The sequence below is a fragment of the Aquarana catesbeiana genome, linkage group LG01 (assembly GCF_042186555.1).
Source record: "Aquarana catesbeiana isolate 2022-GZ linkage group LG01, ASM4218655v1, whole genome shotgun sequence".
Taxonomy (NCBI): domain Eukaryota; kingdom Metazoa; phylum Chordata; class Amphibia; order Anura; family Ranidae; genus Aquarana; species Aquarana catesbeiana.
Genome location: NC_133324.1, coordinates 910,130,687 through 910,274,865, shown reverse-complemented (window position 1 = coordinate 910,274,865; position 144,179 = coordinate 910,130,687). Strand labels below are relative to the sequence as shown.

General features: G+C 45.0%; 1 protein-coding gene across 3 annotated transcripts; it reads right to left on the bottom strand.

The window, feature by feature from the left end:
- Positions 1–52,656: 52,656 nt before the first annotated feature.
- LOC141120301 (pantothenate kinase 2, mitochondrial-like) lies at positions 52,657–131,016 on the bottom strand. Of its 3 annotated transcripts, none has more exons than XM_073611002.1 (8): positions 130,800–131,016; positions 118,305–118,657; positions 112,411–112,664; positions 110,536–110,712; positions 104,549–104,672; positions 100,089–100,214; positions 97,859–97,976; positions 52,657–53,152 (listed from the first exon to the last, which is right to left on the bottom strand). In XM_073611002.1, the coding sequence occupies exons 1-7, from the start codon at positions 130,957–130,959 to the stop codon at positions 97,917–97,919; spliced, it is 1,254 nt and encodes a 417-aa protein (XP_073467103.1). In that variant the 5' UTR covers positions 130,960–131,016; the 3' UTR covers positions 52,657–53,152; positions 97,859–97,916. The 3 variants fall into 3 exon arrangements, with proteins under 3 accessions (XP_073467103.1, XP_073467102.1, XP_073467104.1); XM_073611001.1 differs by lacking the exon at positions 52,657–53,152 and adding an exon at positions 91,221–91,609; XM_073611003.1 differs by lacking the exon at positions 52,657–53,152 and adding an exon at positions 91,221–91,609 and having other exon boundaries at positions 118,305–118,593; positions 130,800–130,934.
- Between the last annotated feature and the right edge of the window lie 13,163 nt (positions 131,017–144,179).

The following is a 144,179-nucleotide window of genomic DNA, read 5'->3' as shown; positions in this document are numbered from 1 at the left end:
CCATATGCTGAAAAGCAGCCCCACACCATGATGTTCCCACCTCCAAACTTCACTGTTGTTATGGGGGTGTTTTTGGGGTGATGTGCAGTGCCATTTGACCTCAAAACATGGTGTGTATTATGGCATCCAAAGAGTTAAATTTTAGTCTCTTCTGATAATTCTTTTCACTCCTTTGTCAGAAATCTTGCCACCTGGTCATGGCCGGTTTATGGTGAAATGATGGTCTTTCCACTTCTGGATTATGGCCCCAACAGTGCTCACTGGAACATTCAGAAGTTTAGAAATCCTTCTGTAACCAATGCCATTAGTATGTTTTGCAACAATAAGGTTGCAAAGGTCTTGAGAGAGCTCTTTGCTTTTACCCATCATGAGATGTTTCTTGTGTGACACCTTGTGTGACACATTCTGTGTGCCAGTCCCAAGTCTGAACAATAGGGGAGGGTGGAGGAAAGACCTGGTGACCATCCTTCATAAATTTTCTTTCAAGCACATTAGTCGTGGTGCCCAGAGAGATGCCCCATGACCTGCCCATACCAGTGGCGTACCTAGCACATCTGGCTGGTCTTTTTTTTTTTACACCCCCCCCAAAAAAGTTACTGTTTTGAAAAAATAAACGCACTGCAGCGAATGTGGGGGTGTCAAACTGTATTAACAGTGGGAGGGGATTAAAAGGGCATAGTTAAAAAACACCTAAGCCTACTCTCCCTATACTGAGCACACATATGACAGAGTACTTTTGCCCAGAAAATATGCTTTTATGACTGTGCCACAAGCAACCATATAAAAGACGTACAAACCTCAGCACAGCAATTTTAATAAAATTAAAGTCTTCATTACATATGCTTTCTACACACAGCTGACCTTACAGAAGAATGTAATGTTCTTGGAGTGCAGTTGTCAGGAGAATGAAATGTAAAACATAGTGTCCTTAGTGCAGGGATCAGGAGTGCAGAACGCACAGGCCACGTTACAAAGTAAGGCCAAAACTACCCCCTCTACCCGTACGAATCACCCCCCCCCCCAAGCCCATATCCCCCCACAGTATGGATCACCCCTAACATCCCTAAATACCCCCTCCCAGCCTAACCCCTCAGCACAGACCAACCCCCCAACACAGACCTCTAAGTGCAGACCCCCTTCCCAGCACAGACCGACCCCCCACAAACACAGACCTCTGAGCAGACCCCCCCCCAGCACAGACCCCCCCCCCCAGCACAGAATAGCGACCTCCTTTCCCCCAGCACAGACACCTCAGTACAGACAGAGCACCCCCTAGAACAAACCTCTGAGTACAGAGTCCCCCCCCCCCCCCAGAACAGACTCCCTCAGTACAGACATATCCCCTAGCACAAACTCCTCAGTACAGACTACCAACCCTCCCTGGAACAGACTGACCCCCCCCCCCCAGCACAGACCCCTCAATACAGATGGACACCCCACACCCCAGCACAGGCCCCTCTGTACAGATGGACCCCCAACCAAAACTCCTTAGCACAGATGGACTCCCCACCCCCGGCACAAACAATTCAGCACAGACCGACCCCCAGAACAGGCCGACTTCCCAGCACAGACCTCTCAGAATTCTACCGGTGTATGGCCAGCTATAAGAATCATTCTAGAGTTAGATATGACTGAATGGATATGTACACACCCCATGGATGTTAAAGAGACACTGTCACCTGCCCATTCAGAGTGACATTACCTTCTAATAGACCACCCTCCATGGCACGGTATACTTGATTACCCATACCCATGCTCTTGTCTCACCGCTGCAAGAGTCTGCCCTAGTGTCTACAGTGTAAGAACTTACCCAGTGAGATGATGTCACTGCTGTGCAAAGTGTTCGGACTTGGTGAGTGCATGCTTAATCCGGAGTACTGTCATGTAAGGAGGCCTAATGCTCCCCATTTCGAAAGCCCCTCTTTATTTGAGCTGGTGAGGATATGCCGATTGGTGAGTAGACCATGTTGGGAGGACAGCTATAAGGTGGCACTGTCACTTTGCCCTCAATGGTCCTCCAGCACTCATACTGGGAGATGGAGGCAATAATCTGAGCCAATCATGGAAGCAGAACTCTGAGCCAATTTCCTCACATGAAGAAACAAGTGAAGAGATCAAAATGAGAGACACCAATAGCCTGCTGCTACTCCTTCATTGTCCAATCTTCTACATTGTTTTACCTGGAGTAGATTCAATGGCCCCTAAGGGCCCTTTCCCAAGTGGTGTCCTTCATTCCAATCATTAGGGGATTGATGATTCATCTCCTGCTGAATTGCAGCTAGATGGTATAGATGTCATGCTAGGTCAATGGGAAGGTGGATGCAGGGCTGACCCAAGACATTGTGCTGCCTGGGTCCAAAAAAAAAAAATCACACCCACCAAAGGCCCCCACATCCATGATTTTATATCATAATAATTAAAGCTAAAATTACATTTATTAGGAATTCAGATTTACATGCAACAGCACCTTGGAAAATTATACAACATACCATTATGTTCAATTCCAAACCACAAACTTCATATCACAGACCCCCCTCATCTTAGACCATCCCATCACAGATCCCCCCATCACATACACCCCTCATCACAGGCCATCCCATCACAGATCCCCCCATCACATACTCCCCTCATCACAGACCATCCCATCACAGATCCCCCCCCATCACATACTCCCCTCATCACAGACCATCCCATTACAGATCCCCCCCATCACAGACTCCACTTATCACAGACCATCCCATCTTAGATCTCCCCCATCACAGACCATCCCATCATTGGATCCTGTTCCCTCACAACTACTACGGTCACCCTCTTCTTCTTTCCTATGCTCCCTCACTCACATCTTCAATCTCTCCCTCTCTAGTGGCACCTTCCCCTCTAAAACATGTGCAGATCACTCCCATACTTAAAAAGCCCTCACTGGACCCCACGAACCTGAAAAACTTAAGACCCATCTCATTGCTCCCATTCACCTCTAGACTTCTAGAACGCTTAGTGTACAACCGTCTTAGCTCCTACCTCAGTGAAAATAACCTTCTTGACCCATTACAGTCTGGCTTTCGCTCGATGCACTCCATGCAAAACTGCCTTACTAAAACTCACTAACGATTTACTAACTGCTAAAACCAACAGCCAGTACTCCATACTCCTACTACTTGAGCTCTCTGTGGCCTTTGATACTGTTGACCACCCGCTCCTTCTCAATAAACTACATTCCCTTGGCCTCTATCACAGCGCTCCTTCAGTGTCACCTACAACTCTGTCTCCTCCTCTCCATTGCCCCTTTCTGTGGGGGTCCCCCAAGGCTCTGTTCTTGGACCCCTTCTCTTCTCTACCTACACCTCCTCCCTTGGTCACTTGATAACCGCCCATGGCTTCCAATACCACTGATACGCCGATGACACCCAAATCTGTCTACTCCTCACCTCACTCTTTCAGTCTCCTCTCGCATTACTAACTTACTAACTGACATATCCACATGGATGTCGCACCACTTCCTTAAACTAAATCTCTCTAAAACCGAGCTATTAATATCCCCCCCCACGTGCCCCCCTCCATGACTTTTCCATCAAAACCAACAATGCAACCATCAGTCCCTCCCCTCACGCCAGGGTACTAGGTGTAATCCTTGTCATTTCAGCCCCAAGTCTAATCATTGTCAAAAGTTTGTAGAATTCACCTCCGTAACGTCTCTAAAATTCGCCCCTTTTTAACAAATGAAACCACCAAGCTCCTCATTCACTCCCTTGTTATCTCTCGCCTTGACTATTGCAACTCCCTTCTCATTGGCTTACCTCTCCATAGGCTATCCCCTCTTCAGTCTATCATGAATGCTGCTGCCAGACTTATCCACCTTACCAACCGCTCAGTGTCTGCCAACCCTCTCCTCCAATCCCTACACTGGCTCCCAATCACCCGGCGAATTAAATTCAAAATACTAACCACAACATACAAAGCCATTCACAACTCTGCCCGGAGCTACATCACCAACCTTGTCTCCAAATATCACCCAAATCATCCTCTCCGCTCTTCTCAAAACCTCCTCCTCTCAAGCTCTCTCATCTCCTCCTCCCATGCTCGTCTCCAGGATTACTCCAGATCCTCTCATATCCTCTGGAACTCGCTACCTCCACTGGTCCAGCTATCCCCTACTCTTGCTACCTTCAGGCGATCCCTGAAAACTCATCTCTTCAGGAAAGCCTATCACGTCTCCAACTAATCTCCTACCACTTCCATCAGCTCATTCCCCACAGTTACAACCTTTTGTACTATCTGCCCCACCCTATTAGATTGTAAGCTCTTCTGAGCAGGGCCCTCTTAATCCTCTTGTATTTGTTGGCGCTATATAAATCCTGTATAATAATAATAATAATCTTCCCATCACAGACCATCCCTTCACAGATCCCACCCCCATAACAGAACCCTATTACAGACCCACCCCCCACCCAGACCCCCCTCTATACAGACCATCCCATCACAGATCCCACCCATCACAGACTCCCCTCATCACAGACCATCCCATCACAGACCCCCACCACAACAAGGACTCCTTTCCATTACAGGTCCCCCCCACCCCAGACCTCCCTCATTACAGATCCCCCCATCACAGACTCCTCTCCATCACAGACCCCCCCTCCTCCCATCACAGACTCCCCTCATCCCAGACCATCCTATCACAGATCCCCCCCAATCACAGACCCCTCTCCATCATAGATCCCCCACCCCAGACCCCCCTCATCACAGACTCCCCCCATTTAAGACCACCCCCATCACAGACTCCTCTCCATCACAGAACCACCCATCACAGACCCCCCCATCACAGACTCCCCTCATCACAGAGCCCCCATCACAGATCTCCCCATCACAGACTCCTCTTATCACAGATCCCCCTCATCACAGATCCCCCCCCCCCCACAGACTCCTCTCCATCACAGATCCCCCATAACAGACTCCTCTCATCACAGACCCCCCTCATCACAGATACCCCCTATCACAAACCTCCCCCATCACAGACTCCTCTCCATCACAGATCCCGCCATCACAGACTCCTCTCCATCACAGATCCCTCATCACAGAGCCCCCATCACAGATCCCTGCCATCACAGACTCCTGTCCATCACAGATCCCCGCATCACAGACTCCTCTCCATCACAGATCCCCCCCATCACAGACTCCCCTCATCACCTAGATTGTAAGCTCTAGTGAGCAGGGCTCTCTGATTCCTCCTGTATTGAATTGTATTGTAACTGTACTGTCTGCCCTCATGTTGTAAAGCGTTGAGCAAACTGCTGGCACTATAAAAAATCCTGTATAATAATAATCATAATAATCACAAACTCCCCTCCTCGCAGACTCATCTCATCACAGATCCCCCCCTGTGATGGGAGTCACTTTGGGTGGGGGGCTTGTGGAATCCAGCTTACCTTCTTGTCCAGATCCCCGGCCCCTCCTATGTGTAAGTCACCCTGTGTCTATTAGGGGCACAATGTGACCGAGAACCCCAGTCGGGTCTGCACTAACCAGACTCACCGTACAACCACAACGGACTCAGCATTTTATGTTACCCCTGTTATCCAGGGTTCTATATGTGTGGTTTGTGTTGAAAGAATGAAGGGGCTCTTTCACTTGGAACAGTAACATTTCTGAACAATATCCCTCAAGAAACATATGAAGATAAATGAATTCCGCCTTTCTGACTGCTGGAATATTGTATGAGCTTGGACTCTTGTATACTTTTTACTAGATCGTTTGAGGTGTGGCTGTATCCCATTGTTCCTGTCTGCCTTGGGAGCAAAGTATTATGGGATGTATATGCTTATGTGATTTGGCTTGTCAATGAAACCGGAGGGGTTCTCCAGCAGCTCCTCCTAAAGACCGTCTACTGCAAAGTTGAATATACCTGTGTGTCATGTTACTGGAGGAGGTAAAGTTTACCCGCCCTGTGTCATTATGCAAAGAGGGGGGATTGTCCCCTGAGTGTATACAGTATCTCTTTGTGCCCGTGTCTTATGCTTCCCTTCACCCTACACTGATGTCTCAACAAGTGACTGGGTGGGCTAAGGGACATTGGATCCTGCTGGTACTGGACAAGGGAAGCCTATACGGCGGACATACTCCTCTTGAGTATGGGGGGCCGTCACACCCCCCATCACAGACTCCTCTCCATCACAGATCCCCCCATCACAGACTACCCTCATCACAGAGCCCCCATCACAGCCCCCCTTCATTACAGAACCCCATTACAGCCCTTCATCGACATTACAGACTACCCCTTCCATAATATCGCAGCACCCCCCCCCACCTTATTTACACTAGATGGGAAGCATGGAAGGTCCAAAGGGCGGGACTTTTCATGTAAAAGGCAGGTGATTGATTGCTGGGATCGCCCCGCTGTCTAATAACCAATCAATCATTTCTTAACTTGAAAAGTCCTGCCCTTTGTCCAGACCTGCTTCCCATCTTGTGTAAAAAAGGTATTGAAGGTGAGGGGGAGTGCTGCCATCTTATGGAAGGGACAGACCTGCCGCGCCTGCTGGGCCAGGTGAAGGAAAGCAGTACATTTGATCTGGTGTCGGCGGTGCCGTCAATTTACTGCCCCTCTCAAAGTTCCGCCAATGGACCCAGCAGGACCCATGTTAAGGCTTGCCCTGGGGGAATGTAAACGGATGTACATCTATTTACATTCTTTTACCTCCAATCTGGCAAGCTTAGTTCCGATCAAATGGAAAAGGATACAACTCTTCTTGTTTTCTGTTTTTTTTACCTAGACAGACTTGGAGGCAGTTGGATGTAAACAAACCCATGTCCATTTACATCTGCCTGCCAAGACCAACATGGAGCTTCTGCTCAGATCTGATTGGACCACCTGTGTGAAAGGGGCCCAAAGGTCTGTTACACATGTATCCATGGAAACAGAATCTGTCTCCTCAGTTCCATAACCTGTGTGAAAGAAGTGTGCCTGAAGCACAATTTTGTATATATTTATCCATAAGATGTTCTGGTATCTATGGTAACCATTCAGTTTCTACTTTCTATTCCCTTTGTGCAATGAGGAGATGGATCTGATTGGTTGCCATGAGTAAAATTAACACTTCCTTTAGACATGTACAGCCATGCTTATTAGTTGGTCTAGCTCTGCGCCCCTTCACACACGTCCATTCTTTTAGGACAACTACAAAAATGTTAAATTATCTCAGTTTTTGCCAGCAAAATGTTGTCAGCAGGACAGCAAGGGAAATCTCTTTATAAGGGCACGTTCATTGGTATGGCAGCCTTTACCGCCCCGCTGAATAGTGTTCTGTGGTGGATTGTTCTTTTAAGATGTTTGATAGGTGGTGAGGACTCGGAGGCAATGATGCTTGTTTTATCTCTTAAAATGCCGACCCACCGCGTTGCAACAGTTCTGTATGTTATGCAGTTAAAGCACAGCCAATTTTCAGCGGAATACCGTTCGCTTAATGCAACATGCTATTTCATTTTTGTCATGGCCGTGAAGCAATGCATGGCAGCAAGGGGCATGTGCACAGCCCTGAGCGGCTGCATGCCCTTGTTTTTGTGGGCGATTTGGGGCTCAACTGCCTGCTTTGCTGCCCCCTGGCCAACTACGTAAACAAGCACTAGATAGCAGCCAACCCTGAGGGATTTTAACTCATTCTCACTCTAGACAAAACTACGAAAAAAAAAACATTTTGGATTGATATATGCTTCAAAGTGGAACTAAACTGCTCCTGAATTACCTCCCCCACCTCCATTTTTAACCAATTCCTGCCCGTAGGAGGTCATATAATGTTCTGGACTTTCAGTGGTTCTACTGGGATGATGCCTGCAGTTACAGGCATCATCCTGGTATCTTTTTTTTTTTCCAGCCAGCAATTCCCTGTGTTAAAAAGCCATCCTAGTGGCTAATTAGCTGTTTGATGGCTTTTACAGGTGGCACCTCTCCGGGCTCTCCCGGGCCGATCAGGGAGCTCGGTACCCGATCCAGTGGTGCCACCTGGTTATCCTAGAGCTGGCCGAGGACCAGGCAGTCTAGGAGGGTCTAGGAGGCTGAATTAGATGGCATTACGTCACTTCCGGTTATGGTAGATGTAAACACTGCCATTTTGTTTTCTACAAACCATAAAATCAATGCTTTTTTTTTTCCTTATGCTTTTCAGGGTAGAGGAGAGAACTGGGGTCTCCATAAAGAAGACCTGTTATGCCATATTTCTATCACAAGGGATTTTTACGTTTCTTGTGATAGGAAAAAAATTGATCAAAAAATAATATATAATAATAAAAAAATATTCAAACGCCCCCGCGCTCATGCGCAGTGGCAAGCACATATGTAGGTTGCGCACACATATGTAAACGGTATTCGCACCATACATGTGCGATATTGCTGCAAACATTATTGTGAGAACAATATTTCTAGTGTTAGACCTCCTGTGTATCTCTAAACTGGTAACCTGTAAAAAAATAAAAGGGTTGCCTATGGAGATTTTTAAGTATCGTAGTTTATTGCCATTCCACGAGCGTGCGCAGTTTTAAAGCATGACATGTTAGGTATCTATTTTCTCACCATAACATCATCTTTTATACTCTACCAGAAAATTGGGTTATATATTGTGTTTTCTTGCATTACAATTCATTAAAGTGTATTTTTTTCCCAACAAATTGTGTTGGAAAAATTGCTGCGCAATTACGGTGTGACATGCAAAATTGCAACACCCACCATTTTATTCCATAGGGCCTCTGCTTAAAATATATATATAATGTTTGGGGTTCTGAGTAATTTTCTAGTAATTTTTACATAGGAGAGAAATGTCAGAACTGGCCTGGGCAGGGAGTAGTTAAAAAACTCAAGCGTGTGCCGATGTGTTACCAGTCTCTACCAGGCATTTTGGAGCAGGAAGAGACCAGCAGTGCATCTGCGAAACACAGCGGGTTTCCATACATATGCACAAACAATGCCAGCTTCTGGTGGATGGGCAATGTAGCGCTTAGCAGCATTTGTGAAAATGTGCTGAAATCTGCGCATACATTGCAAACTTGCAGCTAAGTAACCCACTGCCTCCTGGGACAGCTGTGACATTGCCATACCAGAAGGCAGTAGGGAAAGGCCTAGACTGGACACCAGAAAGTGTTGCTTGCAGCACAAAAAGCAACTACTGTAAGTGGTAAAAATGATGGGTGAGCACAGTGCTGGTTCCTGGGCAAGGTGAGTGTCTGATTAATAAAAGTCAGCAGCTACAGTTTTTGTAGCTTCTGGCTTTTAATTTTCACAAAACCAACTGGAGCTCCTTTTTTAAACTGCCCGGGGAATTAGAGAGAGAGCACTTCTGTCTGAATATTCGCCTGCCAGCAGGAGACCATACCAGGGGAGATCTGAGCCTCCGACTGGGAGTGAGGACACCTGGGGTCAGCACGGCATTGCCCAGATCGCAGAATCTGCACTGCTGCCGCAGAGAGATTGGAGCATCCACTTATTGTACCCTCTGCTTTCCACAGCTGATCACTGGAGGCTTCGGAGAGAGACAGAGGGGCCCCCCTTCTACACTAAGAGGTCATCCCGGGAACTGGTGAGAGGGCTATTCATCCTTTTCTGAAACTGCTAGCAGGGACTGAGCCACTGGCAGCAGGACATCAAGTGGACCCAATTCATACCACACCTGTACTGCACTCTATACCGCACTTATTCCAAACCTAGACTGCACCTATACCAACCCTATACCACATTATACTGAACCTTTACTGCATCTGATCCACATCTACCTAGCACCTGTGCTGAGACTATACCATACCTATACTGTACATATACTGTACCTATACTGCATTCAGGTGAACTGGGACTGTGAGTAATTGCACCAATGCTCTTAAAGGGTCCCAACGATAGCCAGCAGAGAAACAACTCAAAGGACTGCCTCTCCCGTAATAATTATTCTGCAAGCCCCCTTTGTTCCCCTGCCCCCTCTGCTACATCCTTATTTTATTTCAGACAATGCATACCCAGTCAGACTAGGACTAGCATAACTGCCATAAATGCGCTCTGGCCTTTACTACCTGATTTGGTGTCTGTTTTCTTAGATATAGCACATTGGTTAATAAGTATTACTTTCTGTGAATTCCTGTGATATTGTATGTTTGTAAACTCAACCAGGTATGTTACAGGGGCTGAGGTTCTTGAGAAGGTTGAGGCAAAGAACAGAGCACCCATCCTATCAAGGGGCTCCTACAGTGGTAGCGCTACGCTGGAAAATCAGCATTGGACCAGGGCTTACAGCCAATGGCTGCAAGAGCTGATCAGTGTATTCTGGCTAGGGGAGAGTACCTGCTGTCGGCATGCAATAACAGAGCGGGAGAGATCCCTGCATCACACATCGTTGTATGCCCAGCTTTAGATTGGTTGCATCACTAGCACATATGTGATGACTTAAATGCTCTATGGGTCAGAATTTGTGATTTCAGTATTTATTTTGTATCAGTAACTTGAAAAGTAGCCAGTGGATCATAATGACTGCCAGGCAACTAGCATTCTCAGTAGGCGCTATGCAATGGTGGTCTACATATTTCTATCTATATGTAGCACTACACCCATAGGAGCCACAGGATTACTGTCCAGGTCTTCCTCACATGCTTTGTCCCTTAGCCAGGCACACAGGCTCATTCACACCATTCTTCAATAGGGATGGGCCGAACACCCCCCCGATTCGGTTCGCACCAGAACACCTAGAACAAGCAAAAAGTTCTAGCGAACATACAAACTCTATTAAAGTCTATGGGACATGAACATGAAAAATCAAAAGTCCTCATTTTAAAAGCTTATATGCAAGTTATTGCCATAAAAAGTGTATGGGGACCTGGGTATTGCCCTAGGGGACATGTAGGGGACTCAATTCTTAGAAGGACAGAGAGGGCAATCTGTAACAAAGACCTGAAGCGCCGAACATCATGTTGTCTACCGGGCGCTCGGGTTCGGCACATCACGGATCTGGTGGACAGATTACTGGGAGGGGCTGGGGAAGACCCAGCTGTCATGGTGCACGTTGGCACCAATGACAAAGTCAGAGATGGATAGAGTGTCCTAAAGAACGATTTTAGGGACTTAGGAGCTAAATTGAGGAAAAGGACCTCCAAGGTAGTATTCTCAGGAATACTACCGGTACATCGAGCCACACCAGAAAGGCAGAGGGAGATTAGGGAAGTAAACAAGTGGCTGAAGAGCTGGTATAGTAAGGAGGGGTTTGGGTTCCTGGAGGACTGGGCCGACTTGTCAGTCGATAACCGGTACTATAGAAGGGACGGACTGCACCTAAATGAGGAGGGTACAGATTCAGCTGGGAATGAAGATGGCCAAAAAGTTAGAGGGGTTTTTAAACTAGGTGTTGGGGGGGAGGGTCTAGAGGTAAAGATAGTCAGCGCGGAACATATTCCAGAGGGCAGTATTGGGGGCATTAATGGTAGGTTGACCAAAGCACAAAAACCCAAGGTAAGTATAGTAGCAAGTCCTAGTTGCAATCTCGGAACACCCAATACAAGGATAATATGCGACCGGTCTAAACTACGTGGCATGTTCACCAATGCCAAGTACTAGAGATACTGTTGTACGAGGAGGATTTGAATTTTGTGGGAATTTCAGAGACCTGGTTAAACAGCTCTCATGATTGGCTGGCAAACATTCAAGGGTATGTTCAAGGGTATACCCTTTATCGCAAGGATAGAGAGGGGAGGGGTATGCCTATATATCAAGAATAATGTACAAGTGAATGTGAGAGATGACATCACTAAGGGTGCTAGAGAGGAGGTGGAATCCTTATGGGTAGAGCTCCAAAGGGATGAAGCTAAGGGGAAAATAATACTGGGAGTATGCTACAGGCCCCCTAACCTGAGGGAGGAAATGGAGACAGATCTCCTATCACAATTTGGATTAGCAGCAAGGATGGAAAGTGTTATCATAATGGGGGATTTTAATTATCCAGACCAGAAACCGCGCATTCATCTTAATGTCTTGCAGGACAATTTTATGGGTCAGATGGTAGACGCACCAACTAGAAATAAAGCATTACTGGATCTATTATTTACCAACAATACAGATCTGATCACGGATGTGGAAATTCGGGGCAATTTAGGTAACAGCGATCACAGGTCAATTAGTTTCAGTATAAATCACACAAATATGAAACATAAAGGGAATACAAAGACACTGAATTTCAAAAGAGCCAACTTCCCTAAACTACGAACCTTGCCAGAAGGCATAAATTGGGATAAAATCTTAGGAACAAAGAACACGGAGGAGAGATGGGTTTGCTTTAAGAGCATATTAAATAAGGGCATTAGCCAATGCATCCCATTGGGTAATACATTTAAAAGAGAGAACAAAAGTCCTGGATGGCTTAACTCCAATGTAAAAATGTATATAAAAGCAAAGGAGAAGGCCTTAAAAAAATACAAGGATGAGCGATCATCATCAGCATTCAGACTTTATAAAGAATGCAACAAGAAATGTAAGGGTGCAATAAGGACGGCTAAGATAGAACATGAAAGACACATAGCGGAGGAGAGCAAAAAAAATCCCAAGAAATTCTTTAAGTATGCAAACAGTAAAAAAGGGGGGACAGACCATATTGGCCCCATAAAGAATGAGGAAGGACATCTGGTTACAAAGGATGGGGAGATGGCAAAGGTATTGAATTTATTTTTCTCCTCAGTCTTCACGAGGGAATCAGGGGGCTTCAGTAACCAAAACGTCAGTGTTTATCCTCATGACACATCGTAGGAAGCACCTCCATGGTTAACAGAGGACAGAATTAAAATTAGACTTGAGAATCTTAACATTAATAAATCACCGGGACCAGATGGCTTGCACCCAAGGGTACTTAGGGAACTCAGTCAAGTAATTGCCAGACTGTTGTTCCTAATTTTTACAGACAGTCTACTGACTGGAATGGTACCAGCCAATGTAGCACCAATATTTAAAAAAGGCCCAAAATACATCCCTGGGAATTACAGACCAGTTAGCCTAACATCAATAGTATGTAAACTCTAGTTGGGGATGATAAGGGACTATATACAAGATTTTCGTAATGAGAACGGTATCATTAGCAGTAATCAGCATGGATTCATGAAGAATCGTTCTTGCTTACTAACCTTCTATGAGGGGGTGAGTTGCCAGCTAGATAAAGGAAGGCCCGTAGACGTGGTGTATCTGGATTTTGCGCAAGCATTTGACACAGTTCCCCATAAACGTTTACTGTACAAAATAAGGTCCATTGGCATGGACCATAGGGTGAGTACATGGCTTGAAAACTGGCTACAAGGGCGAGTTCAGAGGGTGGTGATAAATGGGGAGTACTCGGAATGGTGAGGGGTGGGAAGTGGGGTCCCCAAGGGTTCTGTGCTGGGACCAATACTGTTTAATTTGTTCATAAACCACCTGGAGGATGGGGTAAACAGTTTAATCTCTGTATTTGCAGACAATACCAAGCTAAGCAGGGCAAAAACTTCTCCGCAGGATGTGGAAACCTTGCAAAAAGATCTGAACAAATTAATGGGGTGGGCAATTACATGGCAAATGAGGTTCAATGTAGAAAAATGTAAAATAATGCATTTGGATGGCAAAAATATGAATGCAATCTATACACTGGGGGGAGAACCTCTGGGGGAATCTAGGATGGAAAAGGACCTGGGGGTCCTAGTAGATGATAGGCTCAGCAATGGCATTCAATGCCAAGCTGCTGCTAACAAAGCAAACAGAATATTGGCATGCATTAAAAAGGGATCAACTCCGGAGATAAAGCAATAATTTTCCCGCTCTACAAGACACTGGTCCGGCCGCACCTGGAGTATGCTGTCCAGTTCTGGGCACCAGTCCTCAGGAAAGATGTACTGGAATTGGAGCGAGTACAAAGAAGGGCAACAAAGCTAATAAAGGGTCTGGAGGATATTAGTTATGAGGAAAGGTTGCGAGTACTGAACTTATTCTCTCTGGAGAAGAGACGCTTGAGAGGGGATATGATTTCAATGTACAAATACCGTACTGGTGACCCCACAATAGGAACAAAACTTTTTCGCAGAAGAGAGTTTAACAAGACTCGTGGCCAATCATTAAAATTATAAGAAAAGAGGTTTAACCTTAAACTACATAGAGGGTTCTTTACTGTAAGAGCGGCAAGGATGTGGAATTCCCTTCCACGGGCTGTGGTCTCAGCGGGGGGGCATCGATAGTTTCAAGAAACTATTAGATAAGCACCTGAATGACCACATTATACAGGGATATACAATGTAATACTGACATATAATCACACACATAGGTTGGACTTGATGGACTGGTGTCTTTTTTCAACCTAACCTACTATGTAACTATGTAACTATGTAGCAATGCAAAAAAAGATTTTTAAAACAATCGTTTTTAAAGGAGCAATGATTTTAATAATTTGTAAAGTGAAACAATAAAAATGAAATATTCCTTTAAATATCATGCCTGATGGGTCCCCTTAGTCTGCCTAGAAAGTGGCGCATCTTTTTTTCTTTTTTTCTATGTACAGTATCTCCCAAAAGTGAGTACACCCCTCACATTTTTGTAAATATTTTATTATATCTTTTCATGTGACAACACTGAAGAAATGGCACTTTGCTAGTAGTGAGTGTACAGCTTGTATAACAGTGTAAATTTGCTGTCCCCTCAAAATAACTCAACACACAACCATTAATGTCTAAATCGCTGGCAACAAAAGTGAGTGCACCCCTGAGTGAAAATGTCCAAATTGGGCCCAATTAGCCGTTTTCCCTCCCTGATGTCATGTCACTCGTTAATGTTACAAGGTCTCAGGTGTGAATGGGGAGCAGGTGTGTTAAATTTTGTGTTATTACTCTCAATCTCTCATACTGGTCACTGGAAGTTCAACATGGCACCTCATGGCAAAGAACTCTGAGGATCTGAAAAAAAGAATTGTTGCTCTACATAAAGATGGCCTAGGCTATAAGAAGATTGCCAAGACCCTGAAACTGAGCTGCAGCATAGTGACCAAGACCATCCTGCAGTTTAACAGGACAGGTTCCACTCAGAACAGGCCTCGCCATGGTCGACCAAAGAAGTTGAGTGTACGTGCGTCATATCCAGAGGTTGTCTTTGCGGAATAGACATATGAGTGCAGCCAGCATTGCTGCAGAAGGGGGTCAGCCTGTCAGTGTCCGATCATACGCCGCACACTGCATCAAATTGGTCTGCATGGAAGCCTCTTCTAAAGATGATGCACAAGAAAGCCTGCAAAGACAAGAAGAATAAGGACGTTGTGTCAAGCGTGTGTGGCAGGAACTAGGTGAGGAGTACAAAGACAAGTGTGTCTTGCCCACAGTCAAGCATTGTGGTGGGAGTGTCATGGTCTGGGGCTGCATGGGTGCTGCTGGCACTGGGGAGCTATAGTTCATTGAGGGAACCATGAACGCCAACATGTACTGTGACATACTGAAGCAGAACATGATCCCCTCCCTTCAGAGACTGGGCCGCAGGGCAGTATTTCAACATGATAATGACCCCAAACACACCTCCAAGATGACCACTGCCTTGCTAAAGAAGCTGAGGGTAAAGGTGATGGACTGGCCAAGCATGTCTCCAGACCTAAACTCTATTGAGCATCTGTGGGGCATCCTCAAACGGAAGGTGGAGGAGCGCAAGGTCTCTAACATCCACCAGCTCCGTGATGTCGTCAGACTCGTCATGGAGGAGTGGAAGAGGAATCCAGTGGCAACCTGTGAAGCTCTGGTGAACTCCATGCCCAAGAGGGTTCAGGCAGTCCTGGAAAATAATGGTGGCCACACAACATAGTGACAATTTAGGCCCAATTTGGACATTTTCACTTAGGGGTGTACTCACTTTTGTTGCCAGCGGTTTAGACATTAATGGCTGTGTGTTGAGTTATTTTGAGGGGAAAGCAAATTTACACTGTTATACGAGCTGTACACTCACTAATTTACATTGTAGCAAAGTGTCATTTCTTCAGTGTTGTCACATAAAAAGATATAATAAAATATTTACAAAAATGTGAGGGGTGTACTCACTTTTGTAAGATACTGTATATAAGATTGCTTCCACTTTCATATCCACTGATGATGACTTTGTATAAGTTGAAACGTTTGGTTAATTTGGTGGATATGCAATTTATTTTAATCTAAATGTATTCCTGCTTCTTATGTGTTTAGTAGGAATGTTTTACAGAGTAGGACGTAAATTGTATAGACCAGCCAACTTTTAATTTGTTGTCCAATAAAGATTTTCTATTTTTTATACATATACTCTAAATTGTGTCATTTCTATTGCTCCAACAAAGTCCCATGGGAGATATCTTTTCCAATTCTGCACTGCGTTATATACACTACACTTACTGCACTATATACTCTGCACTGGGTTATATATTCTACACTGACTGCACGCTCAATCCACTATTCCACATTCCATTCATAACACTATACACAGCCGCCGTGTAAGCAGCCTTATATAGTGTGGGGCGTGGACTTAGCCCCTGAGCCACGATTGGCCAAAGGCACCCTGCCTTTGGCCAATAATGGCTCTCACAGCACTTTGCGCTGTGATTGGCCAAAGCATACAGGTCAGGTGCATGCTTTGGCCAATCAGCAGCCTTCAGTGCATTGCGATCTCGCAGTGCATTATGGGGCACATCACGGCGAGAAAACTTCCTGCAAGCGCCCCATATGTTCATTTGTTCTACGAACATTGGGACCATCCCTATTCTTCAATGACCAGTCTAGGGGAGTTTTTTTTATTTTTGGAGAACTTGGATAGGGTTGAGGGATGTAGGTGGGATACTCCAAAAACAGGAACTATGTACACTTGAGGACTTATGGCTCATTTTACTCTTGCTTTAACTTTACCACTTATTAAAGTGCCTACGGCTTTAACATGCTTTTTTGATGTGTTTTTGATGCTTCTGCGATGCCTCTGTAATGCTTCGATTATGCTTTTTTGAAGCTTTATTGAAGCTAGGCAAATGCCCTGTGTGTGTTATTTTCGATTTGCCCAGTAGGACCCTAGCTCAGTAGTGCCCCCATTCAGCAGATCCCCAGCTCATTGGAACCCTTGTTCAGCAGATTCCCAGCTAATAAGTACCCTTGTATTTAGTACCCTCCTTAAGCAGATCCCCAGCTCAGTAGCTTCTGCTGATGCCCCACTTAGGAGTAACCACAAGCTCTGTTGATCCCCTGCTTAGTTGTAACCCCCGGCTCTGCTGATTCCCCATTCAATAGCAACTCCCAGCTCTGCTGATCCCCCTCTCCATCGTAACCCCCAGCTCTGCGGATCCCCCACTCCGTCGTAACCCCCAGCTCTGCGGATTCCTCACTCCATCGTAACCCCCAGCTCTGCTGATCCTTCACTCAGTAGTAAGCCTCTGGTTTGCTGATCCTACACTCTCTCTCTGGTTCCCACTCGCCTCCTGCTAAATTTCTCCCACGCTGCACACCACGTTTGACATTGCTAGTTTATCCTGCTCCGGTCCTCAAGCTCTACTGATCCTCTGACACTCAGTCCTTTCTGTTCAGTCCCCGCTCACCTTCCACTATAATGTTCCCTTGTTCCACACCACGTGTGTCGTTTGCTAGTTGCTCTGCTACAATCTGGACCCTGCATGACTGCTGATAAAGTTTTTCCCATTCACTTGCTGGTTTACCAGTGCATCCTGGGATATGTTGTACCTGAAATACCTACAAAACAAGCAAAGCTATAGCTGAATAAAAGCCTGAATAAAAGTTGCAGGTGCTTTAAGTGAGCTTTGCCATAGACTTCTATGGAGGCTTTAAAGACGCTTTGAAGCACCAAGAAAGCAACATGGGGTATGTAGCGGTACCCCAGTAGGAGCTGCTGAGTATTGTGGTACGTCTGTCACTCTGCCCTAGCCAGGCACACACTTGTCATTCATCCAGAGACATGAAAGTAGTCCTTGCACTTGTTTTTGTTTGTTTTGTAGTTGAGGGGGATTAAACTTGTATAGGGATGGAGACCCATGAGATGCCCAGGTAATCAACATCAGAACTTGGGACTACTATATACATCCTGTGTATACATTCTCCTCTTCTCCTCCTGCACATCACTTTCTTTCTTCCGAGCATCACTCCTTACTCCTCCTGCACATCGCTTCCTCCCTTCCACTCTCCAGACTAGCTAGCACTGAAGGCCTGACACTGGCTCAGCCAGGCCTAAAGCAAAGGCCATTTACAGTGAGGGACCGTGGGCCCCTATGGTGTAGCAAATAGAAAAGTCCCAGTGCTAGCTGTCCCTCTGGTTACTGCTCCCAGCACCACCTCTTCAGGCACTGCCAGCCCTCCAGGCTGCAGCTGCACCTTTCCACTGCCCATGCCACCACATTCCTCCAAACTGGCTCTGCACCTATCTCAGACTGCTCCATCCCACATCTCTCAGGCATGCCTCCCAGTCCTCCCGACGGTGTGAACACTCACCAGCCCTCTTGGCTGCCTCTGTGGAATGCCTGTAGACTTGCCCGGCAGTGTTCTCCCGCTCTCCTCTCTTGCTCCTCCTGTGCCTCCTGTCCAGGACACCTCTGGGGGTTGTAAGAGGGTCCCGTCCGCACCCGAGCCCAGGTCCAAGGTCACCCCCAGACTGGGAAGCTCCCTCAAATGCCCAGACAGCCTAACACTCCATCTCCACTCTTCCACCCAATCAACTCCTGCCCAGCTGGACTGACTCTGGGTATTTAAAGGGGCCTGCCCCCTGCCAATGCAAGTTGGAGATTGGTCAGGGCTCCTTAGAACACCCCAGGTGGCTCCACCTCCCCTCCAGACTCTCTTTCCAAAAAGCACTAGAAGATGCTAGAAAGAAGTAGGAGGTCCTAGTGATGCCATCTTTGAGTCACCCAGCACTACTCTGAGCCACTCCCAACCCAGATCACAAAACACCAGCCAAGCCTGGAAATTTACCTATTCTAGGGAAAAAAAACTACACTATTTCCCTAGCACACTAGAGGGTGCTACAGGTATATATGAAGCAAAGCAAAGCAAACACTGTGTAAACAGGACTGTTATCTTACAATTTTATTTAGTGACAGGTGCTTTGATTGGTATTCAGAGTGCTTTAAAAAAGCGTGTCCAATGCCACATTTTGAAGCAAGTGTAAACAAGCCCTTAGGTATTCTTCGGGACAAGCTATAGAAAAGCCTGTGCTTGTAGCAAACAGTAGATTTCGGCTTTAAGGTAGTAGTAGTTAACTGTGAGCAAAGTCCCTTTAAGTAGTAGATTATGCGGACAAAGCTCTTCAGGACACAACCTGGCATCCCCTTTAAATAAACCCACAGCTGACTTTCTTCAGCACCAGAGGGTTGGCAAAAGCACAAAGGTCCCCTAGATTCTTCAGAATGTCTGTACGCACGCAAGGCCCAAAGAACAGCTAATTGCCTCCTTCCAACTTCCAAGCGACACCTTACTCCGCTAATACCAGCCTAGATCTGCAGACAGCCTCCCCTCGTCAGCTTTCTTTAGCTCCAGGGTTTGAGCATCCAGGCCCTCAGGTCGCCCACCTGAGGCCTCAGGACAGCAGACATCGCAGTAGTGCCTAGGAAAGGCAGCGTGCCCCTCTAGGCTGGACCAATCTACTCTGGGAAAAGACCCTGAGCTCAGTGTGTTCACAGAATATATACAGTCTCCCAGCATGCCATCAGAGCCTGCCTCTCTGGGATATGCCAGAACTGTATTAATATTCATGCTGCCTCCTACATAACTCCACACCTATCATCCAGAAAATTCTCATGCTCCCTGCATACAAAGGAAACTAGCAGATTGCAGCTTTACTGAGTAAAGTGAGCAAGCTATGCTTTTACCTTACAAACAATTACAGCCACACTGACTACAGTGTGGCAACTACATTTACCTATCAAAAACACACTACAGTGCCTTGAAAAAGTATTCATACCACCTTGAAATTTTTCACATTTTGTCATGTTACAACCAAAAACGTAAATGTATTTTATTAGTATTTTATGTAATAGACCAACACAAAGTGGCACATAATTGTGAAGTGGATGGAAAATGATAAATGGTTTTCCAAATCTTTTGCAAATAAGTATGTGAAAAGTGTAGTGTGCATTTGTATTCAGCCCCCCTGAGTCAATACTTTGTAGAACCACCTTTCACTGCAATTACGGCTGCAAGTCTTTTTGGGGATGTCTCTACCAGCTTTGCACATCTAGAGAGTGAAATTTTGGCCCATTCTTCTTTGAAAAATAGCTCCAGCCCTGTTAGATTGGATGGAGAGCATCTGTGAACAGCAATTTTCAAGTCTTGCCACAGATTCTCAATTGGATTTAGGTCTGGACTTTGACTGGGCCATTCTAACACATGAATATGCTTTGATCGAATCCATTCCATTGTAGCTCTGGCTGTATGTTTACGGTCGTTGTCCTGCTGGAAGGTGACCCTGGAAGGTGAATCTCCGCCCCAGTCTCAAGTCTTTTGCAGACTCTAACAGGTTTTCTTCTAAGATTGCCCTGTATTTGGCTCCATCCATCTTCCCATTAACTCTGACCAGCTTCCCTGTCCCTGCTGAAGAAAAGCATCCCCACAACATGATGCCACCACCATGTTTCACAGTGGGGATGGTGTGTTCAGGGTGATGTGTAGTGTTAGTAGTAGTTAGGAAGTAGTAGTACACACCGATGCTCTGCATCTACTGGCCCAATCGGTTCCCGGTGGCGGCTCCTAATTCAGATCGATGACAAGCCTGGACTCTTGCACAGTGTCTCAATGCCTTTCACCCTACTAAATTTATCAGTAACGTTCTTTAGTGGAATACAAGTTGTTTTAATGCTACACTTGGCGCTGTGTATCTCTCTCTCCTCCCCTGTCACGTTGTGTGTTGTGGGGGGGGTACAGAGCTGGGTTGGAGGTGCCCATCAAGTCCTGTAGTAGCACTGCATCAGGTGACAAGTGACTTGTTAGGTGACAGGCGATGGGGCAAGTGATATGTGGCATCTGGTGGCAGGCAACGTGGCAAATGACATGCGGCACCTGGTGGCAGGCGATGTGGCAAGTGACAAGCTGCCTCTGCTGACAAGTGACGTGGCAAGTGAAGTTTTGCATCTGGTGGCAGGTAACGTGGCAAGTGACATGCAGCATCTGGTGGCAGGCGATATGGCAAGTGACACGCTGCATTTGGTGGCAGGCGATGGTGGCAAGTGACATGCGGCACCTGGTGGCTAGCAATGTGGCAAGTGACATGCAGCATCTGGTGGCAAGCAACATGGCAAGTGACAAGCTGCCTCTGCTGATAAGTGACGTGGCAAGTGACGTTCTGCATCTGGTGACAGGTAAGGTGGCAAGTGACATGTGGCATCTGGTGGCAGGCGATGTGGCAAGTGACAAGCTGCCTCTGCTGACAAGTATCGTGGCAAGTGACGTTTTGCATCTGGTGGCAGGTAACGTGGCAAGTGACATGCAGGATCTGGTGGCAGACGACGTGGCAAGTGACACGCTGCATCTGGTGGCAGGCGATGGTGGCAAGTGACATGCGGCACCTGGTGGCAGGCAACGTGGCAAGTGACATGCAGCATCTGGGGGCAGGCAACGTGGCAAGTGACAAGCTGCCTCTGCTGACAAGTGACGTGGCAAGTGACGTTCTGCATCTGGTGGCAGGTAACGTGGCAAGTGACATGCGGCATCTGGTGGCAGGCGACGTGGCAAGTGACAAGCTGCCTCTGCTGACAAGTGCCGTCGCAAGTGACACACTGCATCTGGTGGCAGGCGATGTGGCAAGTGACGTGGCAGGTGACACACTCAGGGCTCCCACTGATTCTGCATTATGGAAAGTTGAACTATTTCATTTTATATTACAATGTAATAATAGAAATAATGCGCTTCAATCATCCTGACACCATATCAACCATGGTGCCGAGAAGATTGAAGCGCCAACACCAGGTGTTTGGAGTAAAGTGGGCCGGTCTGGATGAAGTCCAGGGCCAAATTTTTGTCCCAGTCCAGCCCTGTAGCAGACTGATGATATATCTAAACTTAGGCAAAGTCACTGACTAGAGCTTTCAGACTGGTTTTTTTTGTTAAGGGTACAGCTTTTATATACTGTTGATGTATACTGTGACATGTCAGTAATTATGTAGATTGGTAAAGTTGCTGAAAGTTCCATTTAAAGGAGAAGTCCAGCCAAAGCTTGTTTGGCTGTACTTCTCCTGTGGATCACAGGCGTGTAATTCGTTTTGCACTCCTGTGACCCGTTTTCAGCAGAGAGCGGACTGAAGTCTGCACTCTGCTGACGTCACCAATGTCAGTCCAGGCACCGTGTCATCATGACCACGGAATCTGGATCCACCAAGTGCCTGGACTGACACCCTGGCTCAGCCTCTAAGAGCCTGAGACGGCCGTTCTGCCCCCTCCACAGCCCAGCCCTCCAATGAGTGAGAAGGGAGAAGAGCTGTGACTGACAGTCTACAACTCTCTGCTCATGGAGCTCTGAAAACCGAGCGATCGGCGGTGTTCGATCGCTCTATTCTCAGTGCAGAGGCGCCAGGGGACAGATGCAGCATCGCACCCATGCTGCATCCACCTAGGTAAGTATGAATAGGGAAAAAAAAATCACTTACTTCTCTTTTATATACAGGAGCAGAGACGAGCAAACTGCCATTGTTACATAGGATGCAGAATTTCCTTCAGTGGCGAAGTGGACATTTTAAAGAGACTCTGTCACCAGACCATTCATTTCAACAACAATCTTCCCATAAGATTACATGCACATTCAACATACTTTTTCCATGTTATTTAGCAGTAGAAGCCTCCCTTGTGTGGACTTCCAACATCCCTGAGACTGCCTGCAGCTGGGCAACACCATCTTGGGTGCAATGTCAGCAGCCCCGGCAGTTTCAGAGTTGTCACTCAAGTGACACTCCAGAGTATCCTTCTTTGCTCCTCCCTTGATAGTTACATAAATGGTTATGTAAAAAGGTGAGGGGAGGAGCAGGGGAGCTGGGCCAGCACAGACACTCCCAGGACATAAAATAGGCTATGATGTGCAATGAGGGAGGGGTCTTTTCTTAGGGGATTGACTCTTCTTGAGTGCTCAAATTTCCTAGCAGGTTTAACGGCACAATGCAAATTACTAAAAAAGTAAAAGTATTTATAATAGTTGATTTTTCTGTTCTCTTATCTGCATTTTTTTTTTTTACTTTGGTGACAGGTTCTCTTTAAATTCAAGCAGTGTTTACTAAGGTTCTATAAAGACAATATTAATAATAGCATCTCCCTGTGTTCATACCATCCCCCAGCTCTGTGGAAAAGACCACCAGTACCGGCAGCTACGGCGTTCTTATTAAAAAGATTAGATCTGCCGGATAAGTACCCAGCAGAATCTATAATCACACGCTCCTCTTTCCATTGATAAAGCCGGCAATTATCTGTAGAGGATTGGAGCCTTGTGATTCATTTGAGAGAGAGAAAAACCAAGCAACACTGAGCTAATAATGAGCCTACTTCCAATCAGTATATAAACTGAATATAGAATATAAGTTGCAGATCTCATCAACGAGATCGGCAGATGGAAATCACAATACTATTTCTGATACATGGATATTGGTCACCTTCTAGATCTGTTATATAATGCAGAGCAATGGATGGGAAATATAAAGCATGCAATAACGGAAGGCTTGAAAGCAGCTGGCAGTTAGGCAGAGGGGCTACACGGGGGTCTCTGATATGTCATCTGACAAGAAGATCCAAAAATGGTCTACCTTGCACCTCAGTGACAAGGTACAAAAATATACCCCCCTCCCCAAAAAACAAAACAAAAAAATGATGAATGAAAAAGCTGTAGGGGAATAAATGTTAAATAATATAATTATCTTTCCTAGGCACGGATGGCATCATTGCCCTTCCTGCCAGATCTTGGAGAAATTTAAACTTTAACTAAACCGAGGAGCCTGCATTCACTTTATCTGGTCTCCCACAGTACACAGAACATGGCAATTATTTTAGTAAATATAAACTGCTAAATAACTTTTATCATCAGCAGTATATAGCAGTCTTGTAGGAGGAGTTTTCATACTGCACTAAGCTGTCCTATCAGGATGCAGGACCCCTGACCCTCTGTCTGGACTGTGCTGATTGGCCCTGTGCTGATCACATGCACTCTCCCAAGAAAAAAAGAAAAACTCTCTAGCAATACACACCAAACTGAGCATGTGCAGTCTGGCTCCGGTAACTCTGTCTTATCTGGACATGTTATGGAGACAATGCAAGAAGGGGAGGATCTGCATAGTTGCCAACAGTCCCGATTTTCCCATTCACGGAACTCAGACCCATGTCCCGGTCTGACTGTGTCCTGGGAAGAATCCTGGAAATCTGTGCTGTCAGCTGTGTCCTTAGTCTCTGACCCCATCTCTTGTAGTAGGTCTGCAGTCTTTTGTAGCATGACCGTACAGTCTTTGACCATTTGCTGTATCATGTCCGCACACTCTCTGACCATCTCTTGTATCATATCCGCACACTCTCTCACCATCTCCTGTATCATGTCCGCACACTCCCTGACCATCTCTTGTATCATATCCGCACACTCTGACCATCTCCTGTATCATGTCCGCAAACTCTCTGACCATCTCCTGTATTATGTCAGCACAATCTCAGACCATCTCTTTTATCATGTCCGTAAACTTTCTGATCATCTCCTGTATCATATCCGCACACTCTCTGACCATCTCCTGTATCATTATTATACAGGATTTATATAGCTCCAACAGTTTGCGCAGCGATTTACAACATCGAGGAAGACAGTACAATTACAATACAATTCAATACAGGAGGAATCAGAGGGCCCTGCTCGTTAGAGCTTACACTCTAGAAGTGGATGATAAGGGACTATATACAAGATTTTAGTAATGAGAACGGTATCATTAGCAGTAATCAGCATGGATTCATGAAGAATCGTTCTTACCAAACCAATCTATTAACCTTCTATGAGAAGGTGAGTTGCCATCTAGATAAAGGAAGGCCATAGATGTGGTGTATCTGGATTTTGCAAAAGCATTTGATACAGTTCCCCATAAACCTTTACTGTACAAAGTAAGGTCTGTTGGCATGGACCATAGGGTGAGTACATGGATTGAAAACTGGCTACAAGGGCGAATTTAGAGGGTGGTGATAAATAGGGAGTACTCAGAATGGTCAGGGGTGGGTAGTGGGGTTCCCCAGGGTTCTGTGCTGGGACCAATCCTGTTCAATTTGTTCATAAACGACCTGGAGGATGGGATAAACAGTTCAATCTCTGTATTTGCAGACGATACTAAGCTAAGCAGGACAATAACTTCTCCGCAGGATGTGGAAACCTTGCAAAAAGATCTGAACAAATTAATGGGGTGGGCAACTACATGGCAAATGAGGTTTAATGTAAAAAAATGTAAAATAATGCATTTGGGTGGCAAAAATATGAATGCAATCTATACACTGGGGGGAGAACCTCTGGGGGAATCTAGGATGGAAAAGGACCTGGGGGTCCTAGTAGATGATAGGCTCAGCAATGGCAGGCAATGCCAAGCTGCTGCTAACAAAGCAAACAGAATATTGGCATGCATTAAAAAGGGGATCAACTCCAGAGATAAAACGATAATTCTCCCACTCTACAAGACTCTGGTCTGGCCTCACCTGGATTATGCTGTCCAGTTCTGGGCCCCAGTCCTCAGGAGGGATGTACTGGAAATGGAGCGAGTACAAAGAAGGGCAACTAAGCTAATAAAGGGTCTGGAGGATATTAGTTATGAGGAAAGGTTGCGAGCACTGAACTTATTCTCTCTGGAGAAGAGACGCTTGAGAGGGGATAGGATTTCAATTTACAAATACTGTACTGGTGACCCCACAATAGGGATAAAACTTTTTCGCAGAAGGGAGTTTAACAAGACTGGTGGCCACTCATTAAAATTAGAAGAAAAGAGGTTTAACCTTAAACTACGTAGAGGGTTCTTTGCTGTAATGCCCCATACACACAATCGGACATTCTGACAACAAAATCCATGTTTTTTTTCTGACGGATGTTGGCTCAAACTTGTCTTGCATACACACTTTCACAAAAATCTTGTCGGAAATTCCGAACGTCAAGAACACAGTGACGTACAACACGTGTGACAAGCCGGGAAAAATGAAGTTCAATAGCCGGTGCTTCTCTTCTGCTTCTCTTCTGCATGCTTCTCTTCTCTTCCATGCATGCTCGGATTCCGAGCATGCATGGAACTTTGTGCGTCGGAATTGTGTACACACGAGAGGAATTTACAACAGATTTTGTTGTCGGAAAATTTGAGATCCAGATCTCAAATTTTGTGATGGAAATTCCGATGGAAAATGTCTGATGGAGCCTACACACGGTCGTAATTTCTGACAAGCTCCCATCGAACATTTTCCATCAGAAAATCCGACCGTGTGTACGGGGCATTAGAGTGCCAAGGATGTGGAATTCCCTTCCACAGGCGGTGGTCTCAGCGGGGAGCATCGATAGTTTCAAAAAACTATTAGATAAGCACCTGAACGACCACAACATACAGGGATATACAATGTAATACTGACATATAATCACACACATAGGTTGGACTTAGAGCTGCACTATTAATCGTTAAGAATCGCTATTGCAATTTTTTTCCCCGTTGCGATCTTGACAAAGTATTTCCCGATTCTTCCTATGCAGAGAATTCTCTCTGCTCTGCTAAAGCCGACAGCCATCAAAAGAAAGGAAAAAAAAAAACGGCAGTCTGCCATGAATCACAACATTCTTTAGCAGTGGAACTTAAGTATAAACATTGTAACGATTTGTCCTTTAGATCAAAGGAATACACTTTGGTGTGTAAAGCCCCTTTCACACTGGAGCGGGGGCGGCGTCGGTGGTAAAGTGGCGCTATATTTAGCGCCACTTTACCGTAGTTTTAGCGGCAGTATTCGGCCACTTGCGGGGCAGTTATAACCCCCGCTAGTGGCCGAAGAAGGGTTAAAACCACCCGCAAAGCGCTGCTGAATCAGCGCTATGCCGGTGGTATAGCCGCGCTGCCCTATTGATTTCAATGGGCAGGAGCGGTGTATACAGCGCTCCTTCACCACTCCAAAGATGCTGCTAGCAGGACTTTTTTCAGCGTCCTGCCAGTGCACCGCACCAGTGTAAAAGCCCTCAGGGCTTTCACATTAGAGAGACTGCAGTGGCTGTTTCAGAGGCTTTGCAGGCGCTATTTTTAGAGATGTACCGCCTGCAAAGCACCCCAGTGTGAAAGGGGTCTAAAAAAGGGAAGTTTAACCACTTAAACACTAAACCTTTTTCTGACATTTGTTGGTTTCAAGTTAAAATTGCTAGAAAATTACTTAAAACCCCAAACAAATTAGCCCAATTTTTTTGTATAATGTGAAAGAAATTATGCTGCGAGAATCGTGATCTTTTTAATCTAAGCAAAAAAAAAATCGTGATTTTCATTTTGGCCAGAATCGTGCAGCTCTAGTTGGACTCGATGGACTTGTGTCTTTTTTCAATCTCACCTACTATATAACTATGTAAAGTAAACCTGTCAAGTCAGGGTCACTCACCTGTACCCCAATAGCCCCCCTGCTAAAAGAAGAGGGAAGATACTTACCTTTCTGGCAGTCTTTGTCTTTGAACAGAACTCATTTGCTGTTCCCCGGCTCCTGGAAATATTTGATTGGTCAGATGGGTTGGATACCTGTTTCCCCTGCTGTCCACAATGGTTCCTCCTGTTGGCTCATACTACCTGCAGTGACATATGAGCTGGCGGGAGGAATCACATCGTGTGGCAGGGGAGATAGTATTGCTCACACCTGGAAGTATGGATTATTTGCAGCTGCAGAGAACAGGGAAGCTGAAGCAACAGGCCACTCTAAGGGAAAGTACATTGCCTTTTTTTTAGCAGTTGGGCTGTCGGTTTAAAAGTAACTAGTAGATAAGGATGAGGAACATTTTAGGAAAATGTCTCTAAAGCCAACCACAACCACATCTTCCACCATTAAATTAAATTGGGATCTGCTTGCTGTCTCTGTGTATGTGTTTGTTATGTGTCCTTCTCTATCTGTTGCCCTGTGTGCATAACCATGACGTTGTTTTTTGTTGCTCTGGACTATCTTACCTAAGTTTTATGTCTTGATCTTATCTTGGCCTCTGGCCTCTTGCTATTCTGATTTTAGAAGCAAAAGGTTCCCTTTGATTGTTAGGCATTCTTATACTCACTCATGATTAATTAACAAACGTCCACCCCACCCTCATAACAGTATACATTTGAGCATCCTTAAGGGGTCAGCACATTGCTGGGGCTTCTATCTCTAAGTGATTCTTTCTACAAATGATATGCACTTCAATCTCTGCACTTCAGCGATTGCATGAAGCAAACAAATATAGCAAACTGCACTGGAAAGCTCCTAACAGACTGCAGGTGACCCTGTCTCTCTATTGAGCTCTCCTTCCACTCTGTAACATGCGCTCTCTATCACTGCTTCTGACACTCGTGTCCTCTCTCCTCAAACTCTCTTACCTTCACCCCTCTTCTCCACCTGCCTGCTTATACATATCACCCTGCCTTCTGTCCTCTCCCTACTACTGCTCCTACCAACTCTTGCTCATTCTACATCCATATACTGATAAAACCTCCAGTACTCTGAAACATGCCCCTTCATATAAATCACATTCCCACATTACCTCCCTCACCCTCCTGCTTCTCCTAACCTCTGGTGACATATCCCCAAACCCTGGGCCACCATCATCTGTCTTTGCCCAACGCTCCCATCCCCCTACACCCTCTGGTAGGAGCCGCAACCCACAGAACTTGGTCTCCATTCCTCTTTCCAAAACCAGCCCCCCCCCTTTTCCTGTGCCCTTTGGAATGCACGCTCTGTCTGTAACAAACTCACCGCCCTGCACGACCTCTCTATCATAAATTCCTTTAACCTACTTGCCATTACTGAAACCTGGCTTCATGAATCAGATACTACTTCTCCTGTTTCCCTCTCCCATGGGGGCCTTCTCTGGACTCACTCCCCCAGAACAAATGGATGGAAGGGAGGTGGAGTGGGAATTATTCTAGCCCCATGCAGCACCTATCAGGTACTTCACCCACCTCTGGCACTCTCATCTTTTGAGGCACATTGCATTCATGTATTCTCTCCCATTTCTCTAAGAATTGCTGTCATCTACCGGCCCCCTGGACCAGTATCAGCCTTCCTTGAGGACTTCTCTGCCTGTCTACCCTACTTTCTCTCTTCTGAAATCCCCACAATTATTCTCGGTGACTTCAACATCCCTGTTAACACTAACAATACTATTACTTCTAAACTTCTCAGTCTAACCTCATCGATTGACCTGAAGCAATGAATACAGGCTCCTACACACTCCAACGGCAACACTCTTGACCTTGTCTTCTCCAATCTGTGCATTCCATGCAACCTTTCCAACAATACTCTCCCACTCTCTGATCACCACCTTATTAGTTTTGCTCTCTCCCTGCCTTCCACCTCCTCTCCCTCCAACCGCCTAACAGTTACACGTAGAAACCTTCGCCACCTCAACCCTTCTCTTCTCTACTCTGCTACTGATCACCTCTATGAAAAAAATCTCACCCCTGTCCTGCCCCAACCTAGCCACTTTCATCTACAATGGCTCACTGTCTTCCTCCCTAGAGGACAACCCTGGCAAACAGATGACACCAGAAGTCTCAGAAAACGTAGCCGCGCTCTTGAGCGCCTGTGGCATAAGACTAAGTTCCAGGAAGACTTCACGCAATATAAATCTGCCCTCCTAAAATACTATTCCTGCCTTCACACTGCCAAACAGACCTACTTTATCACACTCATTTACACCTTCTCATCCAGTCCACGTCAACTCTTCTTTACCTTCAACACTCTGTCCTTCACTGCCTCCACCCACCAACTCACTCACTGCCCAGGAGATCGCCAATCACTTCAAAACTAAGATTGATACAATTCATGAGGAGATCTCCAATGCGCAAAAACCTCCCTCATGCAACACCCCATGTCCACAGATACAATTATTACTTCCCTCGTTCAACCCTGCTACTATTGATGAGGTTGCTAAACTTTTTCTAACACTCATCTAACCACCTGCCCCCTGGATCCTGCTCCCTCACAAATGCTATGTTCACCCTCTGACTCAATTCTACGCTCTCTAAGTCACATTTTCAATCTCTCCCTCTCTTGTGGCATCTTCCCAAACTCTCTAAAACATGTGCTAGTCACCCCCATACTTAAAAAGCCCTCATTGGACCCCACCAATCCAATCTTAACAACCTAAGTCCCATCTCCTTACTCGCCTTCTCCTCCAAACTTCTTGAAAGACTGGTCTACAACCGACTAAGCGACCATCTGACCATGAATAAACTTCTTGATCCCCTTCAGTCCGGATTTCACCCTCAACACTCCATGGAAACTGCTCTCCTTAAACTCTCAAATGACCTACTAATGGCTAAAACCAGTGGACACTATTCTGTACTACTTCTCCTGGATCTCTCTGCTGCCTTTGACACAGTGGACCACCCCCTCCTCCTCAATAAACTCCACTCCTTTGGTCTTCGTGATTGTACTCTTCGCTGGTTCTCATCCTACCTATCCCACCGCTCCTTCAGTGTCACTTACAACTCTACTTCCTCCTCTCCTCTTCCTTTCTCCATTGGGGTCCCCCAAGGTTCTGTTCTTGGACCTCTCCTTTTCTCAATCTACACCACCTCCCTGGGTCAGTTGATTGCCTCCCACGGCTTTAAATATCATCTCTACGCTGATGACACCCAAATCTATCTCTCCACCCCCCCAGCTCTCTCTATCTGTCTCCTCACGCATTACCAACTTACTAGCAGATATATCAGCCTTAATGTCACATCACTTCCTCAAACTCAACCTATCCAAAACTGAGCTCATGATATTTCCTCCCTCAGGTGCCACTTCCCCTGATTTCTCTGTCAATATCAACGGCTCAACTATCAACCCATCTCCCCACACCAAAGTCCTAGGTGTAATCCTGGACTCTGAACTAACCTTTCGGCCCCACATTCTATCACTATCCAAAATTTGCCGCCTCAACCTCCTCAACATCTCCAAGATACGCCCCTTCCTTACCAATGTCACCACAAAGCTTCTAATCCACTCCCTGGTCATCTCCCGCCTCGACTACTGCAACTCCCTCCTCATTGGCTTACCTCTAAATAGGCTATCCCCACTTCAGTCCATCATGAATGCTGCTGCCAGGCTCATCCACCACACAAACCGCTCAGCGTCTGCTACACCCCTCTGCCAATCCCTCCATTGGCTGCCACTCAGTCACCGAAATAACTATAACTTACAAAGCCATCCACAACCTGGCCCCCAGCTACATCTCTAATCTAGTCTCAAAATACCAACCTAATCGTTCTCTTCGCTCCTCCCAAGACCTCCTGCTCTCAAACTCCCTTGTCACCTCATCCCATGCTCGCCTTCAGGACTTCTCCAGAGCCTCTCCCATCCTCTGGAATGCTCTACCCCAATCCGTCAGATTTTCTCCTACTTTATCCACTTTCAGACGATCCCTGAAAACTCATCTCTTCAGAGAAGCCTATCTGGCCCCCACCTAACAACTGTACATTTATCTTCTCAATCAGCACATCACCCACAGTTATTACCTCTTGTATCTCTTGACCTTCCCTCTTAGATTGTAAGCTCTAAGGAGCAGGGCCCTCTGATTCCTATGTATTAAAGTGTATTGTATTTGTACTGTCTACCCCTTAAGTTGTAAAGCGCTACGTAAACTGTTGGCGCTATATAAATCCTGTATATTAATAATAATAATTATAATAATAAAGAAACAACATGAGTCTACCAAGCTGAATATTCCTGATTTTTCAGATGAATGTGTCTGGAAAAAATGCCCCAGACAGTGTTTCTAGGAATTATTTGTCAACATATCGATTCTGACCATTTAATAATAGAGCATCAAGCCGCACTTGTATGCAGATAAAAGGTTCTGCTAGGAATTATTCAGATCATGTGTTGGGTCTCTGGAGCATCACCATCTGCCAGACACAGCCACAGTCACTGGGGAAGAAAGCAGCAGATTCAGGCACAGCGTCTCTGCGGGAGAGAAAAGCATTATGGGAGTTATTGTTACTGTCAGCTGCAAACTGGCACAGTATGTCTGCAATCATCTCAGTGATAGTTAGCTTCAGGTAATGGCAGATGATGGCATTGGGACTTCTGTATTCAGTGCCAGTTAAATCTGAACTCCGGGCAGATATAAAAAGTCACAAATGAATACAGTTCTGTGATCTTTAACACATCATTACATGGATTTTAAAACATGGATTAAAAAGCAGTGTAAGTACCTCAGTGTGACCTGGTATCAGCCCTTTGCTGTCCCCTGTACAGCAGAGATCGGACTGGGGGAGGGAGAAGCAGCACAAGTAGCCAATCAGTTTATGCGCTGACAACAAGCATGTTGATAGGAGGAGAGGGTAGAGTGGCAGAGAGATGAACTCAATACCGTAAGGTTGGGGGAGGGCCCAGGACAACCTGGGACCAGAGGTTGGGGTGGTATGAGATACTACAAGAACCCTGAGTAGTAACAGGAGGACACACTTCCCTATTCTAGGCTTCCCTGAACAGTATTTATGCCAGGGACAAAGGGGACTGGCCAGAACTGAGACCCTGTAAAAGCCATCTCAGTAAGAGCTACCACTGGCACTTATCACCCCAAAGGCTCAGGACAGCTGAACGCTTCTCAGTTTCCAATAGCCGTCTCTATGTCTAGGACAACTGCACAGTTCATAGCTTTCTCCAGACGGCTCTCTCTTTGGTTGCAGGATAGCTACTCACCCCCCAGCTTCCACCAGACACTCTTCAGCGAGCTCTCCAGACCACATCCTTACATCAAGTCACTTAGCTAGATCCAATGATACTTAGGAATAGGCGCCCCCCCAGCTCTGCAATAGCTGGGACCTCAATGAACATCAGCAAACTCCAGTAGAATTGCCCCCCAAAGGGGCAGCAGCCCCATGAGGCTGAGTAATTTCTCCAGCAAGACAAGAACATGGCTGCTTTAGACCCCAAACTATATACTTCCCCAGCCGCCTACTGGACACACCTCCCTAGGGATTGGCTGAAGCACAATACTGTAAATATTCAAGCTGACCATTTAACTTTCCCAGCCCTATGTTCTGGAAACTTACAAAAGGCAGGGGAAGCAACATCTCAAAGGTTGCAGGGGAAAACTGCAACCTTTGAGATGTAGAACAGCCCAAATAAATCAATAGCTGCTCCAGAGGAGCCAAAAAGCACTAGATTTGCCTGCTGTCCCAGCAGGACGTGGTGAAGTCATGGGGCTGCTTGGCGCCTTTTGCTAATTTAAACTTTTTACTGACTGCCTAATGCTTTTTCTCCCAATAAGATGGTAGTAGCAAATGTGCCTTGTTCAGCTTGTGACTGACTTTAAACTGTGACATTCTGGGAGATGTAGTCTGGAGAAGGATCTGAGCCACACCCACCACTGGGAAACCAACTACAATCCCCAGTGATACCTGAGAGCAGGAGGGGCCTGATAAAAGGAAAAGCCAATGAAGGAGAGGGGCAGTTGGGGAACGCACCAACTAGAGACAGGATTGGGGAAGAAGTGCTGAGCTGTTCCTGCGCTGAGTTCTGCTGGACACTGTCACATCCTAAGACCAGAAGGTTGGACTGGGCAGAGTTTGCTGCATAATTGCCCATTCCTGTTCCCACTCTAAAACGCTTGCTTGTGATCCAGGCCCCCATCTCCCAGATTTGCTGGGGAGTCGCCAAGAAGGTCGCTATCTCACCTGCTGCCAGCAACTGGTCAATTACAGAAAACAAAGGGGGCCCCCCTCTGGTCACCTAATCAGCTGCCATCAGAGAACTACAGATAAAGGAAGTGGTGAGAGCCGGTCTGGGAGCCGGGTAATATGATGGTGAATAGAGCACATCAGTCTCTGTCCCTGGGCCCTGGCTGCATGGCATATGCAGGGGACAGAGACTGATGTGCTCTATTCACCATCATATTACTTCTCCAGTCCACATCAGATTCATCAGTGTGCTGTGTCCTCCTCCTGTGCCCCTTTCATCTCTCCACAGGTCAGGGCAGCACTGTGCTGCCCTGACCTGTGGAGAGGTGAAAGGGGTACAGGAGGAGGACACAGCACACTGATGATGTGGAGAAGTAATATGATGGTGGGCAGAGGAGGAGGCTACTGTGAGGATGTAGTATGTCTGCAGCCTCTCTCCACCTCCTGTAGTATGCCCGCAGTCTCTTTCCACCTCCTGTAGTATGCCCGCAGTCTCTTTCCACCTCCTGTAGTATCCCCGCAGTCTCTTTCCACCTCCTGTAGTATGCCCGCAGTCTCTTTCCACCTCCTGTAGTATGTCCGCAGTCTCTTTCCACCTCCTGTAGTATGTCCGCAGCCTCTGTCCACCTCCTGTAGTATGCCCGCAGTCTCTTACCACCTCCTGTAGTATGTCCGCAGTCTCTTTCCACCTCCTGTAGTATGTCCGCAGCTTCTGTCCACCTCCTGTAGTATGCCTGCAGCCTCTGTCCACCTCCTGTAGTATGTCCGCAGTCTCTTTCCACCTCCTGTAGTATGTCCGCAGCCTCTGTCCACCTCCTGTAGTATGTCCGCAGCCTCTGTCCACCTCCTGTAGTATGCCTGCAGCCTCTGTCCACCTCCTGTAGTATGTCCGCAGCCTCTGTCCACCTCCTGTATCATGTTTGCAGTCTCTGTCTACCTCCTGTAGTATATACGCAGCCTCTGTCCACCTCCTGTAGTATGTCCGCAGACTCTGTCCACCTCCTGTAGTATGTCCGCAGCCTCTGTCCACCTCCTGTATCATGTTTGCAGTCTCTGTCCACCTCCTGTAGTATATACGCAGCCTCTGTCCACCTCCTGTAGTATGTCCGCAGCCTCTGTCCACCTCCTGCAGTATGTCCGCAGCCTCTGTCCACCTCCTGTATTATGTCTGCAGCCTCTGTCCACCTCCTGTATTATGTCCGCAGTCTCTGTCTACCTCCTGTATCAAGTCCACAGCCTCTGTCCACCTCCTGTAGTATGTCTGCAGCCTTCGCACCACCTCCTGTATCATGTCCGCAGCCTTTGTCCTCCTGTATCATGTTCGCAGCCTCTGACCATCTTTTGTCTTTTATCATGTCTGCAGTCTCTGAGGGGATCCTAGAAAGGAGTCAAGAGTGGGAGCACCGCTGGGGGGTTACGGGAAGAGATAGGCTTGTGTGGACTGTGGAGAGGAGACTTTAGAATAGCCCCCAAGCTGGAGCCGTCTGACTGAGCCCTGCAAGGTGCACCTGAGGTCAGTGACAGCGCCGCCAGGCTAGTCTGGGGAGGTCACTAATGTAAGAGTGGAGTGAATACAATACTGTAAGGGGGCACTGATATAAAGGTTCCCCCCTATATTAGTAACCCCCCTTACCTTAGTGTATGCACTCTGCAGAAGGTGGTCTCTGGTCACCATCCTGCACACTCTGATGTAAGGGGGAACTCTCTGCTGGCCGGGTTATAGTAACCTGACCTTCATGTAAATTGAGAAATATGTTTTTTGACTTTTGTTTAACTTAAACACATTGCTAATAGCACTAGCTATGTGTTTATAGTTCAAATATTGATATTTTCACTGTTTAGCACTAAAAATAGTAATTTTAGGTACTTTTTTGCAGTGCCAGTAAAGAATGTGGATCTGCAGGAAAATCATGATTGTTTGCCAGTAAAAAAATGGTGCTGTTTGCAAATTTTGGCGTTCTGCCAGTAAATTTCACTTTGGGAGGTTGGCAACTCTGCATCCAACTACTGCAACTGTGCACACCCTTACATCCAACGACTGCAACTGCGCATATCCTTACATCCAACTACTGCAACTGTGTATACCCTTATGCCATGTACACACGGGCGGACTTTCCGACCAGGCTGGTCCGACGGAACAAATCAGTTGGACAATCTGATCGTGTGTGGGCTTCATCGGACCTTCAGCGGACTTTTTCTGTCGACTTTAGATTTAGAACATGTTTCAAATCTTTCTGACGGACTCGAGTCCGATCGAAAAATCTATTCGTCTGTATGCTAGTCCGACAGACAAAAAACGACGCAAGGGCAGCTATTGGCTACTGGCTATGAACTTCCTTATTCTAGTCCAGTCGTACGTCATCACTTTCAAACGACCAGACTTTCGAACGGACTTTAGGACTTTCGAACGGCTTTAGTCCGTTCGTGTGTGTGCAAGTCCAGTCATTCTCAAGTCCGTCGGAAAGACCGTCGGACGTTTGGTGCTCAAAAGTCCGCCCATGTGTACACGGCATTACATCCAACCACTGCACCTGTACACACCCTTACATCCAACTACTGCAACTGTGTACACCTTACACCTAACTACTGCAACTATGCACACCCTTTTGCCCTGTACACAGGAGCGGAAATTCAGCCAGCAAAAGTCTGATGAGAGCTTTTGGTCCGAAAATGCGACCGTGTGTATGCTCCATCGGACTGGCGGAATTCCAGCCAACAAAAGATTGAGAGCATGTTCTCAATTTTTCAACCGGAAAAAGTTCCGATCTGAAATTCCGATCGTCTGTACCAATTCCGACGTGCAAAATTCCTACGCATGCTCGGAAACAATTCGACGCATGCTCTGAAGCATTGAACTTAATTTTCTCGGCTCATCGTAGTGTTGTACATTTGTGTGTGTGTATGCAAGCCAAGCTTGAACGGAATTCTGTCGGGAAAACCATCCAAGATTTTTCTGACGGAAATTCCGCTCGTGTGTACGCGGCATTACACCCAACTACTGCAACTGTGCACACCCTAGCACCTGGCTGCTGCAGCTGGGTCAGCCCCTTTCTAAGTATTCATCTGCACCCAAGGAGTACCCTTCTCTGCCGAAATCACTTTCTTAGATACACAACTGCAACACCCAGTTTATAGACACACCATTATTTCCCTGTGCGCCAACGTCTTCAAAGGGCCCCAAGGTATCCGGCAGAAGAGTCACCTGAAAGGCTTAAGCCTAGTACACACGAGATTATTGGAACAAATGATCATCCTTTTTTTTGCATGCTAGTCTCGATGTCGAATGCAAATGGGTTACTAAAGTACGAAACTTCTCGTACGACAGAAAAAAAATCCGGAAGTGATGTAATGTATCTGTATTGTATTTTCGGACGAAAACTGTATTGATTAAACAAAAATCGTATGATCTGGTATCGTACGAGTAAAGTTTTCCGTTCTTGTCCCTTTGGAAAATTTCAGGCGACAGCTGTGTACGAACGATCAGATTATCGTAAGATTGCGTCGAAAGCTGAATTTTTCATCCAGTTTTCTCATCATGTGTACGAGGCTTTACTCAGACCACTTTATCCTAAAGGCAGATCTGTGTCTAACTCTAAATCTTTATCTGCAGGCCTAAACTTAACCCCTTTGTTTGAGGGCTCTCAGGTGACATAGTTGCTCTACCTTGTTATCCTTATCACTTGGGGTGATTTATCTCATAGGAGGGCTACTCTTTATGCCCTTGGGGTCACAGTATATGCTGGAGGCTGAAGCTCCTATAAGAGGACATATAAGTGTTACAGTCTGTTTTTCTTTTACAGAGTTGTGAGTCTAATCCTTATGTGCCTGCTGAGGTTCATTGAAAGGTATACTAGTGGTGCCAGTGAGGGTGAGACCTTACATAGGGCTGGACCAGAGCAGAGGACCCAAATTACCAATGGCTCCTGCAGGGGTAGAGCTAAATAGCAAAAACTTGTTTTGGTTATTTTGGATAGCGTAGGAAAGGGTTAATAACCCAGATCCTTTATTTTTTTTTGCTGTCTATGTACCTTTTTTGTTTTTAACAGATAAAAGTCTACAGCAGTGTTTCTCAACTCCAGTCCTCAAGGCGCCCCAACAGGTCACGTTTTCAGGATTTCCATTATTTTGCACATGTGATTTGATCAGTTCCACTGCCTTAGTAATTACCACAGCCGTGTCATCTGAGGGAAATCCTGAAAACATGACCTGTTGGAGCGCCTTGAGGACTGGAGTTGAGAAACACTGGTCTACAGTATATATCTTCAGTGAGATATTTCTTGATTTCCTGTCACGGAGACACAACAGGAAATGAGAGGAAGTCTTTTACAAAGTGAGGGGAATTCCTCTCTTGGAACAGATGTCCCAATTGGTAGGCTTACCCTTGCCTTTTGTTCTGGTAACCACTCTAAAAAATTGGATTTCCCATCACTTTCTATCTTGATGACAATAGTCACCAGGACAACTACAAAGGGTGAAACTACATAGCAGATATATATAGACAGCAATAAAAAGAAAATTGGCAGGGTTCCTAACTATTCCATGCTATCCATACACTGTAAAGCACTGTTGTAGATACAGTAAGGAAGCGTTAATAACCCTGATCTTTTATTTTCTGTAATCTATGTACTTTTTTTAACATATAAAATTCTAGGTACCATTTGGGGGATATTTCTTTACTTCCTCTCATGGAGACACAACAGGAAGAGAGAGGAAATCAGATCCCAGGAGCTAACTACCTCATCAAGTAACAGTCCACCTCACTTACTGGCTGGATGCCCAGCATCATCCGACTCTTTCCTTCCTGGACTGACTGTCCCTGGCCTGCCCCTTGGAACCGATCCAATGTGGTCGATGGCTAGGCAGGGAGTCGAGTGAGGGCAAGAAAGCCCCCACTCGGCTCTATGCCCTTGGAGGACCGGAGAGACCTCTGACGTCACTTCCGGTTCTTGGGCATAAATAAATGTTTTGTTTTTTTTTTAAGTCAAAGTGTAAAAAAAAATTGTTTCTCTTTTGCTTTTAAAGGTAAATGAGAGATCTGGGGTCTTTTTGACCCCAGCTCTCTCAATAAAGAGGACCTGTCATGCTTTTTTCTATTACAAGGGATGTTTACATTCATTGCCCCAAATTTTGATCACCTCTCCTCACTTAGGAGGGAATTGCACCTTCACGTCTCTGAGGTCACCAGACTTGGCATACAGTCTTGTAGGCAGGAGTACTTTGAACATGGGGACAAAAACAGCAGATTACTGGCACTATTAGCACAACAAGATGGACCCCTTGCAGTTGTCTCCAAAATCCTTACAGCAGATGGCACAATGGCCGTCTCACAGGAGGACATCCTGACAGAATTCATTGGATTCTACACTACACTGTACACATCCTCCTTGCCAGAGGCCTTTGACCCTACCCCCATGACCTCTGCTTTAGATATACTGGCGTTGGGCTGGCTCTCCAACTCTGAGAGGAAATTTTTGGTTGAGGACATCACCCCGAAAGAAATCATACTTGCCATACAGTCTTTTCCCGTGGGTATGGCCCCGGGCCCTGGTGGCTTACCCATCGAATTCTATAGAACCCACGCTGAACTGCTTGACCCAAGATTGGCTAAGTTGTTCACATCCTGTTTACAAACAGGCTCTTTACCCCCCTCCATGAAAGAAGCCCACATTATCCTAATACCTAAGCCCAATAAGGATCCCAAGCTGTGTGCCTCATACAGACCAATTGCACTTCTCAATTGTGATGTGAAGATCCTTAACCAAGAGACAGACTGCAATGTTTTCTTTTTCAGCACTTCACTTTTTCCACATTTTGTTATGTTACAGTCTTATTCAAAAATGGATTAAATTCATTATTTTCTTAAAAATTCTACAAACAATACCCCATAGTGACTCGATACAATCCTGTCTCTGAGGTCTACAGACGATTCCTTGGACTTCATGGCTTGGTATGTGCTCTGACATGCACTGTTAACTGTGGGACCTTTATATAGACAGATGTGTGCCTTTCCAAATCATGTCCAATCAACTGAATTTACCACAGGTGGGCTACAATCAAGTTTAGAAACATCTCAAGGATGATCAGTGGTGCAGCTGAGCTCAATTTTCAGTGTCATGGCAAAATCTGCGAATACTTACAGTATGTATATGTGATTTTAAAATGTTTTAATTTTTAATAAGTTTGCAAATATTTCAAACAAACTTCTTTCACGTTGTCATTCTTGGGGTATTGTTTGTCAAATTCTGAGGAAAATAATGAATTTAATCCATTTTGGAATAGGGCTGTAACATAACAAAATGTGGAAAAAGTGAAGCACTGTGAATACTTTCCGGATGCACTGTACATAGGCTGCCCTGACATCTCTTAAAGCCAAACCCTGGGAAAAGCAAACATCGTCTAAATACAAGAGTCGGGAGTATTGTTGTTGAATTTTGGTGTGCTTTGTGTATTTATTCCAAATCTGTGCAGTAATCCAGTGTGAAACTTTAGCATCCTGTAACAAAGACACTGCTGCTCTCTCTCCTTATGCAGGGTGACTGGTCTTGTCTCCACCCCCTACTGTAGTTTTCTGCAGGCAGCCTGTAGTGGGTGGAGCTCTCTGCACAAGCTATGTACAGCACAGTGATGATGTCACTGCTACTTTTAAAAGGTACACAAAATATTAAAGTTGTAGTTTTTAAGGAATATAACAACTTAAGGACTGGCCCATAGCAGATATAGTGGTATGTAGGAATGTAACTGTCAAATTACCGTATTTATCGGCATATAACACGCACTTTTTTCCCCTTAAAATCAGGGGAAAATCGTGGGTGCATGTTATAGGCCGATCCCCGCCACTTTTGTTCGGATCGGAGCGATCGCGGCAGTTGCAGCGATCGCCGCCGACATACACAGCCGTGTGTAAATTCAAATATGGCGCCGAGACTGCAGGGACTCGTCGGAGCCGAGATACACATACCCGAGTGTCCTCGGCTTTTCTCGGCGCCGCTCACAGTCCCGCCCAGTCCCGCCATTGGACCTGTGTTATGTCCATTATAGGGCGGGACTGGGCGTGACTGTGAGCGGCGCCGAAAAAAGCCGAGGACACTCGGGTATGTGTATCTTGGCTCCGACGAGTCCCTGCAGTCTCTGCGCCATATTTGAATTTACACACGGCTGTGTATGTCGGCGGCGATCACACAAGGCTGCACTGGGGCAAAGCTGCACTGGGGCAAAGCTGCATTGACAAGGCTGCACTGACAAGGCTGCACTGGGGCAAAGCTACACTGACAAGGCTGCACTGACAAGGCTGCAATGAACACTGGGGCAAGGCTGCACTGACAAGGCTGCACTGGGGCAAAGCTGCACTGACAAGGCTGCACTGACAAGGCTGCAATGAACACTGGGGCAAGGCTGCACTGACACTGACAAGGCTGCAGATGGACACCGATAACGCTGCATTGATGGGCATTTTAATGTAAGTTTTTCTTCCTTAAAGTTTACTCCTAAAAGTTTTTTTTTCCTTAAATTTCTTAAAATTCCTTAAAATTCCCTCCTAAACTTGGGGTGCGTGTTATACGCCGATAAATATTCTCCTCTTTTCCATTTACTTGATAGTTACTATTGTGCTCCTGAGGAAGCGCTACATAGCGTGCAACATGTAGAGAAAAGTCAATATTCTGTCCACTATTATACCGCCGACCTGCTTTTGAACCATCTTTGGGACATTACATTATAAGGATCAAGGAATGACCTCCACTTCATCCTTTTGCCCTCGTATCTTTTTGATTCTCTGCAGTAGTGGTACCTTGGACTACTTTGTATATTATTATCAATGTGGAATTTTTATAATATGTGATGATGTTTTTTATGAATTACTGTGATTAAAATTATATTTTTTACTCAATATTGTCCACTGTGCCTAAAAAGTCCAAGTCCCAATGTTCTTCTACAAATCTAAATTTATGAAGAAATTAGATTTTTTAATTTTTTTTTTTTTATTGGATATGTTTTATAGCAAAATTAAAAAAATATTGTTCTTTTTTTTTTTTTTCCAAAATTGACGGTATTTTTTTGTTTATAGCGCAAAAAATAAAAAACGCCATGGTGATCAAATACCACCAAAAGAAAGCTCTATATGTAGGGAAAAAAAATGACATACATTTTATTTATGTACAGTGTTGCACAACTGATCAATTTTCAGTTAAAATAACCCAGTGCCGTATGGCAAAAAATGGCCTGGTCTAGAAGGGGAGTAAACCTTCTGGAGGTCAAGTGGATAATAAAGTTACGTTTTTGTGGCAGGAGTTAGGGCTCTTTCACACGGGACGGATCCATGATGATCCGCCCCATGAACATCCGCTTGCTCAGCGGGGATTGCTCCGCCGATCCCCGCTGAGCAGGCAGATGACAGGTCCGTCGCTGCACACTGTGCAGCGTCGGACCTGTCAGAGCGCCGCTCTCCCCTATGGGGGATCGGATGACGACGGACCGTAGAGTCCGTCGTCACCCGATCCGAAAACGGATGGAAAAGTAGGTTTTTCCTCCGTTACACTTTTTCGGATCGGAGCGGGTCGGATGTCAGCGGACATGTCACCGCTGACATCCGACGCTCCATAGAGGTCTATGGAGGGTCCGTTCAGGTCCGCCTAAAAAACGGAAGGTCATTGAACTGGCAGAACTGTTGATGGTCCAGTAGAGATCTCAGTGGACAGCAGGAGGAAGGTAAAGGCGATGTTTGTATTTGCAGATCCACTTGAACCTGAATATATTATTATTATACAGGGTTTATAAAGCACCAACAGTTTGCACAGCGCTTTACAAATTACAAGAGGATTGGGAGGGCCCTGCTCGTGAAAGATTACAGTCTAAAATGCAGGAGCAAGTGATACAAAAGGTAATAATTGTATGTGATGAGCTAATGGAGAAAATAGAGGTGCAACTTTTAGGTGGAAGCAGGATAGGCTTCCCTGAAGAGATGGGCTTTCAGGGACCGCCTAGAGTAGGAGATAGTCAAAGAGAATGGGGTAGGGAGTTCCAGAGGGTGGGGGAAGTTTTAGCGAAATCCTGGAGGTGAGCACGGAAGGCGAGGACAAGGTTGCTAGAGAGTGGGAGGTCTTGGAAGTAGCTGAGTGGTCAATTTGGGTGATATTTTGAGATGAGGCTGGTAATGTAGCTGGGGCTATGTTAAGGAAACCTTTGGGATATTCCAGAAAGGATCATAGTTCTAAATTTGGTATTTCACTGGTGCTTTCACCCACCTACTTATTTCATCTCTCTGGGGGTAAGAACTCTCCGCTTTAGATTCTGGCTCCATTCACTCCCTCTGGGCAGAAAATTTTGATTTGGGTGGGGGGGGGGGGGGGGGGACAGTAATCTGTTTTACAGGTTAGATTGCAAGCTTTAAGTGGACCTGTCTTTTGGACACCTTACTATCCATGCCCTCTACTCTGTTTCAGATGGAATTTCAAAGGGTACTATCTCTTCCGCCAACACCAATGATGGGGCACTATTCTTCCACTGACACCAACAGGGCGCTATTCCTCCCAATGACACCAGTGATGGGGTACTATTCCTTCCTTCCTTCCTTCCACCCATCCTTCCTTCCTTCCTTCCTTCCTCTGACACCAACAATGGGGCACAATTCCAAGTGATGGGACCTAATCTTTCCAATAACACCAATTATAGGGCACTATTCCTCCCATTGAAACCATTGATGGGCTACTACTCCTTCCAATGACACCAGTGATGGGGCACTATTCTTACCATTGGCACCAATGATGGAGCACCATTTCCCCACTAGCACTAAAGATGGGCCAATATTCTTTCCACAGAGCACAGTTCCTCCCAATGACCCCAGTGATGGGGTACTATTTTTTTCCATTTATCCTTCCTTCCTTGGACACCAACAATGGGACACCATTCCTCCAACTGACACCAGCAATGGAGCAGTATTCCTCCCAATGACACCAACAATGGGTTATTATTCCTTCCTTTCACTGCCACAAAAAATGGGGCACTATTCCCCCCAATGACACCAACAATGAGATATTATTCCTTCCTTTCACTGACACCAACAATGGTGCACTACTTCTTCCACTGACACCAACGATGGGGCCCTATTCCTCCCAATGACACCAGCAAAGGGGAAATGATTCCTTCCATCCACTGACACCAACAATGGGGCAGTATTCCTCTCACTGACACCAGCAATGGAGCACTATTTCCTCCAATGACACCAACAATGGGGTATTATTCTTTCATTTTACTGGCACCAACAATCGGGGACTTTTCATCCCACAAGCACCAATATTGGAGCACTGTTCCTCTGAATGACACCAACAATGGGGTATTATTCCTCTCTTTCACTGACAGCAGCAATCGGACACTGTTCCTCCAACATACACCAACGATGGGACACTGTGCCTCTCACTGATACCAATGATAAGGCACTGTTTTGTTCCCACTGATCTATGAGGCTGAGACATTTTCATCTCTCACTGGCCACAGTCTGGCCCCCTAAAGTCTGAATGAGTGTGAACTGGCCCTTGTTTGGAAAGTTTGAGGAACCCTGCCAAGACATTGCAAAGATAAGATTACTGGCTAGCAGGTCATCTAGATGCAGTAGGTGGACATCAGCATGATGCTAGGAAGGTAGGCTGTATTATCCAGGTGTAGATACAACCTTTTCATATCTGGCATGTAGCCACACAATGGTGATGGTGTTCCATCAAATCTGCCCATCCCTTTCTTGTTATTATAAGCCCAGCATGAGTCCCCCTGTATCTCATCACTTTTATATGAGTTTATGTCTGTATCCTTCCCTCATTTCCCAGTAGCAGCTGGGGTTTTATGGAACTGGCCCCAGAATATGTGGAGCAGCAGCTGCCGCTTTGCTGGAGCAGCTTCAAGTTCATTATCTTATGTGCTCAGCTTCCCCTCTGTGCGATATTCAGGAAAGCACTAATAAGGAATAAATTATATCACTTGCAACACATGCCAGCTATGGAGGTCTTGCTCTGGCCATGGCAACTGTGAGAAAATTGCAATCATAATACCTAATGGACTCTTTTGAGTTTGGTACACAGGAAGGACGTAGTTTAGAAAAGTGGGCGTGGTCTTACTTGGCATTGTGTTATTCAGATTGGGGTCTGGCAAACGTTATACTACACATTCTAATTTCTGGATCTTGTTTAAAAAATGTCAAAGTGATTGAAAGATCACATGGATCATTTTTAGCAGCTCGATCATTCTGCTAACAATTGTTAGAGCAGCCTTTGTCAACCTTTTCAACACTGAGGAACCCCTGAAATAACTTTCCGGGCCCAGGAAACCCCTGCTATAAATGACTATATAGTATCTACAGCTCATGATACTTTAGTGTGATGGCCAGTGGGAAGAATGGTTCTTACGCTTGTGGTCATTGGGAAGAATTCCCCCTTACAGATAGCTAAAAAGATTAATGGTGTTAGTGGGAACCTATCTGAGAGGCAGAAATTGCTCATTGCTCAAGGAACTCCTAGCGACCTCTGGAGGAACCCTAGTTGAGAAACCCTGCATTAGAGGTTAAAAAGGGCCTGGGTCGATAGGCTTTGGGCTTGTGTTGATGGAATCAGTTTGAAATCTCTCTTCTGAGATCATTCAAAATTCATTGACAGTTGCATTTGACCTCCTTCTGACCTGCATTTGACCTGCCAACTGTTCTGGATTGGCCAGGACAGTTAAACATCTCTGTCCTCTGTCCAGCATACCTGTACCTGCTACTGTCCTTTGTTGATTATTGTTGGAATTACTGAGATGTTACAATAAATGGACTTATATTGACTTATGTCGTCATGGGGTACAGCCACTTCTTTTGATACACGTATCCCACGGAAGGGAACCGAGGTCAGCACCCAGAGCAGAGAGATGACGGCGGCTATCTTCCAGATCTCCCCGTACATCCTTCCCGCCCCCGGCCAATACGATCTCTTCTCCTCTTGGCCAATCGTGCTCCTCCCACTTGCTGATTGTTCAGGAGGAGAAGCAGGAAGACAATAGCGAATATTAATTCGCTATTGTCACACAACTGGGTGAGCCCATCCATTTTTTAAGCCAATTAGAGCCTCAGGCTGTAATCATGTGCTTAAAAAAAAAAAAACCCCATTGGGCATGTAGATTAGGGGCTGGGCGCATGGATTAGGGGAGCGGAGCCCCTGCGTCCCGTATGAAGCAGCCGCCACTGCTGGAGTGGTACATCTCCTGTCTCTGTGCGGAGTATGCTGTGTCCAGGGTTGTGTCTTGAATTTACAGCATCACCCTTATTTAAGTTACTGAGAATGCCCATAACTGAGGGGATCATGGGTAGTTTTCACATGCCAGAAAGTTGGCGTTATCTAAGCAGGACCACCTAGAAGGAGGTTGTGATAGGTGTGAGCCAATTGCAAATTTGACAAAGTCCCAGGGACTTTTTTGTAACAAGAATACATTTTCACTTGTATGGAAATGCAATACCCAAGAAAGCGAATAAGAGCCCATCGACACAGGCTCTTACAAAATCATTAGCACCAGCACCTGCTGCTACATAGGTGGTAAATGAAGAGGAATTCCTGCTGGAGAGCTTGTTGCAGACATAAAACACTGCTACAACTCAATCGCTGAGCAATTACAATCCACAATTCAAAATGACGGATTACAATAAAGTGAGTCACCAGGGCTTTTTGTCAGCAGTAACACAGGGGAATGCAGTTCCGGGCACCCCTAGCACTGAATGTATGTAATGGCAAGGGATGCTAAGGTGTGCTGGAAGGTCTTTTGATGCTGGCTGCTGGGGGATCTATTGTTGCTGGGGGGGGGGTTGTTGCTGGGAGGGATGTACTGTTGAGGAAGGGTTTGTTGTTGTTGGCTGCTGGAGGGTCTAATGATGCTGGCTGCTTGGAAATCTATTGCTACTGGCGGGGGTCTATTATCGCTGGGGAGGGGGTATTTGGTTGCAGGGGATCTATTTTACTACTTTTCTTGTTATCATTAACAAATTCCATACCAATAACTTAGCACCACAAAATGATATTTGGTTCTGTATTCTCTAAAGGGGATGGTACTGGGAGGTGGGTAGTTATTGGAAACAAGGGACAATGCTTGGAGGTGGGATTGGGGCAGAAACAAGGGGTGACTTGGAAGGGGGGGGGACCAAAGGGCAACCAAACTGATAAGAGGCATGGAGGAGCTCAGCTATGAGGAAAGATTAGCTGAACTGAATTTGTTCTCCCTTGAGAAGAGCTGTTCAAGGGGGAACATAATCACCATGAATAAATGCATAAATGATCCATAAAGTGAACTTGGCGCAGTAATTCACTTTGAAGAAGAACTCTCATTTCAATTTGTTTCAATGTTTTGTCCCTCAGGGCAAAGTACATGTAGACATTGTTCTATGTTCCTGTGTGTCAGGAAATGCAGCCCATGTGGAGTGCCCCTTTAACTTTGGCTGGATCACCGTGATCAGTTAGTGCTCCTGACCCAATACTATGCCAATCTTCTTGGGACCGCATCGCTTGCTGCAAACGCTTCTATCAACATCTGCTGGCACCCATGTTCCTCCTTTCCCTTGATACCCTCTATGCTATCTGCAATGGGACCTGGGCTGGAGATACAAGAGAGACCAACCTCGTCATTGCAGCCTTTGATCAGGTACGTGACACTATGTGCTTTGTAAGCCTAGTTATGAGATTGGGCACAGTGCCCCCCTACCATCCCAGTCATCTGACAACACAACTAGCAGGGAGAGAGCTGCATTGACAGCTAGTGTTAATCTTCTGCTCCTAGCATTTGCCCAAGAGAAGCGGCAGCAAGAGGAATGCAGAGGAGGGAGGGTGTGAGCCTTCCATCCCTCTGCATTCCTCTTGCCATGGCTTAGAGCCAAGACAGGCATTGGTTATCAAGCAGCCTTGTTAGCTATGTAATCAGACAGCTGTGGAGGAAGGAGGGGGGTGCTGTTTGACCTTGTAGCTTTTCTTTCAAAGTACACACGAACATGAGACATGAACTACATGTTCTTTGTCCCCCTGAAGGACAGGACACTAAAAAAAAATTTAAGTGCGAGTTCTTTAAGGTCATTACAAATGGCAAGGGGGCAATTTTGCATCTTGAGGGGTTTAACCTCCACATACAGAAAGGCTTTGTTACAGTAAGACTAGTACAAGGCGGCTCAGTTGATTGTATTAAAAAAAGGTGCATGCATTCCTACATGCAGAGAATATGACTGGCTATTAACATTTATAAGTAATAACCCCGGGGATTGTTGATGCAGGCAATAACAAATTGCCTTTTTTTTGGTTTCAACTCTGGGTATAGGATTCTGTATGTTGCCAGGTACTGCCACAAAGCTCTTCTAAGTAAAGACTAGGCCTCATGTACACTGCTGCTGGTAAACGGATGTTCAGAGGCAGTTGGATGCTTTTGTCAGCTGCCTCTGAACTCATCCAAAGTTATCTTATGTGTACATGTACACAGGTTTGTTTAATGTCGTTTTTAGGCAGTTGCCTTTAGAGGCTTTTCTTTGAAGGCAAAAAAATTAGTTCAGATGTCGACGTTTCAGATGCCAAGCGCGGCCAAACGCCGCTTTCGTTTATAGGCTTTTTCATTTTGAAAAAAAAATAACATATTTTTTTCAAACGCTTCTAAACGCAAACGCGGCAAAACGCTGCTAAACGCGGCATGTAAATGTGGCAAACCGGACATTTTAAACGTGGGTTTTTATCTGCCAAGTTAAATCGTTCAGGAGAGGTTGTAAAAACGTCCCGTGTACATTAAGCCTAACTGAATGACATCAACTGTTGAGGCACAGCAAGTCCCAGCATGTCTGCCGATTATGCTCCCATTGACTTTCCTTGTTCTCTTCTGATTGGCCTAGACTGGGTGGCAGAGAGGAAAAGGATGTGTAGCTTCATCACTCTCAGGTGGATCTTCTCTCTATTGCAAAGAAAACCACAGCTCCCAAGGGGCTTTGCAGGTTTTGCAGAACTGTCCAGGAAAACCAGGGAATTTGGAGCCAGACTGGGCAGAGGAGACAGCAGTGAGGACAGAGTCGCCAGTCCATTCTTAGCATCCCAGAGGTGGGTCACTAGTTTGCCCAGCAGTTCCAGAAGAGTCAAGCTGGTTCCCTGGAGTCCTCACATCAGTACACGAGGGGCCCCTTCACTGTTGGGACCTACCACTGAAATGCAGGAGTTTGGGGATAGGGTTGTTAACTCATTTCTTGTGCAGCAGACACTGACACCTTAGTTCATCTTTTTCTTACCTCACCACCCCATTGAGAGTCATCCAGGCTACCCAGACCATTCTCTAGACTATTGCAATAATACCTTGAGGCTACACCTTCAGGTTCAATAACTGCAGCATTGATAATCCCACTCCTCCAATCCTGAACTTGTTGCAACTCTGTGATTAACTTTCTTAACTTCCTTTGAGTTAACCCCTCCAGTTTCTTCTGCTACATCTGTCTCACTGACTCTAACTGCACCACCACAAAAGCCCCAACCAAGCCGGCTAGACCTAAATGCCTTTCCTCATTTTCCCTTTCCTACGTGTGTGTGTGTCTATATATATATATATATATATATATATATATATATATATATATATATATATACTGTATATATCCCTTTATAGGAAGGTGGGATGATTGTTTATTGGGTATACTGTGAAGTCCTGCAGGCAGACTTGAACATAGCTCATTCATTCCGGAAGGATTTGATGGTTTTCTACCCCACTTCTTGCTGCCATCACTGCACTCTTGGTGTCCCTGTTACAGTTTAAGTTGAGCTAAAAGGTTGGTGAAATCCAGCCCAGTCATTTCCTGTTTTTTCTTTGCTAGTCCATGGACATATGTAGTGTAGAAGGTCTCTCTCTCTCTCTCTCTCTCTCTCTCTCTATTTATATATATATATATATATATATATATATATATATATATATATATCCCTTGGCCTGCTGGGAGAGCCTATTTATTTGGGTGAGGTCAGGTGATCAGGGTTCTGGCTGCTAGGCCAGAGCCTGAGGCCTATCCCGTGGACATCTGGCTGCTAGGCTGTCTAAGGGCCTATCCAGAAGCAAGAGAGCAGCGCAGGGTTGGGACTGCGGCTTGCGGTCCAACCAAAGTGACGGTTCTGCCAGCCAGAAAACCTGTCGTGGTTGGAGGTAGAGGGGAAACTGTCGCCACTAAGGGACCATCCACCTTGTTACCAGGGACTACCGTGAGTAGCTGAAGCAAGTAACAGAGCAGTATTCTCACCAACCGGGGACGGTGAAGAATTGGGAAACTTCAGCAGGTTTTAAGCCAGCAACCCAGCTGCCAGTGGAGGTGACGCTTGCAGAGCAGTCTTGTGTGCCAAGCCAGTGATGGAGCAGGCCAGTGGGGTGACGCTTGAGGAGTATCTGTGAGTGCCAAGCTAGGGACCCAGCAGGGACACGGGGGTGACGCTTGAGGAAGATACTCAGTGAGAAGATTGGAAGAGCTCAAGAGATCCAGTGGCAGTGGATCAGCGGGTCTAAGTGATACACTGGGGGCTCAGTTGAGTGAAGATCTAAAAAGGAGATCGTTGAGGAAGTGAAAGAGTTCATTATAACCTGTGTTAGAAACTGTTCAAGATTGTTGCCATAGGAAACAGCATGTCTACACATGCAGATGTGGTGTCCAGCTGGGTGCCTTTCCCTGCATGTCTGTCTACCTATAGAAGTCTCGGAGTCTGCTAATTAACATTGCAATTACTAAAGGGTGTCCTGGCCCTAACCCTCTATCCCACAGTTCCGTTTAAGAGAAAATAAATCTCTTTGCATTCAAGAAGTGTCTGGCACCCATTAATCTACCTTACATTGCACCCACCATGCCTTTTAACCCACTCTACACAGAAGGATGTCAGCTGTCCCTAACTCTGGAGGTCACCATGAGGCCTGAAGAGGCTCGGGACTTGGCTACAATGGTAACATTGATAGTTCCTGCTCCAGATTTAACACAGAGGGTTATTTCATTCAGCAGCTCTTTTGGGGGTGCACTACATGTGTATGGAAGTTTTCATTTATTTGTATTATTTTTTTCTGTCGCTTGAACTAGATGGACTTATGTCTTTTGCAACACAACTATCTTTTTAACTGTGTAAATCAGTTGCGTGACATCAGCTTTAGTGCTCAAATACACAGATGATTTTAATCTCTTGCAACTGAAAGATTTCACCACTTCCTGGCAGTCACCTATTAAAATATATCTGAATTTTTAGTAATCAAAAAAAAATATTGTGACATACAGTATCTCACAAAAGTGAGTACACCCCTCACATTTTTGTAAATATTTTATTATATCTTTTCATGTGACAACACTGAATAAATGACCATCTAAAGTAGTGAGTGTACAGCTTGTATATCAGTGTAAATTTGCTGTCCCCTCAAAATAACTCAACACACAGCCATTAATGTCTAAACCGCTGACAACAAAAGTGAGTACACCCCTAAGTAAAAATGTCCAAATTGGGCACAGTTAGCCATTTTCCCTCCCTGGTGTCATGAGACTCGTTAGTGTTACAAGGTCTCAGGTGTGAATGGGGAGCAGGTGTGTTAAATTTGATGTTATCGCTCTCACCCTCTCATACTGGTCACTGTAAGTTCAACATGGCACCTCATGGGAAAGAACTCTCTGAGGATCTGAAAAAAAGAATTGTTGCTCTACATAAAGATGTCCTAGGCTATAAGAAGATTGCCAAGACCTTGAAACTGAGCTGCAGTACGGTGGCCAAGATAATACAGCGGTTTAACAGGACAGGTTCCACTCAGAACAGGCCTCGCCATGGTCGACCAAAGGAGTTGAGTGCACGTGCTCAGTGTCATATCCAGAGGCTGTGTTTGGGAAATAGACATATGAGTGCTGCCAGCATTGCTGCCGAGGTTGAAGGGGTGGGGGGTCAGTCTGTCAGTGCTCAAACCATACGCCGCACACTACATCAAATTGGTCTGCATGGCTGTCGTCCCAGAAGGAAGCCTCTGCTAAAGATGATGCACAAGAAAGCTCGCAAACAGTTTGCTGAAAACAAGCAGACTAAGGACATGGATTACTGGGACCGTGTCCTGTGGTCTGATGAGACCAAGATAAACTTATTTGGTTCAGATGGAGTCAAGCATGGTGGTGGGAGTGTCATGGTCTGGGGCTGCATGAGTGCACTGGGGAGCTACAGTTCATTGAGGGAACCATGAATGCCAACATGTACTGTGACATATTGAAGCAGAGCATGATCCCCTCCCTTCAGAGACTGGGCTGCAGGGCAGTATTCCAACATAATAACGACCTCAAACACACCTCTAAGACGACCACTGCCTTGCTAAAGAAGCTGAGGGTAAAGGTGATGGACTGGCCAAGCATGTCTCCAGACCTAAACCCTATTGAGCATCTGTGGGGCATCCACAAATGGAAGGTGGAGGAGAGCAAGGTCTCTAACATCCACCAGCTCTGTGATGTCCTCATGGAGGAGTGGAAGAGGAATCCAGTGGCAACCTGTGAAGCTCTGGTGAACTCCATGCCCAAGGGGGTTAAGGCAGTGCTGGAAAACAATGGTGGCCACACAACATAGTGACAATTTAGGCCCAATTTGGACAGTTTCACTTTTTCACAGGGGTGTACTTACGTTTGTTGCCAGTGGTTTAGACATTAATGGCTGTGTGTTGAGTTATTTTGAGGGGACAGCAAATTTACACTGTTATACAAGCTGTACACTCACTACTTTACATTGTAGCAAAGTGTCATTTCTTCAGTGTTGTCACATTATAATAAAATATTTACAAAAATATGAGGGATGTACTCACTTTTGTGAGATACTGTACATCTTAATACGTGAGGTCTTTGCAGTGTTCCTTTTGAAGGCTGTAGAATTTGTAAAAATATTACTAAAATCCGGATCCAAGTACTTCCTGTTGGCTCTATATAAATCATGTATAATAATAATAATGAGTGGCAAGCAAAAAGTATCTTCATAAGGAAAGATACCACTCTTATCACAGGTCTCCTTTATACAATCAAACCCCATTTAACATCTTATCACAAGGAGCTGAATGCCAGGTTATCTAACAGGCTTTGTAGAACATGAGTGTAACACATGTCATAGTCTAATAAAACAACTTCTAGGCGTTGCGGCGGCGATGCGATTTCTTTCACCATAGCCGACACAGCTGGGATTTGTGAGCATTGGTTATGGCGGTGATTACCGCCCGGATCGATGGCCCCTCTCCGCACACGCTGTGACAACATGACGCTGGTGGTGGTCATCTAAAGTCCCAACCTCCCTTTTTTTGTGTTCCTGTGAAAGGGGGACAACGCTGTCATGATGACATCTGCATCATCTAGAATCGCCCAACGCCTAGAGAAGACAAAATAACATGTTACATGACATCAGAAAAGGGTAAATAATTTAAAAATAAAACATACCGTTGGTGTTAGCAAGTCTCAGGAGCAGAAAGGGGTCCTCTGGACGTAAGAGTATGGACCCCCTTAATCCTAACAATCTATGGCCCTTCTCTTTGCTCCTCCTTTTTGTTGAAACTCCTTGAATGTCTTGAACAGATCACCTCACCGAGAATAATAGAGTTGGGCTTTAAAGTGCACTTTCATCTGTCATAAGAGACATGCACAGACTGCCACTGCTGACATCTTTCCAAAAATGCCCGTAGCCTAGCTGTCTCCGGTTGAAATCCTTTGGACATACTGACTCATAGACATAACACTGGTGAGATCAGAACTCCTGATCTACATTTCCCTGTTTCTCATAATCTGATGCAGATGTGCATGGTAGCCAATCAGCTTCTATCTTCAGCTTGTTCAATTAAGCTGTGACTATTAAACCTGGAATATGATTGGTTTCTATGCTGAACTGCACCCGATTTTGCACTCTCCAGTTTTAGTTAATCTCTAAAACATGCACTAGTCACCCCAATACTTAAAAAGCCCTCCCTGGACCCCCCTAATCCTAACAATCTATACCCCATCTCCTTGTTCCTCTTTTTTATCCAAACACCTTGAACGTCTAGTCTACAACAGACCACCTCACCGAGAATAACCTTCTTGATCACCTTCAGTCAGGATCAAGAAGGTTATTCTCGGTGAGGTGGTCTGTTGTAGACTACCTCACCGAGAATAACCTTCTTGATCCTGACTGAAGGTGATCAAGAAGATTATTCTCAGTGAGAATAACCTTCTTGATCACCTTCAGTCAGGATTTCGCCCTCAACACTCCACTGAAACTGCTCTCCTAAAACTCACAAATGATCTTCTAACAGCTAAATCCAATGGGCACTATTCTTTACTCCTACTCCTGGACCTCTCTGCTGCCTTAGGTTGATTGATGGACCAGCCCCTCCTCCTCAAAAGACTCCACGCCTTTGGTCTCCGTGACTGTACTCTTCCAACCACACCTTTAGTGTTACTTACAATTCTACTTCCTCCTCTCCTCTTCCTTTCTCTGCCGGGGTCCCCCAAGGTTCTGTTCTCGGATCTTTCCTACTCTCTATCTACACCTTTTCCCTGGGTCAGGTAATAGCCACCCATGGCTTCCAATACCATCTCTACGCTGACGACACTCAAATTTATTTCTCTACCCCTCAGCCCACTCTTTCAGTCTCCTCGCATATCACTAATTTACTAACAGACATATCAGTATGGATTTCACACAACTTCCTCATACTCAATCTATCCAAAACCAAGCTCATACAGTTTCCTCCCCCACGTGCCTCTTCCCCTGATTTCTTAGTCAAAATCAATGGCACAACTATCAACCTGTCCTCACATGCCAGGGTGCTAGGTGTAATCCTTGACTCTGAACTCTCCTTTCGGCTCCACATCCAATCACTGTACAAATTTTGTCACCTCACCTACTCAACATCTCCAAAATACACCACTTCCTAACCAATGACACCACTAAGCTCCTAGTTCACTCCCTGGTCATCTCTCATCTCGACTACTGCAACTCCCTTCTCACAGGATTACCTTTACACAGGCTATCCCCTGAATGCTGCTACCAGGCTCATCCACCTTACCAACCATTCAGTGTCTACTACCCCTCTCTGCCGATCCCTCCACTGGCTTCTGTTCACCCAATAAATTAAGTTAAAAAAACTAACAACAACTTATGGAGCCAACCACAACTTGGCCCTCAGCTACAACACTAGCCTAGTCTCAAAAAAACATCCTAATCATTCTCTCTGTTCCTCCTAAGACCTCCTGCTCTCTATCTACCTTGACACCTCATACCACGCTCACCTCCAGGACTTTCCAGCCTTCTCCCATCCTTTGGGACTCCCTCCCCAATCTGTGCGACCATCTCCTACTTTGTCCACTTTTAGACAATCCCTGAAAACCCATCTCTTCAGAAAAAAATATTCTGACCCCACCTAATACCTGCAATTTTATTTTCTCCATCAGCTCATCACCCACAGTTATTACCTTTTGTATCCCTTGACCCTCCCTCCTAGATTGTAAGCTCTAATGAACAGAACCCTCTGAATCCTCCTTTATTAAATTGTACTGTAACTGTACTGTCTGGCCTCATGTTGTAAAGCGCTGTGCAAACTGTTGGCTCTATATAAATCATGTATAATAATAATAATGAGTGCCAGGCAAGAAGTATCTTCATAAGGAAAGATACCAGTCTTATCACAGGTCTCCCTTATACAATCAAACCCCATTTAATGTTTTATCACAAGGAGCTGAATGCCAGGTTATCTAACAGGCTTTGTAGAACATGAGCGTAACACATGTCATAGTCTAATAAACAGAAGTCAGACATCAAAACACGGACATCCCATGTGACCATAGCCTGATTCTCTGCTCATCCCATGAGAACTACTTCTGCAATAGGTTATAGGGAAATTAGCCTAGCCAGGGTATAATGAGTCATTGTTGACACTTAGTGACCGATTACGGCATGTGTAATGTGTCTCTTACACTGCATTTACCAATCGATGTAGACAGAGATATGGGAGCTGTCATGATGACTTTTTTTTTTTTTAAGGTTCAAGCTCTGGGGCCGTCATCCTGACCTGGAACAAGTTTGCACCTAGTAAAGTCTTAAAGGTGCCAATGTCCATCCTACATGCTTGTTTCAGGTTGATGGCTCACTATGTAGCATAAGTACCATATTCTGGTCCTCACAAATTTCCATTGGTTATGTGTTGGAGCCTACTGAGGTACCATTGTCGATGGCACCCCAACGCATTAACTCAATGCACCTCTGATGCACATGCATTGCAGTTCACAACACATGGTAACACACTACTACCTAGGTTGCTAGGATGTAGGTGGCTCCTGCCAGCTAGCATCCTCAGTTACTAGGATGCAGGCAGCTCATGCCACCTAGAACCCCCAGTTGCTAGGATGCAGGAGGTAGTGTGTGTGAGGTCAGCTCTTCTAGACTGGAAATTTCACTGTTTAATTTGCTTTCTAATGGGCCCCTCCCAACCCCAGGCTCTATAGCAGCAACATGGTTTGCTTTGGTTATTGTTTCAACACTGCTTTAATGTGTATCTAAAGCCAAACCTATTTTTTTTTTTCATTTTTGGTAGGCTGATGAAGGTTTAGAAATCCTGATGGGTTTTTATTGCTAGTAGAAGAGAGCTGGCAATCAACCAGTTCATCTCAGGATTTTAATGAGTTCATTAATATCCTGAGGTTGACCGATTGAGTACTGGCTCTCTCTTCTACTGGTTGTTGATGGTGTCACCATTAGTCGTGAACTCCAGACAAAGATAAAAGGTGTGGTGCTGGGAGAATTTGTTAGGATATTTTTTTCATTTCTGTCTATGTCCATGCTGGGAAGATTTACCCTCTCTATTTGTACTGGTGACCATTGGGACTGAAAGAGAAGGAAAAATACAACATTTTGAGTTGTCACCAGAATAGGAATGGGGACATCTGTTGCAATATTAACTGCTGATCGGATTTCCTCTTATATCCTATTGTGTCCACAGGACAGGAAGTGAATGTAACTGTTTCCAATGGCAGATGACAAAAAAAGAAATGGGTTTTAAAGCTTAAAGTGGTTGTAAACCCTTAGATATACCCAGTGAAGTGACTGGCCTCAGATGATACACAGAGACATAGGCGTGCGCAGGGGGTGTGCCGGGTGGGCCTGGGCACACCCTAATGCACATTATTCAAATAAATCCTCCTACATAAGTTGTACCGGTTGACCTGCAGTCTTCTCTTCTCTACATCCATTCACAATGCAGAATTTATAAAGCTTGTCTATCACCATTTTTCTCTTGGTATCAGGAAACCTTGTCAGAAAGGACTCATGGTGAGAGCAGAGGAATGAAGTAGCAGACAGAAGTGACACTTAGTACTTTGATACAAGTACACTATTGAGGGATATGCTTCGTTCATATACAGCCACTAGTAAACTTAAAAAATATATAGCAGGGTCTCCAGCAGGTTAATTCCATAATGTGCTAGTATGCAGTGCCGGGACAAGGCTCAGGGCAAAGATGGCAAACTGCACCGAACCCTCCACCCCCAGTGCATGCTGAAAGTGGCAGGGGTATAATTCCTGCCACAGCCGCAAAATCAAATAATTGCGGCTGTGGCATCTATACACCATACTAGTATGGCTTTGTGTTCTATTGAAAAGGTGATTAGCCCCACCTGATTGAGTTTACAAGTTATTTTTAGGAGGGGTGATCCTTTTTCCAACTCAGTGATTCTGTTTTTTGATTTTTTTTTTCTGGCATGTTGGCATTATATTTTCCACTTGAGTGTTACACAGTAAGTTGCACTGAGTAAATACAGCTGGATAAAACAAAAACTGTGCCTGACTTCATTTCAGGCTGAAAAGCAACAAAATGTGATTATTTTAAAGGGGGGGGATTCTTTTCTATACCCACTGTATATGTGTGTGTATATATGTATATATATATATATATATATATATATATATATATATATATATATATATATATATATATATATATATATCATTTTATATATTATAATATATTATTGTTAATATAAGATTTTGTGTTTTAACCTTTCCCCAACTTTGAGCCACCATTATCTGTAGAACGGTGGTCAGTGGTTCATAATGAAACCTCCAAACTACACAGAGTGTGGAATCCAGTCTTGCTCCGGGATATGGGTTTTTGCAGCCCGTCAAGACCGCAGGAACACTTTGTGGTTTTGTATGAAATGATGGAACGTCTGCCAGGCTCGGGGATGTGCGATGCTGGGATTGTTTCCTGTTCCATTGAAGTTTTATGTCGGAGAGTGGCGGTGACCTTGTGTTCTGGAGGAAAGTGATTCACCGCTGGAGAATGTAAACAGGGAGAATAAAAATGGGAAGGTCTTTTTCTTTCTCTCTTCCAGATGTTTTACGGGAAGCTGAGGTCACATGGAAAGGAAAGTGGAAGAGATGAAGCAGGCAGGTTCATTCATATCATTGTCCATTAGCAGCCTGGGCCAAGAATAGAATGGGAAGAGGCAGCGGTGACCCGCCATGCAGGATTCATTCGTCTAACTTCAGTCAAATTATTATTATTATTTTTTTTTTTTAAGCTGAACTCCAGGCAAATAAAAGAAAAACACATTAATCGCTTCAGCCCCCGGAAGATTTTACCCCCTTCCTGACCAGATCACTTTTTGTGATGCGGCACTGTGTCGCTTTAACTGACAATTGTGCGGTCGTGCGACATTGCACCCAAACAAAATTGATGTCCTTTTTTTCCCACGTCCTTTCTTTTGGTGGTATTTGATCACCTCTGTGGTTTATATTTTTTGCGCTATAAGCAAAAAAAGATCTACAATTTTGAAAAAAAATGCATTATTTTTTACTTTTTGCTATAATAAATATCCCCCAAAAATATATAAAAAACTATTTTTTTCCTCAGTTTAGGCCGATATGTATTCTTCTACATATTTTTTGTAAAAAAAATCACAATAAGTGTATATTGATTGGTTTGCGCAAAAGTTATAGCGCCTACAAAATAGGGGATAGTTTTATGGCATTTTTATTATTAACTTTTTTTTTTACTAGTAAGGGCGGCGATTTTCAATTTTTCTCAGGACTGCGACATTATGGAGGACACGACAGACAATTTTGACACATTTTTGGGACCATTTTGCATAAATACAGTGATCAGTGCTATAAAAATGCATTGATTACTCTAAAAATGTCACTGGCAGTGAAGGGGTTAACACTAGGGGGCGATCAAGGGGTTAATGTGTTCCCTAGTGTGTGTTCTAACTGAAGGGGGGAAGGGACTGTGTAGGGGAGATGACAGATCGCTGTTCATACTCTGTATGAACAGACGATCTGTCTGTTCTTCCCTCAGAGAACCGGAAACTGTGTTTACACACACAGATCCCGGTTCTCCGTGTGTCAGCGGCGATCGCGGGAGCCCGGCAGTGATCGTTACCGCTGGGCACTCACATCGGCTTGGGGGGCGAGCGGGGGGGGGGGGCGGCATGAGCGCCCCCTAGTGGCCACAGGGCGAAGCGACCTTACATAATGTCGTTTCGCCCAGCCGCGCCATTCTGCCGCAGTACAATTGCGGCGGATGGTCGGCAAGTGGTTAATGCAGCTCCATGTTCATTAATACATTATTAATTGTATTTTATAAATGCAAGCCGTGTGTTCTGTTCCACGTATATGTATTTTTTTTCTGTGTTGTATTGAACTGCATCAGGTTATTATTGTTCAGTAGTATGCTGACATCTAGTTGCAGTTTTGGGCCACTGCAACACGTTTATTTTTGTGATTTGATATCTCCCTTTGTCCTCCCCCTCCTGCTACAACTGAACTTAACTCCCAAAAGGGAGTTAATTTTGCATTAAAACTCCTATCCTCCGCAGGCAGAATTGCACAAAATTTTTTTTACCTTTTCTATTTTTTACATTTACAGTCTCAGCCCGTCTCCATTCCACTCTAGAACCAGAACGACATGTACATAATCCTGCAACCTCCTGGGATATTTATATCACATCTTCCAAGAAGCTGCAAGATTGTTACACTGAGCGACCGGGGGAAGCTGTCCGAATGGCGGGCGGGGGAGGGGGACTGGCACATTAGAGCAGGCTGCTCACACCTGAAAGAGAAAGCCATTTGAAGACCAAGATGGCATTGCAGGATCCAATGTGTGGCATGCAAACAGACGGATTGCAGAGGGACAATGCTGGATTCGCTGTGCAGCTGAGTATGTGCTTTGCAGAGCACTATAGGTAAGGTGGGGGGGTAGGTGAGAACTGCTTTAAATGCTAGTCAGTTTGGCTATAGCGGGACCCTGCCTCTTTCTTCCTTGTTCCCTGATAAAACCTCCTCTGTACTTTAATTATCTGAAGTAAAATTGTGCTGGATCCAACTTTTTTGTCTTATTGAAGAGTAAAGCCGGCCATAGACAGTTCAAATCTCAGATGGTTCAGCAAGGAGCGGCTGAGATTGGAAACATGTATGGGCAGGCTGATTGTACCCAAGCTGATTGATCAATTTGGGTACAACCAGCCTGTTGGAATTTTCATGCTTGTCCTAGTTTCTCCATGGTTGCAGGAAAGTCTATGGCCGGCTTTAAGCTGCTTGTGGATGTTCCCAAGTCAGCAGGCGATCATACTGTCTGGACAGACTGAGTCTAAGGAGGTATCTCAGTGCATGAAATGGCAGTTAAAATGAAAGAAATCTGCCTTGAGACATTAAAAATGAACAGTGCAGGTTACAGTAATAGCAAAGAAACTGTTGCATTAACCAATCAGATCTTAAAGTGTTACTAAACCCAGTAATATGAAAATAGTTCATCCCCCCCCCCCCCCCCCCCAGTGCCCACAGCTTATAAATCTTCTTTTTACATTAAAATACTGACACTATATACCCTTTTGTATGATCTGTATACCTCGGTTACATGATAAGCTGCAGAGTTTCTTCAGTGCTGAGAGTTCAGGAAGGAGGAGATTTTCACTACAGCCTGTATACACGCCCACATGTGTGATGTCAATATCATGTGACCTGGGTAGCTCTGAAAACAAGGAAATGTTCTCTCCAACATAAAAGACACAACTGAGCATGTACTGAGCATGTGCAGGTCGGCTACTCTGCCTGTGTTAGCTGGCCCTCCCCAGAAAGACAATGCAGGGAGGTGAGGATCTATGCATACAGGATAAAACACAATGCAGAGGATTAACCCCTTAAGTTCCACAGTGAGTATAACAAGCATGCTATGCTGTATATACAGACTGATTTTACTGTTGTGGGTTTTAGTAAGACTTTAAAGTGGTTGTAAACCCTTACAACACACTTTTTGCTATAGGTAAACCTATAATAAGGCTTGCCTGTAGCTACCCTGGATATCTCCTAAACCTGAACGGTTTAGGAGATATCCCCTGTATTTGTGCTTCAGTGAGTGTGCCGTTACCGCGTGGGAGTGTCATCATCATGGCTCCGGCCCATCACAGCGCCTGAGCCCGCAATACCCGAAGTAACTCCAGGAGCGATGTCGGCTGCCAGAGCGGTGTACGAGGGCGGCTGCAGGGGCTTCGATCTCAGGTAAGTAATTCACAATGCTATGCAAACAAGCTCATTATGCCTTTGTCTTGCAGGATTTTTTTCTTTTCTCCTAGGGTTTACAACCACTTTAAGTTGGCAACACCAGTGCCATCTAGCAGGCGTGCAATAACTTATGCTAGAAGGCCTTAAAGTGGTTGTAAACCCTTTACAACCACTTTAACCTACAGGTGAGCCTAGATTAATGCCCCGTACACACGGTCGGATTTTCCGACGGAAAATGTGTGATAGGACCTTGTTGTCGGAAATTCCGACCGTGTGTAGACTCCATCACACATTTTCCATCGGAATTTCCAAAACACAAAGTTTGAGAGCAGGATATAAAATTTTCCGACAACAAAATCCGTTGTCGGAAATTCCGATCGTATGTACACAAATCCGACGGACAAAGTGCCACGCATGCTCTGAATAAATAAAGAGATGAAAGCTATTGGCCACTGCCCCGTTTATAGTCCCGACGTACGCGTTTTACGTCACCGTGTTTAGAACGATCGGATTTTCCGACAACTTTGTGTGACCGTGTGTATGCAAGACAAGTTTGAGCCAACATCCGTCAGAAAAAATCCTAGGATTTTGTTGTCGGAATGTCTGAACAAAGTCCGACCGTGTGTACAGGGCATAAGGCTTACCTGTAGGTGCTTGAAATATCTCCCAGACCTGCACAGTCTAGGAGATATTTGCAAATTGCCCTATGGCGATTTCTTCTGCGCATGCGCCAAAGTTAGAAAGGGCACGAAGTCATGCCGTTAAAGGCGTCTCCCGCGCACATGCGCGGGAGTGACGTCACGCGCTGTCACGAGACTCCGGCCAGTCACAGACCCGGAGTTCGCGGCCCCGGAAGGAAGAGGGGTGAAGAATGGACGCTCGCTACTAGCGAGTAAGACGGGGGCATTGCGGGCTTCTCCTGCAGGTAAGTGTCACATAATGGGCTACTATGCAATGCATAGTAGGCCATTATGCTTTACCTTTGCAGGGAAACAAAGAGGAAGTAACACCCATCAGGATTTACTTCCTCTTTAAGGCAGGTTTTTTTTTACCCTGGCAACACATGATGGATATGATTGGATAAAAGCTCAAAACATAAATATACACTACTGGAAGAAGTGAAAGCAAGAGAAAAGCTATGAAAGCTATGTAGCTGAGAGAAGCCTGCTTTCCCTGCAGTGTGTGTCATTACAACGAACCACCAAAGATACATGCCAAGTCCATCCACCAGTGGTAGCTCTTGTGAGCCCTGGCCTGCCGTCTTTTTTGGGGTCAACGCCAAAGCCAAACTCTGTATAGTACCCAAAATCTCTCTTCTTACTTCTTCAATAACAATTACTGCTTGTATCAGTGACTAGAAAACCTAATTAACCCCTTGGACCCAAGGCTGTGGGAGCCCATCTCTCAATACGTCTATGTACAATGTTTACAATGAAGAGACAAATGTTTTAAACACATCAAAACTGCTTCTTTGAAACTCCTGAGGAAGGAAACATACACTATAGAAAGAACTGAGTCTTTCTATGTTATTCCGAAACATGTAGAGTGTCCTGTGCTGTTTTATTTTCACTCCAGTGAGCTGACCCTTGGGTCTACTGGGATGATCTATTACAGCACTATAGCAGTTAGATCACAATTGATTGTTGTCTCCTCCATCTCTTTGATCTTATATTGATTCTATGTTTGTAGATATTTTGCATATTTTGTAAACAATAAAAACTTTGTGATAATCTTTTTAAACAATACTACTGTATTCTATTTCTGCACCATATAATTATTTCCTGGTGTTGTACTGCCCATAATATCCCCCTTGGGGCACATACCCTCTTTTGGCTTTCTTCTTCTGTGATCCTGGCTCCTCCCTCCTGTTCAGTGCCCCTACAGCAAGAAGCTTGCTGTGGGGGCACCCAAGTTGAGTCACAGCTCCCTGTGTTTATTCAGACACAGAGCCCCGACCTGGCCCCACCCTCTCTCACCCCTGATTGGCTAGCTGATTTTGATTGACAGCAGTGGGAGCCAATGGCGTCTGTGTCTCAGCCAATCAGGAAGGAGAATCTTGAACGGCTGAGACATTCCTGATCATCGCTGGAACTAGATGGACCTCAGGTAAGTATTAGGGAGTCTTCTACACACAGAAGGCTTTTTGTCTTAAAGCAAAGAGTGGAACTTTGCTAGTTGTACTTCGCTTGTCCCAAAAGTGGAACTTCCGCTCGTTGTACTCCCCCCCCCCCCCCGCTGCCACATTTGGCACCTTTCGGGGGGAGGGGGGAGAGGATACCTGTCTTTCAAGGTATCCTGTTTCCACTTCCGGGAGCCTCAGCCGCAGGTGTTGCCAGGCTCCCTCCTCCTCCCTCCTCCTTCCCCTGTCGCCAGGCCAGTAGCAGAGAGGAGCGGAGCCTTGCGCATGCGCAGTAGGGCTCCCAGCATGAAGCCGTAAGGCCGGGTTCCCTTACTCACTATGGAGGCGGCATACACCCGACAGCTGATGGAAACATCAGCTGCGGTGTCGGCATCACTGGACTCCAGGACAGGTAAGTGTCCGATTCTTAAAAGTCAGTATGTGCAGCTGCTGGCTTTTAATTTTTGCAGCAGTGGGCGGACCTCTGCTTTAATGCATAGAATGCATTAAGATAAAAATAAAAAACCTTTTGCCTTTACAACCCCTTTAAAGGGGTTGTAAAGGTAAAAATTTTTTCACCTTAATGCATTCTATGCATTAAGGTGAAAAAACTTTTGACAGTACCGCCGCCCCCAGGCCCCCCGTTTTACTTACCTGACGCCTCGAATCTTCGCTGCTCGTCCTCGTCACCTTCATTGCAGCTCAGCCTGGTTGCTGATTGGCTGCAGTGGATGGATTGAAAGCAGCGCAGCCATTGGCTCGCGCTGCTGTCAATCACATCCGATGACGCGGCGCGCCGGGGGGCGGGGCCGAGTGATACAGCGAGCGGCTATAGCCGCCGGCTGTATCACGGGAGCGCGCCCGCAAGCACTCACCACCATGCGAGGGAGCTCGCATTAAGGTGGTAAATGCTTGCGGGGAGGAGCTGAAACAGCCGCCGAGGGACCCCAGAAGACCAGGTTCGGGGCCACTCTGTGCAGAACGAGCTGCACAGTGAAGGTAAGTATAACATGTTTGTTATTTTTTTTTTTTTAAAAAATTACCTTTACAACCCCTTTAACTGCGAAGAAAGTTCTGCTTACAGCATACAACACCCAGTAGTCTCTGGATGAACAGTAATGCTAAACACTGCCATCTTGTGGTTAAATACAACTCTGTATTCACAGTAACAATGCACAGTTTAGCAATCCTAATGCCCCGTACACGCGGTCGGAATTTCCGACAAAAAAAGTCCGATGTGAGCTTTTCATCGTATATTCCGACTGTGTGTATGCCCCATCGGACTTTTTACATCCAAAATTCAGAGAACATGTTCTATATTTTTTCCTAACGGAACAAATCCCTATCAGGAAAACCGCTCGTCTGTATGCTGTTCCGACGTACCAAAAATGACACATGCTCTAAAGCAAGTACGAGACGTCGTACGTGTTGTCCCGTCGTACGTGTTGCACATCACCGCGTTCTTGACGGTCGGAATTTGGTGTGACCGTGTGTATGCAAGACAGCTTGAGTGGAATTCCGACGGAAAAACCTTCAGAGTTTATTCCGACGGCAAAACCGGTCGTGTGTACAGGGCATTAGATGTGCAGCATTGTCAGGGCAGTGTTAGATGGACTAGCAGATTTAGATGGACTTAGCTATAAAATTAAAGCTGAACCCAGCTAACACTTTTTAAGCCGTTACAACAACAGTATTTTTGCTTTTGGGATAAATGTTTTATAGAAATGAATAAAAGCTGATCATTGTGTACACCCCTATCAGTGGTAAACAGTTTGTTTCATCAACTCTCTAACTGCCACATCTGTTGGACAGCTTGGTCTGTAAAATAAAGATGAAAAATAACAGACTTACTGGCTGGATCCCTACGTGAAAATAAAGGGGAAAAAAAGCCTACAAAAAGAAAACAAATGCAGCCATCATATCTAAGAATTTCTAAGCTGCAATTTCATACATATTTTGTTTTTGGGTTTGATACCTTCTTTAACTGTTACAGAAAGAAGAAGTAAAGTTGTTTTTCCCCTATAAAATTCCAGCGACATATTGACTACCAAACAATAAGATTGTGGACTTTCCCAGGCTTCTTACAATGTATCCTCATGGGTGATGTGAGCACTGGACTGTCTGTGTAGAGGTGGGGAGCTGTTTACTGGAACACGTCATTAATGACTGCTAAATATTGTGAATGTGGATCTAATGTAGAAGATTATAGAATTAATTGAACAGAGCAAACATCTCTAGGATGCATCTTCGTGAGATCCTTTGCAAGGTACTTGGCCAAATTGATCAATTCAACCCAAAGGAGGTGAAGGTCAGATGGTCTCTAAAAATGGAACTATAGGCATAGTTAAAGTGATTGTAAAGGTTAAAAAAAAATAACAAACATGTTATACTTATTGGCTCTGTGTAATGGTTTTGCACAGAGCAGCCAAGATCCTCCTCTTCTGGGGTCCTCCTGCCTTCCGAGTGCCCCCATAGCAAGCGGTTTGCTATGGGGAACTCGTGTGGGCTTGATCCTGAGCCACATCTATTGCGCATTCACAGTGAGGCTCAGCCCCGCCCCCTGCTCCTTCGCAACTGGATTTGATTGACAGTAGCAGGAGCCAATGACTCCTGCTGCTCTCACTGGTTCCTATGAGGAGAAGAAGAGAGAAGCAGAGCTGCTGCTCTTGGGGACAGCCCTGCATTGAGATCAGGCTCAAGTAAGTATTGGGGGGGGGGGGACAATAATGCATTAAGGTAGAATACATTAAGGTAAACAACCTTTAGCCTTTAAAACCACTTTAAAAATTCATTCAGTCTACCACTAGCATTAACACAGCAGTTTTTGTTTTTTGGAGTTCTCCCAATTACCTGTTGATCTTGGCAATCGATCCATCATTTTTCCACTCCCCTGTAGACAGGGTAGTCTTATGCAACGTACACACGGTCGGACTTTTCAACCGGACTGGTCCGACGGACGCCGACGGACAAAATCCGGCGGACAATCCGATCGTGTGTGGGCTTCACCGGACCTTCAGCGGACATTTCCAGACGCAAATCTGACGGATTTTAGATTTGGAACATGCTTCAAATCTTTACGTTGTAACTCCGCCGGACCCAGAAATCCGCTCGTCTGTATGCTAGTCCGACGGACAAAAACTGACGCTAGGGCAGCTATTGGCTACTGGCTATCAACTTCCTTATTTAAGTCCGGTGTACGTCATCACGTACGAATCCGTCGGACTTTGGTGTGATCGTGTGTAGGCAAGTCTGTTCGTAAAAAAGTCAGTCGGAAGTCCGTCAAACGTCCGTCGAAAGTCCACTGGAAAGTCTGTCAGAGCAGTCCGGTTGAAAAGTCTGCCTGTGTGTACGCGGCATTAGATGGACATATTTTAGATGGACTTTTAGTAAGAGATAAACAAAGTCCCACTCCCAGCATCAGAAAAAAAAAATACAAAAAATTGCAGTAAGGCCCCACCAATGCTGCAAGGGCTTGTTAAAGCTGAATTCCAGGAAAAGTAAAAATGCCCCCTTGCAGTTTGGCTCCGTGCAAGGATTAACTGCATGTTTATGTCTAGGGGACTTGGAAAAATAGTTTTACTTAAGCTTACCACACACTGATCAAAATTTGGCTGGTTCAGCAGGGACTGTTTGATTGACTTCTGTCAAAGGGAAATGTAGCATGTTTCCTTGATCAGTGGCTGCAGCACTGATCAGTGCATTCTGACAGCAGAACAGTACAATCTCCAGGTGAGAGGGAGGATGGAGAAATCTGTTTAGTATTTCGCCTGAATGAAAAGAAACTAATTGTGTATGGTCAGCTTTAAGCTACATTCACACGGCACAAGTTTGCTGCAATCATTATTAGGAGGCCGACTACAAGGGGAAATTTTGTTCTGATGCCCAGTTTTGGGGTTTTACCTCCCAACTGTAGCTAATGCTTTTTAAGCAGTTATAGCAACAAGGTTATTTTTTTATTGGTCTAAACCAGTGGTCTCTAAACTGTGACCTGCAGGCGGGATGTGGCTCTTTACTTGCCTCTATCTGATTCTTGGGACACTATTCCTCCCACTGACACAAACAGTGAAGTACCATTCAATGGGTCATAATTCCATCCACTGACACCAACAATGGGTCATAAATCCATCCACTGACACCAACAATGGGTCATAAATCCATCCACTGACACCAACAATGGGTCATAAATCCATCCACTGACACCAATAATGGGTTATAATTCCATCCACTGACACCAACAATGGGTCATAAATCCATCCACTGACACCAACAATGGGTCATAAATCCATCCACTGACACCAACAGTGGGTCATAAATCCATCCACTGACACCAACAATGGGTTATAATTCCATCCACTGACACCAACAATAGGTCATAAATCCATCCACTGACACCAACAATGGGTCATAAATCCATCCACTGACACCAACAATGGGTCATAAATCCATCCACTGACACCAACAATGGGTTATAATTCCATCCACTGACACCAACAATAGGTCATAAATCCATCCACTGACACCAACAATGGGTTATAATTCCATCCACTGACACCAACAATGGGTTATAATTCCATCCACTGACACCAACAATGGGTCATAATTTGATCCACTGATACCAACAATGGGTCATAAATCCATCCACTGACACCAACAATGGGTTATAATTCCATCCACTGACTGCAATGATGGGGCATTATTCCTCCCACTGACAAGGATGAGGCACTATTCCTTCCAATGACACCAACAATGAGGCATTATTCCTCTCACTGACACTAACAATGAGGCACTATGTCTTCCACTGATATAAACAATGAGGCACTATTTCTTCCACTGATATAAACAATTGAGCACTACTCATTCCACTAACAGAATTGATGGGCCACCATTCTTCCCACTAATACCAATGATGGGACACTATTCCTTCCACTAATACCAATGATGGGGCACCATTCTTCCCACTAATACCAATCATGGGACACTATTCCTGCCACTAATACCAATGATGGGACACTATTCTGCCACTAATACCAATCATGGGACACTATTCCTGCCACTAATACCAATGATGGGGCACTATTCCTGCCACTAATACCAATGATGGGGCACTATTCTTGCCACTAATACCAATGATGGGGCACTATTCTTGCCACTAATACCAATAATGGGGCATTATTTCTTCCATTAATACCAATGATGGGGCATTATTCTTTCTCCTGCTGACTACAGGTACTATGTAATTTGTTTTTCTCGGACTCACCACTAGCCTGAGACATTGTGTACTCCCACTATTGCCAGAGCATTTTCTACTCTCACTGGTCATAGTCCAGCCCCCCTAAAGTCTGATGGATAGTAAACTGTCCCTTTGTTTAGAAATTTTTAAGACCCCCCCTGGTCTAAACCATATCAACAAAAGCTGACTGCTTAAAGCACCCTTGGTCAGTTTTTTATTTTTTATAGGTGGAAAAATGCTGAATCTACTGGTAGGATCGACAGGAAGTAAAACTATGTTGTGGAGGGGGAAGGGGGTTAAGAGAAACAAAAACTGTTGTGTTAAAGCTAATGACAGGCTGCATTACATACAGTATGATATGTTTTATTGTTAGCGTAGTTCCACTTTAAGTGGTCACTGATACAGTAGGTGTGGGGAAATCTCTCCAACAGGAACAAATAATAAAATAAAAAATTATCTGTATGTAATCCTTTTTGGTAAGATTTCCCCTCACATCCTGTCTGGTAACTTGTGGTCATCAGAGGAAGTAAGGAAAAATTTCCCCAATATGAAAAGGTAACAAAAACCTGAAAGTTCTACCACATCCTCACCCTATAGATACTATAGATGCCATATCGAGCAGCAGAAAGTGGCAGAGGCTTAGAACTGTGAAAATATAAATGCTGGGAAATTTTATTATTCTACTAATCTATGTAACTATTAAAAGGGCCGTAAAGGTTCTTTTTTTTTAAAAATAATAAACATGTCATACTTACCTCCTCTGTGCAAGGGTTTTGCACAGAGCGACCCCGATCCTCCTCTTCTGGGGACCCCCAGCGGCACTCCCGGCTCCTCCTCTTCTCGAGTACCCCCACGGAAACCCGCATTCCCTGGGGGCACTCGAGCGGGCACGCTCCCGAGTCCTGCTGCTGCGTCCATTGACACAGACAGCAAGATTTAACTCTGCCCCCTGCTCCCATGTCACTAGATTTGATTGACAGCAGCGGGAGCCAATGGCTGCGCTGCTCTCAATCTATCCAATGAGGACCTGAGACAGCGGCTGGAGCTGCTGTGCTCATCCCCGTCGCTGGAACAATCGGGTTCGGGTAAGTAAAAGGGGGGCTCTGGGGGGGGGGCAGCTGCACTACATAAGGTTTTTCACCTTGATGTATAGAATGCATTAAGGTGAAAAACCTTGAGGGTTTACAACCCCATTAACCAACTGATTGTGTTATCTGTGAATGAGTGGAGAACATATCCGGTGACTCAGATCTACAAGATCATATGACAGTGACAGCAAGACTCTTATCACATTAAAGCGGAAAACAAAGCATCACAGTGAAATATCTTTAAAGAGAACAAGTGGGCCTTAGGGGGCCCTGTCAATGTCTGTTAATAGATTTAAAAAAACAATACATTTCACTTAACTATTTTAATTAGTTTGTCCTTCAATGAATGATCGCTGGATCAATATAGCCAAAGCTACTTTGGCTGTACTTCTTCCATGGATCACAGGAGTGCAGTTAGTTCTGCACTCCTGTGACCTCTTTTCAGCCAATGAGGACCTCCAGGTAGAACGAAAAGAGACTCATTCTTGTGGAAAAAGGCTGTGTCTGCCAAGTAGACTCTGACAGCCCTAACCACATCCAAACAACGTAAGACAATTTTTTGTCGTATTTAGGTAGGTCAGAGGGAAGAAAGGACAATGTCCTCATTGGAGTTAGAGAGAAGGGACCAACGTATGTGAAAAGGGGAGTTTTGGTCTCAAAACTACCTTGTCCTTGTGCAAAATAACAGAAGGCTCTTCACAAGAGAGAGCTGCTAACTCAGAATCATGTCTAACAGATGTGATAGCAACCAAGAAGGCAACCTTACAGGTGGGGGTGGTTCCAAACAAAAGCCTCCATTTGGTTCAAAGTTGGGTCTCTGTAGAGCCAAGAGTACCAGGTTGAGATCCCACGGTGAGGCAGGAGGTCGAATTAGGGGAGTTATACAGGCAACTCCCATTAATATTGATAAGGGATTGTGAAGCAAGAGGTTTCTGGAAGTGAATGGACATACAGTAAGACAGAAACCTGTACCTTGAGGGTACTCAGGACCAGGCACTTGTCAAGACCAGACTGAAGGAAGGCCAAAATATGAGTTATAGAGTATTACCTGGGGTTAAGCTTTCTGTCCCCACACCATGCAAAGAAAGGCTTCCATGTGCAGTGGTAAATCTTGTGGAAGTTGGATGTTAATGCTAAGAGTAAGGTGGGGATAACCAAGTCAGAGATACTCCTATCCTTTAGGACTTAGGTTTCAAAAGCCATGCCAATAAAGCGAGTGGCTGAGAAGAAGGATTGAACAGGGAGATGTGGGTCAGTATGTCTTTGTACCACATTTTTCTGGACCAATTTGGTGAGATGAGTATCACCAGAACCCTTTCTTCTTCCATATTGTGCAACAGCCAAAGAAGGATCACCATCAGAAGGAAGGCAGGCATAAACCCACTGGAATCGAGTCCAAAGATTTACCAGATTTATCTACTGCAAAGGCAAGAGGACCCCTGCTCTTGCTGATGAACTTATTCAGCTTGTTGATGAACTTGGAGGCCAGAATGTCCACATCTTGTTTTCCTTACCTTAGACAGAGAATTTGAAAGATCTCAGGGTGCAGAGACTCTCTGTGCCTGGAGTAGGCAAGAAAGTCTGCCTGCCAATATTCCATTCAAGGACTGGGGACCCCCAAAATAGCAGGAATTTAGGTTTCTGCCCATAAGAGTATTAAACTTGTTTCTTAGGGCTGCTAAGCTTCTGACGCCCCCTTGGTGATTTATGTAGGCCACTCCTGTGGCATTCTCTAACTGAACTCTGAATTATTGACCTTGTAGAAGGAAGGTCCAGTTTTGTAGTGACAATTGATTGGCTCCCTGATGGGGAGTTTTGACTCCTGTGCTCCTTCACCTAGCAAAAAACTGTAGCCTCATGGACTGGGTGGGGGTATATGGTTATGCCCTGGGGCCAGAAAAGTTTTTTTGCCAGTGTCAAATCACCAGAAGGTGGCAGCATATAGGATAAAAAGTTTGGCTTTATGTACACTTTAAAGCAGTTTTTAACCCAAAAGCAAACTGTTATTATATTGCTGCTTACCATTTCTTAGATATGATGACTGCATTCATTTTCTTTTTTAGGCTTTCTTCTTCTCACTTCTTCACAGCAGAATATATCAGTTACAGAGACAGCAGGGGTGCTTACAATAATCAGCTTTTATTTATTGATGTGAAACCCTTATCCCAAAAGGAAAAAACAGTTTATTGTAACTGTGTAGCTGGAGTTCAGCTTCCATGTGTTAGTGTATTTAACCGCTTCAGCCCTGGAAGATTTTACCCCCTTCCTGACCAGAGCACTTTTTGCGATTCGGCACTGCGTCGCTTTAACTGACAATTGCGTGGCCGTGCAACGTTACACCAAAACAAAATTGGCGTCCTTTTTTTCCCACAAATATATATTTTTTTTTTGGTGGTATTTGATCACCTCTGCAGTTTTTATTTTTTGCGCTATAAACAAAAAAAGAAAAAAAAAAGGAAATTTTGAAAAAAAAAAGCAATATATTTTACTTTTTGCTATAATAAATATCCCCCAAAAATATATAAAAAAACAATTTTTTTCCTCAGTTTAGGCCGATATGTATTCTTCTACATGTTTTTGGTAAAAAGAATCGCAATAAGCGTATATTGATTGGTTTGCGCAAAAGTTATAGCATCTACAAAATAGGGAATAGTTTTATGGCATTTTTATTATTAATTTTTTTATTAGTAATGGCGGCGATCTGCGATTTTTATCGTGACTGCAACATTATGGCGGACACATCGGACACTTGACACATTTTGGGACCATTGTCATTTATACAGCGATCAGTGCTATAAAAATGCACTGATTACTGTGTAAATGACACTGGCAGGGAAGGGGTTAAACACTAGGGGGCGATCAAGGGGTTAAGTGTGTCCTAGGGAGTGATTCTAACTGTGGGGGGGATTGGGCTACCTAGGACATGACAGCGATCACTGCTCCCGATGACAGGGAGCAGTAGATCCCTGTCATGTCACTAGACAGAACGGGGAAATGCCTTGTTTACATAGGCATCTCCGCGTTCTGCGGCTCCGTGACATGATCTCAGGACACCGGCGGACATCAAGTCGGCGGGACCCGCAGGCACGGTCATGCTGTACGCGGCGGGCACGCGCTCGCGCCGCCGCTAGCCCTGCCAATTGAAGGGGACGTACAGGTACGCCCATTTGCCCACCGCTGCCATTGTGCCGACGTATATCGGCGTGCAGCGGTCGACAAGTGGTTAAATCTGCTAGCACATCTAACACTCCTCTCATCCCAGACTGGCAATGCTGCTGTCCAAATGTGCCCGTCTGCTCCTTCATCCAGAGTGGGGGCGCTCTAATACTGGAGATGTGTTACTGGCCAGATCACCAGGTGAAAACAGAGGGAAAAGAAGCCAAAGAAGAAAAAATGATGCAGCCACTACATCTAATGATTGGTAAGCTGCAATATAATACATTTTTGGTTTGGGGTTTATGACCGATTTAAGCAGAGAGGCTGAATAAGTAAAATACAGAGCTCCCTCTAGTGGTTAATCAACAAATCTCTAAACAAATAAAAATGTTAAAGGTACATAAAAAAATATAAGACTTGTCAGACTTACATGAAACAGTGGGAATTATTTTTCTATATCCACAAAGGGCCACAGCAGCCTAATTCCATGAAATCCATTATACGTTACCTTTAAATATTTTCAGTGAAGAGCGCAGAATGTGGTGGAAGTGATGAAATCCTGGTGATATTTAGTGATTTCTCCATTCTGAGCATGTCTTTCATCAGAATGGGAAGTGGTATTCTTCAGAAGTGACTGAATTCCTTCTCTAGTTATGAAATGCAATAATAGACCATATTGGTTTTACTGTAAGAAAAAAAAAAAAATCTCCACTATTTTTCCTCATACCGCAAGGACTAAAGATAGGAGAATCACCGTCCAAATCTGTGCTGAGAAATGTGAATGCTGCTGGTGACCTCCTTATGGAAATGCTAGTTACCTGGCTGTCAAGCGGTTCCTCTGACTTTAGTACTTTCGGAGTCACTGGTCTGGATCTACATGCTTGTTTTGTGTCCATCGATGAAAGTACTAAACCCTATTAAAGCATTTTGAGGAAGAGGCAGTGGCAACCTCCATATTACTTTTAGTAGGGATTAGGGATGAGCTTCGTGTTCGAGTCGAACCCATGTTCGACTCGAACATCGGCTGTTCGATCGTTCGCCGAATTGCGAACGATATGGGCCGTTCGCGCCAAATTCGTGTGGCGCGTCACGGCCCATAATTCACTGCGGCATTGCAGTGCATTGCTTGCTGATGATTGGCCAAGCATGCACTATGACCCGCATGCTTGGCCAATCACAGCGCCGCCTTAACAGAGAGCCATAATTGGCCAAAGCCAAGGAGGCTTTGGCCAATTATGGCTCAGGGGATTTAGTACACGCCCCACACTATATAAGGCCGCCTGCACGGCGGCCCTGTGCAGTGTGTTCCGGTGTGCTTAGAGAGAGAGAGAGACAGTGTCATTTCATTTGAGTTAGCTAGATTAGGCAGGACAATCAGTCAGTTAGCTGCACTTAAAGTGTATTGTGTATATATATGCATCAGGTGTTGCATATATATATATATATATATACACTGTATTCAGTTTAGCTAGATCCGTTCCTGTTATCTTCTAGACTATTTACATTTAGTGCAGTGCGTCCTGCTCACAGTGTTCAGCTAGATCCGTTCCTGTTATCTTCTTACTGACAGGCAGGCTTGTCTTGTTACAGTATTTTAAAGAAAATTACTGGTGTTCTTTTGATCCTATTAGTACCACAGTCAGGCAGCTAGACTATTTACAGTTAGTGCAGTGCGTCCTGCCCACAGTGTTCTGCTAAACCTACAAGTAAGTGGGGTGCGTCCTGCTCACAGTGTTCAGCTAAACCTACAAGTTAGTGGGGTGCGTCCACCTCACAGTGTTCAGCTAAACCTACAAGCTAGTGGGGTGCGTCCTGCTCACAGTGTTCAGCTAGATCCGTTTCTGTTATCTTCTTACTAACAGGCAGGCTTGTCTTGTTACAGTAAATACAGCTACCTGAAGAAAATTGCTGGTGTTCTTTTGATCCTATTAGTACCACAGTCAGGCAGCTAGACTACTTACAGTTAGTGCAGTGCGTCCTGCTCACAGTGTTCTGCTAAACCTACAAGTTAGTGGGGTGCGTCCTGCTCACAGTGTTCAGCTAAACCTACAAGTTAGTGGGGTGTGTCCACCTCACAGTGTTCAGCTAAACCTACAAGCTAGTGGGGTGCGTCCTGCTCACAGTGTTCAGCTAGATCCGTTCCTGTTATCTTCTTACTGACAGGCAGGCTTGTCTTGTTACAGTAAATACAGCTACCTGAAGAAAATTGCTGGTGTTCTTTTGATCCTATTAGTACCACAGTCAGGCAGCTAGACTATTTACAGTTAGTGCAGTGCGTCCTGCTCACAGTGTTCTGCTAAACCTACAAGTTAGTGGGGTGTGCGTCCTGCTCACAGTGTTCAGCTAAACCTACAAGTTAGTGGGGTGCGTCCACCTCACAGTGTTCAGCTAAACCTACAAGCTAGTGGGGTGCGTCCTGCTCACAGTGTTCAGCTAGATCCCTTCCTGTTATCTTCTTACTGACAGGCAGGCTTGTCTTGTTACAGTAAATACAGCTACCTGAAGAAAATTGCTGGTGTTCTTTTGATCCTATTAGTACCACAGTCAGGCAGCTAGACTATTTACAGTTAGTGCAGTGCGTCCTGCTCACAGTGTTCTGCTAAACCTACAAGTTAGTGGGGTGCGTCCTGCTCACAGTGTTCAGCTAAACCTACAAGTTAGTGGGGTGCGTCCACCTCACAGTGTTCAGCTAAACCTACAAGCTAGTGGGGTGCGTCCTGCTCACAGTGTTCAGCTAGATCCGTTCCTGTTATCTTCTTACTGACAGGCAGGCTTGTCTTGTTACAGTATTTTAAAGAAAATTGCTGGTGTTCTTTTGATCCTATTAGTACCACAGTCAGGCAGCTAGACTATTTACAGTTAGTGCAGTGCGTCCTGCTCACAGTGTTCTGCTAAACCTACAAGTTAGTGGGGTGCGCCCTGCTCACAGTGTTCAGCTAAACCTACAAGTTAGTGGGGTGCGTCCACCTCACAGTGTTCAGCTAAAGCTACCTGTAGAAGGTTGGTGGTGTTCTCATACTACAGGCAGGCAGTTGATTTTGCTAGCTGCAGTATCAGTACATATATATATATATATATATATATATATCCCAGCTTAGTGCAGCTACAGGCCATTAGTATGTCTGGAAGGCCAAGAAGGAGAGGCAGACAGTCACAAGCCAATAAGAGAGGGCAAGCAGGCTCTGTGTCTAGTGCTGGTCGTGGAGACGGTGCATCCTCATCAGCACGTGGCCATGGGACACGCTTGGCCTTTTTTTCGGCAGCTGGCCATGTTGAGCCGCAACATGCGGAAGACTTGGTCGAGTGGATGACCAAGCCGTCCTCATCCTCCTCATCCTCTCTCACCCATGCCCAGGGTACTTTGTCTGGCAAAGCAGCGGCCTCTTCCCTTGGCTCAATGTCATCAGTGACTCCTTCCCTAGCCCCACCATGTCCTCCTGAGGAGTACCTCGAACTGTTTGACCACAGTGTTGGGTACATGCTCCAGGAGGATGCCCAGCGTTTGGAAGGCTCTGATGATGATACTGAGCTCGATGAAGGCAGTAACATGAGCACGGACAGAGGGGGTGCCCAAGAAGGACAGCAATCTGGCAGTCATGCTCCCCCTGCTGCAGCATACTGCCAGGTTTGCTCCAGTGATGAGGAGGGAGGGGATGATGAGGTCACTGACTCAACGTGGGTGCCTGATAGGAGAGAGGAGGAGGAGGAGGAGGAGGAGGAGGCGGCACATCACCAACGAGGCAGGATGCCCTCCAGGGGCCAGCCTAAGGGCAGCACATTGACTGCATCACACCCCAAAGCTCCACATGTGCAGGGCGCTGCAGTCTCTGCGCGTTATTCAAAAAGTTCTTTGGTGTGGGCCTTTTTTGAGACGAGTGCATCAGATCGCACCGCTGCTATTTGCAACATATGTCTCAAGCGTATCTCGCGTGGCCAAAACATCTCCCGCTTGGGTACCACATGCTTGACCAGACATATGTTGACCTGCCATGCAGTTCGTTGGCAAGCGTATCTAAAAGACCCACACCAAAGAACAAAGAGGACCTCTGCTTGCTCCTCATCAGCTGAGATTTCCAACCCCACTAGACCTTCAGTCCTCTCTGAGACCTGCACTGAGAGGAATGAAGGTGTAGAATTAGGTGTGTCACAGCCACGTACTTGTGGGCAATCTGATTTTGGTACACCGACGTCAGATTGTACCAGGCAAATTTCCCTGCCCCAGCTGCTGCACCGCCGAAAGAAGTTTGCTCCCAGCCATCCACATGCCCAACGGTTGAATGCTAGCTTGGCAAAATTGCTAGCACTTCAACTGCTGCCTTTTCAGTTGGTAGACTCTGCCCCCTTCCGTGAGTTTGTGGAATGTGCGGTTCCTCAGTGGCAGGTACCCAAACGCCACTTTTTCTCACGGAAGGCAATTCCGGCTCTCTACCAGCATGTGGAAGGCAATGTCCATGCCTCACTGGACAGGGCGGTCAGCGGTAAGGTGCATATTACCGCTGACTCATGGTCCAGCAGGCATGGACAGGGACGTTACCTAAGTTTCACGGCGCATTGGGTGACTCTGCTGGCAGCTGGGAAGGATGCAGGACAAGGTGCAGTAGTGTTGGAGGTTGTTCCGCCACCACGCCTCCAAAATGCTAATGATTGTGACACACCTCTCTCCTCCACCCCCTCCTCTTCTTCTTCCTCCATGGCCTCTTCCTCGGAACCAGCGGTGCTCCATAGTCGTTCAAGGGGCTACGCAAGTACGCAGGCCAAAAGATGCCATGCGGTGCTTGAGCTGGTGTGCTTGGGGGACAGGAGCCACACTGGGGCAGAGGTTCTGTCAGCTCTGCAGGGGCAGGTTCAGAGGTGGTTGACGCCACGCCAACTTAAGGCAGGAATGGTGGTTTGCGACAATGGCACCAACCTCCTCTCTGCCCTCCGACAGGGACAAATGACCCATGTGCCCTGTTTGGCTCACGTCCTTAACTTGGTGGTGCAGCGGTTCTTGGGCAGGTACCCGGGCTTACAGGATGTCCTGAGGCAGGTCAGGAAAGTCTGTGTGCATTTCCGCCGGTCATATAATGCCAGTGCTCGGCTGACGGACCTCCAAAAGGAGTTTAACCTGCCCAAGAACCGCCTAATCTGTGACATGCCCACCAGTTGGAACTCAACGTTGGCCATGCTGCAGCGGCTGCACACGCAGCAGAGGGCCATCAATGAGTACCTGTGCGACTATGGCACCAGGACAGGGTCAGGGGAGCTTGTTTTTTTTCCCCACGCCAGTGGGCCATGATCAGGGATGCATGCACTGTCCTGTCACCATTTGAGGAGGCCACGAGGATGGTGAGCAGTGACAGTGCATGCATCAGTGACACTGTCCCCCTTGTCCACCTGTTGGAGCACACGCTGCGTGGAATAATGGACAGGGCACTTGAGGCAGAACAGAGGCAGGAAGAGGAGGACTTCCTTAGCTCTCAAGGCCCCCTTTATCCAGACAGTGTTCCTGCATGCCCGCCGATCACACAGGAAGAGGACGAGGAGGAAGAGGATGAGGAGAAGGAAGATTGTGTCAGTATAGAGGTGGAGCCTGGCACTCAGCATCAGCAGCAGTCTTTAAGGGATCAGTCCCAAGAAACACATGGACTTGTACGTGGCTGGGAGGAGGTGGCTGCGGACCATGTCGTCCTTAGTGACCCAGAGGACTCCGGACCGAATGCCTCAGCAAACCTACGCTGCATGGCCTCCCTGATCCTGCAAAGCCTGCGTAAGGATCCTCGTATTCGTGGTATCAAGGAGAAGGACCAATACTGGCTGGCAACTCTCCTTGATCCACGTTACAAGGGTAAGGTTGCGGACCTTATCTTGCCATCGCAGAGGGAGCAGAGGATGAAACATCTTCGGGAGGCCTTGCAGAAAGGTCTGTGCAACGCGTTCCCAGAGACTGGGAGGTTACAAACTCCTGTTTCTGGACAACGTGTTGCTGAGGCTTCGGTCAGTCAAAGAAGGAGCGGTGGAGAAGGTGGCCGTCTGACCGATGCGTTCAGACAATTTTTTGGTCCGCAGCCCCAAGGTATGATCGGTTCCAGCAACCATCGCCAGCGTCTGTTTTACATGGTGCAGGAATACCTAGGGGCAAGATCAGACTTGGACACCTTTCCCACCGAAAATCCTCTGGGTTACTGGGTCTTGAGGATGGATCACTGGCCAGAGCTTGCACAGTATGCAATTGAGCTACTGGCCTGTCCTGCATCCAGCGTTCTTTCGGAACGCACATTCAGTGCTGCTGGAGGCGTGGTAACCGATCACAGGGTGCGTCTGTCCACTGACTCGGTCGATCGACTGACCTTCATAAAAATGAATGAGTCTTGGATCACCACCAGCTACCAAGCACCTGATGCTGATGTAACCGAATAATTTTTTTGGAAATCTCAGATCCCTTCAAAGACTGCCTATGCTGATGCTGAGTGACTATCCCTGAGTAATTATCCTCTTCCTCCTCAATCATCACGCTGATAGCTTGTAAGAACATTTTTGGTTCTGGGTGCCACCACCAGTGCCTAAGGCACAATTTTTCAGCCCCTGTTTAACAGGGGCGTGTAATTACGATTTTTGATGTAATACTTTGCAGCAGGGCTCGTTCCTGCATTCCAACTAGAGTGTCTGTGAGGGGTTGCAGTGTTGTGGCACCAGCACCAGTGCCTAAGGCCCAGTTTTTCAGCCCTTGTTTAACAGGGGCGTGTAATTACAATTTTTGATGCAATACTTTGCAGCAGGGCTCGTTCCTGCATTCCAACTAGAATGTCTGTGAGGGGTTGCAGTGTTGTGGCACCAGCACCAGTGCCTAATGCCGCGTACACACGAGCGGACTTTCTATCCTACTTGGTCCGGCACACTTTCCGACGGACTTTGTCCGCCAGGTGCGCCGGACTTTAAAACGGACGGACTTGCCCACACACGCCGGGACTTTCCGGCGGGCTAAGTCCGCCCGTCTTTCCGACGGACTTTCGCCGGAGTTCCAGCGGACTTTCAGAATGAACGGACTTGCCCACACACGGACAAGTCCGTTCATTTTGAACGTGACTCAGGTGCGACGGGACTCGAAAAGGATGTCAATCTCGCCGCTTTTATCGGCGAGATTGACACCTTACTAGCCCCGTCGCGGGGCATACCAGGCCCTTAGGTCTGGTATGGATTATAAAGGGGAACCCCGCTACGCCGAAAAAACGGCGTGGGGTCCCCCTAAAATCCATACCAGACCCCGATCCGAGCACGCAGCCTGGCCGGTCAGGAAAGGGGGTGGGGACGAGCGAGCGCCCCCCCCCCTCCTGAACCGTACCAGGCCGCATGCCCTCAACATGGGGGTGGGTGCTTTGGGGGAGGGGGGCGCCCTGCGCCCCCCCCCCCCAAAGCACCTTGTCCCCATGTTGATGAGGACAAGGGCCTCTTCCCGACAACCCTGGCCGTTGGTTGTCGGGGTCTGCGGGCGGGGGCTTATCGGAATCTGGGAGCCCCCTTTAATAAGGGGGCCCCCAGATCCCGGCCCCCCACCCTATGTAAATGAGTATGGGGTACATGGTACCCCTACCCATTTACCTAGGAAAAAAGTGTAAGTAATAAAACACACTACACAGGTTTTTAAAATATTTTATTAAACAGCTCCGGGGGGGGGGATCTTCCTCCGGCTTCGGGGGTCTTCTTCCGGCTTCGGGGGTCCCTCCGCTTCATCTTCTCCCGGCGTCCGGTTGGTTCTTCTCCGCTCTCTTCTCCCGGTGTTCCTGTTCTTCGGCCGGCTCCTCTGCTGTCTTCAAGTAGCTCTCTTGCCAGCAGAGGTCCGGACTTCTGGGCTTCTGGGCTTCTGGGCTTCTTCTCTTCTCTTCTCTTCTCCAGATGTTGACACGACGCTCTCTCCGGCTGGACTGCTCTCCGAGGGCTGCGTTGTGACTTATATAGGCGGAGACCCCGCCCCCTTTTGATGTCACAGTCCCTGGGCATGCTGGGACTGTGACGTTTTAGGGGGCGTGGTCAACATCACCCAGTGACCACGCCCCCTAAAACGTCACAGTCCCAGCATGCCCAGGGACTGTGACATCAAAAGGGGGCGGGGTCTCCACCTATATAAGTCACAACGCAGCCCTCGGAGAGCAGTCCAGCAGGAGAGAGCGTCGTGTCAACATCTGGGGAAGAGAAGCCCAGAAGCCCAGAAGCCCAGAAGCCCAGAAGCCCAGAAGTCCGGACCTCTGCTGGCAAGAGAGCTACTTGAAGACAGCAGAGGAGCCGGCCGAAGAACAGGAACACCGGGAGAAGAGAGCGGAGAAGAACCAACCGGACGCCGGGAGAAGATGAAGCGGAGGGACCCCCGAAGCCGGAAGAAGACCCCCGAAGCCGGAGGAAGATCCCCCCCCCCCCGGAGCTGTTTAATAAAATATTTTAAAAACCTGTGTAGTGTGTTTTATTACTTACACTTTTTTCCTAGGTAAATGGGTAGGGGTACCATGTACCCCATACTCATTTACATAGGGTGGGGGGCCGGGATCTGGGGGCCCCCTTATTAAAGGGGGCTCCCAGATTCCGATAAGCCCCCGCCCGCAGACCCCGACAACCAACGGCCAGGGTTGTCGGGAAGAGGCCCTTGTCCTCATCAACATGGGGACAAGGTGCTTTGGGGGGGGGGGGCGCAGGGCGCCCCCCTCCCCCAAAGCACCCACCCCCATGTTGAGGGCATGCGGCCTGGTACGGTTCAGGAGGGGGGGGGCGCTCGCTCGTCCCCACCCCCTTTCCTGACCGGCCAGGCTGCGTGCTCGGATCGGGGTCTGGTATGGACTTTAGGGGGGACCCCACGCCGTTTTTTTCGGCGTAGGGGCTTCCCTTTATAATCCATACCAGACCTAAGGGCCTGGTATGCCCCGCGCTCGCCGCAATAGGAAAATGTGTTTTACCTATTGCAGCGAGCGTGAGATGCAATACCCTGCCCTCGTGTTGTATCTGGTCCGTCGGACCAGCCTACACACGAGTGGGCTTTCCGTCGGACCAGCACACACACGAGCGGACTTTCCGCCCGAAACTGAGTCCGGCGGAAAGATTTAGAACTTTCTTCAAATCTAGGTCCGGCGGGCTTTTGGGAAAAAGTCCGCCGGTGCCTACACACGGGCGGATTGTCCGGCACACTCTGGTCCGCCGGACCAAGTATGCCGGAAAGTCCGACCGTGTGTACGCGGCATTAGGCCTAATTTTTCAGCTCCTGTTCAACAGGGACATGTAATTACAATTCTTGATCTAATATTTCACAGCAGAGCCCTGTGAGGGCTTACAGTGTTGTGGCCACAGCAACACCTAAGGCCCAAATTTCTGCTGAGTATATAGGGCAGGACCCTACTTTCAAACAACTAACTTACAAACGACTCCTACTTGCAAACGGAAGGAGACAACAGGAAGTGAAATCTACCCCTAGGAAGGGAAATTCTCTCCTGTAAGAGTTAATATGGGAAAAACATTTTTCCTTTCCACTGATGCTTTCCAATCCATTGGGACAAAAAGTGAGGTGAAATCTTCTGAAGAGGAGGAAAGACAGCAAAACAAATGTCACAGGGGTGATAACCCTTCCCTATGTTTTCCAAAAAGCTTAAAAAAGATTTTTTGGCTGGAGCTAAACACGTTAAAAATGTACCCGTTCAAAATTACAAAGAGATTCTACTTAACAACAAACCTACAGCCTGTATACTGCTGTTCAGAGTATATAGGGCCTGGTGGCCCCACCTTTCCTTATTTTAATTTGGGTGCGGGGTTCCCCTTAATATCCATACAAGACCCAAAGGGCCTGGTAATGGACTGGGGGGTACCCATGCCGTTTGTCTCACTGATTTTCATCCATATTGCCAGGACCCGACATTACATTAAACCCGCAAGCAGTTTTAAATGAGATTTTTTTCTTTAAAAATGACATTTGGTGCAGGGACTGTTCTAAACACGGGAAACACGCGTCACTTTACAGGCATACTATAGACACCCCTCAGGTACGATATTTAAAGGAATATTTCACTTTTTTTTTTTTTACTTTAAGCATCATTAAAATCACTGCTCCCGAAAAAACGTCCGTTTTTAAAAGTTTTTTTTGCATTGATACATGTCCCCTGGGGTAGGACCCGGGTCCCCAAACCCTTTTTAGGACAATACCATGCAAATTAGCCTTTAAAATGAGCACTTTTGATTTCGAATGTTCGAGTCCCATAGACGTCAATGGGGTTCTAACGTTCGTGCGAACTTTCGGTCCGTTCGCAGGTTCTGGTGCGAACCGAACCGGGGGGTGTTCGGCTCATCCCTAGTAGGGATGCACCGATATATATCACACATCGAAAATTATCAGGCGAAAATAGGGTTAGCAGCGTTTTGACGATAGAAAAAAATAGGGGGGCGATAATGGCATGCTGCGTCCAATTGACTTCAATGCAAAAACACCCCCTAGTGACTTCAATACCAAAACGCCCCCTTAAAGTGGTTGTAAACCTTTACAGACCACTTTTACCTACAGGTAAGCCTATAATAAGGTTTACCTGTAGGTACTCGAAATATCTCCTAAAGCTACACGGTTTAGGAGATATTTACCATATACGCTTGCGCCCATGTCATTGGCGCATGGGCACGATCGTGCTGTTTCTATAGGGCCCATGCCGTGATCGTTGTCTCGCCACTCCGACCAGTCACAGAGCCGGAGTCCGCAGTCCCGAAAGGAAGAGGGGTGGGGATGAATGCTTCCACCAGCGGGCAAGCTTTGTTTGCAGGTAGGTGGCACATATTGGGCTAGTATGCAATACATACTAGCCCATTATGCTTTTACTTTCCAGGGGAATAAAGAGGAAGTAAAACCCATCATTTACCCTCGGCGTGTCTTCTGGGTATCGCGGCTCCGGCGCTGTGAGTGGCCGGAGCCGCGATGTCGTCACTCCCGCGCATGCGCGCGGGAGACTTCTTTCCGGCAAGGTCCGGCGTCTGCCGGGCTTTCAGCCAAGAATCCCCTGTGCGCCGCTGCAGTCAGCGGCTCATTGCGAGGGGATTATCTCCTAAACCATACAGGTTTAGGAGATATTCTTTTTACCTACAGGTAAGCCTTATTAAGTGATACTAAAGTCTTGCTTGTTTGTTTTTTTAATAATACACGTTATGCACTCCTGGCCCCTCCCTCCTGACAATGGCTCCCGCTGCTGCCAAAAGTCAATCAGGAGTCCCTGGAGAGGGAAGGCTCTCGTGAACATCACTGGATCGAGAGGTGGCTCAGGTAAGTAATAGGGGAGTCTAGGGGGCTCCTGCAAAGAATGCATGAAGGTAAAAAAACCTTGTGCCTTTACAACCACTTTAACCCCTTGCCGACCGGCTCACGCCGACATACATCGGCAGAAGGGCACGTACAGGCATATTAACGTGGCATTGTGCCCACCGCAAGCTCCGTGAATGTGATCGCGGGTCCAGCGGACTCGATGTCCGCGGGGATACCAGCGATCGTCTTACGGAGAGGAAGAATGGGGGAATGCTGATGTAAACAAGCATTTCTCCATTCTTCCTAGTGACAGGACACTGATCAAAGCTCTCTGTAATCGGGAGCGGTGATCAGTGTCGTGTCACACATAGCCCATCCCCCCCTACAGTTAGAAAACATCCCTAAGACACATTTAATCCCTGCAGTGCCCCCTACTGGTTAACCCCTTCACTGCCAGTCACATTTACACAGTAATCAGTGCATTTTTAATCGCACTGATCGCTGTATGGAATGGTCCCAAAATAGCGCCAAAAGTGTCCGATCTGTCTGCCATAATGTCGCAATCACGATAAAAATTGCAGATTGCAAACTTTGGTAACCTACATTTTCCATAGGTGAGACTTTAAAAGCCCCACACATCATCAGTTTAGAGTTACCCTGAATAATGGGCCTAGAAATATTGGGAACTCTAACAAGAAAAATAAAATGGAAACACACCCACTGGGAAGCCGCCCGGTTCAAAGAGTACCAGAACAGCTCTGCCTTCTCCCAAGCCACGTCCCTCTAACACGTTTCACCATATCAATGGCTTAGTCATAGAGGACTTCTATGACTAAGCCCATGAGCCGGTGAAACATCTTAGTGCAGCATGGCTTGGGAGGAGACAGAGCTGAGGCCATTCTGATACTCTTTGAACCAGGCGGCTTCCCGGTGTGCGCTTCCATTTATTTTTTTTCAGAGTTGGCTATCCAGCTGGACGGGTGCTTGGGAAGCTAGCACATGGCAGGGTTAAAATCACTGGGTGACTTGGAAAGAAGAAAGAAATGGCTGCACATCCAGAACTTCTGATTGCCTTTTATTTTGTTTCACAAAGATAACAGCAATGACACCAGACTGTGATCACGTAGACGTGTTTCACACATACATCTTGTGCTTAATCATTACTATCAATCATTACAATCAATGATTAAGCACAAGATGTATGTGTGAAACGTGTCTACGTGACCACAGTTTGGTGTCTTTGGTGTTATCTTTGTGAAACAAAATAAAAGGCAAACACCTAAGACACCAAACTGTGGTCACATAGACGCGTTTCACACATACATCTTGTGCTTAATCATTGATTGTAATGATTGATAGTAATGATTAAGCACAAGATGTATGTGTGAAACGCGTCTACTCTACGTGACCACAGTTTGGTGTCTTTGGTGTTATCTTTGTGAAACAAAATAAAAGGCAATCGGAAGTTCTGGATGTGCAGCCATTTCTTTCTTCTTTCCAAGTTTCCCACAGAGGAGGGCCGGGGCTAGCACTCTGCAAGATACTCCAATGAGCCTTAAAATCACCAGGTGACGTGGATGGAGCTTTGAGCGGCACTTCAGGTCATTTAGGTTTTTAAATTATTGCTGTTATTCCATTGTGCGTGACGATACATGTAGTGAAATCAACTTTATTGTAAATAATAATTTTTTTTGAAAGCGGCCCAGTCACCCCGTGCTAACGTGCGTGTAGGTCCTGCGCACATATGTAAATGGCAATCACACCCAACAAGTGAGGTATCGCAGCGAACGTCAGAGCAAGAGCAATAATTCTAGAGCAATACCTCCCGTGTCACTCTAAACTGGTAACCTGTAAAGTCTTTTAAAGCATGGTCTATAAATGTACTGTAATTTGTTGCAATTCCACAGGTACGTGCAATTTTAAAGCATGACATGTTTGGTATCTTTTTATTTGGCATAACTTCTCTTTTATTTTACCAAAAAATTGGGTATTTTATTGTGCTTGTGTTCATTAAAAGTCAGTAAAATTTATTTTTTCCAAAAATTTGCGTTTGAAAACACGCTGCACAAATACTGTGTGCTATATAAAATTGCATCACCCACCATTTTATTTCTGGTAGGCAAGTGCTTAATTAGCTATTCATTTGTATCTTATACTTGCCTGGAGTTCTTTGTTTAACCACTTCAGCCCCAGAAGAATTTACCCCCTTAATGACCAGGCCATTTTTTGCGATACGGCATTGCGCCGCTTTAACTGACAATTGCGCGGTCGTGTGACGCTGTACCCAAACAAAATTGACGTCCTAATTTTTTTTCCCCACAAATAGGGCTTTCTTTTGGTGGTATTTGATCACCTCGGCGGTTTTTATTTTTTACGCTATAAACAAAAAAAAGTCGATTTTGAAAAAAAAAAAAAAACAATATTTTTTACTTTTTGCTATAATAAATATCCAAAAAAAAAAAATGTCTTCATCAATTTAGACCAATATGTATTCTTACACATATTTTTGTTAAAAATAAATCTCAATAAGCGTATATTGATTGGTTTGGGCAAAAGTTGTAGCGTCTACAAAATAGGGCTATTACCCATTTTGTAGGCGCTGTAACTTTTGCGCAAACCAATCTATGGCATTTTTATTTTTTTTTTTTACTACTAATGGCGGCGATCTGTGATTTTTAGCGGGACTGCGAAAATTGTGGCAGACAGATCGGACACTTTTGACACCATTGACATTTATAGCCACTGATCACTGAATAAATGTCACTGGCAGGGAAGGGGTTAACACTAGGGGGGCGATCAAGGGGTTAAATGTGTTCCCTGGGAGGTGTTTCTAACTGTGGGGGCTGTGTACTGACTTGAGGAGGAGAGAGATCGCTGTTCTTGATCACTGGGAACAGCAGATCTCTCGCTACTCCCCTGTCAGAATAGGGATCTGTCTGTTTACATTGACAGGTCCCCCTTCTGGCTCTCTGATTAGCGATCATGGGTGGCCGGTGACCATCGCGGCCACCGACCACGGCGTCATGCTTTCGCCCCGTATAGCTTTTTAAAAGCGGCCGACGTACAATGACGGCGATTCTCGCAGCCGTGCCAACCAGCCACAGTACAACTGTGGCGGCTGGTCGGCAAGTAGTTAAAATCCTTGCAAATGTACATAGATCACTCAGATCAACAAAAGTGGAGTTACGCTTTAAGTAGTTCTAAAGGCGGGACATTTTTTTTTTACCCTAATGCATTCCCTGCATTAAGGCAAAAAAAAAATGACCTAGTAATTGTATCGCCCCTCCCTCACCTACCTATATACTTACCTGAATCCTGTATCGTTCCAGAGATGTGCCCGGCTGCCGGTCTCCTCTCCCCTCTATCTGCTCTTAGTACACTACACTCCCCCTCCTGTCTAAGCTTTAGCGTTGGCTGGTCTTCGGAACTTAGATAGGGGGGGGTGACATTATGGAACCCCCACCTAAGTGACATTGTTCAGGTCTGGTGAGGACAGTAATGCCACATAGGGGGGTCATGTGCTGTCCAGATTCCAAACCCCTGGTATCAAGGTGAACAAGGTGTGTGTGTGTGTGTGGCTTTCCTGGCTAAGAAACTATTATCATTTAGCAGGCACTTTCCGCCAGAAGTTCAGAAGCAGTTACACACTGAAAAAAATATCCAACATCCAGCATTTAAGTAACCTTTAACTTCTATATGAAGCAAAAAAAAGAAAAAAAAAAAAAGAAAAGAAGAAGAATCGATCATTGAGGACAGACATCATTTTTAGAGTGGGTGCGGTTTATGGAATGTTTTTTTTCAGTGCTTTTATTCATTTCAAAATCCAGCATTGAGCAAATCTTAATCATATAGGATTTTTAACTGCACTGATCAAATATCCACTCAGAAATAAAATGAAAGAGCAAATAAATACTTATGAACAGTCTGAAAGTATAAATATGCAAGTGTGACTTACTACAGGAACAAGCTCATGCAGATAAGATATTCCAACAAAAGCATTTGAGCGTGTTCATAAACATGTTACAGGAATGTAGTGAGCTTGAATGGCAGAACATGATTTTCTAGCGCCATCTAATGTTAAAGTGGAGGTAAACCCTCCATACACCCAGTAAAGTGAACAGCCTCAGATGATACACAGAGATGAAGCAAATCTTCATCTCTGTATTGGGAAAGCAAATCTCCCGAAATAAGTTTAACATGTACAGTATCCCATAAAAGTGAGTACACCCCTCACATTTTTTAAAATATTTTATTACAGTGGAATCTCGGATTGCGAGTATTACGAACATTTTGTGATACAAGCTATTTAAGAAAAATTCTGACTTGCTTTGCAAGCGTTGTCTCGCAAGACGACCAAGATTCAAGCCGCTGGGGTGTGCAGTACCGCATTTTGCCAGTGGAGCGGGGGCGCCGGTGATGCTCAAAGACACTCGGAAACACTCAGTTCCTGAGTGTCTCCGGCGCCCCCGCACTTCTGGCCACATGCGGTACTGCATAGACAAGTAGTGGCTGTGGAACGGATTATCTGAGTTTCCATTATTTCCTATGGGGAAACTCACTTTGATATACGAGTGTTTTGTATTACAAGCGTTCTTCTGGTACTCATTATGCTCGTAATCCAAGGTATTACTGTATATTATTTCATGTGACAACACTGAAAAAAAGACACTTTGCTACAATGTAAAGTAGTGAGTGTACAGCTTGTATAACAGTGTAAATTTGCTGCCCCCTCAAAATAACTCAACACACAGCCATTAATGTCTAAACCGCTGGCAACAAAAGTGAGTACACCCCTAAGTGAAAATGTCCCAATTGGGCCCAAAGTGTCAATATTTTGTGTGGCCACCATTATTTTCCAGCACTGCCTTAACCCTCTTGGGCATGGAGTTCATCAGAGCTTCACAGGTTGCCATTGGAGTCCTCTTCCACTCCTCCATGATGATATCAAAGATCTGGTGGATGTTAGAGACCTTGTGCTCCTCCACCTTCCATTTGAGGATGCCCCACAGATGATCAATAGGGTTTAGGTCTGGAGACATGCTTGGCCAGTCCATCACCTTTACCCTCAGCTTCTTCAGCAAGGCAGTGGTCGTTTTGGAGGTGTGTTTGGGGTCGTTATGTTGGAATACTGCCCTGCAGCCCAGCTTCTGAAGGGATGGGATTGTGCTCTGCTTCAGTATGTCAAAGTACATGTTGGCATTCATGGTTCCCTCAATGAACTGTAGCTCCCCAGTGCCAGCATCACTTATGCAGCCCCAGGCCATGACACTCCCACCCCCATGCTTGACTGTAGGCAAGACACACTTGTCTTTGTACTCCTCACCTCGGGTTGCCGTCACACACGCTTGACACCATCTGAACCAAATAAGTTTATCTTGGTCTCATCAGACCACAGGACATGGTTGCAGTAATCCATGTCCTTAGTCTGCTTTTCTTCAGCAAACTGTTTGCGGGCTATCTTGTGCATCATCTTTAGAAGAGGCTTCCTTCTGGGACGACAGCCGTGCAGACCAATTTGATGCAGCGTGTGATCTGAGCACTGACAGGCTGTGCTGGAAGCACTCTTTTCCCAAAGACAACCGCTGGATATGATGCTGAGCACTCAACTTCTTTGGTGGACCATGGCGAGACCTGTTCTGAATGGAACCTGTACTGTTAAACCGCTGTATGGTCTTGACCATGTGCTGGAGCTCAGTTTCAGGGTCTTGCCAATCTTCTTATAGCCTAGGCCATCTTTATGTAGAGCAACAATTCTTTTTTTCAGATCCTCAGAGAGTTCTTTGGCCTGAGGTGCCATGTTGAACTTTCAGTGACCAGTATGAGAGAGTGAGAGTGATAACACCAAATTTAACACACCTGCTCCCCATTCACACCTGAGACCTTGTAACACTAATGAGTCACATGACATCGAGGAGGGAAAATGGCTAATTGCGCCCAATTTGGACATTTTCTCCTAGGGGTGTACACACTTTTGTTGCCAGCGGTTTAGACATTAATGGGTGTGTGTTGAGTTATTTTGAGGGGACAGCAAATGTACACGGTTATACAATCTGTACACTCACTACTTTGCTACAATGTAAAGTGTCATTTCTTCAGTGTTGTCACATGAAAAGATATAATAAAATATTTACAAAAATGTGAGGGGTGTACTCACTTTTGTGAGATACTGTATATCTGCTATCTTCATCTGTATATATCTTTTAGAAAGTGCACATCCTGTTAAAAGTTTTTCTCTTCCTGGTTAGCACTGGGAGTGGATTATTGGCATTCAGCCAAAAGAGCTGATTGGAGGAAAGGCACACACATCCCCTCTCCTCATTGGCAAAGGAAGAAAGGACTATGCAGAGCTCCTCTCTTGTACAGCAAGCTGACAGCTAATCTATTTGTAGCAACCTTCCCCACACCCACTTCTATCTCCCTTCTCAGAAAACCTGTGAGCTACAGAGCAAGAGAAGCAAGAGACAGCTAGCTTTGAAGAGAGATAAGAAAACACTAGATATTTGTGCCCACCTCAAATTTCATGAATCAGGTTTACATCCACGTTAAGAAAACAAATCAATTTTTGTACTGGGAAACCAGGGATGTTTTGTCTGAGAATGTTACCACTGCGCCACCAGTTCTGTTTCCAGCTACTTTGAGCCTGGGTTCACACATATGAAATGTCAGACATCGCATGTCATTAGCACCGGAGCACATGTGATGTCTGTGCAATGCAAATTCAGCCATACAGTTTGCATTGGATTTGCACAAAAACAGTGCAGGAAATGTTTGGTTTTTTTTCTTTTCCCACACTGGAATTGGATTGCATGGGTGTTCAGTCCACATACACTGTTAGAATTCCTTCAAAAAAAAAAAAACCCACCCACAAACAACTTTCCATCTTGCTACTTTGATTTCTCTCGTTACTGTGGATGAAAATGAACTTTGCTTTTAACACAACCACACACACCCACCATGTTTACAGATAAGAGAAATGAACACACACAAAAAAAAAAAAAAAAAAAAAAAAAAAAAAAAAGGAAGAAGAAGGACAGCTTTGTAGAACAATGCAATTTTATTTTAAAGATAAATAAAATGATCAACCATAAAAAAAAAAAAAAAAAAAAAAAAAAAAGGAGGGTACAGGATTCTCCTGCTCCACAAAAAAGAAACAGTTACACAGGAACAGTCATTTAGGCACAATACAGAATTTGTAACATCAAATTATACATTGAACAGCTCAGCTGTTCATTCAATTCCCATCAGATCATGTGCTTCACAGAGACATAAAAAAATAATATTGAAAAGGTAAGAAAACAGACAGTACACATAGAGAACATGCAGAGGAAGGATTAAAGGTCTCCAAGGGATGGGCAGCGGTGGGGTCAATCTCTTCCTAGAGGATTCTTAGTAGATCTTAGAGACTCCGGGGGTCTCTGTCCTCTCACAAGACCACACTGAAAAAACACAAGTCCCTTGCAGCTGCATTCTTCATCTGTATTACAAAGAACACAACAACTTAAAGGGTTATTAAACCCAAAAATGTCATATTTCTGCTTACCAATCATTAGATGTGGTGGCTGCATTGGTTTTCCTATTTTAGGCTCCCCTCCGCCCTCTGTTTTCACCCGAGGATCTGACCAGTAACACAACTCCTATATTAGAGTGCCGCCACTCTGGATGAATGAGCGCCCTAGTCAGTTTGGGGGGACAGGGGAGTGTTAGATGCACTAGCAGATTTAAATACACTAACACATTAAAGCCAAATTCCAGATAATACTTCCTAAGCAAACTCTCCCCCCCCCCCCCCCCTTTTGGGATAAAAGGTTTTTCATGACTAAATAAAAGCTGATCATTGTAAGCACCCATCAGTGTTAAATGGTTAGTCCCCCCTCTGTAAACTGATACATCTGGAAGAGAGCATGTTCTTTTGAAAAACAGATTTACTGGCCACATCACCATGCAAACCAGAAGAAAAAAAGCCTAAAAAATAAAAAAAACACAAATGCAGCCATCACATCTAAGAATTGGTAAGCTGCAACATAATAAAATGGGTTTATTACTATTAAAAAGCACAACGTTTCGGAGTTGGGCAGGACCCCTTTGTCATCACATGCCTAACGAAGGATTCCTGAGCGTAGATCCTTTGTGTGCTGGCAAATATATAGGCTTTCTTAACCCTTTCACACCGAAGCCTATTTTTGACATTTGTTGCTTAAAAGTTAAAATCTGTATTTTTTGCTACAAAAATACTTAGAACCCCCAAACATTATATTTTTTTTTAGCAGCGATACTAGAAAATAAAAAATGGTGCTCATTGCAGTATTTTATGTCACACAGTATTTGCGCAGCGAACTTTCAAACGCACTTTTTTTGGGCAAAAAGACAATTTCTTGAAAAAAAAAAAAAAAACAAAAAACAAAACACTAGACAGTAAAGTAAGCCCAATTTTTTGTATAATGTGAAAGGTGAGTAAATAGATACCAAACATCTCAGGCTTTGAAATTGCGCCTGCTCGTGGAATGGGGACTGACTACGGTACCTAAAAATCTCCATAGGCGAAGTTTTAAATTTTTAATGGTTATCAGGTTTGAGTTACAGAGGAGGTCTTTTGCTAGAATTATTTCTCTCACGCCAACAATTGTGGAGATACCTCATATGTGTGATTTGAACACCGTTTAAATATGCAGGCGCAACATTATGTATGCATTTTCTTTGCTGCGCGAGCTCATAGGGACGGGGGCACTTTAAAACTTTATTTTTACATTGTCACTTTAAAAAAACATTCTGATCACTTTTATTGCTGTCACAAGGAATGTAAACATCCCTTGTGACAGTAATAGTTGGTGACAGGTACTCTTTATAGAGGGATCTGGGGTCTAAAAGGCCCCAAATCCCTCCTTTGCACTTCAAAGTATTCAGATTGCTAAAAAACAGCGATTCTGAATACTGTAATTTTGTTAAAAATCTGCGCCATTGGCAGCTGAGAAAAACTGGAAGTGACGTCGCTTCCGTGTGCTTCGTTTCAATCTTACTCTAGCCGGCGGAAGTGCCGGATCACGGATTGGGTCCCCCAGTGGGACGGGAGGCCCGTAGAGAGCGGCGGAAGGCGGGACGGACATCCGCTTCCATTCGTTTGGGAGAACAACTGACCGGCTTTTAGCCGCATCGGTTGTTATCAATAAAGAGCCGACCGCCCGCTCTAAACAACGCTATCGGGTTGATACTTGCAGCTGCAGTCAACACCCTGGTATAACCCGAGAGCCTAGGACGCAAAATGTGTGTACGGTTGGCACTAAGGGGTTAATGTCTTCAGGATTCAGCTGGTAATCGCTACAGCACCCACCCTTGATGAGCCTCGTTTTCCAGGACCGTGTGCGACAGGAATATAGACAAGAGAGCCACAAGGCAGGATGTGATGTCACACCTGGGGTGAGGTGGCTGCTATGGTAGCACGTTTTGCAACTCCTATTTGGCTTTTTAATCGTAATAAACCCATTGATGCTGCACTTAGCTGGCGCCCTCGTGCTCCTCTTTTGTAATGTGAGAGATTTGTTACTGTCTCAGGTGGGACTGCCTACTGATGTACATCATCCTTCCTATGGGACTTTTATGAACTACCTATGCTATACAAGCATATCTTCACACTTATCTGGAGGGGGGGGGGGGGGGGGGGGGGGTAGGGGCCAACTCATGTGGATGGTACATTAGCATATGTTTACACCCCAATTTCAATTGTTTGTGCAACATAATAAAGGTTTGCTTTTGGGTTAATACTGCTTTAAATTAGACCAACGGCTGAACTGGATGCACTGGTGTCTTTATTCAACCTTGCAAATGGTTAAACTTTATTCTAGCCATAAAAGCTGGTCAGGACAGGCAGCTCTCTCCACCTGACTCTCTGGGAAATATAAATACAGTAATGTGCATTTCACTCACCTTGCCCAAAACCATTTAATACATTTATTTCATGTGAAGTAAGCCATATGTATATATATTATACATACACACTCTTCAGTCTTTTACTCACCAGTCCCTGATACAGTGAGATCTCAGATGTGCTGCCTACTTGGCACAAAATCTTTGACACGGGAACCTCCATACTTATCTATGGAGAGTTTGTAGTATAAACCCTACTTAGGATTGAATGGAGAATGTGGCATGCTGTGCAAACACGGTAGAGAAACAGAACTGCATTAGGGAAGGGTAACTAGGAAGAGCATTAAAACAAACAAAAAAAATTGTAAGAGCGAAGTTAGGCTTGATTGTTGAACTCTAGTGAGTTTAGAAAATAACATTCTCTAGCTAAGGGAAACAGCTTGAGGATAATGTGCATCCCAGGGTTATAAGGCTGCCTGCAGGAGAAATGGACAGGAGAAAAAGACACAGGAAACAGAAGGCCAGCCTTCTTCAGGCTATACTCCACCCCACCTGTTTAGTTTTGCTTACTGTCCTTAGAACGACTGTTTTAATTTTTTTGCTTGAATTGAACGTTTTTCTTCTACTATCAACAGCTACTGGTAGATTCAGGCTGAAGTCTTTATAGTGAATAAAGTGGTAAAACCTGTGTCTGTTCATTAAGTATTTTGGTGTTCTTTCTGCGATGGTCCTGCAGTTGGCAGAGACTACCCACCTGTGTTTGTTAGCACAGGACTCTGCTTCAAGTCAGGCTAGTATATCTGGGTATTCTTTGTGGAGTTATCAGGACTAGAGCTGCATGAGCTTTAAGTACTAAATGCAAAAGAAACACCCACTACCTGTCATACCCACCTCTCTAAACACTTATCTAGCTCCACGTTACCTCAGCTGGATCCAGCATCACCAGGGCTGGAACAAAAAAAAAAAAAGTGGGCAGCCGGGGAAGCTGCCCTGGGCACAGTGGTGACAGGGGCACCCACTCACCACACCCACACACTCCAGATCACAGGCTGGCAACTAGTGGGCCTTGGCTTCTGCTACTTGTGCACTCCAACATGCCCACTCCCACCACCTACAGCCAACACAAAAAAAAAAAAAAAAATAATAATATACAATGCATGCACAGCTACCTTCTAGCTGCTAGAAAGCAAGTGATTAGCCACGCACACACTCAATGACAGCTAGAGTATGGCAGCCAAGAATGGGTGCAGGGTGGTAACCCCCACTTAAAGGCATGCATTAGTAGCAGCAGAGAGGGGTGCAGTTCTGTATCCTTGCCCTGGGCGCAGCATGAACCTGTCCCACTTCTGAGCGTCACTCCTGGTTTCACAGGAGAAACTAGAAGCCATGGGCTCCTGCTGCTATCAGTCAAGCTCCTGTGAGGAGGGAGTGGGAACATGGCTTCCTGGCTCTATGGACACACGCAGCTTGGCACAGGACCAAATGGGAGCCTCCTTAACACCTCACTTGTGTTAAGGAGGCACCTCACTTCTAGGGAAGAGCCTAGAAAAAAAACAAAAAATTAATGTTACTTTAAGTCCTACTCTGCAGATTAACAGTGTAAAGAAGGCTGCAACAGGGGCAAAAAAAAAAAAAAAAAAAAAAAAGTGTTCTCCTCCCGTCATATGCCATCATCCTCTCCTAGGACTGCTTGTTACAACTGAGCAGGTGAGAGGTAGGATGGGTTGTAGCCTCAAAAAGGAGCTGGCCTTCAGTTTTCTATGTGTCTACTGCAGTATAAACCCAGGGTGCTCATGATCTTGCTGTGTCCCTCAACAAAATGGTGAGAAAGACTTCTGCAAAGTCCAAAAATCCTAATTTTGGGCTTGCCCAGATATACACTTTATAGACCGGTTGTAGCCACTATGGGAGAATCTGTGGTCAGTTTTGGTGCCTCATACAATTCTATATGACATTCAATCTACAGGAGTGAAACACCCTCATTTTTCAGCCTACAACAATAAACTGACAGTTGGGCACCCAGACAAATTGCATTGCAGTACCCCCGGGCACAGAAGAGATTGAGCACAGCTGCTAAGAGTACCAGTAAAAGGGATTTTCATAATTCATGGACAATTGATCTGGTAATACAAGGAAACGCACATGAATATTACAGACTTCATAGATAAAACTGCTGGCAAGGCATGCTGGACCGCAGTTCCCCTGAGTGTTACAAATAGACTCCTTGGGTACAAAAGCAAAAATCAGAATATAAAAAGTAACAAAAATAGAAAGCTTAAAACAAAAAAACTGGGAAAAAAAAAAAAAAAATTCAAAAAAAGATAATCAGTTGCATAATGAGAAAGGAGAAAAAGTTGCTTTCAGTCACCAGCTCTCTGCTCACGGAGCCCTGAGAACAGAGATTGGCAGGGTTAGAACCCTCGGATATCAGTGTTAGACCCGGTGGGGGACAGATGCAGCATGTAACTGATGCTGCACCCACCTAGGTAAGTATGATTGTGGGGAAAAAAAAAAAAAAATAAAAAAAAAACACAGATCTCTTAATACAGACTCTTAGGCCTGGACACATCTCACCGTAGTCTCATTACAAACCAAGCTTCCTAGGAAGCCTCTCAGTAACAAAACATTAGGTAACAGCTTTGATGTGAAATCTTCTTGGTCATTGAGCTTCTCAGATTTACGTTTGGCAGCAGAAGGTTTGCGTTACCAGTAAATGACCTAAACCCAGAGAGAAAAAGCCATTTACAGCCTACAAATGTAGAGCCTTGTTAAAAGACATGGCGCAATGGTGTGGAGTAAGCCCGAGCAACTGAATCACAGAGCAGACTGCAGCAGTTTAGTGTAAATAAGCTCAGAGCACCGCTCTAAGCACCCCAGACTACCCTGGTGATCCACAGCTCTGTCGGGTGCCGGCATCCAGGTACACATCTAAGATAGCGGTTTTATATGGAAGTCGAAAGGACACTGCAATCAGTTGGATAGGGGTGAAAAGTGTCAGCAGGGGTGGCCAACGAGGGGCCAAGGCTGTGGGCATTTCATCATTACCTGATAGGAGTGTGGCATCCTTTAGACTTCTATATACAGTGTGTAGTCTCAATCTAATTTCTGATTGGTTGCCACGGGTCACAACCCTACTATTGCTCTAAACCATAGTATTACCATTGTAACAACTGTATTAGAAAAAAAAAAAAAAAAAAAAAAAAAAAAAAAAAAAAAAGGAAATCCTATTCAACTAGGACACGTACAATCAGTAATCCAGAAAAGTACTCACTTCTTTATACACAGTAGGGGCCCTATTCACTGTACCTAAATGGACCCCCAAAACGTAGGAGGTTTGCACAGAGCAGATCTTCATTTCATGGCTGCACTGCAATACCAGATTTTCATCAGTAGGTGGCACTGCAAGTGAAGTCAGGAATTATGGCTCCAGATCCCAACAACACCTGGGAGCTGTGTGAAAAGGTGACCCCTTTGTGAGCTTATGAGCCATCAGGGGTATTTCCAGATTTCCTGAAAGTCATGATTAAAGAGGACCTGAACTCTGGAAATGGTAGGACTAGCTGTAATTAGATTATCTCAAATCGCATATATACAGCTATGAGTCTACAGAAGAAGAGGTGCCTAGGCATAGGAAGTACATCTGCATATTTCAGGGAGAATAAGACCAAATAGATTTTTTCATAGTATTGCTTAGGTTAATTTACATTACTAGATGTTCCCTATGACAAAGCAAATATTCACTTTTTTTGAGTTCAGGTCCAATTTAAAAATTGAAGACAAATTAAAAATACAGGACTGGCCTAGTTTGCATACGTTTACATATATGCCTACACATCTAACTAACATCTTTCACATGCTAATTTACCCAGCCGAAAAATATATAGATATGGCTTGGACCGGCTGTCAGATAATTGGATGTGTGATCAGGTTGTATTTGTAGGTGTCAGCAGCTCGAGCAATGCTCCGACGGCTCCAAAATAACCCTACAGAGGGAAAAAAAAAAAAAAAAAAAAAAAAAAAAAAAAATCAGACATTGTTCAGCGATATAGAATTTGTATGTTAAAAAACAAAGTAGAAGGTCATGTACACAAACAGACTAAAACGTGTGCCGATTTGGCAGGTGGTCTGTAATACCAACAACCCAGTCATAGGACATACAAGTAATGATATAATTTACAGAGTTCTTTATTTGGCTAAAAATATGAACATTGTAAAAAAACGTTCACCAATGTGGACTTGCACTTTAAACCTGTAACATTAGAGAAAGGACACATGAGGAGAAGGAACACCTCAAGGTGGGCAGGCAGACCCAGAAATGTGGTTGGGATATCCATCTGGATTTACAATCCACCAATGACACCGGCTTCAAACTCCAGCCAACCCCAACCGATCCCTTTCCCACCCATCACCATACAGAGCAGACCTGTCCACCACAAGCTGGATTCTGTAGTTGTGTGAGGTAATGCAGTTTAATATAAAAATATAACAGATCCTTAAGCGCCACTGTTCATTCCTGTTTCTATCTCAGCAAGCCACCACTAATACGCGATTCACACAATCCAAAGTAATTATAAAAATACCCTGCCTTGTAGCTAAAGAGCTTAACCACCTATGCTGCCCACTAAAAGTACATTTACTGCTAGCGGGCGGCACAGCCAGGTTTACAGTATGTCATCCAGAACATGTGCACTAGTGCGTCCCCTGGGGCGCGATACCGTAACTGCCGTGTCTGGTGGACACAGCAGATCATGGCACTCAGTACCCGTCCAGGGTATCATGTGATCACTATGATTGGTCATAGTGATTACATGATTATAATGTAAACAGTCATGCATGGTTTTTAATTCATGACTACTTGCTTAGTGTTGTGAAGCTGTGATTGGCCTACAGCTATCACATTGGTACCAGACACTCTGTACCGTGTGATTAGCTGTAGGCCAATCACAGCATGTTAAGGCTACTTTCACACCGAGTCGCTTTACAGGAGTTTTAGCGCTAAAAATAGCGCCTGTAAAGCGCCTCTCCTATCACTCCAGCGTGAAAGCCCAAGGGCTTTCACACTGGAGCTGTGCACTTGCAGGGCTTAAAAAAAAAAAAAAAAAGTCCTGCAAGCAGCATCTTTGGGGCGGTGACACCCCTGCCTATTGAAATCAATGGGCTGCGCCACTACACAGGCGCTATTAAACCCTTAATCGTCCGCTAGCAGGGTTAAAAGCACCCCGCTAGCGGCTGAAAAGCACCGCTAAAAATAGCGGCGCATTAACGCCGATGCCCCTGGTCCCAGTGTGAAAGTGCCCTAACAGAAAGAGATTCATGACAGTTCAATATTGCTTATAAAACAGTGAACATCACTGTAACAAGCAATAACCGTGAAAAAAAAAAAAAAAAAAAAACCCTGATCACCCCCACAGAGCAGTACAGTGTCACCATGGTGACATTGTAGACTAACTTTCACACAGACTAAAAAATATATACTGATTTGGGTTATTTTTTTTTACCAGACTGCATTTTGGCCTACATGCATGAAGAAAGATTATTTGTTTGCAAAATTTTATAACAGAAGCTAAGAAAAATGTGGTTTCAAAAATATGTATTTTTTGAGTTTAAATAAAAAAACTTAGTGGTAATTACCCCCAAAAGAAAGCACTATTTGAAGAAAATAAAAATAAGATATAAATTTCATTTTTCATAGTGTTGCATGACCGCGCAACTGCCAGGTAAAGTAGCGCAGTGCTGAATAGCAAAAAATGGTCTGGGCTTGAAGGGGGTAAATCCTTCCGGAGGACAAGTGGTAACATGCCTTTCTACCTAAATGTATTTAGATCAACTATACACAGATCAGCCATAACATTATGACCACAGGGCCGCAAGATCACAAGGCTGCAGGCAATACCGGCGATTGGCCCTTTGCCCTCTAAATGCCATTTTTTTGGCCATAGCTTCCAGATCCTCTTTACATATGGCAAAAATACGCAGACAAAATCCTAAATAGCTTGGACAGTATTGTTGGAACTGATACTTCTTATAAAAGGAAATAGCCAAAATTTGAACATTTTATAAAAGCCCCAAGAAAAAACCCCTTCCCCTCATCTCACCTCATGCTCCATGAAGAGGGCCTTGAGCTGTCCTTTAGACCAGTAATCCAGAGCATAGGCCAACAGCTTCATAGAAATGGTATTAATCCGCAAGAAGTTTCCCACAAACACCACTTGGCTGATATTCTGTCACAACCAAGAGAGAAACAGTTACCTTGTATACAGACCATGACTACCTTACCCTTAAAATGTGCACCTGTGCCCAATCTATGGATATTAACCACTTGCCAACCAGGCTTTTTCTGGCACTTTTTGTTTACAAGTTTAAATCAGTATTTTTTGCTACAAAATGACTAATAACCCCCAAACATTAGAAAATGCCGATCGTTGCAATTAAAAAAACAAAACACATTTTAATGAATTATAGAAAACAACATTATACACCAATTTTTTTTGCAAAAATGTGAAAGAGGATGTTATGCCATATAGATAGATACTGAACATGTCACACTTTAAAACTAAGCACACTCGTGGAAGGGCGACAAACTATGCTACTTAAAAATCTCCATAGGTGACATTTTAAACGCCTTTACAGGTTACTGTTTAGAGTTAGAGGTGGTCCAGTGCTAGAAATTTTGCACTCGTTCTAATGTTTGCAGCAATACCTCACATGTGGTACCAACACCATTTACATGCGCGACTTACGTATGTGTTGGCTTCTGCGCAAGCACGAAGGGATGGGGACGCTTTCCTTTTTTCCCTTATTTTACTTTTTATTCTTATACTGTCCCTTTATCACTTTTAATCCTATTACAAGGAATGTAAACATCCCTTGTAATAGAAATAAGGATGACAGGTCCTCTTTTATAGAGAGATCCAGGGTCAAAAAGACCCCAAAATTTATTTTTTTGTTTCTTTTTAATTTGACTTTATTTTCATTTTTTCCCAACAAACAAAACATTTTTATACAAAAAAAAGACAGTAAAATACATTTCCACAATTACATACTCAACCCACCCCCCCGAAACCCAACCCCTTCCCGTCTCATTTAAGATCAAAACACATTTCCAAGGTAAGCTTCCTAGAGATGATTCGTAATCCCGGGCATCAATCCTGGGGTTTCTACCCATACCTTTTCAAATTTTACACTACCCCCCCCCCCCCTTCTCGCATAGGCCAGTTTTTCTATTATTGTGTTAAATTTAAACGTAAAGAAGAAATTTTGGTTATCTACTTCCAGTCTGACCCGAAAGGGACGTCGCTCAGGGCCTCCTAGGCCAGAGTCAAACAAAGAGTATGTACTTTTTGACAGTCTATGGGAGCAGTCGCCCGCACAGTCAGATCGTTTCTCGGGCGAACCAGTGGAATTGATAAGCCCAAGAAACACTTGTGAGCAGCGTCGGGGGGGGGGTGGTTTGGGCGACGATGGGGGTGACCCCTCCTGCTTCGGAAAGCATTCCAGTGGCTCATGAACCACTCGGAATGCTTTTGTGTTCGTGGGAAAGCCAGCTGCAAAATACAGCGGACTTTTTACTACAACTTTAAGAAGACTGAATATAGTAATACATAATGCCAAAAATACTGGAAAATAGATTTCTTGTTTACGCACACTTTTAAAGGTCGCTCTGGTGGTTTTGGGTTCCCGCGCCCATTTATAATTGTTTTCATTTAGCTCTAATTTTGCAAACAATTACATATATACAATCCTACTACAAATATCTTTATCATTGAAGCTTGGGTATGAATTACTAGTCAGGTCAGCGAGCTTTCTCCAACAATGTATTATTTAGTCTGAAACCAGAACGAACACATCTTATATTGCCCACTAGAGGGAGTAACCGGCCAGAAGGATGATTGGGTCTCTGCTCTTTCATAGCCCTGTACAATGCTGCTTGACTTAGATGCTACAAGGCAGCACTGTAAAGAAGCTGAAAGCTCAGAGGCAGTTGTTACAATGTCAATATGGACGCTGTAATAAAACAAACCAGCAGCTGATATACATTCTCAAAATTTTTTTTTTACTATTGGGAAATAAATCTATGGAAAGTTCTGTTGATTATGTATTCGCCATGGTCTATACTTTACCAACACACCCTCTAAGCACTAATCTACAGCCCATGTATCCCAAATAAGGTTGAGCTCCGGCATGTTCGCACACTCCACGTGCAGAGCCTGCCAGGAAGTTGGCACGGCGATGCACTAATCACAGGCAGCGAGACATTTTCCCGATGTGCGGCTGCAGAGATCGGGAAACGTCTCACTGCCTGTGATTAGCGCAGCGCCAACTTCCTGACGGGCTCTGCACGTGGAGTGTGCGAACACGCCGGAGCTCATCCTTAATCCCAAATCTACAAGCAGGACTTGTTACCACAGAAGATATCCCTCTACACTACCCAACCTGCATTCTGAGCCAACAGAACTCCTGTAATACATTCACTGCAGAGATTGCTGCCAAGATTGTACAGCAGCTGGTCATGTGACCTAATGCCTAGGCACGTGCTTTGTGCTGGAAGGGAGGATCAGAATGCAGACTGACCAATGCTCCCCAGCAGCAAGGATCATGTGCTCAAACATCTAAGGATTTGGTCGTGTGACCAACCGTTGTAGAATTCTAAGAGCAGTTTCTGATGTGAAGGTATTTAAAAACCTCTGCTACCTTTTAGGAGTTAAAAGTGTGGTGGGCACGGTGCCATGTATAATAAATCCACTTTAGGAGGATACAAACACCTTCCAATCCAGCTACATCATTTGTCACCCTGATAATTTTTTTTTCCCTGCAGCCGCAACCACCTGCACATAAAAAAAACAAACACACTGCCGGTTTCCCAGCATTGGGAACTACACTGCACTTGAATTTCTGTGCAGACAGCTTTTTCAAAAATGGAGCAAGAACCTTTTCCCTGCACTCCAGGAGGCACAGCAGCCCATTAAAATGAATGGGCCGTTGTGCCAGCGCAAAACACGGCTTGCAGAGCCACACAAGTGTGAACCTAGCCTCAAGTAGAGCATCTGACCAATCCATTGTGTGTATGGAAGTGTTTTTAATACATTTGTGACTGGAGCTTCTAATCAGATTGAAAGCGATTGGTGTACTTGCCTTAGTCTATAGCACTTAAGCTGACCATAAGACCCCTTCCACACTGAGGCGTTTTTCAGGCGCTAAAAATAGCACCTGAAAAAAGCCTCAGCTGCAAACCCAGTGTGAAAGCCCGAGTGCTTTCACACTGGGGCGCTGCACTGGCAGGGCGTCACAAAAAGTTCTGGCAGCAGCTTCTTTGCAGCGGTGGAGGAGCGGTGAATACACCACTCCTCCCCATTGAAAACAATGGGGCAGCGCTGCTACACCGCCGGGAAAGCGCTGCTGCAGCTGTGTTTTGCAGGCGAATTTAACCCCTTTTCGGGTGCCAGCGAGGCTTAAAACTGCCCCGCTAGTGGCCAAACAGCAGTGCTAAAATGACAGTAAAGCGGCGCCAAAAATAGCGCCGCTTTACCGCTGACGCCCAGGGCGGCTCAGTGTGAAAGGGGTCTTAATGATTTGTTTTTGCTAAACGAGAAACAAACCGCTTCCTCCATCTATACGGTTGAGGTGGGTTGTCTCTGCTGGGACATTGTATTCTGATAGCAGGGCTCCCTGTTAAAATACGCTGATCACCAGCTAAATTGAGAAATAAAATTCTTATATCCCACGATTGACTTCTGTTGAACAGGCATGGCCATACATGGATCAAAATTCATTCGATCCCTGCTGAACTGGCCAGATTTCAATCCATCAGTTTCTCATGACTAAGCTCCGAGGGGCGGAGAGAAACGCATTGGAAGCGTGGCCTTGCTGAAGTCCAGGCTGAGGTTGCCACCCAGCACACAGGTGTTTGACAGCCTCAGCTGTGCACGTCTGTGTAGAAGGTGGTGTGTCCTTTCCCTCCACTCAGGTCTGCGATTACACTCAGCTCCCTGCTCTGTGCGACATCAGATCCCCACTCCCTGCCTTCTGGAGATGAGACACCATCTAAACTGTGTACTTTGAAAGGCTGTGGAGAAGAGAAAGCTGCAGATAAGAAGGTACAGCTTATGCAGAAGAATTGAATTCATCTCTGTGTATCACCTAAAGATAGTCACTTCAGTGGGTATATGGAAGGGTTTATCATCAATTTAATGAAATATCAACCAAAAATGAGAATTCTTTTCTTCCATGTCATCTGAGTGTTCAGTGTGTAGCCTGCCCGTACTTTCATCTTCTACTTGCAATTTTAATATGACTGCAGCAAATGATTTGTGTTTGGTAAATTCTTATCAGTTTTTTTACCACACGCTAACAGGAGAAAAAAAAAAAAAAAAGGCACGGCAAGTGTCTGCAGCACAAGGAATGAACAAATTAAAAGCCAATAGACACAAATGTAAAATCAGCATTGTACTGCAATCTTTTTGTACTTGGTGAAATAAATGAGAGCAGTCTGCATGTCTCGCATTGGTTCCGAACATTATCTGGACACCAATACATCAAGTGTGGCTGAAGGGCTCACCTCATTTAAAGCACACATGCGTGCTATGGATCCAATATTATTGGTGATAGTAATGAGGGTGGCTCTGGCCAAGTCTTCCTTGCTCACCAAATCCCTCTTCTCTTTGCTCATCATGTTCCCAAAGCTAGAAGAAGAAGAGAGAGTTCAGTGACTGCACTAGTCATAACAGCCCAATCAACTTGTAGAAATGGAACCAGACCACTAACAATCACTTCTGCTGACAAAACAGAGTGGGGCCACATTTTCAGATAGAAAGCACACAATTTTTAACTCTTGAGATGAATCTCCCATCAAGTATTGCCTCCCGAGAATCCAAATATGAAATGTCTCTGCTGTAGACTTTATGAAGAATCATTTAAGGAGGCATGAAATGTGGCTCTGTAATGACCATGACACTTGGATGATGGCAAAATATTGTGCTGGAGATGCCATGGCACTGGAGTCCCCAAGATGTAGAAGAAGCCAGCATTGTTATTTGTCAGAAGAAGTATATAATACCCCATGTACACGATTTGACCATTTGGGCTGATTTGTATTATTAATTGGAAACTAGCTCACAGGAGAGATTGTGATCACATATTACTATACCGATTTATGTTCTCACATTATCCTCTGAGGATTACCAAACCAGATCGATGCATCTAGGACACATCTTCCTAGGCATAGACCATGCTTTAAAGTGATACTAAAGTCTCATTTTTTATTTAGTAAACAGCAAACATGTACTTACCTGCTCTGTGCAGAGGTTTTGCACAGAGCAGCCCAAATCCTTCTCTTCTTGGGTTCCACTTCAGCTCTCCTGGCCCCTCCCTCCTGCCCCCACAGGAAGCAGCTTGCTATGGGGGCACCTGAGACGAGACGCAGCTCCGTGCATCCAGACATGGAGCTGCGGTTCATCCCACCCCCTCATTGGCTCACTGACTTTGATAACAGTGGGAGCCAATGGCGCCCACTGCGTGTCTTAGCCAATGAGGAGGGAGAGTCCCAGACAGCCGAGTCTCTGGTGCAACATCACTGGACAGAGATGGGGCTCAGGTAAGTATTAAAAGTATACAAAAAGCAGACTTCTACCTTATATCAGAGCGTCTCCTGGCACTCACGTGACTCCTCGGCTCTCTCCTCTCCCTGGCTGACAACTATAGTGGGACAGGCCGAGAACTGCCGCTGAGGAAAGGAGAGCCGAGCGGTCACGTGAGCGACGGGGGACGCTCCAATATAAGGTAGAAATCGGCATCTTTTTTATATAACAGACACTGGGACACATCGTTATTTTACAGTGGGGATCGTATGGTTTTATTGTAGTTACGATAGCAGCAGGAGAGGAGGGCTGGGGGGTGGACGGAGTTGACAGGCAGGGAGGGGAGGGGGGAGAGGATGAGGGAGAGCAGAGTTGCGGATGACGGAGGCACAAACTGACCGCTGTGTCAGGGCTCAGCAGCCATGATATACCATGGTCAGTTTACAGGGGGAGGGCAGAACCAGGCAGGATCAGCCAGGTTTTTTAGGTTATACAGGGGGCCAAATTACACAGCACAAGCACTGTGCTGTTATTCAAGGGTCTCCAAACTATGGCCCTCCAGTTGTTCAGGAACTCCAATTCCCATCATGCATAGTAATGTCTGCGAATGTCAGAGTTTTACAATGCCTCATGGGACATGTAGTTCAGCAATAGCTGGAGGGCCATAGTCTGGAGATCCCTGCTTTAAGGGAACAAGATCGTTTGGGGTTTTTTTTGTTTTTTTTTTAGGGTACCAAACTAAGATAAACCTTCTGCCTTTAAAACCACTTTAATTTTAATTTTGGCTGGTTTGTTTTGATAGCACAACAGCATTTGTAAGTATTGTTAATTCACAACAAGGATATTCCTCTATTATTGTATGTGTAAGAGCACAATGATCTTTGTCCATCGGTCTACATATGTATACCCCATCATCTCCTGGAGAAGAGGTATATGTAGACCAAAAAACACGTTGAAAGGGGAAATCAGTTTTTTGGTGTTATATCAAGTATGGAATACACTCCTTTTGGAGTTGTGATGTATATACTTGTAATGTGTGACTATTGTCCATCTACATGAAAACTAGGGGTTGGATAGATATTGCACTACCAATACACGTGTATAACAGCCTGGATACTTAACTGGAATATATTGTTTCTGGAATAAAAAAAAAAAAAAAAAAAAAAAAAAAAAAAAAAAAAAAAAAACACCCCTCGTGTCTGGGTACCATTAAAGTCCAATTTTAGCTAAACAAATATATGGTTTCTATTATAAAAAGTTACTCAACTCACACCAGTAAAAGTCAGTTTGTATATGCAGTAGAGCATGCTAGTTATACTCACTGTGGAATCTAAGGGGTTAATCCTCTGCATTGTGTAAAAAGGCTGTTTGATCTTTTCTCTGATCCTCCCCTTCTTCCACCGACTCCTAATCATCTCCTGATAAGATTAGGAGCCTTGTGGGCACTCTGCACATGCTCAGTCAGTCTGGCGTGTATTGCTAAAGAGTTTTTTTTTTTTCTTGGAAGGGTGCATGCGATCAACACAGGGCCAGTCATCACTGTCCAGACAGAGGATCGGGGGCCCTACAGCTTCAGAGGACAACCAGCGTAGAATGAAAACTCCTCCTACAAGCTTTAACCAGACACTGTTAGAAGTCACAAGACTGCTATATACTGCTGATGGAAAAAGGTATTTAGCAGTTTATATTTGCTACAATAACTACATTTCCATGTTCTGTGTACTGTGGGGGACCAGGTATAGTGAATGCAAGTCCTGGGTTTAGTAACACTTTAAGGATGTTGGTGCCCTTTTCCCTCATTCTTGGATTCACCCCTTGCATATGGCTGTATACATGTGACATTGAAGGTTTGTGTCAAGGAAGAAAGGCAAATATATACACAAAAAAAAAAAAAACCTACATTTTCCCATCCCCATTTAACACAATTTGGTAGCTGTAGATGCAAGAAGACGTGAGTAAGCATATATTTGGTGCTGGGGTGGATAATTTCACACATGATGTGATCACTTCCTGACCACAGAGGAACTGCTCATTTCTGCATTTACAGCCTCCATTGAGTAATATCACCACAACTGTTTTACTTTCAATTTTTGCTAAATCTTGTTATGTAGAATTCGAAACTAAAAGAAATTTTGAGCAAAATACACAGTATTAATGTTAAATGCTTTGGGGGCAATTTTGTTATTTTTATAGATTTTTTAACTGTTTTTTTTTTTTTTTTTTTTACCATTAACAGTTTTTGCTTGACAAGTAAATATTTAACCACTTGAACTCCGGAAGGTTTAAAGTGGAAGTCCATGCAAAATCTAAAATCCCTGCATCTATTAGGGATCTAACACTAACCTCTCTATCCCTGTAAAGAAAAGAAGAGTATACTTACCTTTTTGGAAGCCCGTCTGACCCGATCTCCAGCGCCGGAAGCTCTGCAGAGGACATGGATGACAACTGCTGTGAAATGAATGGGAAGTGATGTCACCCGTAGAGTTACTATGGGGCTTCCGTTGTCCTCAGTCTCCTCTGCACCCGCCTACGCAGAGAAGCCGTGGCTGACAGCTCAGCATGGGATCTGGTCAAAGCGGGTTAGATCGGCTTCCAAAAAGGTATGTACAGGCGGTCCCCTAGTTACAAATATCAGACTTATAAACAACTCCTACTTACAAGTAGAGGGAGACAACAGGAAGCGAGCGGAAATCTACCCCTAGGAAGGGAAATTCACTCCTGTAAGAGCTATTATGGGGAAAAAGTACCTCCACTGATGCTTTATCACCAATCCTTGTTTCCATAACAACCCAAAATTTTCAAAATCCAATTGTCATTGGGACAGAAAGACAGAAAGGGGTACACAGACAGCAAAGCAAATGTTACAGGGGTGATAACCCTTCCCTACATTATCCAAAAAGCCTAAAAAGGTTTTTTTTGACTGGCGCTACACCAAAAAAAAAAAAAAAAAAAAAAATAAGTACCAGTTCAAAATTACAGATTCTACTTAACAAACCTACAGTCCCTGTCTTGTTTGTAACCTGGGGACCGCCTGTATACTCGATTTTTCTTTATAGGGATAGAGAGGTTAGCGTTAGATCCCTGGTGTCTATAAATGCAGGGATTTTAGATTTTGCACTTTAACCTTTACATCTAGGGGCAATCAAGGGGCCAACTGTTTGCTTAACAATATGTAATGTGGGCCGCTTTTACTTTCTGATTTAGCGGTTTTTCTCCCTGCTTTTTAAGAAGAAACAGCCAGATTACTGTTCTTATGAACACAGACCTCTGTATGTGGTTAGACACAGCTGATCAGCAGGTTTCAGCTGAAATCCATTGCCTAACTTGTGCTGCGTCCAATTTCATTGTGGGTTGGCAGGGGGCGCAAGCATGCGTACAAGGAAGGTGGCCGGTCATGTACTTGACTGTGCCTGGACCTGCCACCCTCTCGCAGTATATTTACTGCGAGCGGTTGGCAAGTGGTTAGCCAGTTAACGACCACCTTATTGTAGAAAATAAAACTTTTTTTTTTTTTTTTACACATACACACGCGATTCTGCACTTACAGGTAGGGAGCACGTGCCGCTTTTGCTGTGATTATCAGCACAGCAGAAGCCAATCAGCAGGTCGGCCAATGGATGACTGCCAGCACCTGCTGACTGATCGATAAGGAGACACACTGGACGGCGCTCTGCATATGTAAACAATGCAGAGCTCTGTCCTGTCAGCAAGATATGCTGGATTTTGTTTCCCTGCAAAACAGGGGAAAAAAAATAAAATAAAAACCAAGCACATCCCTTAGTGAATGCAGCACACACAAAAAAAAAAAAAAAAAAAAAAAAAAAAAAAAAAACACACTGGTTAGGCACACATTCAACCCTTTTATTGCCCTAGATGTTTAACCCCTTCCCAGCCAGTGTCATTAGTACAGTGATGTGTATATTTTTAGCACTGATTACTGTATTAGTATCACTGGTTCCCACAAAGTGTCAAATATGTCAGTTTGTGTCAAATTGTCCACTGCAGTATCACAGTCCCGCTATAAGTCGCCGATCGTGGGCATCACTAGTATATAAAAAAAAAAAAAAAAAAAAAAAAAAAAATTTAAACAAACAATTATACAAATTCCAGTATATATCCCATAGTTTATAGATGCTATAACTTTTGTGCTTATTGGGATTTTTACCAAAAATATGTAGCAGAATAAATATTGGCCTAAATTTATAAAGTTAATTTTTCCCCAAACACACACACCACAATTTCATTCATGTACAGCATTGCATGACTGCGCAATTGTCAGTTAAAGTAATGCAGTGCCGTATAGCAAAAAATGGCCTGGTCCTGAAGGGGGGGGGGGGGTAAATCTTCTGAAGGTCAAGTGGTTATAGCAAACAGCTAAATACACAGATGAAATGAATATACTGTTAAGAAGCAGTTTTACCCACCAAATGATTTGTATTCATGTCCATCCTATCCATCCAGTCTGACCTCTACAGTGCAGGAGATTGTAAAAGTCTGATACCAAGTGTCGTAGAACACTATACTACTCCTGCAAAACTTCATTCTTTGCTAACAAAACTAAAAATTAAAAAATATAAATTGAATATTGTACTGTGCCGTTTAGTGGAAGGGATATATCTTGCATACCCAACATATTGCTGGAAGGTTCTTGCTAACCTAGGCTAGTCTGCATTTTATCTCTTTAAAAAGCATGATTATTGATTGTATATTTTACCTCTCGCTTGAATGCCAAAGAGGGCAGGGGACATCATACATGTAATCCATTATACTAAAATTGTATAAAAATGTATAACAAATTATACTAATTGTAACAATGCTTTAATTATCTTTCTTGGATGGAAAAGTAGTGAGGTTTTTGTTAGCATTTTGATTGGTTAACATCAGGAATCTCCCATAAGTGAGAACGGTATAACAAATAACATGTCCTTTAGAAATACTACAACAGGCAAAGTTCCTACAGTGGACTTACCTGGAGGCAACCGCATAGCCTGGCAATCCAAAGCGATCATAATCCCCACCGTAAATGTCACGAACAAGCTTATCCACTTTCGTGCTCTCGCCAAGAGCTGCCATTTCCAGAGCCTCTTCAAAAGTGGAGCAGCCAGTGAGGAGGCAGCACAAACCGAAAAACGTTCCTCCTCCGAGACTGCAGAACACAACAGAGAAAGTGTTACTGTGTTATAGCTCCCCCTATACGCATTTATCTATTCTCCTAATTTTTTTTTATAACAGTAGTGTAATACTGATAAGTGCATGGAAAGCCTTTTTCCCACGGGTGGACCATCAGTTTTTTAGGCTAACCTAATCAGACCATCTATTGTCCTCCATGGAGCAACGGATGAAAGCGAAATGTGTCCACTGACACCTGCCGACATCAAATACGTATCCAAAAACGCATGGATAGGGATCGGTTCCCCATTTGCCGGGCAGATCGGATGACAGTCAGATGTAAACAAACAGGCGGTCTGTTTACATCCAATCTCCGATAGAGGAAAGCGGGCTGTGTGTCAGCTCTGCTTAAAGTCAGCGGACAAAGACCGGTAATCCATCTGCTCAGAGGGGATAAGCAGACAGATGCGCTGGCCGAGTCCACCAGTGTGTAAGAGACCCAAGTCGTGGCTACATTTAAAAAAAAACACCAACATCTCCAATCGTACGATAATGCTATGAAAGTCATACACACACACACACACACACACACACACACACACACACACGTGTATCTACTTATCTTAGTTTTAACAAAAATGAATTTAAGGGGGGGGGGGGGGGGGGGGAATTACACTTAAAAGCACAACTCCAGGTTAAAAAAAAAAAAAAAAAAAAAAAAAGGGGGGGGAGAAGAAGAAAGAAGTTTTTCCCATGCACTTGGGCTGTGCCTGCGCTGCATGGGTCAGCAGTTTCTTTTTGTGTCTAGGGGAGGACAGAAATATACTTGCCTAATCTTTCGATCCTCCCTGCACAAGCCCAGTCCTTGCGGTTCCTGCCTCTCTGTGCTTTTGTGTTCTTAGACGAAACGCATCGGGACAAGCTCCACTGCCGCCACTATACATGTACCAAAGTGCTGTTTTATCTTCTCAAATGTGAGTTTTTCTATTTTTAATAAGTACCCCATATTTGTTATGGAATTACACTAAGTGGCATTTTGTTCTCATTCCTAACTATACATATGAATGCACAGGAGAATTTATCCATTCTGCTCCATAAGCATCTACTCTGGAGGTCACCACCTTTAAGAGCCATCAGAAGATCCAGGGGAACACCTGACTTATACATCAGAGGTCGGCTGCATTGATGCCCTTACATTTGGTGTACATCACCAAAAGCCTCTGTCTCATTGGGCGTATGCCCCTTTTGGGTCCAAGTGTTTTGGTAAGCCTTCATCTAATTGGTGGTGGATTCTCTACTTGCAACTTTCTTCACGAATTGTACTCGCTCTTGATGCCATGAGGATGTTATAAACTTTTGGATTCGCTACACATTGGGTTCCTTTTATTTGTGAATTCATGTTTCTCTTGTTTTTATGCACGGATTCATTATCATTGCGATTGTTTCTTTTCCCCACACATTTTATATAAAAAAATAAATAAAATTTGTTTTGAATTTCACATGAACACTTATGGTCACAGTTTATTCTGAGATGCGTTTTTAGCGCTGCACTTTTATGTACTTTACATTTTTTTGCAATTGTCTGTTTGATGTGCTGGCTGCTGTTTGTTGTTTGAAGGGACAGTGCGGTATAACACTTATTTTTACTAGCTAAAATAGATACTTCTAGTCACTAGGCTCTTGTGTGCAGGCCCAAAAATAATCCACTTGACCTGTTCTATTCAGAGCCACTTACCTGGTGCCTGTAACCCGTTTATAGTCGTCTTTGGAATACACAGCCAGGATGCTGACCCCTGAGCCAATATTTACTAGCAGGAGAGGGTAGGGGTTTTCCAGAGCATAAGGAATCTTCTGACACCGTTCAGGATCTCTGGGAGTTTCCAGGTAAAAACACTGTGATTGACCATTAAAGCCAACAGAGTCAATAAAGAGTACTCCTTTAATAAGGCAGTCCAGTTCATCAAGCTTGCAAAGTTCTAGTCCTCCGACCTAAAAGATGAGGCGCAAAACTCATTAATGTGAAAATAGGCTGTTGTGCTAAAAAAAAAAAAAAAAAAAATCTTTTCACGTTGTTCATAACCAATAAGAGTCCTTGTTTAATTTAATTTTGACCTATGCACTCAAAAGGGATGCTATGGGCAAAAAAAAAAAAAAAAAAAAAAAAAAAAAAAAAGGTTTCCCAGGTAGAACACTTATTTTCAGCCTCTACAGGATATCAGGTCTTCGGATCCACAACAAAATTCTTCCCATCAGCTCTAAAGTGCTTCCTCTCCTGTGTATTTCAGATGTCAACAAAGCACTGCAAGGACTGCAATGCATTGAAAATACATCAAAAACACAAATGCATCTGGAGTGAATGGGCCCTATAGGATTTTTTTTTTTTTTTTATTTAATACTTACCCTTTTCTGAAATCTTCAGACTAGTTATGTGGCTCCCAGGGTTCTCTTCTTCTCCGACTGGGTGGTCCGTACTGAAGCTGTGCAGATGTGAGGGCATCAACACCACTTTCTGCACCAGTACACTGTGACCGGAGGGCGCCATAGTGGCACCCCCATAACCCCCGTGTGCAGAATACAATCCTTGGTCTTCCAAATGGTGTGAGGATAGATTAAATTTAACCCACAATTGGGCTTTAAGAAAATGCATTTACTTAAAAGGGATTGTAAAGTCTCGTTTTTTTCTATAAAAATAACAAACATCTCATACTTACCTGCTCTGTTGCAGTGGATTTGCACAGAGCAGCCCGGATACTCTTCTTCTCGGGTCCCCCTTCTGTGATCCTGCCTCCCACTGTTCAGTGCCCCCACAGCAAGCAGCTTACTATGGGGGTCACCCGAGCTGAGTCACAGTTCCTTGTGACCAGACACAGAGCCCCGACCCCACCCCTCTCTCCCATGATTAGCTAGCTGACTGATAGCAGCCAATGGCACCACTGCTGTGTCTCAGCCAATCAGGAAGGAAAATCTCGGACGGCTGAGACACTCGTGGACATCACTGGACTGAGAGGGACCTCAGGTAAATGTTAGGAGGGCTGGGGGGGGGGGCTGCTACACACAGATGGCTTTTTATCTTAATACATATAATGCATTAAGATGAAAAATACTTCTGCCTTTACAACTCCATTAAGAGAAGTATAGGAATCTTTGAGATTGATACTTACCTCGGTGAATGCAGCATGGGTCTGATGCTGCATCTGCCCCCCACAGCAGCCGTCTCAGGCTCTCTGCGGCTCGCTGAAACGCCTGTCAGTCCAGGCACTTGGCGGATCCAGACATTGTCACAATGATGCGGTGCCTGGACTGATATCTGTGACGTCAGAAGAGAGGAGACTTCAGTCCGCTCTCTGCTGAAAACGAAATGGCACTCCTGTGATCCGTAGGAGAAGCTCAGCCAAACAAGCTCAGGCTAGACTTCTCCTTTAATGGTTTATTAGCTTTATATATGTACATAGGAGCGGCCATATTTGTACATGACAATACCAACAAATCATTCCACTTAAACTAAACAAACCCACCCTTCTCTCTAAGCATATCTCATCAGCTATAAACTAGAGACACTACCTGCAGTATTTGATATACAGCCACAAGGAGAATATACATATTTATGCATGACATATTATAAAATATGGGGCAGTACGCATGTAAAAAAATGTACAAATCATAATAAAGATGATGAACAGGTGGGTCAGAACCCCTAATAGGGGCACATATACATTTGGTACAACAATTTCAAAAACATGGATTGCCTAATAATCTTCCACCAAAATATGTACTCTGCTTGCATAGATTATAGAGTTAAAGTGATAGTAAAGCCGCTTTGTGACTTTTACCCACAGGTAAGCTTATAACAAACCTTACCTGTAGATAAAATGAATAAATGTGCACCAATTAAGAGATAGTTGCTTATTCGACAGCCAGTGACACCACCGATCATGTCCTCTGAAGGAACATCACTCATAACAACCGTTCAGAGCTCTGTGTCGCGGTCGTGATTCCCATGCACTGGAGTGATTTCATTACGGCTTGACGATTCAAACAAGCGAAGCCCACGAAACCTGGAAGGTAGACCGGGTGAAGACGGAAGCCCTGTCAATGGTGACACTGCACCACTGGAGGGCTTCCTTTGAAGGCAAGTCTTTCATAATGTGCCATTATGCAATGTGGCTGCTAAAGTGTTTGAGCAAAATAAAACAATCAGTCCTTGTAGCTCTGATAGTAATCCTGTGTGTTCCTAACTTCCTGTTTAACCAGCTTGGCTCCAGAGCATTTTTTGTACACATGTAAAAATATTTGCATAGTTGTTTGTACAATCTGCTTAAGATCCAATATCAGATTACAACATACACTCGATTGTAAAAAGTATTGGGACACCTGCCTTTACACGCACATGAACTTCATAAGCATTCCAGTCTTAGTCCGTAGGGTTCAATATTAAGCTGATCCGCCCTTTGCAGCTATAATAGCTTCAACTCTTCTGGGAAGGTTGTCCACAAGGTTTAGGAGTGTGTCTATGGGAATGTTTGACCATTCTTCCAGAAGCACATGTGTGAGGTCAGGCACTGATGTGAACAAGAAGGCCTGGTTCGCAGTCTCCACTCTAATTCATCCCAAAGGTGTTCTATCGAGTTGAGGTCAGGACTCTGTGCAGGCCAGTCATGTTCTCCACACTAATTGCCAAATGCATTGGGCCACCCCTTCAAATCATTTGGTGGAGGGGGATTATGGTTTGGGGTTGTTTTTTCAGGGGTTGGGCTTGGCCCCTTAGTTCCAGTGAAGGGAACTCTTAAAGGCGTCAGCATACCAAGACATTTTGGACAATTTCATGCTCTCAACTTTGGGGGAACAGTTTGGGGATGGCCCCTTCCTGTTCCAACATGACTGCACACCAGTGCACAAAGCAAGGTCCATAAAGACATGGATGAGCAAGTTTGGGGGTGGAGGAACTTGACTGGCCTGCACAGAGTCCTGACCTCAACCCGATAGAACACCATTGGGATGAATTAGAGTGGAGACTGCAAGTCAGGCCTTCTCATCCAACATCAGTGCCTGACCTCACAAATGCGCTTCTAGAAGAATGGTCAAACATTCCCATAGACACACTCCTAAACCTTGTGGACAGCCTTCCCAGAAGAGATGAAAAACGTTATAGTTGCAAAGGGTGGGCCAACTCAATATTGAACCCTACGGACTAAGATCCCATACACACTATTAGATTTTCTGCATATTTTTGTCTTCAGATTTAACAAAACCATGTAATATGAGGTCAAACCTTAAGAGTTTCAATTTGTATGCAATCAAGCAGGCCCTTGCACTACATGGTTTTGGTAAATCTGAAGACAAAAATCTGCAGAAAATCTAATCATGTGTATGGGGCATTAAGCCTCATCCACACTATCGCATTTTCCGACGGGAATTGTGTGATGACAGTCTGTTATCGGACAATTGTTGGTAGGATTTTCCAGACAAATGTTGGATGGCAGGTTTATAAGTTTTCCGCAGACAAACGTCTGTTGTCAGATTTTCCGATCGTGTGTACACAAGTCCATCAGACAAAAGTCCAACACGCATGCTCGGAAGCAAGGATGAGCCAGAAGCGGTTGGGCTTGTAAACTAGCGTTCATAATGGAGAATATTCATGACGTGGCAAATTATGAAACCTCCAAATGTAGCGCACAATTCTCTTCTTTAATGGGATAATAATGAAGCTGCTTTGCTGGTGATACTGATGGAGTTCTGCCAAACGTATTTTAAAAGGCTTATCCCGGAGTTTTAAGATCAAAAGATACAACTATGTTGCTGTCCCTTGTTAATTTTACATTGTATTTTTTTTTTTTTTAAATGCAACTGCCTACTCCCAAACTGTTATTTGAAGTAAAACACATAGCCAAATATTATTCTACACAATTTTTTTTATTGAACAAAGGCATATGACATAATTGGTCAAGATTAATAAAACCACCAATTTTTGGGTCAATCAATAACTCCAAAGCCAATAATAAATAACACGTTATCTCCTCCGATTTCCCAACATGGCTGGTTGACGAACAGCCGTTTAGAAATGAAAAGCGCGAATCAACACTCAAACTTCTACTAACACGAAAGTAGCAGAAGGAGCCCAAAGGGAGGCGCCTGATAATTGAACTTTTTAATCGGCTCTTAGTATGTCATTACATTTGTGTTTGTTGGCCGATAATTATGTAACGTTTGTATGCAAGACAGAATCGAGGCACACGCCCTTCGGACAAAAGTTGAACGCTTTGTCTGCGGAAAATCCGATCGTGTGTACGAGGCTTAAGACTGGGATGCCATTAAAGTTCATGTAAAGGCAGGTGTCCCAATACTTTTGGCAACATAGTGTATGTGGTGAGCTTTACAGAGATGAACTTAAACTGGAGTTCCACCCACTTTTACAACTCTTCAGCATCCCTCACTAAACTGTGCACTGTAAACGAATTGGATATTTTTTTTCTCAGCACCTACTGTATATCTGCTGTATTCATTTTTCACTTCCTCCTCCCTGGCCGCGGCCCATCGCATCATTTCCTGTTTGCAATGCCTTCTGGGAAGGGGCGGCAACTTCCTCTGACACTGACGTTGCTATGGAAACCTGACCTGAAACCTATTACACTGCTTGTGCTACACAAGCATGTGCAAGATCTGCAAGGATGAGATCCAGGAAGAAATATAGTCTGGCTTCAGATGCCCACACTTAAGATGGCCACGGCCTGCTGTAAGTTTATAAAATAACAAATTACTGCTATAAACTAACAAAACAGACCTTAGTTTACAGACTAACTTTACTAGAATACATTAAGCTTGTGTATTATAGGGGTATTTTTATTTAAAAAGTATAATTTCGGCCAGAACACCACTTTAAAGTGGAGCGCTGCCAAAATTTTTTTTTTAAAAGTCAGCAGCTACAAATACTGCAGCTGCTGACTTTTAAAACATGGACACTTACCTGTCCAGGGCGCCCGCGATGTCGGCACCCGAGGCCGAAGCGTCTCTCCGTCCTCGGGTGCTGCCGCCTCCATCTTCGGTAAGGGAATCAGGAAGTGAAGCCATGCGGCTTCACTTCCCGGTTCCCTACTGCGCATGCACGAGTTGCGCAGCACAATACGGATGGTCCCTGCTGCCTCTGGGACCCGTGTGTTTCCCAGCAGGCAGCGGGGAGGGAGCAGGAAGTGGCGTAAATAACCGCAGATTCTGCGGCTATCTATGCCGGAAGTGGGTACAGATACCTGTAATATACAGGTATCTGTACCCCCCTCCCCCCTGAAAGGTGCCAACTGTGTCACCGGAGGGGGGGAGGAATCTGATGAGTGGAAGTTCCACTTTTGGGTGGAACTCCACTTTAAATTGGGTTGATTTACTAAATCTGGAAAGTCCAAAATCTGCTGCAGCTCTGCATAGAAACCAATCAGCTTTCATTTTTTTTGTCAAAGCTTAATGGAATAAGCTGAAGTTAGAAGCTGATTGACTACCAGGCACAGCTGCACCAGATTTTGCACTCTCCAGTTTTAGTGAATTAACCCCATTGTCATTTTGGCAGCCAGGTTTCTGGTTTTCCCATCCACACATTTGAATTAGCTAGAAAGTGTAATAGTATATGCTTGCCTGCATACTTACAGTCAGGAATTCCTCTTCAAACTTATACGCTCCGCCACCAGTGGCGCACAACGAGGTGTGTAAACTGGAGAACTGCTTATCCCGTGCCATCTGAATGAAGACGGACATATCGTGAGTGGGAAATCGGATGAAGTGCAGGCTCCCCTTTCTGCCACACATGGTCAGGTCCTTTAGCTCTAAGTGGACATCTCGAATGCCGGTCTGTCCATAGGCCACATTGGATGTCAGGTATTTTCGGATGCTCTTCAGGCTTTCCACTTCCTCCTGCTCTTCTTCAGTCGTGATGTCTCTGGGTTCAAAATAGACAAGTTTGACCAGCGTCCCACCAATATCCAAGCCAAACCAAGGAAAGGCTAGGACAAAAGACACACACGTTAGAGCCCACAAGGTCTCTAAGAAATATTTTACTCTAATGATCTGGGAACAAATCCATGTAAACAAAAATAATGGCAACCTGCTAATCAGTCTGAAACCGGCACATAAGTACAATGTGTTGGAGACCCAATTATCTAAAAAGGTCACAATACAACAGTCCCCAGATATAGGGAAAACAGAGGTCCCAATTGCAAATATAAAAAAGAAGGTGAAACCTGCACAACATAAGAAGCCACCTCAGAGAGCTACTTTAACCACTTGCCTACAGGGCACTTTCACCCCCTTCCTGCCCAAGCCATTTTTTCAGCTTTCAGCACTGTCACACTTTGAATGACAATTGCGCGGTCATGCTACACTGTACCCAAACAAATTTTTCTTCACACAAATAGAGCTCTCTTTTGGTGGTATTTAATCACTGCTTTTTTTTTTTTTTTTTTTTTTTTTTAACAGTAAATTTTGTAACCAAGTAATTTTTCTCCTTCACTGATGAGGCGGCACTTATGGACACTGATGAGGCGGCACAGAGCGACAGCAGTGATGGGCAGCACAGATTGCTAGCACTGACTGGCATCGCTAATGGGCACTGAATGCTGGCAATGGTGGGAGGTCTGCCAAGTTGTCTTTTTCTGAACTACAGAACAACTCTCCCTCTCCTCATCATAGGAGGAAGTGTTCTGTAGCCCAATGGAAGAACTGGGAGAAGGGATTAGATTTTGTAAAACATGCAGCGTGCTGGATTCCTGGTAGGACAAACATTTCTCTCATCTAACATATATTATATAACAAAATGCTTTCAATGGTGTATTTAGGAGGTTAGGTTCACCTTTTCAAAATAAATGCTGGTTGTTTTGCTGGGAGCCTGTAAAACATTACACCTGCGATCAGCATCTTCAAACTATGGTATATGCAATGGATATAAAAAAAGTCTACACGCCCGTTAAAATGTCAGGTTTCTGTGATAAAAAAAAAAAAAAAAAAAAAAAAAAAAAAAAAAAACCAAACAAAAACACGATAAATCATTTCAGAACTTTTCAGACCTTTAATGTGACCTATAAACTGTACAACTCAATTGAAAAACAAACTGAAATTTTAGGGGGCCTCCGATTAACCCCAAATAAAGTTCAGCTGTTCTAGTAGGTCTTTCCTGACATTTTCTTAGTCGCATCCTACAGCAAAAGCCATGGTCCGCAGAGAGCTTCCAAAGCAGCAGAGGTATCTCATTGTTAAAAGGCATCAGTCAGAAGAAGGGTACAAATAAAGTTCCAAGGCATTAGATATACCATGGAAGACAGTGAAGACACTCATCATCAAGTGGAGAAAATATGGCACAACAGTGACATTGCCAAGAACTGGACGTCCCTCCAAAATTGATGAAAAGATGAGAAGAAAACTGGTCAGGGAGGCTGCCAAGAGGCCTACAGTAACATTAGAGGAGCTTCAGGAATATCTGGCAAGTACTGGCCGTGTGGTACATGTGACAACAATCTCCTGTATTCTTCATATGACTGGGCTATGGGGTAGAGTGGCAAGACTGAAGCCTTTTCTTACAAAGAAAAACATCCAAGCCCGGGTAAATATTGCAAAAACACATCTGAAGTCTCCCAAAAGCATGTGGGGAAAATGTGTTCTGGTCTGATGAAACCAGGGCTGAGCTTTTCGGCCATAATTCCAAAAGATATGTTTTGCGCAAAAACATTGCACATCACCAAAAGAACACCATACCCACCGTGAAGCATGGTGGTGGCAGCATCATGCTTTGGGGCCATTTCTCTTCAGCTGAAACAGGGGCTTTAGACAACGTAGAGGGAATTATGAACACTTTCAAATACCAGTCAATATTGGCACAAAACCTTCAGGCTTCTGCTGACAGCATGACAACGACCCAAAGCGTACCTATCAGTTTGTTGTTCAACTGAGTTGTACAGTTTATAGGTCACATTAAAAAGGTGGAAAACGTTATGAAAAGATTTATCTTTGTCTCCTTTTTTAACATCACAGAAACCTGACATTTTAACAGGGGTGTGTAGACTTTTTATATCCCCTCTATACTGGAATGTAAGCTATAGATGCTATACTGGAATGGCGGTGATCAGCAACTTCTAGTGGGACTGTGATAGAATGGCGGACAATCTGACGCTAACAGACCCTTGCTGGGAGGTAAACTAACTGACATCACTAGTAACACTAATACAATATGACACTGAGTGGGAACGGCCTAAGTGCCACTGACATCTCCAGTAATACATACAGGGATCAATACTGTACCAATGACACTGGCTGGGAAGGGGTTAACTTCTAGGGCAATCAAGGGGTTAACTGTGTACCTATGTGTAATATGTGCTGCTTTTACTAAGAGCTTTTGCAGGGCGGAGAAACAGCCCGATAGCTGTTCCCATGCACAGTTCTGTGTGGTTGTATGTGATTGGACACAGACAGACAATCAGCCTATAAATTGTGTCTGAAATCTGCGGTCACATGCCATGGGTCGGCAAGGGGGCACGCACATGCATGCCCCAAACCCGGAAGAAGGCTGTCACATGTATGATTGTGCATGTACCTGCCGCGCGCTCGCAGTATATTTACTGAGTGGTCGGCAGGTAGTTCAAGTGATACTAAAACTTCATTTTTTTTTTTTTTTTTTAAAAACAAACATGTCACATACTTACCTCCACTGTGCAGCTCGTTTTGCACAGAGTGGCCCCGAACATCCATTTCTGGGGGCCCTCGGTGGCTCACGGCTCCCCCCCGCATTAAATAATCCCTTAGGAGAAGCTCTCTCCCGAGGGGGGGGTTACCTTGTGGGCATGCTTGAGTCATTCATTCGGTGTCCATAGAAGCCAAGATGTATGACTCGGCCCCGCCCCCATGTCATTGGATTTGATTGACAGCAGCGGGAGCCAATGGCTGCACTGCTATCAATCTATCCAATCAAAGCCGGGACTCTGGAGAGGAGGGACAACGCATCCCTGCCAAAGAAGATGAAGGGGCTCAGGTAAGTATGGACCAAACATAATTGAAAAAGTATCTATAATGCTTTTTAAACTAAATCAGGATGGTGTCTGGGGATGTTAAATAGACTAATATAACTCCTGCCAGATATTATTGTCAGCACTCTTGTCATTCCGGTGGAACGGACAGTTCCGGGTAGTGTACAGTGAAGGATTGAGTCGGTCACTCATCTGTTTATAAAAAGCCTTGAATGGTTTTCAGTACATACAAGGTGTTCTGTTATTGTACAGGGGGCGAGGGGAAGGTGACCTGAGATCTCCCCACTGCCTTAGTGTAAAGAATACAAGGTTTTTTATGAATGGATGAGGGGAGTGCAAGCCACAAGGGGATGTCTTCCCAGTGTGAGGGAAATTCCCTGTTAGAAAGCTGTCATGGGTACAAGTCTTCATTGGAAGATTTCCCTTTTTTTCCTGCCCTGATGACAACTCAGTCTTTTTGTATTTACCCATCTTTATCATTCTCAGGGATATTGGTAATCAGTACAGCTAAAGAGAATGAATCTCCCCAGAGTAGACGCCGTAAGCAATAAACACCTGACAGTGGTTCTAACCCCACATCACTATATGAAGTCTATAGTGATCCTTCAGTATGATAGATCACCTAATAAGAGAGGGTGGGGCCAGGTTGAGATATGTATAGTTTTATGGCACCATCCTCCGGTATGTTCAGGGCAAAGTACCAATATCTCTACAGAAGTCATCCCTCAATGCCCCAATATTCACCTTGCCTGCTCTTCCAAAGCACTGAAATCAGCAGCATCAGCGACCCCTGGGGACGGTGATGTCACTTCCCTTTGACATGTGACATTACACAGGCCAAGCGATTGGCTGCTAGGACCGGACACTGTAGCAGGTGAGCAAGTGACACACTCCCCCATAGATAGGAAGGGCCAGCTGAAGAGGAGGAAGGAGTAGCGAGGTAGCACAAATATGAATACAAGGGGTTTGGGGGGCACCCTTTGCAAAGGCGTTGTCACTTTGCCCTGCATGCACAAGCTGTTGGTATCTCTTTAAGAAAAAACAATTATATTTTACATGGATCATCCAAGCAGGACCTTGGCAGAAGACACAGAGGGAGTGTGGAACATTGCGGGAACCTCAGTGCACTTGGATGGAAGCCATGAAGATAGGACGGCATGTCTGCACTGAGACAGCAATTCTGGGGTTTGATAAGCAGAAGGAGCCCAAGGTTAAAGAATACAGATATATTGCAAGAACTCAGCTTTTCATATTAATAAAAAGGAACCCTTGTCTTCCATGCAGATCTACAGTGCATCCGGAAAGTATTCACAGCGCTTCACTTTTTCCACATTTTGTTACAGCCTTATTCCAAAATTGATTAAAGTCATTATTTTCCTTAACATTCAACAATACCCCATAAATGACAAGGTGAAAGAAATTTAAAGTTTTTAAACAAACTTATTAAAAATAAAACCACCAAAAAAAAAAAAAAAAATCCCTTGTACATAAGTATTCACAGCCTTTGACAATCAAAATTGAGCTGAGGTGCATTCTGTTTCCACTGACCATCCTTGAGATGTTTCTACAACTTGATTGGAGTCCACCTGTGGTAAAGTCAGTTGATTCTCCTGAAGAAGCGGTGCTAACCTCGAAACCGGTCGAGATTAAAGCTTTACATACATCCCCCGTTTAACAATTTACGGGTTCCACTTGCTGTAGTCAGCGTGGTATATCCCTTTTGTTTTTATGATTGTATGTAGATATTGTTTGTAATTGTGTATTTTCTACTATTAAAATTTATATAAGTTTTAATTGGTTCTTATGTTTATAACTGTACATTTTTACTCAGTACCGTAATAGTCCCATTCTCCTTTCTTGGGGGGCGTAGACTAGAAGAGACAGTAGCGGCAACTGCCATCACGTCTCCACCCCCTTATTCCCTTTTGATTATGATTTGGAAAGGCACACACCTGTCTATATAAAGGTCCCACAGTTAACAGTGCATGCCAGAGCACATACCAAGCCATGAAGTCCAAGGAATTGTCTGTAGTCCTCCGAGACAGGAATGTATGGAGGGCACAGAAAAATATCTGCAGCATTGAAGATCCCAATGAGCACTGGGGCTCCATCATCTGTAAATGGAAGAGGTTTGGAACCACCAGAACACTACTTACAGCGGGCTGCCTGGCCAAACTAAACGATCTGAGGAGATGGGCCTTAGTCAGGGAGGTGACCAAGAACCCGATGATCACTCTGACTCCAGCGTTTCTCTGTGGAGAGAGGAGAACCTTCCAGAAGAATCACCATCTCTGCAGCACTCCACCAATCAGGCCTGTATGGTAGAGTGGCCAGACAGAAGCCACTCCTCAGTAAAAAGGCACATGACAGCCTGCCTGGAGTTTGCCAAAAGGCACCTGAAAGACTCTCTGGTCTGATGAAACAAAAGATTGAACTCTTTGGCCTGAATAGCAAGCATCATGTCTGGAGAAAACCAGGCACCGCTCATCCCCTGGCCAATATCATCCCTACAGTGAAGCATGGTGGCGGCAGCATCATGCTGTGGGGATGTTTTTCAGCGGCAGCAACTGGGAGACTAATCAGGACTGAGGGAAAGATGAATGCAGCAATGTAGAGAGACGTCCTTGATGAAAAACTGCTCCAGAGCACTCTGGACCTCAGACTGGGACGAAGGTTCATCTTACAACAGTGCAATGACCCCAAGCACAAAACAAAAGGAGATGCTACGGGACAACTCTGGATACAGGAGCACTTCCTGTACTCGGGTCACACAGCCGCATTGTGCAGCTGCTCACCTCTACCCTACCAAGCACAATACTGCTGTAGCTTCGTAGGAGACACTATACAGCCACAGCGCAGGTGAATCGCTCGGCATAGCCCAGCAACGATGTGGATAGCCACTTGTAGATCCTTGGCTGCAATACTGGAACCAACCACTGGGGTTCCAAGACCGCCAACAACAGATGACCCTATACGTATACAGTACACCAGTGGTGTCCAAACTATGGCTCTCCAGTTGTTAAGGAACTACAACTCCCATGATGCCTAGTCATGTCTGTGAATGTCAGAGTTTTACAATGCCTCATGGGAAGTGTAGTTCCGCAACAGCTGGAGGGCCATAGTTTGGACACCCCTGCAGTACACCATTCTTACGGTGCTGAGAGTGCTGTGATGTGGAAAGATAACCCCTACAGCAAAAGAGAATCCGCCCGCAAAACAATACCACCTATGTAGTGTTATACTTCCCATCCAATCTCCTCTATTTTTACACATTTTAAAACACAGATTAGATTTTGCTCTCTAAAGGCTCTGATGAAGAGGAAAACCCTTGAAATGCGTTAGTCAATTACTCGAGTATCCCTTGTGTGGATAACACCATATATCAATCTACCAAGCGTTCAACATTGTTTTTTTATTCATATGTACGAATACGTAGTATCTTCTTGTATATACTCATTTTGTTTATAATAAACTTTGTTTCAATTTTTCACCTTTTTCCTTCTTTACACAACTCTGTGAATGTCCTTGAGTGGCCCAGCCAGAGTCCAGACTTGAACCCAATTGAACATCTCTGGAGAGATCTGATAATGGCTGTGCACCAACGCTCCCCATCCAACCTGATGGAGTTTGAGAGGTACTGCAAAGAAGAATGGGAGAAACTGCCCAAAAATAGGTGTGCCAAGCTTGTATCATCATACTCAAAAAGACTTGAGGCTGTAATTGGTGCCAAAGGAGCTTCAACTAAAGTATTGAGCAAAGGCTGTGAATACTTATGTACATGGGATTTTTTTTCCCTGTTTTTATTTTTAATAAATTAGCAAAAATTTCACACAAACTTTGTTCATGTTGTCATTACGGGGTATTGGTTGTAACATAACAAAATGTGTAAAAAGTAAAGTGATGTGAAGATTTTCCAGATGCACTGTATATCCCCTCTTCAAACACTAGAAAAACACATCCCTCTGTCTCACCAGGTGCCTCTCTAAGGGCCAGTTCACACCAGAAGCAGTTCCGTGCGCTTTTATCTGCACTAAAAATGCATGCACAGAGTTTCCAATGGCTCTAGTTCACATCATGCAGTTTCCAGTGCAGAAACTGACTGCATGGCGTGAACTAGAGCCATTGGAATACACTGGGCATGCATTTTGTGCAGAAAACAAAAGCGCAAGAAACTGCATCTGATGTGACCTGGCCCTAAAGAGAACCTGTCATCTGTCCTAGCAAAGGCAGATCTTGTGGGCCTGACGACTCACTATTTGTGATGCTGCAAAGACATGCACTGCCCCCAGAAATTGTACAGCCAATAGGGCTCAGGAAATGTACACCCCCCCCCCCCAGCACCCTATAGGAACCCCAACAGTGATAACACCCCCCCCCCCCCACACACACACACACACACACACACATACACAATATCATACCCTATATCCACCCCCTCTCTACAGAGAAAACAATTTCTACACTTTTCGCTCTACCCTATGTAATCAAATGCCTTCTAGGACTAATCACAGCTATCCTTTCTCTAAAATAAATACACAGCCATTTTATTAACACCCCCAACCCCCTCTCTCCTTCTATAGAGAACGTATTCCCTGCCTCTTCTCTCTATAGCTCTGTATATCCTCCAGTCACACCCATCAATCGTTCCTAGAAACAGAGCACACTACAACCCCCCCCCCCCCCCATGTCCCTGTACAGTCACCCCTCTGTTCTGTTACACCCCCCCTCCTCCTCTTCTAAGCTCCAATCCCCAACCTCTTATCACTCTACACCCAGCTCACATTTCCCATTATACCCCCTCTATTCTCACACCATAGATGACCATTGCTTCCATTATATACAATCCCATCATACCCTTCCTCCTCCCTCTGAACTGATAATCACCATAGACCAAATATAAAACCTTTTCATACCCTTCACAACAGCCGACTACCATTCCTCCCCCCTCCCTATAGATGACTATAGCAATCTGTATATACAATAACATACACTCCCCCCCCATAGCATTCTGTATATACAATACCATCATCCCCTCCATAGGTGACCAGAGCAATTTGTATATACAATACTATCATACTTTTTGCCCCCCCCCCCCCCTTCTTCTTATACATGACCTCAGCAATCTATATTCAATACTATTATAACCTTCCCCTTCATAGATGACCATAGCAATCTGTATATACATACAAACACAATACTATCACACACCCCCCATAACATTCTGTATATACACAAAACTACTGCCCCCTCACTATACATGACCTCAGCAATCTGTATATTCAATACTATTATAAAACCTTCCCCTCCATAGAGGACTATAAAATTCTGTATATACAATAGAGCTGCACAATTTATCGTTAAAAAAAAAAAAATCGTGATCTCGAAACACCCCTGACGATCTCTATTGCAGAGTTTGCCGATTTTTTCATATAAGTGGAGAGACTTATCTGCTCACTCAATTGTCAAAAGAAAACATCGGGCAGTCTGCCAAGTTTTTAACATGAAACATTGTAATGGATTCTTCCTTCTTAGATCAAAGGGATTCACTTCTGTGTGAAAAAAAAAAAATCCAGGCAGTCTGCCAAGTTTTTAAACAACCTGTAAATGCAGGAAGTTTAACCACTTAAAGTCTAAATCTTTCTCTGACACTTGTAAGTTAAAGTGGATGTAAACCCAATGTCATCCTTTCTAAACTCCTGCCATAGGGGTTATCTATAAGGATATACACGCCTCCTGCATGTATCTTTACCTGTCAAATGTCTCCCCTCTGTCTCTTATGAGACCCGAAAAACTGCATATTCTGTGGGCGGGTCTGTTGTCTGGAGCTCGGTGGGTGGAGTCGTGATGTCAGTAGACTCCCCGCCCACCTCTACACTCCCCTTGTCAATATGCATTTTCTCCAGTGTATTTCTTACACTGAACTTCTGCTATGATCTCTAACATCCAGTGAAAAGACAGGAAAGTAACCACATGACTTCAGCATGACAAATCATGGTGAGGTGTGGAACAGCCAATCCTTGCAGAGCCACTGAAGAAAGGGGTGGGGGAGGAAATTAAAAAATAATGCATGTCTTAGGCTAGTGCACAAGATATGTAAATCACCTGTCACTCACAGCAAGGGGGAGGATTTGAGAAGAGTTTCTCTCTGTCAAGTTTTATCTCACTGAATAAAAGAGGATTGCTCAGAGATGGATTAACTCTTTGTGGCAAGACTGGGCTCAAATGATAGGAAATCTTATACTCTACATTATGATAAAAAATAAAAATTCAGGTTTACATCCACTTTAAAATCAATATTTTTTGCTAGAAAATTACTTGGAACTCCCAAACACATACACTAATTAATTTATATATATATATATATATATATATATATATATATATATATATATATATATATATATATATATATATATATATATATATATATACATACACACACACACATCCTAGGGAATAAAATGTCAATTGCTGCAATATTTTATGTCACACTGTATTTGACCAGTGGTCTTTCAAACGCCTTTTTTTGGGAAAAAATACACTTCAATGAAAAAAAAAAAGAGAAACCGTAAAGTTAGCCCAATTTTTTTTTTTTTTAATGTGAAAGATGTTACACCACGAGAATCGTGATCCATCTTCTAAGCAAACAAATTGAGATTCTCATTTTGCCAGAATCGTGCAGCTCTAATATACAGTCATATCATACAACCCCCCCCCCACACACATAGCAGTCTGTATATACAATACTATCATACCCTTCCTCCTATTTTACTGGACATGCTGACGTCATCGCGCTCTCTGTAGTGGACGGGTGTTCGCCTGTTTTACCAGATGCTTTTTATGTTCATATCTTGTTATACCATGTGAGTGCAATATTTTTTATTTTAATAAACTGATTACTGTTACAGGTTACACTATGAGAGTTCCTCTTCATTTTTGGGTGGCTGACCGATACTGCTGTGGCCTGAGTACTTGCAAATACCTACCTGGAAGTGTGCCGTATTTTGTCCATCTGCTATACTTGGAAATGCTATCGTTGCTGCCTTGAATCATGGACCCTGGCTGGGTTATAGCCACAGGCTTCCTTAAAGCGGTTGTAAAGGTTTGCATTTTTTTCACCTTAATGCATCCTCTTTGCCGCTCAGCCTGGCTGTTGGATTGAAAGCAGCGCAGCCATTGGCTTGTGCTGCTGTCAATCACATCCAATGACACGGCACGTCGGGGGGGGGGGGGGGGGGGGGCGGGGTTGAGTGATACAGTGAGCGGCTATAGCTGTATCACGCCCACAAGAACTAACCACCATGCGAGAGAGCTCACATAAAGGTGGTTAGTTCTTGCAGGGGAGGAGCCGAGACAGCCGCCGAGGGACCCCAGAGGACCAGGTTCGGGGCCACTCTGTGCAAAACGAGCTGCACAATGGAGGAAAGTATAACATTTTTTTTTTTTTTCTTTAAACATTCCCTTGAACAACCCCTTTAAGCTTGCCTGTTATACAGTGGAAGCGCACTAGTCCCTTGGTGTTTCTGTGGATTGACTTTATTCCTAGTATGTCACTCAACTGATCATCTCTAATCACGCCTTTTTCATACATACATATTCTGATTAAAATCTGATTATTTTATTCATGGACTTTTCACCGTTTATGCCATTTTTTGTTAATGCTTCAATGAGCCTTACATGGAGGAGCTTCATAACAGGATTTATTTTTTCATATTATTGTATATGGGTTTTCATGTCTTTTAAAGCGCAGCTTTACTTTTTTTTTTTTATTTTGTCCCCCTCTTTCACTGTTTATGACCAATAACCTTCTGTATATACAATCCTCATATCCTCCCTGCCCCCTCCCTATAGATGACCACTGTCTCCATAATCTGTATACAGAACTATTATTGCCCTTCCCCCACCCCCTATAGAGAAATATAGCAGTCTGTATACACAATCCCATCCCTTCCTACTCCCTATAACCACCATCCCTATCAGTTTGTATAGAAAATCTTTCAAACCCCCTCCTATAAATCACTGCTGCCTCCATAGTCGTTATCTACCTATTAGGATATAGAGGAGGGGGGGGGGGGGGTTTGACGTACTAAATAAGCTTTTCATTTTGCAAGAGAATTGTCCCTCAGCTTAGTGAATGAGGTCCAATCAGAGCAAGCAAAAAAATACATCCATAAATAAAATTTTATGTATGTTATTTAATTGGGGGCATTTTAAGGATGTGCAATTTCTCATCCTCAGGTCTCCAAGATTGGCAAGCTGGAAGTCATGGAAGATGTCACCACCCTGTGCCCAAACATAGGACCGCATCCTCAGCATCTGGCCAATCATAGGACCGCATCCTCAGCATCCAGTCCATCCATAGGACCGCATCCTCAGCATCTGGCCAATCATAGGACCGCATCCTCAGGTGCGCTTATAGTCACAGGACCACATCCTCAGCATCTGGATAATCATAGGACCACATGCTCAGCATGCTGCCAATCACAAGAATACATCATCAGCATTTCGCTGAATGCAGAACACCATCTTAGCAACCAGTTGCTCAAAGGACTCAGCGTCCAGCCAATCATGGGACCACATCGTCATCTGGGCCAATCCCAGGACCACTACATCCTCATCATCCGGCCAATCACAGGACCACTACATCCTCATCATCCGGCCAATCACAGGACCACTACATCCCCATCATCCGGCCAATCACAGGACCACTACATCTTCATCATCCGGCCAATCACAGGACCACATCCTCATCATCCGGCCAATCACAGGACCACATCCTCATCATCCGGCTCCTGTCACTCTGGCTCCCCAGACAAGACATGCTAGACCCGGAATAAATCAGACACAATTCTCCCCAATATCACACACGAGGACTTCCCGAGGGTCTTCATCTGCAGGTCATGCTGGGAGTTGTGGTTCCTTAGCGGTACTACAATGGCTGCCTGTATGTATAGACTGGGATTATCTAGGAGCTGGGACTTCTAGTCCTTCAACTGCAGCAGGTCATGCTGGGACTTGCAGTCCTCCAGGCACAGGCCATGCTGGGACCATCTCTATATCCCAAGGACAAAGCTGGGACTTGTAGTCCCCCTCAGGCACATCCTGTAGCCCCGCCCCCTCAGCTGTCACTCACGCGGCCTGTTTTTCCTCAGTGAGTCCTGCCGCTGTCTCCTCCCCCGGGCCGCTCCCGGCGGCGCCTCCGACGAGCTGATCCTCCGCCGTGTAGCGGGCTCCCGTCCTCCGCCATCCGCCCCCTCCTCCTCTCCGGGAGCCCGCGGGCCGTTCTGCGCCATGACACCGTCACCAGCAACCCCCTCACACTCCCACCGCGCCTGCGCCAGACATGGAGGGAGAGCGGAGGGGGGGGTGGGGGACGACAGCCTGGCCAATCACGTCTCGGGCTGCGAGTGAGTGAAGAGAGCTCCGCCCAATCCGCGCGGGTCCGGGGGTGGGTGGGGGCAGCGCGGTTTCCATGGAAACGGGAGAGGATGTCAGTGTAGACCCTGCTGGGAGCTGAGCGGCTATTTCTGGAATCATTCACTGAGATCCTCATTGTTACCAGGGAGAAGACACAGCCAGCATCCCATTACTGTGCTACACATCACACCCCAATACAACGTACCCCATAATTCTGTGCTATACATCACACCCCATAATACTGTGCTATACATCACACCCCAATACAACGTACCCCATAATTCTGTGCTATACATCACACCCCAATACAACGTACCCCATAATTCTGTGCTATACATCACACCCCATAATACTGCGCTATACATCACACCCCAATACAACGTACCCCATAATTCTGCGCTATACATCACACCCCATAATACTGCGCTATACATCACACCCCATAATACTGCGCTATACATCACACCCCATAATACTGCGCTATACATCACACCCCATAATACTGCGCTATACATCACACCCCAATACAACGTACCCCATAATTCTGCGCTATACATCACACCCCATAATACTGCGCTATACATCACACCCCATAATACTGCGCTATACATCACACCCCATAATACTGCGCTATACATCACACCCCATAATACTGCGCTATACATCACACCCCATAATACTGCGCTATACATCACACCCCATAATACTGCGCTATACATCACACCCCATAATACTGCGCTATACATCACACCCCATAATACTGCGCTATACATCACACCCCATAATACTGCGCTATACATCACACCCCATAATACTGCGCTATACATCACACCCCATAATACTGCGCTATACATCACACCCCATAATACTGCGCTATACATCACACCCCATAATACTGCGCTATACAACACACCCCAATACAATGTACCCCATAATACTGCGCTATACATCGCACCCCAATACAACACACCCACCAATACTGCGCTATACAACACACCTTCCCATACATCACACCCCATAATACTGTGCTATACATCGCACCCCATAATACTGCGCTATACAAACACACCTTCCCATACATCGCACCCCATAATACTGCGCTATACAAACACACCTTCCCATACTGTGCTGTACATCGCACCCCATAATACTGCGCTATACAACGCACCTTCCCATACATCACATGCACTTTCTCCCCTGTTGCAGTAGGCCTGAGATCAGCAATGTTGCGATGGAGGAGATAGTGGACACACACACACACGTGGAGGGGATTGAGAGCTCGCCCCTGTGAAGGTGGGGGTGAGCCATAATGGCTGGGAGTGTCTTAGTAACATCCTAGCAACAACCAGCATCCAATCAGCCAATGGCTGACAGCGCCGATCAGTAGTGTGTTCTGGTAGGGGAGGCACAGAGGGGGAGATTGGCGCACTATCATCGATTAATACGGCGACCTCTCAGCTGTTTTTCGTTCAGCCCGCTGGGTGCCCAGCATTACCTGTATAGGCAGTTTTTTGGTGAAGGTGAATAATACGTTATCGGTGGAAGCCGATAACACCGCTTTAACCACTTCAGCTCTGGAAGGTTTACCCCCTTCATGACCAGGCCATTTTTTTTTTTCAATACGGCATTGTGTTACTTTAACTGACAATTGCGCTGTCGTGCGACACTCAACCTAAATAAAACGGATGTCCTTTCCCCCCTGTAGCATGGGGGGATTGTTCAGCTCAGTGGTAGATGCGTTTTCATGTAGCGAGTCCACATCAGACAGGCGTTTATAGATAAGGGCCTGGTAGCCCACGTTTATTAAATGATAAAAACAAAAAGTCCTCTCAGGAATCCCACACAGGGGTTTAAACATCATTCAGACACAATAGAAAATACAAGCCCACCTGGCTACTCTTCAACAGCAATGCTGCTCCAGGTACTGATCCCTCAAACCACCAGATCTTCCAGCAATCAAACAACTTCTGCTCTACCGAGCCTTACTGTGTCCATAGACTGGCCAGTCCTTGGTCTTGTAGTAAGAGTCCTTACAAATGCAAATCCTTTATATCCAACATCAGGGATGAGCAGCCATCCTCCTAGATATCTCCTCACATGGAGACACTCTCTCCCTAAGAGCTAGGACCAGCTGCCTTAATCAAGACCTGAAAAGAAAACCATAAACTGCGGTCCATGGACTTGGGAGTCTGTCCCACCCAGATCTCTATCAGACTCTCAATAAAACCAGCCCCGGAACGGACTTTACCAATAGAGGGTAAAGAACTATCCTTCTCTACCCTGAAGTCTTTGCTGGAATTATCTTAGATTGCAAATCTAATGCCCTGTACACACGACCGGACTTTTCGTTGGACTCAACCCCGAAGGACTTTTCAACGGAGTTCCAACGAATCGGACTTGCCTACACACGATCCCACCAATGTCCGATCGTTTTGAACGCGATGACGTACGACCGGACTAGAATAAGGAAGTTCATAGCCAGTAGCCAATAGCTGCCCTTGCGTCATTTTTTTGGGTCCGTCTGACTAGCATACAGACGAACTGATTTTTCGATCGGACTCGAGTCCATCGGAAAGATTTGAAACATGTTCTATTTCTAAAGTCCGTCTGATTTTTCGACAGCAAAGGTCCGATGAAGCCCACACACGATCGAATTGTCCGGGGGATTCGTTCTATCGGACCTTTGCTGTCGAAAAGTCCGCTCGTGTGTACGCGGCATAAGAATCCGTGGAGGAACCTATATCCCCATCAATCACTTTTCCTGTAAATTTGAACCTGTTTCACGGGCCCCGCTGCTACACCCACCTACAAATACAGCTTTCTTTTGGTGGTGTTTGATGACTTCTATGGTTTTTATTTTTTGCGCTATAAGCAAAACAATTTTGAAAAAAAAAAAAAAAAAACAATATATTTTTTACTTTCTGTTATAAAACATATCCACTAAAAAAATATAAAAAAATCTAATTTCTTCATATATTTAGGCCAATATGTATTCTGCTACATATTTTTTGGCAAAAAAAAACCCCAATAAGCGTATATTGATTTGTTTGCACAAAAGTCATAGCATCTACAAACTATGGGATATTTTTATTATTATTTAAATTTTTTTTACTAGTAATGACAGCGATCAGCGACTTATAGCAAGACTGCGATATTGCAGCGGACAGACACTAACTGACACTTTTGAAACTTTTTGAGGACCAGTGACACCAATACAGTGATCAGTACTAAAAAAAAAAAAAAAAATATGCACTGTCACTGTACTAATCACTCGGGCATGGAAGGGGTAAACATGAGGGGCAATCAAAGAGTTAATTGTATTCCAGACCTGTGCTTTACTACTGTGGGGGAGGTGCTTGTCCTAGGAGAAGGCATGGATCGGTGCCCCACGGGATCCATGTCTTCTGTAGTTACAGAACGGCGATCCGACTTGTTTTTTTTTTTTGTAAATTCTTTTTTCTTTTTATTAACCAATTCAATACCGGGCACTTTCGCCCCTTCCTGCCCAGGCCAATTTTCAGCTTTCAGCGCTGTCGCACTTTGAATGACAATTGCGCGGTCATACAACACTGTATCCAAACTACATTTTTTATTATTTTCTTCCCACAAATAGAGCTTTCTTTTGGTGGTATTTGATCACCTCTGCGGTTTTTATTTTGTACTAAACAAACTAAAAAAGTCCAACATTTTTGGAAAAAAAAATGTTTTTCTTAGTTTCTGTTTTCTCTTTCACTGATAGGCGCTGACGAGGCAGCACTGATGGGCACTGATATGTAGAATTGATGGGCACTGATAGGCGGCACAGATATGCAGCACTGATGGGCACCGATAGGTGGCACTGACAGGTGGTACTGATGGGCACTGACCGGCAACACTGATAGGTGGCCCTGATTGGCACTGACAGGTGGCACTGATGGACACTAATAGATGGCACTGATGGGCAGCGCTGATGATGAGGTACTGACAGGTGTTACTGCTGGGCACTGATTGGCACTGTGATGGGCACTGATTGGCACTATGGTGGGCTCTGGTTGGCACTGAGAGACTTAATTGAGGGGTACTGACTGGCAGCTATTGGGCACTGATTGGCAGCTGATGGGCACATCTGATGGGGGCTGTGCTGATAATCAATGTGCTGATTATCAGCACAGAGCCCGATCGGCTCTCCCTGTCAGCGTGAACCGAGGAACGCTGCTTACCGGAAATTTCTGGTTCATGCGATGACCAGCTGTGATTGGTCACAGCTGATCACATGGTAAGAAGCCTCTGTCAGAGGCTCCTTACCATAATCGGAGATGGGGCGTGTCAGACTGACACACAGCACTCGTGATCTGCATGCCCCCTTGGGCGCGCGCCGGCATGTTATGCTGCTGGATGTCATATGACGCCCAGACAGGATAAACAGAACCACTTCCTGGCCGTCAATCTGCTATAGGCTGGGCACAAAGTGGTTAAGTGGAATTGCAGTCTGCTCACATAATTTGTAATAAAAACATCTTCGCCATTCTGAAGCTTCCCTCCAACCACTTTGCATATTATTTTATATATACTGTGATTCTGTACTTGCCAAATATGCTGCAGAAATCTCCCTCCACTGAGTCTGGCTGCATCCATTTTAAATGTGGGCAGCTGAAGCTGCTGCCTGTTCACTTCCTGGATTTACACAGACACACAGAGGCACACCTCCAGCTCTGCAGCTCTCATTGGCCCTCTTATGACTCATCCCCCCTCCCTTCCTGGCAAACTCTCATGAGAGATAGAGAGAGCTGTGGATGATGTCATAAGCCTAGGCTAATGACCAGACAAGAAACAGGAAGTGGGCTGTATAAGGGATTTACTGGCAGAAAATAAAATGATTTACTATTCAAAGTTAAAAAAAAACAAGGGAAGAAGATTGAATAGATGGAAAAATCAAAAAATGACTGAAGGTCCGCTTTAAGTTTTAGATCCCTTTCACACTGGAGGCGATTTTCAGGCGCTTTAACGCTAAAAACAGCGCATGTAAAGCGCCTGAAAAAAGCCTTAGCTGCAATCCCAGTGCTTTCACACTGGGGTGCTGCGCTGGCAGGGCGTCACAAAAAGTCCTGCCAGTAGCTTCTTTGCAGCGCTGTAGGGGCGGTGAATACACAACTCCTCCACCGCTCCTGCCCATTGAAATCAATGGGGCAGCGCCGCCATACCGCCGGCAAAGTGCCGCTGATGCCCAGTGCCCTGATTACAAAATAGTGCCAACAGTGTCACTAATCAGTGCCCACCAGTGCCAGAAATCAGTGCCCACCACTGCCCACAAGTGCCACCAATCAGTGCCCATTAGCGATGCCAGTCAGTGCTGGCTATCAGTGCTGCCCATAAATACCGTCAGTACCGCCTATCCGTGCCGCCTATCAGTGCCCACCAGTGCTGCCTATTAGTGCCTATCAATGCCGCCCATCAGTGCTTATCAGTGCCACATATCAGTGCCACCTATCAGTGCCCATAAGTGCGGCATATTAGTGCCACCTAATCAGTGCCCATAAGCGCCGCCTCATCAGTGCCCATAAGTGCCACCTCATCAATGCCCACCAGTTCAGCCTATCAATGCCGCCTCATCAGCGCACATCAGTGAAGGAGAAAAATTACTATATTTTTCAAAATTTTTGGTCTTTTTTTTTTTTTTTTTTTGTAAAAAATAAAAAACCCAGCAGTGATTAAATACCACCAAAAGAAAGCTCTATTTGTGTGAAGAAAATGATAAAAACATTTGTTTGGGTACAGTGTAGCATGACCACGCAATTGTCATTCAAAGTGCAACAGCGCTGAAAGCTGAAAAATGGCTTGGGCAAGAAGGGGGTGTTAGTGCCTGGTAATTTTTCAGAATATTCTTAAATTGGAATATTCGTAAATTTGAAAATCCGAAAATAAGAACGAAAATTCAAAAGAATGAAAATTCAAAAACCCGAAAATTCGAAACTCTGAAATAATAACTAATAATAACTTAACTATTACTAACTATTAAATTATAAGTATTGAAAATTCCTTTCAAATTTGGCTTTTAGTGAACATAACGAATACGAATTTATCCGAAGTTACGAATTATCCAAAATAACAAATGCTGTATCTAAATGAATGGAACGTAACAAATTAATAAAAATAAATAACAATAATAATAATAAAAACGTTTTATTATTATTAATTTGTTCCGTTCCATTTGTTTAGATGCGGCATTTGTTATTTCGGATAATTTGGAAATTCGGATAGATTCGTATTTGTTATGTTGACTAACAACCACATTTATAGGTATTGGAATTTCCTTTCAATTTAACAGTTAGTTATTATTAGTTAGTTAGCTATTATTTTGAATTTTCCTTCTTATTTCCAAAATTTCAAATTTCCGAGTTTCTGGATTTCCGAATCTTGGGATTTTTAAATTTTCAGATTTTTGAATTTTCGAACTTCGATCATAACGAATGACCCAAAAAAACAAAAAGAAACTAAAACAAATTAATTTTTCCGCAGTGCACAAGTCTAATTTACAGTATGCGGTTGGCAAGTGGTTAATGTTCCTGCAGTGCAACCACATGAAAGAAGTCTGTAGGTAGCCTCCTCACGTACAGTTAACTGTGACAGGACAGTCTTGCTGGCTGAGAGGAGAAGTGGGACTACAATTGTATCATACTTACTTCCTCATGCAGAAATGCCATATTATATTCAAAGTGTGTTTGTGTTTTCCTGCTGTTTTGTGAAATCCTGTTGAGGCTGTAACTTCTCTGAACTTGTCTCCAGCAGCCATCTTGGAGAAGCCTCATGTTCTGATTGGTACCAAGTTCTCTCGGGAATTTGTCCACCATTTTCTGTTAGCTTCCATATAAAAGAGGTCCCAGCCACCATTTTGAGGAGACGTGTGTGTGGAATGAGTGAGGGAAAGGTACACTGCTTGTGAGGGAAAGCTAGGCCTTACTCAGGGAGAGTGTTCCAGCCTACAGGGACAGAACAGGGATCCTCAGGAGCCCTGCCTATCAGCACTGCTGCTGTGCTTGTGATAGAAAATCATCTAAGACAGTGGGGGAGATTTAGAGCCCTTTCTCACTGGGGCGGTTTGCAGGCGTTATTGCGCTAAAAATAGCGCCTGCAAACCGACCTAAAACTGCCTCTACTGTTTCTTCAGTGTGAAAGCCTGAGGGCTTTTACACTGAAGCGGTGCGCTGGCAGGAGAGAAAAAAAACTCCTGCAAACCGCATCTTTGGAGCGGTGAAGGAGCGGCGTATTCACCGTCCTAAACCCCTCCTGCCCATTGAAATCAATGGGGCAGCGCAGCTATACCGCGGCTATAGCGGCGCTATGCGAGCGGTTTTAACCCTTTTTCGGCCGCCAGCGGGGGTTAAAACCGCACCGCTAGCGGCCGAATACCGCCGCAAAAACATGACGGTAAAGAAGCGCTAGAAATAGCGCTGTTTTACCGCCAACGCCCCCACCGCCCCAGTGTGAAAGGGGCCTAAGGCCCCCCAGACGACGTCTGAGAGGACAAAACGCGGCGGGTAGGACCCCACTGCCGCCACACATTTACAGCGCTGATTTTAAAGATTTACATGTGAGTGTATCTCTCATTTTTAATAAATTCGATACCTGTTTTATGGATTTACACAATGTGGCCTTTCCTTTTTCCTCTCCACCTATTACTATTGCCATCTGTTTCCTAACATCATCCTGAGGGATACACCAGTCCACAGTTCATTCCAGGACCTCCATCTTCACAACCCTTCTGGATCACCTATAGCCACTCACCACCCAAGCCTGTTTTGACCCAACTGGGCGTATGTCTCTTTGGGTCCACTAGATCTGGTAAGCCTCCTTATTGTCGGTGGTGGTGTGCTTTTTTTGTCTTCACTTCAGATGTCACGCACCTATTGATTTGTTCCTCACATGAAGTCACATAATTTCTATGGACTATCAGTCATTATGAGCCATACAAACATGGAGGACTTTCTTCTAAGTTTCACCTAGAGGTTTTACCAGCTCTTGGACTATATTGTCTCTATGTTGGACATTTAAGATTGTTTTAGCGCTACACTTATTTTGTTTTCTTGCTTCTGTGGAACCTGCTTATGGACACCAGCCTATGGCAAGTAATCAAAATATGCCTTGTATAAGGCCCCTTTCACACGATCGGGCCGTTCAGGTCCGCCTGTCAGTTTTGACAGCGGACCTGAACGGGCGCTCCATGTTAGTCTATGGAGCGTCGGATGTCAGCGGAGACATGTCCGCTGACATCCGACCCGGTCCGATCCGCTAAAAGCAGACGGATGGCTCTAAGTCCAGGTCCGTCGCTGGCGGATCAGGTGAGATCTGATGAAAACGGACATGCTGTCAGTTTTCATCCGATCCCTCCATAGGCGGCAGCGGCGCCGGACAAGCCCCTCCCCGCTCAGTGAGCAGAGAGGGACCTGTCATCCACCGGCTCAGCAGAGATCAACGGACTGATCTCCCGCTGAGCCGGCGGACCGAGGCGGGCTCCGTAGAAACGGAGTCCTCCTCGTGTGAAAGGGGCCTACCACTGATTTGCCTGAAGAGAGGAATAATAAGTACAGTGCCAGTTTATTGAGCTGCATTCTGTATCTTTGGTGAATGGACTGTGAATCTGTGCCTTATATGCTAATAAGAGAACCGTTTACTCCACTTTGTAAATATAATTTTCCACTGCTGCTTATCTGACAATTAAAGTTACTTCATTTACAATACCACGCAGCGTGTTTCCCTCTATAATACAGACACGCTAATTCCCCCGCTTACATTTTGGCAAAGCCGGCAGGGTGTCAGAACCATCCTCCATGGCGGCGGGAGTGGCTAGAGGGTTAACCATGACACCTTGTGGAGCAGCTCTGGCACTGATCCCTAAATTTACTGGCACAAGTATCTCCCTGGCAGACTGAGTGGAGAGATTGGACAGCTCAGCCCTCTTGTTCCAAATACCCGCTGAGCACATTGCAGATTTGGCTATTAATGCACTAGAAGGTGAAGCCCGCCGGGTCGTGATGGTTCTGCCAGAAAAGGACAGAGACAGCAGAACAGCTATTGTGGTTCGTCTGGAGAACTTGTATCGTCAGAGTACCCCTATAGCTGCGGAGGAGATTATATACCCAGAGCCAGCATGACCAAGAGACTATGTCTCAATATGCTGTTGCCCTGCAGGAAATTTACGTTTTTGTGTGGGTTATCGCAGACTGAACTCACGTACGTATCGAGGTGCTTACCTACTGCCCCAGGTCGAAGAATCCCTAATGGCCTTAGGCCAGGCTTAGTATTTTTCTACTCTAGACCTGACCAGCGGATACTGGCAGGTCCCAGTAAAGGAAGATGACCGTGAAAAAACAAGCTTTATTACCCCTCTGAGACTGTACGAGTTCAATCGTATGCCTTTTAGCCTGACTAATACCCCAGCACTTTCCAAAGGCTAATGGAACGTTGCTTGGAGACATCATCTTTTCCAAAACAATTAAGGACCATTTGAAGCATTTGGACCAAGTCCTCTCTCGGCTAGCTCATTATGGACTTAAGCTCAAACCAGAAAAATATCATCTTATGAAGACCAAAATCCACTATTTGGGGCATGTGATTGAGGCAAAGGGGGTGTCTCCAGATCCAGATAAAATTCAGGCTGCATGACCAGCCTCAGGAGGATAGAGATCAACAGCGTGAAGATTATGAGGTTGTCCCCTCCAGGGTCAACCTACGAGGGCAACGAGCGTCCTCAGCTCTGCAAAGTGACCAATTCCCACAAAGAGAGCCAGAAATTCATCCTCAAGAGTGGATTAAACGTCAGTGGAAAGACCCCGACATTGGTCAGCTCATGAAATATTGGGACAGTAATAGAAAAACTACAGTGATCGAAGAAGGCTCTCGTCAACCTTGCATCAGCTTTTTAAGCAGTGGAATAAGTTGGAAAGACATGTAGCAAGGTCCCAGGCCTCCTGTGATCTAATGAGAACCTCCAGGGCCAGGGATAGCGGACATCCTTCTATATGTAGTGGGTTGTGAAGCATGGTGGGTGCGGAGTAGTTAAAGTTATTGGGCGCCAGACACTTCTTAAATGCAAATGAAAGTTAATTTCTCTTAAAAAACTTTTTGGGGGAGAGAGGGTTAGGGCCAGGACACCCTTAGGTAGTTGCAAGATTAATTGGCAGACCCTGAGACTTCAATAGGAGGACAACCATGCAGGGGAAAGCATCCAGCAAAATGCCACATCTGCATGTGCAGGAATGCTGTCTCCTATGGTAACTGTCTTTAACAGTTCCAAACACAAGGCTTAACAGTTCTTTCACTTTCACTACAATTGCTCCTTGTAGTTCTTCAGCCCACTGAGCTCCCAGTCTTTCACTAGACCCAATGATTCACTGCCACAAAATCCCTTGAGCTCCTCCAATCTTCACGGTGGTATCTTTCACAAGCGTCGGCCCCGCTTCTCTGCTGGGTCCCTAGCTTGGCACTCAAGATACCTCTCAAGCTTCACCCCACTGGCCTGCTCGGTCCCTGGCTTGACACACAAGGCTGCTCTGCAAGCGTCACCTCCGCAGGCTGGGTCCCTGGCTTGATACCCACTGAAGTTTCCTGATTCTTCACCATCACTGGTTGGTGAGAATGCTGCTCCGGTACTTGCTTCAGTTACTCACTGTGGTCCCTGTTAATTAGGCCGATAGTCCCTTACTGGCAACAGCTTCCCCTCTACCTCCGACCACGACAGGTTCTCCGCCGGCAGATCATTTTTGGTTGGACTGCAAGCCGCAGTCCCAACCCTGCACTGCTCTCTTGCTTCTGGACAGGCCTTCACACAGCCTAGCAGCCAGATGTGCCAGGGATAGGCCTCATCTCTGGCCTAGCAGCCCGGGCAGTACAACACACGTCCACCCACACAGCCGTCCAGGTGGCACCAAACATAGATCACCTGACTCCACCTAAATATATAGGCTCTCCCAGCAGGCCAAGGGATTCAAGAAAACCCCTGCCCATTGGCTGGAATACCCCATATACCCATAACCTGACCTTGCCTTGCCCTTCTCGTATCTAGTACCACCAAGTACCCAGCCACTTAGTGGTAGAAGAGAAAAGTGCAACAAGGCCAACTTAGGGAGAAATCAATAGATCTCTAGCAATCAACCAGGATAACTATAGTAAATTTGTGAGGAGCAACCCTGCCTAAACTCCAGGGTGCTACAGACATAATGGACTCTTGTACCGAAAGGCACGCATACCAGGAGAACCATGGATTATCCGTCAACTGATCATCCTTCAGTCGGAGGCCTTAGAGGTCTGTCAGGTCTTTCACAGTACTGGAGGTCACTTTTGTGCCGAATGGACAGAGGCTTTTGTTCGCAAGTACGATTTTTGTCCTGGACTAAGTCAGTGCTGAAGGTGTGTTAGGAGTGTCAGAGTTGTGCCTCTCACAAGGGAAAAGCAGAGAAAACCACCCCTCTGGTGGTGAGCACAGGCGAGCCCTTTGAATTACTGACCATGGACTTTCTCACAGTGGCTGAAACATGCTATGCCTTGGTGTTCGTGGACCACTTTTCTAAGTTTGCCATTGTTGTGCCAACCAAGGATCAGACTGCTATTACCACAGCTAAACTGTTCTGGAAACATGTGGTGCAACCCTATGGATGCCCCAAGATAATTTTGTCTGGCCAAGGCCCAAACTTTGAGTCTCAGGTGTTTTCTGAACTGTGTCGCCTTGGTGGCATTCGAAAATCTCAGACCACCCCCTATCAACCCCCAAGGGAATGGTGTCTGTGAGTGCTTTAATTGCACACTGTTGGGGTTGATTCGCACCTTGAAGCAAAAGCAACGAGAACGATGGCCACGGTATGTCGGTGATGTTGTCTGGACTTATAATCAGACAGTGCATAGAGGAGCTGGTTATTCTCCCCAGTTTTTGATGTTTGGCTGTTGCGGCCGTTTACCTGTGGATTTATTATTGGAAACTCCAGAGCCCATTACATCAAGGACCCCTGATGAGTGGGTCCAAGACCATTGGCATCGCCTAGCCTTAGCTAAACAAATGGTGCTGGGGAGGCATCGGGATCTGGCTGACAAAAGTACTGTCAACTTGCTGCCACTGAAACCAGGAGACAGGGTCTTGGTGTGCAACCCCAGACACATTAGAGGCAACAAGCTGGAGCCCAACCTATATCGGGTTGAAAAGCAACCTTTGCCTGGACGGCCAAATGAGTAACCTACCGTAACTTACTTCGCCCATGTGTGTTCACTGCATATTCAAAGTCAGCTGAACCTGTTCCTGATTTTCCTCCATCTGCCAGATGGGACAGCAGCCCGGAGATCCTCAATAGTTATTCAGCAGAGTGGTACCTACCTCCTCTGCCACAAGTAGAGGAGTTATCCTCAGCTGAAAGAGCAACAGATAATCAGGCTTCTTCCACTCCTGTTGAAGCTGAGCCTTTTGTGGATGAAGTGTCGTCTGTTGGTTCTGATGCAGATGAGGAACGGTGCCCTGTGTCCCTAGAGCAGTGGTTCTCAACGCCTGTCTTCAGGACCCACTAACAGGCCAGGTTTTCAAGATAACTGAAATCCATCACAGGTGATATCATTTGCTGCTCAGTGATTGCAGTATTCTTGTCTGCATCTCCCCAAGGTAATACCTAAAATCTGGCCTGTTGGTGGGTCCTGAGGACTGGAGTTGAGAACCACTGCTTTAGAGGGAGATGGACAGTTGCAAGTTCTGGAGCCTCGCTTACCCAGGCGCACTACCAGGGGACTGAAACCTGTCAAGTATTCTGTATATGTGACTTGAACTGTTATGACTGTTGGTCTGCTTGTTATGCTATTGCTCTATTTAATTGATTTTGCCTAGGTGAATGCCGAGGACTGCATTTTAAGTGGGGGAGAAATGTAGGTAGCCTCCTCACATACAGTTAACTGTGACAGGACAGTCTTGCTGGCTGAGAGGAGAAGTGGGACTTCAAGCGTATCATACTTACTTCTGCATTCAGAAATGTCATATTATATTCAGAATGTGTTTGTTTTCCTGCTGTTTTGTGAAATCCTGTTGAGGCTGTAACTTCTCTGAACTTGTCTCCAGCAACCACCTTGTAGAAGCCTCATGTTCTGATTG

Coding starts and splice junctions, on each gene's coding strand:
- LOC141120301 (XM_073611002.1), bottom strand. CDS start 130,959: ATGGCGCAGAACGGCCCGCGGGCTCCCGGAGAGGAGGAGGGGGCGGAT. Junction 112,665..118,304: donor TTGAAGAGGAATTCCTGACT/GTAAGTATGCAG, acceptor CTCATCTTTTAG/GTCGGAGGACTAGAACTTTG. Junction 100,215..104,548: donor GCATGTGTGCTTTAAATGAG/GTGAGCCCTTCA, acceptor TGGTTGTGACAG/AATATCAGCCAAGTGGTGTT.